Below are 126244 nucleotides of genomic sequence, written 5' to 3' on the forward strand. Positions count from 1 at the left end.
CAGTATGCATAACCATATAACACTGCCATCAAATTTAATATTAAATTATATGGTGTAATATGTACATAAACCTCCTCATTCTTCTTTAAATCTTTGACGCACCCTTAGGACCTCTGACCTTAGGATACCCTTTGAAATAATCACTAATTTTCCAAAGCCTCCATATGAGGTTCATCAGAAACTCAATTATTTCTTCTACGTAGTCTCTCTATACAACTGTAATTCTTTCTTCTCTACATTACAATCATCTTTGACCTACATCTCTCACATTACTACATTTTCACTTCAATTTAAGAAAAAAAAAATTTTTTTTTCAGATGTTACATGAATATTTCTTATAATAATTTTCTTTTATTTCTCTATTTGATACTTCTAATTTACTTCAAGTCTTTAAGTTTTTGATGTTCATATTTTAAAAAAAAATGTATATTTTCTGCATTGGACAACCAGTACTAATTTATATTTTATATTATGCATGACTTTCTATTAACCGTTTGGACTGAATAAAGAAAGTGCACATTTCCCCCCTCCCTCAATAATTAGATTATTAGTCAACTTTCATACATAACCTAAACATGAAAGCTAAAAGAAGATTCTCACAAGTTTGGTTGACATAAGAGGATTTTTGCTGTTTTTCATACTATTTGCATAGAAATTAAAAAAAAAAATTAAACCAAATTGACAAAAATATAAAATTTTAAATAAACAGACATCATGTTTATATCAACATTCCTTGTAGATATAAAAAAAATTATCTTACAAAGATAAAATTATTTCCCAAATTTGATAAAAAAATTGTGCAAACATAGATCACAAACTAGAAAAGATAAAGAATCAGTGCAAGACACTGCTTCTTTACCAATGTTCTGCATCGTATGTTCTTTTCATCATATGCAACATACAGTAACTGTATTTAATGCAATGGTTTGCAGAGCAAACTGGATATCACTCAGTCACAAAGTTTATCACAGATAAGAATTTTATTTCATTAATGAAATAGCCAAATTCAATAGTTTTAGAAATTGTATTTTTTATAAAAATTAGTTCAATTAATGAGTTTCATTCAATTTTATTTTTAATTTCTGTGAATAAAGACTGTCGTAAATGATAAATAATAAAATAAAATATAATAATAAAATTGATAATAAATATGATAAATAAATATAATAATAAAACTAATATGTAAAATTAAATTCACTTGATGCAACGAGAGAGATAAATTTACTACATTAAGTAAAAACTATGTATTAATTTACAACAAAAACAATTTATAAGTTTCACCTGTCGTTTCATCTGCCTGATTTCTTATGAATTTTATTTCTTTTGAAATTCAAAGAATACACATCAGTAAAATTTAATAAAATACATTTAATAATTTCAAAAAAGTAATCACAGTTATTTTCGCAGAAAATATTCATTAGTAAGGTAGTAAATTGTTAAAATACAGATATAATTAAACATTTGGATTATAAAAATAATAATTATTCATATTTTATTCATATATATGTATTTTAAATACTGATGTTTATATGAAGTTTATACTGAAGTTTAAAAGAGCGTAATTTTGGCATTACTGTTATCACAATTTTCACACATGACCACACAGGATCCTGAAAAAAAAAAATCAGTATATAATAAACTTATTTTTAAGGGTAAAATTTGAAGAAATATTTAAAGCAGTAATTGCTATGAAATTTTTAAAAAACATTCTATCTTACTCCACTGAGGCTTATGTTAATGTGTTTAGCATTACATGTAAAATCTTTCATCCTGTAGATTTAATATAAGAATGTTAACATAAATCAAACTTTATATATAGAAACTTCTATTACCATGCAAATACAGTAGAATCTCCTTATTCGCGGAAGTTAGGGACTGTAAAAATGCTGCAAATACAGAAAACCGTGAATATAGACAGGTACTAATACTCATTTAAGGAATAATGGTTAGGTTGTAGGTAAAATGAAAAAAAATCATGCATACTTACTTAGGGCGATGTTATTGATTAAATACAGATGGCAATATTAATTATAAGCACTGATTTAGTACAGTATTATAGGTACACTACACAAAAAATATTTAACAATATACAGTATAAATAAATTCCTAATTTATTTGTAAGCACTTTCCGAACTGTTGATTTAAAAATATGTACTACAATATGTATCTCTACAATATGTACTGTATTAGAGTATTAGAATACTACATGTTCAAAACGTACTCTGTAATAGTCTTAAAAAATCAAGAAAATAGCACTGCAGTACTACATACACTAAAATTAAAATTATTGTAAAGGAAATTTACAAAACTAACCTATAGTATTTTAGATTGCATTTAAATAAATTTATAATTTTTCCTTGTCTCGCTCTTGTTTTTAAATCCATGTGAAGTTCTGTGTATTGTTGCATGCCATCTTCAATTTTGCGCTTAAATATTAAGTTTTTATTCAAAGATAGATCAGCAGCTATAAAAACTAGGTAAGATAATGGGATAGTTTAATGGCTTCAATAAGTGTTGACATTTTCCAGGGATCATATCTTCTATCTCTTCAACTAACTTCATGCTCTACCTGCGCTGTTAAATCTTTTAATATTTTTATTTTTTAATGCCACTACATAATTTAATGTACGCCAGTAAGGAAAATTTTAGCCGCGAATATAGAAAAGACATCACAAAATATTGCACTGCAAATAAGGAGATTTCACTGTACATATAAAGGATTACAAAATTACTTCTCAGTCTGATAAATTTTATTATAGATTTTTAGTTTTAATAAATTCTTATTTTGTTTTAATATTATTTGGTACTAAAAAGCAGCGAGTAGGTGTTAATAGTTAACAAAATGCCTTAGCATATCTTAATAAACTTGTTAATACAAATGTAAAGGTTAAATGAAGGGGGGAAAAGTTAAAGGAGAATAGGAAGGAAGCCTGAAAAAGTATTACATGATGAAAAAGAAATTGACATTAACAAATGGGACAGTATTAAGAAAGTAATCTAGGTAATGCTGGGAATTAAGAGGAGTGAGAGAATGGTGAATAAAAATCTATAGATATTTTAATATTTATATACAGAAGCTCAGTCAGTCTATTATACAATTCTTTGCAGATGGCTTAAATTTAAACAGTAATTTGCTAATTTATATTTATTTCAAATTAATTAAACGCTTTTCTCAAACTGTTATAACAAAAACTTGAAAAAATACCACACATATAAGGGTCTGATAATGACAAATGGAACAATGAGTAAATTTTTTTGTACTGAAATTTTAACCTAAGAGATTTTTAAAAAAATACTAATAGTTACATAAAAGTGAAATTTATAGAAAAATGAGTACATTAACTAAACACATATATCTAACAATTTTAATCACTGAATACAAATTGGGTCTTAAAAATACATATGGGTATGAAAAAATTACTATAACTGCTTTTACAAGGGTTGTCCCAAATATAATGCACAGTTCATCAAGATTCAAAGAAAATTTATCTGTACACCAAATCAAGTTTAAACCCTTCAAATATATTCTCCTAACCACTTAATACACACTCACCAAAGGTCTGGCAGCTTTTGGATTGCTGTCAGGAGACGATTTTTGTTGAGGTGAATTTCCTGGGTTGCAGCGGCTGATAACTCTTTCATACTGCTAAAACAAATTAGTAATTTTTTCAGCTTTGAAAAGAGATCGAAGTCTGGTGGGCTCAAATCAGGGGTGTATGAAGGACGGCGTAGTGTTTTCCAAACAAAAATATCAATTACCAACCTTGCAATATATGGGCATGCATTACATGCAAAATTGATACAAGATTGCTGAATTTTTCTAGACAAGTTTTCAAACTTGCAGTCACAAAACCACCCAAATGAAGTTTCTGCAGTAAGTAGCAGTCACACTAACACCATTTGGCATTGCATCTGTAGCGATAACACATTCTTTATTGTACATGAAAATCATAATTTGTTTCACTTTTGACTGCTGTGACATTTCTTTCATCTCAAACAGAGTGTTAAGTCTCCAAACATTGCTTTGTGACTTCAGTTCAGTTCAAAATTATGTATCTGTATTTCATCAACTACAATTACAAAATTCAAGAACTGCTCTCCTTCCCTTTCATAACATGTAAGCAGTTATGAGATTTCAAGATTTATTACTTTTTGCTGCACATTTAGTTAGTGAAGTACCTATTGCTTTGGGCCTTTTTTTGGGGCAAATGTTTCATTAAAATGTAGGGTACTATAGTTCCATTTTCAATTTCTCTCCTTGTCATATGATGGTCTTTGTCAGTCATCATGGAAACAACAGCGATGCTTTATTGACTATAGCAGTAGAGGGTTGGCCAGAGCACGACCCTTCTGCTGTACTCCTGCTCTCAATAAAAATTTTATGTCGATGCTGTAGAGTACTGCAATCTTAAGTATCATCACAAACACTATCGTAATGATTGATAAATTAAGCAAAGGTATTGCTCTTAAAAATGTTTAATTTTGATGTACTCACTCTGCTTGAAATTTGTTATGCAACCAGAGTTCATTTCTACCTCATCTTCAGACTCCACTGACATCGTTATCTACTTAATAAACCCCAAACAACTTATATGGTCTGCTTCATGACACTTCAAGCTACAAGCTGCTGGTTGCCATGAATCATTCTGTATCTTATTTTTACATGCATGTGCATTACTTTTGAGACAATCCTTGTATTTATTGTAACAATATTTGATATTTTTTTGTAGAAAATAATAATTATAATAACAACGGCTAAGTACAGGCAAAAACAACTAAACAACTTTTTAGTTTAAACAACTAAACTAATTTAGTTTTAGTTTTAACTTAATCCTTGTTTAAAGAATAAAATGCTTACGGTGGTTATATTTATTCCTATCTGTAAATATTTTGATATTAATACTGGGAAAACTACTATTTAAACGTTTTTATTCAAACTGATAATTAATGAAGTGATAATCAAGTAAATTTTAAAAACGTTTCATTTCTTTGAAATTAATTATTGAGATTTTTTCTTAACTGGATTTAATAAAATAATTTTTATTCTAGTCTATTTAAGAGTAACAGATATAACACATGTAATGTTTTTGAGTTTAAACTGAAAACTCCTTTTTTTATACAAATCATACCTAAATTGTAGCAGGAAATTTTTTGAACCGCATAAGAAAATTACTACTGTACGATACTTTTTACAAACTTCCCTTTATTATACTAATACCTTCTTATTTATTTATACAGTAACAACAGGGTGATCCAATAATGGCTACTATAATGGATAATAATGAATTTAATACTGTGAAAAATGCCACGCCTGACTGGACTTTAACTTAAAACCTGTGAATGAAAGGCTGAACTGCTTTCACTCAGCTGTGGCATATCAGCATATATTATATGAATAGTTAACCCTATTCATATTTCATATGAATAGGGTTAACTTTTCCTGCTTAATTCATTATAAAAAAATTATTCTACTGCAATGTTTAATGGATTTCTTAATCAAGACCATTTTACAGACTGGAAAGTCAGTCAATATTGTTGAGGTATAGTTAAATTCATCCAATTTAGTTTATTTTAAATGATGCAACAATCAAAACTAGTTCATATGTTTAACACAGTAGCATAAATCAACCAGTGATTGCAGTGATTGTTACTTTTACTATTTTATTGCACTGACATCCTAATGCACCCAATTTTTATGTAAATTATGTATGATATGTTTCTGAATGTATCATCATTACTAAGAAGGTACGAAGGATATGCATTCATAGAAATTGAAGGCACTCCAGAACATTTTGTTTTCAGCTATTTCCTGAACATCAGTAGTACTACTCTTACGGTTTATTATGAAAAAGTAGCATTACCTCTTTTAAATGTTTGCTATTTATTCCTGTCAGGGATTGACAGAGTATTTTATTTAACAATTGACAAAAACTATTTAATTTAGCTATGTTCATCTGTGATATTTAAAAATAGATTCTGATATTTGAATTTGTGTACTAATTAATATATTCTTACAGTATGAGAATATTCTTTTATTTCAACTAGCAGTGCTAAAAACTATACATATAATATAGTATAATATATCATTAAATAATATTATTATTATATTGTTTAATATAGTTTTCAGGAGAAAGAAAATATAAAACAATATATTACAAAAATAATTTAATTAAAAAGGCGAGAAATTTTTAAATATTACTCTATTATTCAGATTTAACAAAAAAAAGCAGTAATAAAGATTAAAAAAAAACAAATTCATTTATTAATAAACTAATCAATACAAATGTTATAATAAAAAAAACGACTGACTAATAATTCAAATAACAGAATGATTAAAAAAATGAAATATACACAATTCACTATGAAAAATAAATAAAAATATATACCCATTATTTTTATGATATGTTTAACCAAACATTTACCTCTCATGGTGGAGGTTAACCTGCACACTATGAACAGTAAGTAATAAGAAGTATCTTTTCTTCATCATGCGTACTTCCTTTTCATCCTTCATTTCCATTGAGAATACAAGAAGTTTTCTTCATCATACCATTTTATTAAATACAACATGTCTAGCAGAGGACTCAAAACTTGAAGGGGGTAGGTAGTTTTCTAGCGTTCTGCAAAGTTTATGAGAGGAAATGTTTTTTTTTTTCAATAAAAGTGTGAATTTTGTTAAATTTAGTATGAGATGTGACTATTCACTAAACATAAATGAAGTAGCTGGTTTTGTTTATCATTTTCAAGATTTTCTTTTGACAGCACTATACAAAACATTTGATCCTTATGACTAATGCCATTCATAGAGATTCATCTTATTTCATAACACTTCAAGTTTTGAAATTATTGTGTTCCTATAAGCGGAGACATTAACTACATTTTTAATCATCAATACATCCCTTCTTATCTTTTCACTAAGGAAACATATTCATCGTTACCGAACATCTTACTATTTTACCATGTTTCAGTGTTTGTTATGACATTTTTCAGGGGTTTCCTTTGTGATGTTTACAATGTACCTGTTAATAAGTTTTTCTGGAAGTTTTAGGGTAAGACTAATGCTATTATAATAGTTGTCTATAAATAATGAACAGTCACTATCTACCATCCCATCCCATTAACTTATGGAACATTTTTTCACCATGAACTCTTGCCAGGAAGTTCTGAACTGAAGCTGCTGACTACAAGAAGGACTAGGCCAGAGAATTCAAAGCTATATGACAAATTTATGATATTTTCCTTTCAGATAAAACACATAAGTTAGCCACCCTCTCAACAGCAAGAAGGAGTCATCAAAGTTGTATAGTGGTATGTTTTGCACCTGCTGTTCTAATTAATACGCCAATACCACAAATCAAATGCCTGTGTTTGTGGTTGGTTAGTTTCAGAGTTCTTTGTAAAATTTAAACCTTATAAAATAATGCAGAACCTATCTCAACTCATATAATAATGAAAATTGACATATAAAAAGTTGTCCATATTCCAGTAAAGAAAGAGTGTCAAAGAATGTTTAGTTGAATGGTCCCCATACAAAAAACTTCTATAATGTCACTCCTTCCCGATGCTCCAATCTTGGTCTTGGAATAGTACTGGTAGCCTGTAATAGTGACTGAAATTTATTAGTCTTTCACAGAGTCAAGTCAATAAGTTCATCTTTCATAACAATCTTAAATTAGTCGAAAGCTTTGTTTCCCTGCAATTTAACAACCAGTCCAGATTGGTTACTAAAAACTAAGGAACTTGCATTTGGTTTTCTATGATCATAGAACTCCTGTAGGAAACCCCTTAAGGAATATCAGGAATTTCTTCATCTGAAATGTCACTGTTGGCAATGGCTGTGGAAATGTTTTCATCATGATGATTATCTTCATAGGATCATCTTGACACCAATGTCAGAATAGCCCCCCCCCCCCAGAAGAAACAAGACTCTAGTTGTAATCTTTTTCTTCTAAAATTCTTTGTAACTCTTTATATTTAAAATTTTTTGCAACCACTTTTATCAGTTCTAAAGATGTTTCTGATGTATGCTCAGATCAATTGAATGTGATGGTCCTGGGAAACAGATTAGTGGCACAGCTGCTTCTGTCTCAGCTGATACAACTGTCTCTTCTGTTGATAAAATTTGTATTTCAAGATCACTTGCAGTGGTCCTCTCATCTCTTGAGGCTCATCCCTTTACCTCCTCATGTTTATTCTGTAATATAAAAATTAATAAATCTTTTAAGAGAAAATGTATTTTTAACTTATTTTTATATTAATATTACACAAATGGTGATATTGCAGTAACATGAAATAGCTGCTGAGAGATGGACAGTATATGCTTGGCAACAAGTTATATAAATATTGTTAAGGCTGTTTGTTGCCCAACTGTTCCTATAAAATTTTTAAATCTACAAAACATCTGTTTAGAGGCATGCAACTGAAGAAGGTGGCATCAAAATACTGCCGGTATTTTTCAAATATATATATATATATACAAAGTATAACTGGTTGACAATTTTTTCTGTAACTTGTAAGTAGAAAAAAGATAGGATGATGAGAAATTATTTATATGGTATGGTATGTTAAAAAAAGGGAAAGCTTTCTCCATCCCTGTATTTTATACAGGGATACATAAATAGATAAATAAATTTTTTCACATACATCATAATTTCAGTCTGATTTCAAACTTACTTATTACTACGACTTTTTATATTTTTTTTATAAATTTACATTTAGGCAAAAGAAAAGCTTTTCATTAATGAAATCTAAAAGTTATTATTGGCACCCTTAAGAAATTTCTGAGCATTATTTTTATACAGCAAGCAGTTTTTAATAATGTTTTTTATCAGTGCTATAATGTATACAATAATTTTGCCTGAATGTAGATTTATAAAAAACTAAAGATTTATACTAAAGATTTGTTTTGTTATTGTTATAAAAAATGTAATTTTTCATTTAGTACATCAAATGAGTGCAACAATGACGATCACAAACACTACCAATCAGATAATCATAGCATCCATAATAATTGGTATCCAGAATTTTAACTACTGGCAGAGTAGATTATTTTCTCACAAAATTTAATCGAACAATATTATTCTTTATAATTATAGAATATAAATTATTTATAATAATTGTAATTAAAATAAATCTGAGATTACTTACCTTTAAGTGCAGTCAAAATCCAAAGTTGAAAAACAAATTTTAGTGAAAAGAATAATAATTTCTCCAACACAAAACATATATAAAGATATAAAACAATAACTATGAAGAACATTTTAAAAAGTCATACTTCAACACTATTTGAAAATCACATCAAAGAAGTTCAACAGAAAAAAAAAATATTTCATGCTTGAAAGATATTATTATTGTGGCAAAAGATTGAAATAAATCATAATGATGTGCACTACCATATAGCTAAAAGGTCTTTCATAAAAACCATCAACATAAGGAGTAAGTGAATAATGAAGTCGTCCACCAACACAAGCATACTTCTAATACACTATTGGACATACCAGATCATGTGTTGTTGTTTGTTGAATTTAGCAAAACATTCCGGTATGTCTACATGCATAAAATGGCTTAATAAAAACAAAGTATGTTTCAAAACTAAAGAGAAAAAGGAAAGCACTAAAGCACTAAAAAAAAGCAAAGAGAAAAACTGTAACTTGTTATATATTTATACACACCTATTTTCTTTTCTATTTGCCACGAGAGCGAATCAAATATAAACAGTAATTCTTTTTTTAATAAATTTATTGATTAATAATATATACAACACATACCTTCATCATTTCTCTATGTAGGCTCTTGCATGATCTACATACTTTTTCCACTGATTTGGAAGCTTGAATATTCCTTGTTCATAAAAAGTTTGAGGACGAGTCGTCAACCTATTGCGCATGTCCTCCTCAATATATTCATTGTTTTTGATTTCATTCCCCTCCAAGCGATTCTTTCAAGGGCATTAATAAAAAAATAGTCACAGGGGGACAAATCTGGACTGTAGGGAGGGAGGTCAAGGGTTTCCCAGTGCATCTTTTCCAGTTTATTCCTTGTCAAAATCGTGGTGTGCGCCTGGCATTGTCATGAAGAAGGATGACATCTCTGATGGGCATCCCTATCCTTTGTTTCAGTAGGTGGCTTTTGTTGACTGTAGCAGCTGGCAATAGTAAGCTGTATTCACCATTTGTTGATTGTGGAGAAAATCAATGAGTAAAACCCCCCAAGTCAAAATATATCACTGCAAGAACTTTTCTGACAGATGGCTTTTGGCCTTAACTGAAATGCCCTCATCCTTCCTTTGCCACTCCTTACTCGCCACATTTTTGACTCTGGAGTGTAATGATAGACTCATGTTTCATAACATGTGATGATGCGTCTTAAAAAATCATCCCTTGTTGCGAAAATCGATTCAGAAGTCTCCCACAGATCATCAACCTGACCTGTTTTTGATTTTCGGTTAACAACCTTGGAACCCATCGAGCACTAATTTTCAAGATGATCAGAAATAATGGATTAAGCCCTTCCATAGCTGATACCTAATTCTGACGTGATTTCTTCAACAGTGAACCAGCGATCACCTTCGATTGCCTTTCAGATGTTGTCAGCTGTGAGATGACCTTGGGCGTTGATAATGACTTTCGTTTCCTACACTTTCTTGCCTGGCCTACAACTGACTGATCCACATATGCACTCGGTTCTGTGGTAGTGTAGTATCCCCAAATTTTACCTTTAAATGAGTTAAAGTTTCCGGGAGTTTAAAGCTTTCATTATTAAAAACTTTATGAATATATATTAAGCAACAAACATCAGAACCTCAACTTGCTCACTCATGGCTTTACTGATGACAGAACAGGGCGGAGAAGCTAACCAAGCTGGTTCCCTTCTCTGACACACCAAACATTAACCCCCCCCCCCTGCCGTCACTAAGCCATCTAGCTTGGAACTGCTTGTTGCATAGAATAGCAAAATTATAGTTTAAATTTGATTCACCCTCATACATAAATTTAACATGATCCATGAAGAACTTCATAAGCATTGACATTTTCGGAAATCAAATCATATTCAGGATTTCACAGCTAGTGCTATTGTTTATTAATCAGAGCCTAAGGTAATGCAAACAACAAAAGATTGCTTACAAAATGGCTAATAGCACTAGTGCTATTAACTGCTATTAATAATACTATTAACTGCTATTAATAATACTATTAACTGCTAAACTATTCATTGAAGAAACTGAAGCTACTGCAAACGTGTGACATGATTCATTGTCACCAAGTACTGTTTATTAGCTACCAGCTCTTACTTTTGAAGCATGCCTCATATGGAGTTTATTTTGAGTAAATAATAAAATGGTATAAAAATATTTAGTGTAAAGTAATAAAATAATTTTTAGTGTTATTTGTTAATATTAATAATGAATACAATAGTTAAAGAAAATAATTAAACCAATAATAAATAAGAAATTATTTTTTATAAGTAATAGATTAAATAAAATGTTGATTAAGATACATCAAATATAATTTTATTTAAAAATAAAAATAGAACTACAAACATATAATAAATACACTGATAATCAAAATTTTTGTTTCTTAACATGCGATACATACTGTTTATTATTGCTGAAAACAAATCCTACATTTTCCATCATCCATCATACTATGTTTTGAAAAAATCCAAATTTAAATTTAAAAAATGTTTGATGTTATTTAATGCACGATTAAACACTATTTTACATGATTACTTTATATTTACGTGCTCAGTACATATTTTTAACTTAATCAGTTCTTAATCGGGAGTAACTTAAGTCATAACACAAACACATATCTTGACATCATACCTCTGTATTGAAGCATACATGAACAAGATTCATAATGTCTGTACAATTCAAAATAACACACAGCTTGTGGCTTTGTTAGCTTACTGCTTTTAATGTGTAATCTCTTCAGTCAGTGTTATAACTGTACTGAGTGAACGGCAAAGTCTTATAATACCTCATAAATGAGTAAATGATTCAAAAAGTTTCTGTTACATATGTGATGAGTTCACTATAAAAATCACATAAAAAAAACATTATACCTTTAATTAGAAAAGCTTATAAATTGCACTACGATTCTAAAATTGATAATCAGGATAAGACATGGAATCTTCATATAATAAATGTGCGGTCAACTTAATTGATAAGAATATGGCTAAAAGACAAATGACAGCCTAGCCATTCGATGTTCTATGGCTTGGAGTGAACCAAAAGATCACTTAGACGACAGTTTTTTCTGGTTTACTAATATTTCTGGGATTTCTAAGTAGTCCAAACACACTGTACTGTATTGATTCAGACTTTGAATCACAATCCAATGAGCAATCTCTTGTACCACAAGTTGAGCTAAATGAATCAATAAGAGGTGTAAACTTATCAAAAAATCAAGTTGAACTTTGAGGTTCAAGATTGCAAGATTGGTATTTAAATAAAAAATATTTCAAAAAATCTTGGGCTTTCAAAGTAGACAAAGATTTTTCTCAATACTTTGCTGGAGAAAATTACTTAGTTACCACCACAAATATTGATGAGCTTATGTTACAATTGGGGCAAGTTCATGAACCTGAGGAGTGACGCTTTTTCATTGATTCCTCCACGTATAGCTTAAAAGCAGTTCTGCTTCACAATAATAATAAATATTTCTCTGCACCAGTTTGTTATGGAATTACTATTAAAGAAATGTATGATGTTATGAAAACTGTTATTGAAAAAGTAAATTATATAAAGCATGTATTGGAAACTTAAAAGTAATAGCACATTTGTTAAGTGTGCCTTTAGAGTATACAAAATACTGTTGTTTTATTTGTGAACTGGTTTTACATAATGCTGATCTCAAGCTGGGATCAGTGTTAGCTGAGTTAGGGATCAGCATCGAGTACAAAACAATGGAAGAAATGAAAAAAACTTAATTCTTAATTTAAAAAAAAACATTATTCATGACTCTCTAGTTAAACCAGAAAAAAAAATCTGACTGCTCCTGCATATCAAACTAGGATTAATATAATAAAGTTTTTAAAAGCTACCAAGTAGGACAGTCAAGGATTCTTGACATATGGCAGAAATTCCCAAAAGTATATAAAGCTAAACTTAAAGAAAGTAACTTTGTTGGCCCACAAGTAAACAATCAGAAATGAAATGTTTAAGTTTTATGTTGATCAATATAGAACTCACTGCTTTCACAGTATTTAGACACTGGCAAAAACTTTGGGATTTCCATCAATCACAAAATTATCACGATTTTGTTGATAAATTCATACAGAGCTAAGGAATGTAATAAGTCCACTAAAAGTCAATTTCCTGCATTCACAACTGGATTTCTTCCCGCCAAACCTAGAGGCAGTAAGTCAACGTTTCTCAACCTTTCAGAATTTGCGACCCAATTTTCAATCATAATTTTCATCATGCACACTTTTCATATACAAATAATAATTTATTTTGAGCTGCACTACGACCTTAATAACAAACCTTACAAATTACCAAGAATAAGAAAATTTTATGATATTTGACAACACTAATCCGCTGAATTGATAAAACCAGAATCGATGCTTCTCTATTGCTCTCTGTCATACGTCCACCATATTGGACATTCTCGTGGCTTTGTGAGAAGTTCCAATTAGTCACAAACATTCTGGAACATCTGTACGACAACTCTCAACTGCCGAAAAAGAAATTTTCATAAATTTCATGGCAAGTTGCGAAATCAAAAGACAATTTAGTAATAAATCGCTATTTGAATTTTGGGCAGGGGTGAATGGTGAATTTTCAGCACTGAAAACATTTCGTATACTAGTTACCATTTTTAACATCCTACCTTTGCGAAACCAGATTTTCTGTGGTGGTTGCTTTGAAGACAAAATATAGATCTCAGCTAAACATAGAAAAAGAACTCAAGTGTCTATTTCTAATATTAAACCTTAATTCGAAAAACTTTGCTCTGCAAAACAGATCCAAGGGAGTTACTAATAATTATTAAACTTGTTTTTAATTTAGTACTGATAAGTTAATTATTAAATACATTATGCAGTATCGACACAATGTGATTCATAAGTGTATTATATTGTGTTAATATGTTATTTTATTATTTATTATGTCAGAATGTATTTTATTTTGTTTTCCTTTCAGTAAATTAATAAATTTTTTTTATTAATATTCTTTTTTTTGTATGCCTGTGCTCCCCCATTTAGTGTTATGTCTTCCCCAGGGGGATGCACCCCACATATAGAGAAACACTGCAGTAAGTAATGAACAGAGTGAACATTTCCAACAAAATATTTCAGTGTTGAAAAACTGTTACAAAGACAAATGATGTTTAATACGCTAGCTAATTATTATTGGACTTTTAATGAATCTGAGATGTACCTGAACCTACCTATAAAAGGAGAGCACCTGCTAAAAAAATTTATAATGTACAATTTATAATGTTACAAAAGGTCTTTCGTAGACCTTCAGTGGCATTTCTGTTAAACTGAGGGAGATAGAAAGATTCTACTTACAGATCTGTAACTGAAGAAAAAAATCAGAAAAATGTATCACTTTGTGATACATTAAGAAAGTATTATATTAAGAAAGAGAGACATTAAGAAAGTTTTATTTTGTGTATCACTGATATTAGGTGGTGTAACTGAATTATGTTTTTGTTTTTCCCTTTTGCTAAAGATGACTTATTTTAAATATTGTATCATAATTAAAATAATAAGCAGAAAATCTTTTTAGGTTTGGCTACTCACAAAATTAGAATCAAGCCTTCAGCTCTACTGAATATTACTGAAAAGTGAATATTGAAATTATCTTAATCTTTATTAATTCAATTCATTCTTTCACCACTACAATATGCTGTGTAAAATACAATGAGCTGTTCTCCAGACATTATATCAATTACAGATATTAAATTCATAGATTTGCTATTTAAAGAGACAAATAACTCAAGAAAATTATTAATCACAAAGAAATTAATGTTACTTTTCAACATAATCCTCAGATACATTTAAACATTTGTTACATCTTTGTATGAACTTGCTTATAACAGTAGTAAAAAATTGTTCACTTTGTGTCTAGGCCATTCTTGACCAACACATTGCTGCCCACCTTGCTCCCATGTAAAACCTTTCTGAAAGGACCAAATAAAAAATTCTGACAGTGCAAGATCAGGACTATAAGTAGGTAAACAACTCGTGACCCAACTTTTGAATAGCTCCCTCTGTCTTATAAGTGGTATGGCAGCAGGCTTTACCGTGCAGAAGAATTACACTTTTGAGAGGAACCAGACTATTTCTCCTTATTTTGGGTTTCACATTATTTTCTAGCATGTCATAACAGTTACTACTACAATACTTACTATTGATTATACACTTTTTTCCAAATAGTCACAATAAATTTGGCTTTTATAATCCCCAAACACAGTAACCATCTCTTTACTGGCTGACATGTAATTTTTAATTTTCCCTGGTAGGCAAACTCTGATGTTTCCATTTTTACTCTGATGTTAGAATTCCAGTGTAAAATGATGAATCAGTTTCAACACAAACTAGTATGAGATCAAAAAAAAAGTTTTTACCTGCCACTAAAAACCATCATTAAAGTTTGTACAAATGTGAATTCAAGTGACTTTGGGATTCTGAGTTGTCTGTCTCAAATCCACCTCCAACACATTTTGTGAAAATTAAGCTTACTGTGAATAATGGAATGGATAGTGCTGATACTTGCACGACTAATTTCCCAAATTTTTTCTAAGTCTATTCTAATAAGATTTCACAAAGTAACAGTTCCACCAGTCTTCTGTTACAATGAAAATCACTGCACTTGTTCTGCCCAATTTAAACTGTTTAATCCACTGTACAGATAAAATACTTTTTACTATGTAAAGCCTTTTCTGGTTTAACATCTTCAGAAAATAAAGATCTTATCACAAAACGTGTTCCTCCATCTATACAATTCAAGTGGAGCCGACATTTTGAAATATGCAAAAAGAAGTTATAATAATGGAAATTCTTTTCAAACAGATATATATTTTCTATGTCAGGGATGCCAACATACACATCAGGCAGTTTCATTTTATACTAAAAAATATTTTTTCCAATATTGCCATCTGTCCCTTTAATCATTGAATGACTCTGTCCTTATTTACCTATGAGATTTCAGTGATTCTCAATCTTTTTAGATCCACAACCTCCAAAAAGTAAAAAAAATATATATAATGAATACTTCAAGACCAACCCCCCCTAACCTCATTCTAATGAAACGTAGTTAAAAACTATTTAGCTGCATTTAGTGAAGGGAGTGAACACACATGTATGAAGTGTAAAAACATGAGCAATTTACAGGTTCCAATTTTATGTGTACGTGTTCCTTGTAATTTGGTCTGCTTGCATAATATTCACTATGAGAGTGTTATTTTGAACACATCACGCTGTCAGCAGTATAAAAAAGGCGTTAAGGGATTGCAGAACATCAGTTTAGTTTCAAATACGAAGCATCTGGTCCTTTATGTTTTTAAAAGCATAGTAGTTTTATTGAAAATAATAATCTGATGTTTCAGTTTTTTAGTGTGTAGTCAAACGGTGTTAACTGTTTTTTTTTTTAAATTAGATTTTTACGCAAAGTGATAAATTTGAAAAAATATGCAGTGAACCATCTACCTCCAGTGAATCGATCTGTAAAAAGACAAGATTGTACAGCGACAGTTATTTAAATTATGGTTTACCTCATTGGATAGAAAGATACAATGTGCTGTTTGCTTTTAAGTCCTCTCCAATGAAGCCATCAAAATTAATTTGACACTTGAAAAACTAACATCCAGATCATAAAAGCAAATCCTTGGAATTTTTCAAAAGAAAATAACAAACTTTGAGAAATCGATAAGCCTTTATTTGTAAATAAAGCCATACTGACAAATGCACACTTAAAAAATCTTATCTCATAGCATTATGAGTAGCTAAGATGCCCAAACCCCATACAATCATAGAAAACCTCATATTGTCTGCTGTAATTGATATAGTCAGTATTTTAATAGGCATGGAAGAAGTAAAAAGATTCCACTTTCTAATGACACAGTATCAAGGTGAATCAATGACATGGCAACCGATGTTTGCGATCAGATAATTCAGCAACTGAGTTAAGTGAATTTTTTAATAATCAATTTCATAAATCAACAGATGTTGCAAACATTTCTCAGTTCTTATGTTTTGTGAGATATGAATGCGATAAAGGCAGATTTACCAAAGAAAATATGTTGGTTTTGCAAATCAATACCAGGTCATGGAGCAGCACATTGTATTTTTGATGAAGTTATTAAAAACTATAACATAGACTGGACAAATGTATTGCAGTATGTAGTGATGGTGCAAAGACAATAACAGGAAAGAATAATGGGTTTCTGAAAAAAATATGTCTTATACCAAGGATGGAATAGATGCATTATTTCCTTTACAGACTGCTTTTGCCACAAAAATATGCCAGAAAATCTCAAATTCTTTGTAAAACTGTGAAAATTATTAATTTTATTAAATGTCAACCATTACAGAATCGCTAAACTATACAATGAAATAGGCAAAAAGAAACAATCTCTTCTTTTCCATTCAGAAGTCAGATGGTTATCGCAGGAGAAAGTGTTAATCTGATTATTAGAATTATGAGATGAATTAATAATTTTTTCCAGGAACATTCAATGATTTCACAGAATATGAGCAACTGTTTCTGTTGGCTTACTTAGCTGATGTATTTTTGCATTTAAACGACTTGAATGTGAATTTACAAGGATATGATACAAACATTTTATTAATGATAAAGTTCATGGTTTCATTAAGAAGCTTGATATATGGATTATTTGCCATCAAAGCAAAACTTTTTATGTTTCCTTTCACTTCCGATTATACTGAGAAAAATTTGGTTGAACAAGACACATTCTTCTTCATCCAAAGTTTGGATGAAGAAGATCATTCACTAGTTTGGATAGAATGAAGATGCAATTGTGTGAGCTAAAAACTCAGTTAGCGGAATATTTCCCAGAAGATAAAAATTATTTTTTGAAGAAATGGGTGCTGAATCTATCAAGTGAAAACATTATTGTAGCTGCTAAGTTACCAGTTGAGATTCACAATCAATTTATCGAAATATCTGCCAAAAAAACATTACAACTACAATTCACATATGAAAATTTAGATATGTTTTGGCTTGCTCATCGAAGTGAATATGGAAATTTAGTCACAGAAGCATTAAAATGTTAATCCCTTTAATCACGTCTTATCTCTGTGAAAAGGAGTTTTCAACTATGATTGTGCTAAAAACTTAATACAGAAATTGTCCTTTATCACTTAAAAACAATTTGCTTTTGTGCATTTCTAACATAGATTCACATATGGAGAAACTATTTAAATAAAAAACAAATGCAACCACCTCATAATTTATTTTCTTTACATGTGAACTTATAAATGTAAGTAAAATGTTTATAGTACATGATTTATTTTCTCATAAAATTAATTATTGTTTACATGCAAAGTTGTAGGCTAATTTTTCACAACCCTCCTTCCATATTACTGTGACTCCCTTGGGGGACCACAACCCCCAAGTAGAGGAGATGCTGCCCTATAGGGTTATAATTATCATTATTACAATAATCTATTTGGTTGTTTGCCAAGAAAAAAATTTAATAGTACTTTATCAAAATAATTCATTACTTTTAGAAATAATATGAATGATTACAGATTACCTTAAAGCAGTTTCATCACTTTATCAGCAGCATATTCTGATACTGCTAGAGAAGATGTTGCAGCAGGTGAAGGACAATTACGACAATGTAAAACTCTACCTTTTCCAGAAAAATTAAAATCAGCACTAAATGTTCCATCCCTATTCATTGCTTGTGCTTGTACACCAGCAATTGGTTTACTAAAATACAAAAACAAAATTATTTTAGATTATTTCAAAATTATAAATAAAAATGAGCCAAGATAAATTTAAAACAAGTGTTAAATACACACTGTACTGAATTAAGACTGTTCACTTTAACCATATTTTTAATTTACTGAAATTAAGTGACTAACAAACTTATATAGATAAAAGAGACATTTATTACTGTACTTTTTCATGTATTTGCTACAGGTACTATAATGTTATCTTTTATTACCCTCTTTTGATTCAATACGCACCCCTCTTTCCACAACTTAATTAACAGTTTATTTTCATTATATTTCATCAAATAATACAATATTTTAAAATAAATGAAGTTTTACAGTCACAACATAGGATTTTAAACATATCAGTTCTTCTTGAACTGCTAGTTGGGAACCTTTTTTACACATTACCATGTTTTTGTATTGTGTTTCATAGAGTAATTGTAGTATTTTTAAATTTACCATAATCATTAATATCTGTTAAACAAACTACTACACAGTTACAATAATTAATATATTTCCAAAGTATACACATTTTTAATAATGTAATGGCAAAAATAAATCAACAATATCAACATATAATTACTTCAGAGAAAATATGAAATTTTGAAAAAAATCATGTATAAAAGTGAATGAAGTAGCCACAAAATGCAATTAAAATCAAATGTAGGTAATATTACAAAAAAAAAACAAAGACAGGTACTTAGAAGAAATATGAAAAGCTATACCACTGATGTCAGAAAAAAACCTCATATAATTCCCATACTGGAAAAAAAAGAATGAAATATCAAACAAACCGAATCGGCTTGTTTGATATTTAAACAAAGGGCAACTATATGTATGCAGAGCCACTGATCAAAATATTTTAGTCGAAGCAATAAAGAGGTGAAATTGAGTAATATTCTGCAAATTTTAAATTTGAGAGTATTTTAATAAATTCAAAAGATGAGTTTGACAATAAAACATTAGAATACTAGATGAAGCTCCAAACAGAAGGTTAATACTAAACTTTTTTGATATTCAGTTTAACCATACACATGCATATGAACACACACACACACACACACACACATGAAGACAGAGTGTGAGAGCACCAAAAAATCATAGCCTGGTTTCAACATTGCATAATGATTTACACAGTATATAACTATTTAAAATGACTGTTCAATAAAAATACTACTTCAATGGACACTCTTTGTACAGTTAATTTTTTCTTCTTCTTAAGACACAAGGTACGGTTTTATAAGTATTATAACAGAAAGACATAATTCATCCCTAAACACCTACCTGTCCTCAACAATATGTCAGTATTGTGTTAAGGATTTCATTTATGACCACTTCATTTATACTTCTATATAAACATCATATACATTTATAATTCAATATAAACAACATATATATATTGCATACATGACTCCAACATATATGAACATACAGAAGGAGTACTACATTTGTAATCACATAACATGAATTTTATGACTAATTTAGTAAATCATATTTTAGCCAGTAAATCATATCTAGTGCTCCTATAAAAATAATTCTTGTTCATTTCTTAAGCTAATTAATATTTAATCTATGTATCATATATATTACAAGGTGAGCAGAAATAATTACCAATTTTAAATCATGCACTTGTTCATGACTTCCTAGAAAGCTGATGTTTATGTCATTGCATAGGGTAGTTCAAAGCATTTTCTATCCGCCATATTAATGACCTTGGCAGTCAGTACAGAGTACTGATTGAATGAACACTGCACATTTGCAATTGAAACGTTTTCAAATGTGCTGAAAGTGTCATAAGAAGCAACATTTTGAAATCGAGCAGAATGGACAACTTCTGTCATGGAAGGCGATTACAAGGTGGTCAGGCAGTTCAGAATAACAGCATCTGCTTCAAACAAGAAACCACCTGGTAGGCCATGTATGGTTCACACCCTGGACAACATTGCAACAGTACAAGCTTTAATGCAAAGTCCAATGCAATCAGTTTGTCAGCATTCATATCTGGTTAAGTTCCATCCACACAAGATGCAGCGCAAGTGGTCCGAGAATTACTGTTCGGAAATCTAGTGGCATGTCAAAATTTCTTACACAGCTTCTGATGATAATTACTCAAACCAATTTTCTCAAAATTTGATGAAGTCTGATGAGACTCATTTTCATTTATCTGGCTGTGTAAACAAAAAAAAAACTTTAGGTACTGCATGCCTCACAATCCTCTTCAGCTTCATGAACGGCCACTTCATGATGCAAAACACATTACTGTATGGTGTGAAGTGTCTTCTCAGAATATTACTGGTCCCTATTTTTTTGAGAATAACAAAGGCAACACTGTCAAAGATACAGCAGATTGGTATGTTGTTATGTTGCTAAAGTTCATAAAACTGCAAATGTGCTCAAGAATATCAATATGCAGTTGTTGTATGTGGTTGCAACAGAATGGGATAACTGCTCACTCGGCAAGAATGTCCATGACAAACTTACAAAGAATGTTTCCAGAGCATCTTGTTTCCCAGTTTTGTCATGTCAACAGGCCAACCCATTTGCCTGATTTACAGCATGATTTTTTTCTGTGGGATTCCAGAAATCCAAAGTGTTCAGGCCAGAAAATATTCAGGAATTTGAAAACATTCACTCCAAAATTGAGACATTCTGTGTAAACTTATGATGAATATGCATGCTTGTGATGAAGATTGCATTGCCAACAATAGTGATCACTAGGACATAATTTACAAAAACAGTTATGTCTAAGAAATGGTATGAAGTGTTCTTTCAAACAATGTACTCCAATAATATGTAGTTCTAATTCTTCATGTTTAAAATTGGTTACTTTTACTCCTGTAAACGGTATTTACAATTTTTTTTATTTAGATATATTTCTAATGTGTTAATTTTCCATTTTAACAGCTCACATCTTTCTATCCTATACAACAATTTGGTAAATGGAACATCAAAAGTTTATTCAAATCAAAGTATTGGTTTAAAACAATTTTCATAAGTACTGATGAACATTTTTTTGCATAAGGGAATTCTGTAAGAATCTACAACTTTGAGGCCATTATAGCAAAATAAAATACTCAATAGCAGTTTACAAAAAATGGAAATTTATAATTGGATATGGATTTCAATCGACAAAAATTCATTATATATATTAAGAAAATATTTCAAAATATTAATATTAATAATATTAATTTATATATTAAGAAAATATTTCAAATATAACTAACTTAATATTAATTATTTCTCTAACATGAGCCGATGCAATCAATCTCTTGTTTTCGTATCGGTCTTGTAACAATTTCCAAGCAACAGGGTAATTAGCATCAGTAACAGCTAAGTTTTTTATTAATTAAGCTGCTTCATGTGTCAGTGTAGAATTCAGATAGTAGAATTTCTGAATTGGACTAACGTCTTTATTGTCATGAACCAATACATTGAATGCATCTGTATATGGCATCCAATTTTCATACGTACTGTTAAAACGAGGTAAATTGATAGTTGGTAATTTTACTGAAAGTTTATTTTCATTAATAATGTAAGATTGATGTGAATTGAAGTTCTGGGTTTCTGAGACTGACGTTTCCTTTAAATATTCTTCCATTTGCACCCTAATTTCATAATAATTGTCTTCAAAATCTAACCTATTTTCTAAATGCGTATCGTAATTTTTCTCGTCCTGTACTTCTAGCAAACTCTGTGTTTTATTAAAATTATCTAAAATATTTGCATTGCATCATATCTAACTCTAATATTACTTTTTGGTGTCTCATTATTACATTTATCGACAAATGTTTTTATGCGTGTTAATTGAGCCTTACATACTCCTAATTGTTTTTTCAAAGTTGTAATTTCTACTTCAAGAGACATAATGATAATTCTTATAGATATAACTATAACTATCAACGTAAATTAAAGATTTATAGGAAAATAAGAAATTAATAATTATTAAAAATGTAGATGATATGGATGGAATTAATCAATAAGAAATAATAATGTGAATGATAAAGGAATCAACCTTTATCATCTACATTTGATGATAAAGGAATGTACATTTGACGGATTAGTGAATGTAAATCTATATCATAGATAGGAACGTAACTAAGGAGCTGATAATTCCCAATTTGTTATTACTTATCTGAAACAAATAAGATAAGCGACTGGCAGCAGGTAGCCTGACTTGAAGGTCACGACAAAATGGCTGTTTACTTAGCACCAAGGTCGATGTCTGCATTCCAAGTTGAATTAAACGGGTGCTGCGAAGACTGTCTCTTAATTAATGTATTACACATGGATATTAACCGCACTTCTTATAGATATTATTACGCAACTGTATTATACGATATATTACAAACTACATTATTACGATATATTATACGCAAACTATGTTCTGCACACAATAAAAAATATCCGGCCCGGAGGACCAATGTTACGGGCTGTATGTTGTAGCAAAATAATGGACTATAGTATACATAAATAATTACACACTGATTGATAACTAAATAGACTATATTTATAAGATTAACAATATTAAACTGTATTACTATAATGCAGAGTCCGTACTGGTGTGCATGTATACTCTCAAGACTGTCCAACTCCAAATGACTAGTACAAAAGAATGTTCTTAATACTAAAGCTGCCCATAGGCAACGTTGAGTGTCTGATTTTAAACCATACAGAAATAGAAACAAAAGGTGGGTTCAATGAAATCTAATACAGCTTTTCTAAAGGATGCAGGATGTATTGTAGACAGGAAGAAAATCAGCCCTTTCTTGCAACAATTCTTCATGACTACTTTGCAGGTCGAGTGATTGTGGGTCACACTGAAGGACATGAGGTGGATTAAAGAGACCACTTTAGTTTCTTTTACCACTTTAAAATTACAAAACTTGCAATTCATAAAATATTGAAATCACTTATCTGATATACGGAAAAAGATTAGGAAAGCAGATATAAAATCAAAAAGACTGTAAAAAGTGAGTATTATAAAATGAGTAAATATTTATTATTTTATTACCATATATTTCCAACAAAGGTTGACAGAGCAATTGTGCACAAATGGAATACAAAGTAATATAGCCTATCTACAACTTATTCTTTACTTAAGTAAATCACACTATTTTACATAAACAATTTTTTTTTTATTAACGTTACCTCTGAGAGAGAAAAGTGTATTCTTTACTGTTATTTAAGAAAATACAACATTTCTATTATGTATTCAATATTAATAAATAAATGGTGTAGCATGATTATGGGTCCCCAAATATTCTGTTGTGCATCACAGTGACCCGCCAAAATCCATGTTCATAAAACTAGGTAAATATTCAACCCCATAATGAGCAGTTTCACTTTGTTTACTAAAAAGATTGATCGTGAAGTGATGATAGGTGAACTCTCAGAGAATGCAACTTTAATGAAATTATAATTATAAATCAGGTGCTTTATACACAGCACAACTTCAAGAAAATTTGGACAAGTACTGAAACTGTTACAAATTATTTTTCTTCTACAACTTATTTCTGTGGAAAACAAAACTGTCTCCAGTTAATAGAAAAATCCATGATGTTTATTAAAACTGAGTTCTTTCCATTGTTTAATGTTTTGAACATCACAATGATGTGAAGAATATATTAACTATTCAATCAGCAAGGTGTGTGATGTACCTTGTTTTTTATTGATTATAATTTTCAAATTTTTTTTTAAACAAGTTTTAAATTAATTTAATTCCTTTTTTTGAAACATTTGTAATACATTACTATACTGAGAGTTAAGTCAATCAATGAGTTGCAAATCTCATACTTAGTATGTCTCTGCAGCACATAAAACAAAAAAGTGCAATCGATAGCTGTTGACTAGGATTTAAAAAATGCAAAAAGGATTCAATAGGCAGAAAAACTACTGACATAGTTGTAAGAAAGAAAGCATATCCTACATTCTCTTGTTAGTAATATACAATTCCAGAAGGACTTTTGAATTTTCATAAGATAAAAGCTACAAAAAAAAAAAAGAAAAAAGACACTTATGAGGCAAAATTTGAACAAAAGACTTTCTAAAGCATAAATTTGTTTGGTAAGGTGACAGCAATTTGTATAAATCTAAATACTGGCATAAGATTAATACAGTAAAATGATTTAATTCTTATTAGGTAAAGTAAATGAAATGAAACTGGACTCTTAAGTTATAACAGCAATAATCCTCAGATAATTTATTTTATTTATCGATAATCAACAGAAGGTTTATAAAATAATGTAATGAATTTTGGCTAATCTTTTGATTAGGAATACTAAAAACAATTTTTCTGTTCCAATCTCTGTTCAAGAAATTATCACATTACAGTTACATAAAATACATGAGTATCTCTCCTTCCTGCCCTTAAAATGTCTAGTAATTTCTCTCACTTTTTGTATGTTGTTTTTTTTATGAGACGCTGTAGACTTTAGTTTCATCACGTCATACATTAATTTCACTTTTATTGTATGTAATCTGCAGGAAATCTTAAGTAAATATTTCCTACGATTAATTTTATTTTTTTCATATAAAAGGATATTTCAGCTAGTGACTCAGACTAACTAAAATAAAAATCATATACTAAACTAAATTTGACAAAAGGTTTACTTGGAATTAAAGCAAACTATACAGTATGATTACTTTAGAACACAAACAGTGAAAGATGAATAGGTTTGCAAACTAGTTTTATAAACTGATATTGGATTATTTTAATTATTTGGTTTATTTTAATAGTTATTTTAATTAATTATTAAAAAACAATTTAATTTTTATCTGTTCTTTTACTTGGGTTGTTATTAATCATAATCTTTTTTTTTTAAATTAGATATTTTAAATTGTAAAAACTGATGCTTTTTAAGAAATTCACAATAAAACTATTAAGAGTATCTGACTAACTATCCTTTTTTTTTTTTTTTGTCTTCAGTCACTTGACTGGTTTGATGCAGCTCTCCAAGATTCCCTATCTAGTGCTAGTCGTTTCATTTCAGTATACCCTCTACATCCTACATCCCCAACAATTTGTTTTACATATTCCAAACGTGGCCTGCCTACACAATTTTTCCCTTCTACCTGTCCTTCCAAAATTAAAGCGACTATTCCAGGATGCCTTAGTATGTGGCCTATAAGTCTGTCTCTTCTTTTAACTATATTTTTCCAAATGCTTCTTTCTTCATCTATTTGCCGCAATACCTCCTCATTTGTCACTTTATCCACCCATCTGATTTTTAACATTCTCCTATAGCACCACATTTCAAAAGCTTCTAACCTTTTCTTCTCAGATACTCCGATTGTCCAAGTTTCACTTCCATATAAAGCGACACTCCAAACATACACTTTCAAAAATCTTTTCCTGACATTTAAATTAATTTTTGATGTAAACAACTTATATTTCTTACTGAAGGCTCGTTTAGCTTGTGCTATTCGGCATTTTATATCGCTCCTGCTTCGTCCATCTTTAGTAATTCTACTTCCCAAATAACAAAATTCTTCTACCTCCATAATCTTTTCTCCTCCTATTTTCACATTCAGTGGTCCATCTTTGTTATTTCTACTACATTTCATTACTTTTGTTTTGTTCTTGTTTATTTTCATGCCATAGTTCTTGCGTAGGACTTCATCTATGCCGTTCATTGTTTCTTCTAAATCCTTTTTATTCTCGGCTAGAATTACTATATCATCAGCAAATCGTAGCATCTTTATCTTTTCACCTTGTACTGTTACTCCGAATCTAAATTGTTCTTTAACATCATTAACTGCTAGTTCCATGTAAAGATTAAAAAGTAACGGAGATAGAGAACATCCTTGTCGGACTCCCTTTCTTATTATGGCTTCTTTCTTATGTTCTTCAATTGCTACTGTTGCTGTTTGGTTCCTGTACATGTTAGCAATTGTTCTTCTATCTCTGTATTTGAACCCTAATTTTTTTAAAATGCTGAACATTTTATTCCAGTCTACGTTATCGAATGCCTTTTCTAGGTCTATAAACGCCAAGTATGTTGGTTTGTTTTTCTTTAATCTTCCTTCTACTATTAATCTGAGGCCTAAAATTGCTTCCCGTGTCCCTATACTTTTCCTGAAACCAAATTGGTCTTCTCCTAACACTTCCTCCACTCTCCTCTCAATTCTTCTGTATAGAATTCTAGTTAAGATTTTTGATGCATGACTAGTTAAACTAATTGTTCTGTATTCTTCACATTTATCTGCCCCTGATTTCTTTGGTATCATTACTATAACACTTTTTTTGAAGTCTGACGGAAATTCCCCTTTTTCATAAATATTACACACCAGTTTGTATAATCTATCAATCGCCTCCTCCCCTGCACTGCGCAGTAATTCTACAGGTATTCCGTCTATTCCAGGAGCCTTTCTGCCATTTAAATCTTTTAATGCTCTCTTAAATTCAGATCTCAGTATTGTTTCTCCCATTTCATCCTCCTCAACTTCCTCTTCTTCCTCTATAAAACCATTTTCTAATTCATTTCCTCCGTATAACTCTTCAATATATTCCACCCATCTATCGACTTTACCTTTCGTATTATATATAGGTGTACCATCTTTGTTTAACACATTATTAGATTTTAATTTATGTACCCCAAAATTTTCTTTAACTTTCCTGTATGCTCCGTCTATTTTACCAATGTTCATTTCTCTTTCCACTTCTGAACACTTTTCTTTAATCCACTCTTCTTTCGCCAGTTTGCACTTCCTGTTTATAGCATTTCTTAATTGCCGATAGTTCCTTTTACTTTCTTCATCACTAGCATTCTTATATTTTCTACGTTCATCCATCAGCTGCAATATATCGTCTGAAACCCAAGGTTTTCTACCAGTTCTCTTTATTCCGCCTAAGTTCGCTTCTGCTGATTTAAGAATTTCCTTTTTAACATTCTCCCATTCTTCTTCTACATTTTCTATCTTATCTTTTTTACTCAGACCTCTAGCGATGTCCTCCTCAAAAATCTTCTTTACCTCCTCTTCCTCAAGCTTCTCTAAATTCCACCGATTCATCTGACACCTTTTCTTCAGGTTTTTAAACCCCAATCTACATTTCATTATCACCAAATTATGGTCGCTATCAATGTCTGCTCCAGGGTAAGTTTTGCAGTCAACGAGTTGATTTCTAAATCTTTGCTTAACCATGATATAATCTATCTGATACCTTGCAGTATCGCCTGGCTTTTTCCAAGTGTATATTCTTCTATTATGATTTTTAAATTGGGTGTTGGCAATTACTAAATTATACTTCGTGCAAAACTCTATAAGTCGGTCCCCTCTTTCATTCCTTTTGCCCAGCCCGTATTCACCCACTATATTTCCTTCCTTGCCTTTTCCAATGCTTGCATTCCAATCTCCAACTATTATTAAATTTTCATCTCCTTTTACGTGTTTAATTGCTTCATCAATCTCTTCGTATACACATTCTACCTCATCATCATCATGGGCGCTTGTAGGCATATAGACGTTAACAATCGTTGTCGGTTTAGGTTTTGAATTTATCCTTATTACAATGACTCTATCGCTACGCGTCTTGAAATACTCCACTCTCCTCCCTATTTTCTTGTTCATCACGAAACCTACTCCTGCCTGCCCATTATTTGACGCTGAGTTAATTACTCTAAAGTCACCCGACCAAAAGTCGCCTTCCTCTTCCCACCGAACCTCACTAATTCCTACTATATCAACGTTTACCCTATCCATTTCCCTTTTTAAATTCTCTAGCCTACCAACCTTTTTTAAGCTTCTAACATTCCACGCTCCGACTCGTAGAATGTTATTTTTTAATTTTCTGGTGACCCCTTCCTTAGTAGTCCCCACCCGGAGATCCGAACGGGGGACTATTTTACCTCCGGAATATTTTACCAAGGAAGGCGCCTCCATTATTGTATATGTGAAAATGCAGAGCCACATTTTCTTGGAAAAAAAGCAGCTGTAGTTTTCCATTGCTTTCAGCTGCGCAGTACTCAGAGGACTGAGTGATGTTGATACGGCCGTTTAAGTCGTCCTGACTCACGCCCCTAACAACTACTGAAAGAGCTGCTGCCCTCTTTCAGGAATCATTCCTTAGTCTGGCTCTCAACAGATACCTCTCCGATATGGTTGCACCTTCGGTCCAGCTACTCTGTATCCCTGAGCACTCAAGCCCCCTCACCAACGGCAAGGTCTCATGATTCATAGAGGAGGACTAACCATCCATATATTCAAAATGAAATTACAAAAAGACTATTTACTATAATCATAATGAAATTTTCTCTACATAACTATACACAAACTTGAAAATGGACCAGTTTGGACCAGAGTTTATTAGTTTAATGCAAACACACACATATACACATGCACTTAAAATACAGAAAAAATTACAACTCTGTTGCTAATGTGACAAATGGTAGGATGTTTGTTTAACCTCAAGATGAAAGCCTAGATACCACCACTCTGCCACAGAGATTGACTAATATTATCATAGATATTTAACACTATTTTTCTAAGTAAAAATTATAAAGTACTTACTAAATTATATCCTTCAGTCTAAGCTTTGGCATATACATCTGAAGTTCTTTATACAAAATTCTTTTACTAGCAGATCTTAATATTTCATAACAACACATTTTTGGGTGTTTAAGAAAAAACCTATACACTCCAGGAAATTTAATTAGTGTAAGAATATCATGAAGATCTATTTCATTCCACCTGTACAAAAATTTATAAAAATATTAATGAATTAATACTGAAATTAAAAAAAAATACATAAACATAACTAGTCTGAGCAAACATAACTTAAACACTGCTGAAATTCTGAGGTGAATTCTATTTGATTCAGTGATAAACAGACCAAATAAAGTTTTTTTTATCCATGCTTTCTGGCTAACTGGTATCTACATTCAAAGTATAGCGAAGGTATTCCAATCAATTATTCATCATTTTTATTTGGTTAGTACATAAACTATAAGTCAGCAAAAGTTACGAGGAGGAAACTGGTCTTTAACCAACAATTTTTGGCTTAAGCTCCTAATCTTTGTCTTTATAGCAATTTAAAGATCGTTAGAGCATATGAGTGACCAGCCTTTGGGATTATAAAACTATACATTTATCTTCATAATGAAAAATAAAAGAGAAATGTACAAAGTTATAGGAATTGCGTATTATTTTGAATGGTGAGTTTCTTTTACATAAAAATAAACCCATATTAAATCCAGATATCTAGCTGAATCAAAAATACTAAAATAAAAGCAGACAACACAGTTGTAGGACTTTCTTGTCATGTGGCTAAAGCCGAGTTCTGGGAGTCCTACAACTTTAGTTTGTTTCTGATGCACGGCTTACAAACAACTTCATTTAAAATATATATATAATTTCATTTAAATATAATATTTTTTTGTTTTTTTAATTCAATGATTCTAACTAAAGCGCATTCACATAGTGTATTTAATTCAGCGATGGTCAGACTAATTACTAATGTAATTTCACAACTTACACAGAACAAATTTTGCTTGTACAGTCAGCAGGCAGACTGGTGTAGTCGTGAGGCTTAACGCACCAAGTACTAAGTCAACCGGGTGATCAAGTCGCGACCCAGACAGATCAAGTTACTTTTTATACACACTAAATATTTTTCATTAATTTAATTTTACCGTTCACCTGACATCACAACATAGCAGTAGTTTACAGCATTTTTTGTGGGGTGAGTGCAATTTTGCAAAAACTTTTGTTTATAAATATTGTTATTTTTTTAATTCTTAACAAATGTGCCTAAGAAAAATATGACCGCAATTAGGCGAAATCTCAAGATACTGAAGATGACCTTGCTCTACAGCCTCACCCCCATGACCTTTTAAGGTGAAAATTTAATAGAATCAATATTCCATTTAGAAAAATCTAACCAAGTTTGGTCAAATTCAGTCCAGTAGTTCTGGAGATATAAGGTAATTTAGAGGCCAACACACACATGTATATATGAATATTAATATCTGGAAAACTTCTATCCGGTTTTTTGGGTTCCTTAGGTGTCAAAACGTCATGAGGGCTATACTTTTACTAGGAGAATTATCATGATATTCTCTGAATACCAATTCTCACCAGTTACCCAGGAAGGAATACAGTCAAAATTCTGTGAAATATCTCCAGCAAAAGAGGAAAATCTACTCAAGTTAAGTAATCCTTAACTTATTTGGGTATTTAAGTTTAAAAATAAATTATATAAAGATTATCATAAGATAATTTCCTATGAGAAAGCAAAATAACATATAGTCCAGCTAACAAAAGAAGATATCTAATTTTGAGCTGTTATAATTTTAAAATCAAGAAGTATAAAAAATACAATAAAAACCAAAATAAAACATGTTATTTTATTAAGAATTCACTTAAACAAGACACATAATGTTTATGTTTGATTTTGATAAAATATGGCTGTAAAATATAAGATTAACATAATATACTATACATATTTATGTATAATTAACATATTAATAAACAGTCAGTATTCCAAAAAGGTTTTACCAAGCGTAAACAGTTTTATTCTATAAATTCAAAAATATGGTTGTTTATAAAACTAGAATAACATTTATTAAGAAAATCAAAAAGGTATTTTAGAATTTATGTTTGATTTCTGAAGATTTTTTGCATGAAAAATGAATTAAGTTCACTCTTAAGCGTAAACTGTATCCTACAACTGATATCACCAATAGTCTCACAGCAATAATCTGCTATCATTTAAAATGACCATGCTCTATAGCCTCACCCCCTTGACCTTTTAAATTGAAAATTTAATGGCATCAATGCTCCACATAGAAAAATCTGACCAAGTTTGGTCAAATTCGGTCCAGTAGTTCTGGAGATATAAAGAATAAAGAATAAGGCTACTTATGTATTAACGCCACCGCAGCTACAGCTTTATTTTAAAGCAAAGTAGTCAATCGGATTTCAGTGAAAAATGAACAATCTCTTTATTAATTTTAATAAATGTTTATTTATATTTATTTATTTTATAAATATAATTTAACCAAACTTAACCTACGCTCGTTTCGCTCGCTAACCTTGACTAATTAACACCGTAATTTTTTTAGTATTTATTTAATAAATTCAGTAATTATTGCAATTATTTATTATTAAATAATCAAAACACTCCTGTTTAATTTTTCCGTTCACACATTTTTCCGTTTTTTTGACTAATATTAATTAGTCAAGGTTAGCGAGCGAAGCAAGCATAGGTTAAGTTTGGTTAAATTATATTTATAAAATAAATATTTATATTTATTTAAAATTAATAAAAGGAGACTGTTTTGAATCTATGTTAAACTCTATATCGACCCATTTTCCACCGAAATCCGATTGACTACTTTGTTTTTAAATAAAGCTGTAGCTGCGGTGGCGTTAATACGTAAGTACCAGAATAAGGATATAAAGAATTACAAACTTTCCCAACAGTGTGCTTTATATTGAACAAAAGTTTAAAATGGAAATAATAGAATAAAATTAAATTGTAAAATATAATTTTAAATAAAAATTGTAAATATTATTTAGCTTTTACAAATGAACAAAATTCAAACAATATTTAGTAATGTTTGAAGATAATTTTTAAAATAAAATAAATGAAACTAAAATAGTACATTAGCATCACAACTACAAAAAAATATGTTTTGACTTTTTTAAAAATTTAGACTCAAGCAACAGGTTTTTTTTTAAAGAGCAGGTTCACTAAAATTCATTTTTAAATTAAAATTAAAAAAAATTCTATTTTTCTTAGGGGAGAGAGTATTAAGTTATTTTATTGACTTTACTGGTTAACAAAATATATTTAGAGCATTAAAATTTGAAAATGACAAATTTTTTTTTCATTTGGGGACTCCCATACTCAAGAGCAAGAATTCAGATAAAATTAATTTTTATGAAAATAAACCTTAAGTGATGTTAATAAATTAAAATAAAATAACTTATTAAAATTGTTAAAAAAATACAACGATACAGCTACAATTCTAATAAACAAAGTAATCATTTTCTAGGAAGGGATGACACAATTTTTGGCTAATTATTTTTTCAAGAAATATTAAAGACTTAGGGACTAACAAAAAAAATTAAGATTTTTACATTTTAAATGCAATGGGCAATTCGCAAGATGGATTTAAATTTAAAATACATTTTTGGAAACCTTTTTTAATTTCCTACTCCAGACCACTGGAATAGGCAATAACATTTTATAGCTGTCTGAAGGACCTTTTTTTAAATTTCTTTCTGAAGTAAGATATAGCTAAAAAAAGAAAAATTTCTTGTCTTTGTTTTTAGAAGGGGATGAATATTAAACAAACATTTTTGGTAATTTGTGATCTCAATAACAAAAAGCTTCAACTTTTGTAGGAAAAGGTTTTGCCAAAGTGTCCTAGTAAAGATTTGAAATTCTATTTCAGCCAAAACAGCCCCACCCCTTTTTCCAATTTTTGCAACAATTTAAAATATCTCCCTCCCTGTAGGTAGTACCTGTTTTCCAAGTTTGAAAAAATTAGTCAATGGGGATCCAGAATATTATAAGACCAAATAAAGGTCAACATACATGTATGCACAAATGTTCGTCAAACAAAAATTGAGGTTTTGGAATTGGAAGCATTGGAATAAGAATCTTTTTCATAGATTATTTACAAATTATTAAATTTATAAATTTTTTTTTTGTTAAAATCTTTTTTTAAATGTTACCTTAAACCACAAAATTTAAAAGACCAATTTTTTTACCATCTATATACTTGACCAAACAAGCCAATATCAAAGACCAATGGCAACAGTATGTGAAGGAATTATATGCAAATACTAATACATCTCAGTTACCAGCTAATAATACCCCATATGATTTGGAACAATCAATATTAGAAGAAGAAGAAGTTATATGGGCTGTGAAATAGCTCCCAAATAACAGGGCTCCTGGCATAGGCGCTATTCCAGTAAACTGCTCAGACCTATTCTACCAGCAGCAAACACAGCATTATGTCAAAAAATCTGGGCAACTGGCACATGGTCAAGGGATTGGAAAAGGTCTGTTTTCATCCTATTACTAAATAAAGGTGACGCCCACATCTGTCAAACTACTGGACTATAGCCTTGATCTCCCATGCAAGTAAAGTTTTATTGAAGGAAATCCAGAACCGTCTCAAATTGACCACTGATGCTCAGCTATCTGATGTCCAAGCTGGTTTTCGACATGGTAATGGCACCTGTGACCACACTGCGAATTTGCATTGGGTTTCTGAAGAAGACCCACAAATATCAAAAAGCCGTCTATCTATGCTTTGTCGACTATTCCAAAGCATTTGATTGCGTTGATCAAAAGAAGCTGTGAACTGGGAATGCCATCATGAACTGGAAGTACTTACATGAACTGGGAGTGCCATCTTACTTAACTCACCTCATCAGATCATCATATTCCAACCAGCAGCCCACAGTTCGTATAGTATATGGAGACACTGGTTGGTTCAAATTTGGCCAAGGAGTCAGACAGAGTTGCATCTTATCACTCTTTCTCTTTAACATTTATGCAGAGATAATTATGCGAAGGAAGAATCTAGGATTGGAGTCAAAATTGGAGATTACAACATCAGTAATCCCCATTATGCAGAAGACACAACACTTCTTGCTGAATCAGAGCACGATATGAAGACATTGATAGAAGGATTGAAGGAAGAAAGTGAAAAAATGGGCTTACATCTCAAAGTCAAAAAGCCAAAATCAAGACAACTACTGGCAAAAACTTCAGTCACAATAAATAATGAAGACATTGAATGCATTAATGATTTCATCTTTCTTGGATCCATGATCACTAGAAATGGTGGGTGCAGTCCAGAAATCAGACAGCAAAGAACACATTGAACCAAAGTGCCAGCTAGTCCATGCCACATGCCATCCATCATCTTCCCCATAACAATCTATGGATGTGAAAATTGGACCATGAAGAAGAATTGATGCTTTTGAACTATAGTGCTGGAGAAGAATGTTTCAAATACCATGGACAGCAAAAATTATCAACAAAGCAGTTTTAGAGCGAGTCAAACCAGCTACACTCCTTAAAGGCAAAATACTTTGGCTCAAGCTCCCATACTTTGGGCATGTCATGCGGTCAAATTTATTAGAAAAACCAATGATACTTTGTATGGGTCAGTGGTAAAAGGAGACCTAGCTGCCAAAGAATCCGTTGGATTGACACCATCAAAGCAGACATAGCAAGCATGGCCATGAAACAGCTGAAAGAAGCAGTCAATAACAGAAACAAATGGAGAAAACTTGTCATAGAATCGCCGAGGGTCAGAGACAACTGAACAGATAACAACAACATATTTCCCATTAAAACCTGTAGCAGCACATATTACTATACCTGGAAAAGCAATATATTTTGTTTTTTAGAAATGTAACAGCTTAATATTCAAAAAAATAGCTTTTGGAAATATTAAGACAGCAATGACAATAATACATACTTTGTCATGCCAAAAACTAAAACAGATATTTAACTGAAATATATTTCTAGTATTAAGAATGAGTTATTAGTTTGTTTTTAATAATAATATTTAATTATTTTCATAGTACTATTACTATTGCAATCTACTACTGTCCCATAAAGTAAATATTAAATAGATAATATTATCTTTTTATATTAAATATTAGAATATGATTTGTTTAAAGTAATAACATACAATGATGATATTGCCTATAGTTGCCTTTATTCATGTTACTGATATTTTCCTTTAAATATGTCTGATGGATTTATACTATTTAGATGAGTTCTTAAAAAATTTTGTAAAACAGGACAGGCTTTGGTACATAATACATTTCCTCTTTATATCTTGGTTATAAAATGATAATAGTTAAAATTCAGGAGTCTTTAATTGCCTATGACAGTGTTATTTTAATAAATTAATTAAAACAAAGTAAATAAAAGTCAGTACTTATAACCCTCTTTCTTATAAGCGATCATAGCTGTTGGTCCAACCCAAATAGAGCCATCCATTTTTGGAGTAAAATGTACACCAATAAACGGCATCGAAGGATCAGGAACCTTAAAAAAAAAACAATAGAGATGTTACATTCATTTTTATTTAATGATGAATTAATTCATCACAGAAGGGAATATGAAAAATGTAAATTTGCAGCATATGAAAAATGACCATGCCTGACCACGATTTGAACCTGGGACTCAAAAATGAAAGGCTGAGACGCTACCATTCCATCACTGAGATTGGCAGATTAATAACATAATGACAAATTTTAATATAACAATTGATAATTAATCACTAACTAACCAGCAGCAATGCATGGCTTTAAAACACAAGCTAAGTGAAATTGTACTTATACTACAATCTACTGAAATGTTCTTTTCCTGACTTACGTCTCTGCAAAGATTTATGAGATATTGTAACTGCTGCTTTAATGCCTTGTACGGATTGCATCATTAAAACTGACCTCAGTCAGCACATTTCTGGTCTGAAACCGAACCTTGTTTAACAACATTTTTTAACTAACTTCTGAAAAACACATTTCACTATGTTTCCTTTTCAAATTCCTCCCTGAACTTTTGCTGACACACAACGTGAGATTTCATCTGTAAATAAGTTTCCATCAGAAATACACATTCTTCAACAGTTAAGAGCAGTTTAACAAACAACACACCATTATGTAACCTACTTCAAAAGCCAGTGCTCAACACAGACTGGCAATACTCAAATGTGCAGGCATCATTATCAAATGCAAAATTTAATACAAATTCTCTGATCCATTATTTATACAAATAAAAAAAATCACTGCTAATACCATAACACGTGTCATCCCTTTGACAACATCCAATATGGCTAAAAATGTACAGATACTTTTCAGACATGTTTACCAATATAACAACGAAAAAATCCCAAGAATAGGACTAATACAACCCGCAAAATTTCAAAATTCTTGTTACTTTTTGAACACACCTCGTATAACAATTTGGAGCAGCAAATTCCGTGTCTAGTTAGATAGTGTCCCAGACCACACCAACAGAATACCAAAAACAAATATTAAATATACACTAGTGTGTGCAGTTCTAGATACACCAAATCACTCTTGATGTTATACTAGTGACATTATCAGCAGTGAATATTATCTACAAATGGAATTGTATTTATCTTGTATAGCAGATTCCTTCACGAGTAGATTATCCTTTCTTACTACCACCTTATTATTGAAACCTTTTTCTCTATTTTGGGTTCAGCGGTGTTAAGATCAAGGTTTCTGCTGAGAATGCCAGAACCTTTAAGTCATTGTGTGACACAGTAGAAGGGAGCAGATGTCTGTAAATCTACTCAGAAACTGTTTCCTATATGTCTGTACAATAATCATCAGACTGATGAAACTATCCGGGAAACTATCAAGTAACACCAGGGATCCTAAAATACAAAACATTTGCTTTAAATTTCTTTTAAGTTGAAATTTTTAATAAAATACAACCTGAGAAAGTACATCATCAAAAACTGTTTCTTTAAAAGAGGAGAACCCTGTTTGAAATTTAAAAACTTACTTCTTTCAAAAATTACAGCAAATTTTATATACCTTGTATTTTTTCTTTAATTTTTGTTCTATTCATTATCAATTGTTGTAATAAACAATATCACATTACATATCTCAATTAAAGTAACAAAATAACTATCCGCTTTACAGCAATTGGCATGAATAGCTGAAAGTCACTATAGTAATTCAAATACTTAATATAAACAGACAGCGCTAAGAAACTGTAAAACATAAGACAACAATTCATTATTCCCTAGAATAGTTTGCATGTTAGCCTCTAAATTAATCTCGTAACACAATGCCACATAACAGATAGAATCCACAAGGATGTGGTGCACTCTTAATTGGCAGTCACAGTAAGCACAAAGGGGTGCATCTGTTTGCGTCATCAAATATTCATGAATGATCCTACTGTGCCAATGACCTCTTCTCGCAAAGAATGACCTCTTCTCGATGATTATTTCTGCATGAGGAGCTCTATGGTGATACAGTGTGCTTAATTGGATGAAGTTTTATTGTTAACAGTAGCATTCCATTCACTTTGCCACTCATCATGAACTACCCTCTTCACGAAACAGACAAGATCGTTAGAAGCAATGCAGTTGGTAAAAGTAGGCTGAAAACAAGCTTCTTTTACCATACCATCAGCACATTCATTGCATGAAATTCCTATATGACTGGGGATCAAGCAGAAGCTCACTGTTGTATTATGTCTAGTCATTTGCAAAATAACACACTCACAAACAATACTAGTGTCTGTAGTACACATCCCCATCACTAATCACCTGTAAGGCACTCGTGGAATCCAAGCACACAAGTACATCTCAAAATTATGTGGCCTTATTAATAGCAAACAGCTTGCTACGAAAATACTGTTGTCGAGGCCAAACATGTTACCTACTACAAAAGCACAACCAACAGAATTAACATTTTTAGAACCATCATATAAATTGTAACATCAGGATTCATGCTAATTATAATATTATAAAATTTGTTTTTGCTTCCGCCAATTCCAAAGAGATGGCTCACCACTAACTACCAGGAGACTTACCACGGGACTTGAGCAAAACACACCTGTGGCAAGACGGATAAATAAATGATGGACTGCATTGAGCAACCTTAGAGCAGTAGTTCGTGCCAATGAATAAGCTACTCATTATAGCCTGAGCGATATTAATTACAAGAGTAAAAGTAATTTATCCATTATTTTAAGAGGACAAATTAACAATCTATCAAATTATATTTATACACCTCCAATAAGTACTGCACTTACTTTAAAAATAACTATAAATTTAAATATCTTAAAAAGTTATGTTGAAAAAGATACCAGATTAAATGTATAAATGCAAATTAATTAAACCTGAATATTAACTCCATTTAACGGATACTTTGATGCATTCCATAGCATGATTAACCAAATATTATGGATAATAGGCCAGTAAGAAAACAATCCAATCTACCGTGTTCAGAGATAGCCCTCCATGAATTGACCATGTCCTTCCTATTTTCCTCTTCCCATCCCATCCCTTATCCATTATTCTTTCTTTTTGCACAGGTGCTATAAGGATTGCATCACCCACCACCTTGTTTTCATGTACGGTATCGCTTTGGTACCTTCTAGTAACCAGCAGGGCAGGTGCTTCTCTACTGGGGGCTCAATATGTTTCACTAGTGACACTTAATTGTCCCCTCAATGTCTCTCAGATGTAGAGGGTTGGTAACCATCCCTCTATGTTTGAAAAATTATCTACAGATTTTCTTTCCACTCTGGAGACAGCAGAAAGGCCAATCTACTAGTTGTGGTGCTTATTAGGTTAAGGCAACCCCTCTATTCTTGTATCTAACATTATAAAAACTATAATCTAACATTATAAAAATAGTTCTGTGTACATATTGATATTTTTAAATTGATTTTTATTTGTATTAAACCACAATGATCAAAATTTCAGAAAAAAGCTTATACTGCAAAATGGTCTTAAATTAAAAGCATTAGTTAACTCTACTGTTGTTTCCTTAGAAATAAAATGATTACCTCTAAACTAATACACTTATTCTTTATAAAAGGAAGTCTATCATTTAATCAATTTATTACTTTAATTATTTTTGTTTTTTATAACTTGAAATATTTATCACAAATTGTTTATTATTTATTATAGTGTTTACAATGAACCTACTAAATCTCTTGCTAACTATAATTTTCTATTTTTTGTTTTTCACAATGATGTGTTATCTTTGTAACAACTAGCTTCATTAGAATTCAATATATTATATTAATATAGATTAACTGATTAATATAAATTAATTAAATATAAAAATAAACTTAATAACAACAGATTATAACGTATTTTATAATTAAACATTGCAGATGGGCAACAATATTGCTATCGCATTTAGTCTAAGGGATTTATTTACTTTTATACTTTTACTCTTGTATGTAATATGTAATATGTGACTGTATGTAATATTAATTTGGTTATAGTTTAAAAAAATCTTTTAACACCAATTCTGTTGTTCAATATCAATCTTATAACTTTGAGCAATTTTAATTTTAACATATAAAATTCTACTTCCAATTATTAATCTTATTAAAGCTATTATATACTGATGAAAACAAATTAGTTATTTACTGGATAAATGTTTCCTCGACACATATGTTCTTTTTCTTTTGTTAAAACAAAATATTGTCCTCGAAAGGGGACAATTACAGGTTCTGGTGGTTCTCCTGTCAATTGCGCCACAGCATCAGACTGTAATCCACAACATGTCAAAACAAATCCAGCTCTAATAGCCTGTAATTTAAGAAAAAACAACATTTGGTCATTCTCAAATGAAGAATGAATTGAATCATTTGTATATAATTTACTTAATTTAAGTATCAATACATTCACTGAAACAAGTATGTATTTCATTACAAAAAAATACATATTTTATACATTTTAATAACTAGCCATACTACAAGTGGAATTTTTTTTATCTCTGTTTGCTGTTTGATAATAAACGGTTTTTATCTTTACAGGACATCATCATGAAACAATATTTAACCCTCATCAACACTACCGAATAAAGCCTACACAGAACTCACAAGGTGTACTACAGTTATGAAAATGACCAATTTTTTACTTCCTTAGATAGATGCACACTACAAATAATGGAACTGGACAAAATTTAATACAACTAGACTGATGTAGTTTTTGGAAAAATTTTTAAAAATGATTCAGTATATTTTTATGTATTTATTCTAAATACATAAAAATATAATTCCAGATGGTCTTTTGAGGGCTATTATGCACCTCCTTCATCAGTGATGTCCTTTAAAAAAAAAATATTAAAATATGACATTTCATTGTGCTGACTGATGAATTAATTGTACAGCTTTTCCATGACCTGACTAAGAATAATTATTCAATGATCATAGTTTTAATTTTATATAAATTTATTAAATGAATTTAGAATCTCTATCAATATAAAAGTGGTATAGATAAAAGAGATCAATTGTAGAAATTCATTAAAACCCATACTTTAACACTCATAAAACGGTTTATTGCTTGATAGAAATATCAGCAGAACTACTCAACCTAGAAGTTTTAGATTTTTAATGTAATGATTTGGCGTGCACCCAGAAGTGCAATTGATAATTTTTTATGTTTTCAGAAAATGTAACCCAATACGTGCTTTGTAAAAATGTTAATGTTGAATGTAGTATCAAATAAAAGATTGTTGTCTGTAAATTATAAATACAAAGTGTCTCAAGGAAATGGGAAATTTTGAAAATTGTACATGTTCCCCTGGGCAAATGATAGCTAGCACTGAGAAATAATAAAAATCATTTAAAAGCATTTTACAAAAACAATGGCAACATTATAGAAACCACATGTAGAGATTTTTTTCCATCGCTTTAATTTAAGATATCATGAATATCTTTCATTAGCACTTATGATTCATGGATTGAAATTTTGAGGAAACAAATTTGGCTCTAAAAAACAAACCCTTAGGTAGTGTACTACAACTGTCAATACACCAGAAAACATTACGACTTTTCCAGCTGTCATCATAAAAAGCCCACATCATTTAATTTGCCAAGTGGTTTCTCTATAGTAGTAACATACAAGTGTTCAAAGAATATTGTTACAGGATTTACATTATCATTCATATGAGTCACAGACTGTTCAGGAACTCAAATCCAAAGTACATCTAATGTAAAGATTCTATGAGAAAATGTTCGCAATAAAATTAGATTTGATGAGTTCATTAATTGTTAATAAATTGTGTAAGCAGAATTCATTAATAGCTCTCCATTCAGATGAATTTCATTCAGACGAATTCCATTATCATCTGAATGATCTGTCAATAAACACCTTTCCTTATACAACACACCAAAATTCTACTTAAATACAACAGTTCCTGATTTACAGCAGCAGGTTACCATGTTGTGTGCTGTGTCATTGCTTGCCATAATAGGCCCAAAATGTTTATTGAATGTAGCTGGGCTTGCAACAATTACCTTGTTCAAGTCAGTAAATCACCATACTAGAAAACTGTGGCACAAAAAACTACAGACACTTTTACAAATAAGTGGGACAGAGTCTTATTTCAACAAAATGGATAAATGCCAAACACAGCACAAATACAAATGCCAGCTGTATGCCAATTGTTTAGGAACTAATTACTTTTGAGAAATATAGTTTCATAGCTTTCAAAGTTCTTTGATCTGTCATAGCAATCAATTTCTTTTTGTCGAGAGTAACCTGGAAAGCAAGTTTTATTTTAGTTGACCTGATGCAATAGAAAACTAAAAATCAAGAACTGAGGATATCATTAAATTTTTTTTTCAAACTGCAACGTTTAATCATACAAAATGCCATTAAGAGACTGCAGTAATTTCTACACAGAGAAAGATCACCTGCATGATGGCATCTTCAAAAAATAAGTTTGTGATATACGAGGTGCTACCCAAACGTTCGGGGAATTTGAATTTCGTGTGCGAACCATTGCTGGTACGACCTGCTGCTGCTAGATGTGGCTAACAATACTCTTTGTGAATCAGTGTTCCAATAGCTGTGACGGTGAAAGGCTGCATTGTTGACTTTTGTGCACTTGTATAATGTTGTGTTTTACTGCTTCGGCGAAGTTCTAAATTGCAGATTTTAAGAGCAAAGAACCTGCATAAAATTTTGCTTCATGCTTAAAAACTGGTGCAGAAACCCATCGCATGCTTGTGGATGCATTTGGTGACAATGCTATGAGTAAAAGTAAAACTTTTTTGTGGTATAAACAATTCAAAGATGGACGAACGACAGTCAATGACAATGAGCGTTCAGGAACACCATCAACAAGCACAACACCGGAAAACATAGTGAAAGTGCAAGAGGTTATTGCTGCAGATCGTAAACAAACAATCCATGATGTTTGTGCAATTGTACAAATCTCATATGGGTCCGTGCAACGCATCTTGCCGGAAACAATTTGAACATGAGACGCATTGCTGCAAAATTTGTACAGAGACTGCTGAACAGCGACCAGAAACAAAATCGCAAAGCTGTCTGTAGTGAGTAGAAAAATTCAGCAAGAGATGACCCTAACTTCATCTCCAACATTATAACCAGTGATGAGACATGGCTGTACGGGTATGACCCTGAAACTAAGCAGCAGTCATCACAGTGGAAGTCGCCAAGTTCACCGCGGCCAAAAAAAGCACGCCAAGTTCGCAGCAATGTGAAGTCCATGATGATTGTTTTTTCGACATCAAAGGCATTATCCATAAGGAATTTGTTCCTCTTGGTCAAACTGTCATTGGGATGTTCTATTGTGAAGTTTTGAAGCGGTTACGTGAAAGCATTAGGTGCAAACGTTTAGATCTGTGGGGTAACAACAGCTGGGATCTGCACCATGACAACGCGCCCGCGCACACATTGCTAGCCGTTCGGAATTTCTTGGCTTCCAAAAAGACGGTAGTGATTCCCCACCCACCCTATTCACCTGATCTTGCCCCATGCAATTTTTTTCTCTTTCTGAAAATAAAATTTCAATTGAAAGTCATTTTAACACAATTGAGGAGATTCAGGAAGAAACGCAGAACGTGCTTCGAACACTTACACCTGCAGACTTCCAAGGATGCATGGCATTATGGGAAAAACGCTGGGTGTATCAATGCCCAAAGGGATTACTTTGAAGGAGACAGTGGAAATTATAAGTTATGGTAGCTATTTTATTTTTATGGTAAAATTCCTTGAACTTTTGGGTAGCACCTCGTATAACAAGTTTACTATGAAAGTAGACTATGATGGATATAGCACACAATATAGAGCACAATGAAATATAATATAGGTAATTACAAATGAAATATACACTTTCAACGGCTTATACAAAATTGGTGTATGTGAATACAGTAAATATGGTATTACAAGGAATTTTTTAAAGTTTATGTTGGTATATCTGCTCTGCTGCTAATGTCACTGACTGACATGTCATGTTACCAGTCTGGCAAGATGGTCGCTACTGCAGTAAAGAAAGCTTTTTATGAGCTTGAATTAACCAAAACAAACCCTGTTACTGCTCTGCAGCAATGTTTCAGAACAAAATAGGGTAAAGCACCACCAACAAGAAAATCAATCTATGACTGGAATAGACAGTTTCAAAACATAGAGTATCTGTGTAAAAAGAAAAATGCTGGAAGACCTCCTGTTTCAGAAGAACAAATTGATCATGATCATGATGTGTATCAACGTAGCCCAGGGAAATGGACTAGATCAGCAAATTTAGAATTACAAATTCCTCAACCGACTGTGTGGAAAATTCTGCAGAAATGTTTGGAAACAATTTCTTGTAAATTACAGTTAGTACCAAAGTTTAAATGTTAACGATTCAGTCTTATGTAAACATTTCTGTGTGGAGTTGCAGGGAGTGTTGAAAATGACAATAGCTTTTTTCATCGCCTAATTCTAAGTGACAAATTTAAGTTTCACAATGGTGGAGAAGTTAATAGACATAATGCAAGAATATGGGATAGAGAAAACCCAAGAGAAAGTTTACAACATATAAAGATTTTTCTGAACTGAATGTGTTTTGTGCTGTATCTAGTGAAGGGGTGTAGTACAAACCGTTCTTTTTTCATGAAGTGACAGTATCTGGAGAAATTTATCTGGACATATTAAGTGAATGGCTAATGCCTCAACTCGAGAAAGGTAATGAAAACCTTGTTTTTGTACAATATGGAGCTTTGCCTAACTGGCAGTTACAGGTCAGAAATTATCTAGATGAACGCATTCCCAAACGATGGATCTACTGTGCAATTGAGGAAAACATGGTGTTTAGCATTGCCCACCACTTAACGCCTTGCAATTACTTTTTATGGAGTTATGTAAAAGACCAAGTTTTTGTACCGCCCCTTCTTATTGATATCGGTGACTTAAAACAACACATCACAAATGCTGATGCTATCATTGACCGGCATATGCTTGCATGTGTTTGGGTCAAATTCAACTACCATTTTGATATCTGTCATGTTACATTACAAACAGTACACACATTGAACATTATAAATTAACACTTAAGGAATTCTTTTATATAATCATGTAATAATCTCAACTCTTAAAAAATATATTTTTATAAGATGAAAGTACATATTTCATTTGTAATCAACCTGTATATAGCACAATGAAAGTAGAGTATGATGAATGTTTCAAGGGTGAGAAAGTAGTGCATCATATTCAATGAGGAATGACAGAATGTTCATAACCGAGATCATTCTGGGTGTTCCTCATCATTTCTAGATGTTATTGGTCAAAAAACTGGTAAATAATATTTAAAGAATATATTTATACAAAACAGACACAAAGTACAATTTTTGAATGAACTTCGAAAATGAACTTTGAAAATTGTTGAATGCTTGCTTACTTGTAATTATTTTTCATTAAAAGCTAGAATGTATTTATCAAATTATGATTAACTTACCATAGAAATTTGATAAAAATAGGTATTATGACAACTTATAGAAATGTACAAAATGAAATACAATTTCCATCAAGTATTTTTTTTTTAAACGCAACAATATAAGACCATACTGATGGGAATATACATACACATAAGTTTAATTTAAACTAGTAGATTTCACATATATTAACTTTCTCAAGATCTAATTTTGTTAATAGCAAGTCCTGTCAGATTTTCATAATTGAATAGTACTGTGAGACCCAAGGCCCCAGCCTTTGGCAGTTAAGAGACCCCTAACCTCTTTGACATCCTTTTTGTGTCCTTGAAGGATGATCTGTGTTAAAAATAGTTATAATATCAAAAAATTTCTTTGTTTATTAATAAATGGCTTCAGAGTTTAAAAGAATCTGGGAGTTAACATGGTACCAACTTTCAATATTGTACAGCTTTCAACAGTCCAAGAAAAATATTTTGTAAAGAAGGGACTGAATATCAAAGGCTATTAATTTTGAATTAAAGGAGTTAGAGACCCTTTTAAGAGAAAGGAGGACTGTTTTTTATTTTTTATAAGGCAGGATACATTTTTTTAAAGATGTAAATCCAACTTTGCAATGCTCAATTCTTGTAACTGAGCATGACTATGAAAAAATTATCTATTTGAAGGACTAGAGCTTTTTGAGCAGCAGCACCACCACCACTTAAAGGATTTGTAATGTTTTTTTAAGGTAACAAAATTTTGGAAAAAAAAAAGTTTGACTAACCGAATATTTTTATTTTTGTTAATTTAGGTGGATCTCAGAGAGGCCTTAACCTTTCTTCTACTAAACCATATTTTTTTGAAAGCCAGAACCTCTTTTGATAATATAAAGTTTTGAATAATATAATATTTCAACTTTTATAGGAATAAACAAGGGGATCCAAGGGGGTTATAGAAGCTAAGAATCCTTTTAACCCGAACAATAAGCCTGTGGTCCCATACAATCGGATTCAAAAAGTTCTGTAGATGAATGATAATGTTGTCCTTATAATCAAACTTGACTTTTTTAGAGAAAATTTTATTCATAAAGTAATTACCAAAGAAGGGGCAAAATCAGGAGGTGTATAGAACAGGTTTTTATAATTTATATAACCAATGAATCGGGAAGGTCTAAGCTTTAAAACAAAAGAATTTTTTGTATCAGTTCAGTCATTCTTGAAATTACCATGGACTAACTTTTACTTATTTTTATTTTATACATTTTTTAAAAATATACAGTTAAGAAATTTTATAGTCATCATAACTAATAAAAAATGTTGGATTTTGCTTACAAAAACAGTCAAGTTTTAAGTTCAGGAAAACGTAAATACTTTAAAACTGCACAATTTTACAATTATTCTAAACACATTCATGGTATTTTTCATTGTTTTTCAAAACAACTAATGATATAAAACATTACTCAGGGGTCTTTTTAATATTTACTTTAAATCTGTTAATAGATAAACCTGACCCAGCTATAGAAACTTTTGCAAATAAAAATTTTTAATTTCTGCAAACATGTTAAAATGTGCTTTAAGCTAAATAAAAGAATTATTTAACTTAAAAGGGCTACCAGACTTCCACAGTATGGACTTATACACTTAACTAAAACATGCAATCTGTAAGCAAGCAAAATATAAAACTTTTCTTATAAGAACATATAGTTTTTATAGTGAGTATTACTTGTAATATGGGTATACAAATAAAAAAGAGGTTTAAGAGATAAAGCTTTACAAGACTCAAAGTATTATACTTTAAAATGTATCAAAGGAGAATTTTTCACACAGTTTTTACAACTTACTCGATCCTTTTTATCTATAAGCATTATAGGATATGCACTAGTATCTCCATTTGTTCCAGAATCTCCTTCCGTAGATTTTGTGATTCTTTTTACATCAAAATTTAAAATTATTTTTCCTCCATTCTGTTTAAAATTAGAACCATAGTTACGAGCAACTCTAGCAAAATCTACTATCCCTGTGTATGGTGAATAAATCGCTTTAAGTCCCTGTAAAATAAATAAAATAGTATAACTTTAATAATATTTAATAATTTAAGTATTATTAAAAATATTTTATGGTGGTACATTTAGTATAAATCCAGAAGCACAAAATTTTTAACACAAAATACCATTAAAAGTGATGCACTTTTGAGAGCAAAAAACGCTTTTGCATTATCATCGCCTGGAACAAACATAATATTACATGAAAAAAGTTAAAAAAAAAACTAAAAACTAAAGCTAGATTAAAATTTAAAAAAAAAATATATATATATATAAAACAACTAAAACTTAAAAGTAATTAACATATACAAAATATCACTAAAAAGGTAAAAAGTAATATCACTAAAAACTTACAACGAATATCACACATGAGAGAAAAAAAATAAAACTAATATCACAATCAAAATCTTAATTTAAAAATAAAAACAAAATTAAAAACAAAACATTTAAATAACACTAAAAATCTGTGAGGGGTGTAAAGGGCCCCTTCACAGTTAACAAAAATTAAAGTTCTAAGTTTTAAACTATGATCTTTAAATTAAATAAAAAAAACTTTTGCTCACGAATAAAAAATACAACATAAATACTAGAATTAAGTAAATTTTTGTGACACATATTTACATTTCATAGGGATAACAGCACCTGATCTAACCCTTTCTTGCCATTGCCTAGAATATGGCAAATGTTGCTGGATAGTTTAAATTTGCAACATAAGGCCGCATAACGTATGCAATCCACAAGGATGTGGCGCACAGTTAAGCAGCAGTCGCATCTAACATGTAGTGGTGCTTTTTCTGCTGACATCAGGTACCCATGAGTAACTCTCATATATCCTATCCGCGCGATCGGCAGAGGACCACTTACTCTTGGCGAATTTTCCTGTGAGAGGAGTCCCATGGCAATACAGTACCTCTGATATGTCAAAGTTTGTTATCTACTGTAGCAATCCAGCTATCTTGTTGCTTTGCAAGAAACATGAATTTTACACAGTTAATAAAGTCAAATGTAGTACTACATTAACTACAGTTATTGTAGTAAGTCAAAAGTAAAGAAAGATGATTGACTACATGCATCTTTAGCAGTGGAATCCGCATGTTCATTACCTGGAATTCTCACGTGGCTAAGGATCCAGCAGAAACTCACTTATGGTTCAATTCAGAGATTGCATTGTAGATTTTGGTAATGATAGGATGTATTGAATAGAAGTTTTGTAAGGCTTGGAGTGCACTACAAGAGTCACTACAAATGAGGATATAATGGTACTTAGGATTAATGATATTCAAAACCTTATTTATAGCGTATAGTTCAGCAGTAAAGACTTGGTTTATCTTGAAGAGGATTTGGTGAAACATTTGCTGATTGAAACATGAATACATTGGAAAAATAGAATATGTATCAATATTTATAAGGTGCAGTAAACATCGGGTACGAACACTTACAGGTGCAGTATAACATGGATGTCCTCATACCTTTGTATATTAGGATTCCAAAGGACTGCGTCAATAGCTGGGTGATTTGGTTGTCATTCAAGACAGGTAAAGTAAGATACTGGTCTCGTCTATCTCAAAGAGATAGCTCATCACAGGCAACAAGTATGCTTATGACAGGGTTTGATCTAAGCAACCTGTAGCAAGCCGAAAGAAAGTGTGATGTATGCCATCCAGCATTTTAAGCATGGTATGACGTGCTAAAAAGTAGGTGCCCCAACCATAAACTAAATGGGAACAAACTAAGGAATAATAAAAACACATCATACATGACTGATCAGCTCTACAATTGGTGCTGCTAAGGACTTGCAGCGTATCTAAAAGTTTGAAACATTTTGTTTTTAATTGTTTGGTGTGTTTGACCCACTCTAGATGGCTATCAAAAAAATAAACCTAAAAACCAGACATCAGCAGAGATAACAACTAGCTCTCCATTGAGAAACACTTGTGGAGTAAAAGGATCCTGCAGCCAAAAAAAGACAACACATTTTGTTTTCTCAGATGAAAAAGTAACCTTAGACAAAGCTTCATGCTAAGATAGTGTTCCGTAGTAATCCCTCTGCTGTGGCTGTTGAATGGGACATAATATATATATATATATAGCAAAATCAACAAATAAAGAACATGAAACAGGTTGGCTGCACATAAAATAGGATTCCACCCAGTAATACACTTGTTGGCTATAGAAAATAAAGTGACACTTAATACACATCCTTGAGGCACTCAAGGAAGTTAAAGTTTATGGTCATCTTTCTGAAGATTTGAATGATAAACTTGAATTATTTAGTGAGATTTGTTCTATATCTGAAATCATTATTCAGTAAACAGTACAATGAATGCTTTGTGTTAGAAGTCATGAAAAGCACCAGATTGAAATGAAAAATTGAGATTCTTTTTGTAAGAAATAACTGGTTAACCATCACCACTATTGTTTTTCCTTAATGCTATTATTATTGTTGCATCAGATACATAGCAGAAGGTAACATTAAAAAAATAATTTATCAACCAGCCAACTATGGTAGAATTGATCAACAATTGTGAAAATTAACAAAAGAATCAAATGTAGCTGAAAAAACAAAGAATTCATCAAGCTCATCAAGAGGGAATCCACTAGCTCTATAGATAGTGAATTCTACAAATCTCCTAAATCAGAAAGAATTATAAAAGAGACAAATGATTATACTGAAGCTTTTAAAATGTAGATTTGGAGAAAGAAAGAATAAAATGTGTGAAAAATAAAATAATGTTTAGAACAGTAGTTATAGCAGAGAATTCTTACAAAAAGTTCAAAGGAAAATAACTGAATATATTCTGAAAGAAAAAGTATTAGTAACATCTTAAGGAAATAGTAAAAGGTGTGAAGAGAAAACAAAGTGAAAGGCTGAAGCTAACAGATGAAGTCAAGGATGGAGGATAGAAACTGAAAGACAAGCAGAGAACAAAAAACAACTAGATATTACAGTGATATTATATAATTTATTATTCAAACACATGATGAACTGTAAATGTTTATAGTGTTTTAGATGAACACATCAAGATGTTAAAAATTATTACAGTTTAAGTATTGAATTTAATAAAGAACTGTACATATGTTTTTAATGAATGTAATACTGAAATAATACCATGTTAAACTTAAGAGAGGCCCCCATCACTTACTTTGGTCAATAGATAATAGTTAATGGCAAACAGTTGTGTAATAATTTACAGGTGCTGAAAATTATGTCCATCTGCTTCTATGTTTGACCATGTTTCTGGCTACTTTTTTTAACTGTACCCTATCTATTTCCTGGATGGCATTGGTAAAGTTGTCTTCAATTCCTGCAGGGTGAATGGATTGACCCACCGGGTTGGTCTAGTGATGAACGTGTCTTCCCAAATCAGCTGATTTGGAAGTCGATAGTTCCAGCGTTCAAGTCCTAGTAAAGCCAGCTATTTTTACACTGACTTGAATACTAGATCGTGGATACCAGTGTTCTTTGGTGGTTGGGTTTCAATTAACCACACATCTCAGGTATGGTCGAATTGAGAATGTACAAGACTACACTTCATTCACACTCATACATATCATCCTCATTCATCCTCTGAAGTATTATCTAAACGGTAGTTACCGGAGGCTAAACAGGAAAAAAAAAGAAAGGGTGAATGGATTGCTCCTATAAAAAACTTTTCTAAGTTACCGCACAGAAAGAAATCTGGACTACTGAGACCAGAGAATCTTGGTGGCCACAATTCTTTAGAAATGATTCTTCCACTGAAAAAAAATCCTGTAGCATTTCGATAGTAGAGCGAGCTGCACGGCAAGGATGAATACCGCTCATCCTTTTGCCGTTACAGCTATGAATTGTTTGGTAATTCTTTGGTAGATGACCAACCACAATTTTTTCAAAAAATAAGGATTGTCTTATTTGTCACCTTGAAACTGCACGCCATATGTCTACTTGCCTGTTCTTTGCTGGTGCAGGGGAAATTCAAAGAAAATGTGCAGGTTTTCAGAACCCCCAGGTTCGGTAATTGACTGTTTTTTTTTTCTGGCTTTTTCTGGGTGAAAAACGTTTCAGTGTTATCATCGCCTGAACATGATGTATGTGTTTTAAAATACTAAATTTTAAAAATTCACAATTAGAAATTAAATAAAAATGCCCGGAAAAAAAAACGTGAAATATAAATACAAAACCTAATAGAATAACAAAAATTAAAACAAAATAAAAACAAAGTAGAAATTTAAAAACAAAATCAAAACAAACTAAAATATTAAAAACAAAGACAAAACAAAAAACTTAAACCAAATTGTTAAGACACAAAACATATAACTGCTGTAGAAAAATCTAAAAAAACCATTAAAAATGATGTAAAATATTAGCACCCCAAAGAAACAAAAACCCCTGGTTCATAACTTCTTTATTATTGCCCAGGATTTGATGAAAATTCCTGGGCAATTTAAATTTACGACGCAATACCACATAACATATGCATTCCACAAGAATGTGGTGCACAGTCAAGCGGCAGTTGCATTGCATGCGTACTGGTGCGTTTACTGTTGACAACAGATACCCACGAATAGCTCTTGTACATCCTATCTGCAATTGGCAGAGCACCACTTTCTCACAACAAATTTTTCTGTATGAGAAGTCCCATGGCAACACAGAACCTTTAATGTGCTGGAGTTTATTTAATGTAGCTGTCCAGTCAAGTTGCCACTTTGAACGAGGAGCGAGTTTTACAATTAATAAAGTTGGATGTAGTAACATGGGTAGTGAAGGATGGTTGACTACATGCATCTTTAGCAGTGGAATCTGGACGTTCATTACCTGGAATCCCCACGTGGCTAGGGATCCAGCAGAAACTCACTTGTGTGTTGCGATGGTTCAACTCGGCAATTGCATTGGTGACTATAGAATGCCTGGAATAAAAATTTTCTAAGGATTGTAGAGCATTACACAAATCGCTACAAATAATGGCATGACAGTACTTAGGGTTAATGATATTCAATGCCTTATTTACAGCATATAGTTCAGCAGTAAAGACACTAGTAATAACAGGCAGACCAAACATACAGGTTTGGTCATTAACGATAAATGTGCATCCAATGGTATTGTTGTTTCGATCCATTAACATATATCACTGCGTCTGGGTTTGTCTTAGAGAGAATATGGTGAAACATTTGCTGAAAGAAAATAGGTGGTTTGATTATTGTATTTCATGAGGTCAAATATAAAATTTATAAAGTTGATTGTCCATGGAGGATATGATCACGGATAAACAAGAAAAACAGAAAATCCAACAACATTCATAAGGTGCAGTAAATGTCAGGTACAAATTCCTACAGGTGCAGTATAATGTGGGCAGTCCTCATATCTTCAAAAATAAGTATTTCCAGGAACTGCATTAAAGCTGGGTGATTTGGCTGTCCCTTAAGGCGAGTAAAATAAGAAGCTAATATCAGGTTCTGACTATTAAACCCACCGGGTTGGTCTAGTGGTTAACGCGTCTTCCCAAATCAGCTGATTTGGAAGTCGAGAGTTACAGTGTTCAAGTCCTAGTAAAGCCAGATATTTTTACATGGATTTGAATACTAGATCATGGATACCGGTGTTCTTTGGTGGTTGGGTTTCAATTAACCACACGTCTCAGGAATGGTCGAACTGAGAATGTACAAGACTACACTTCATTTACACTCATACATATCATCCTCATTCATCCTCTGAAGAATTATCTAAACGGTAGTTACCGGAGGCTAAACAGGAAAAAGAAAGGTTCTGACTATTAACATACTCATTTGATCTAAAACACTAACGTTGCCTCAAATGAAGTTCTTGAATCAATGACAGTAGTGAATTCTTTTAGTATAATCAGCATTACTTAGATCAAGGAAAACCTGCATTTTATACAGAAAACATTTCAGCATTCCTCCCACTGCAGTGTGGGCTAAACCTAGTAAAATATTCTTTACCTGGTTTAGTCTCCACAGAGATTTATTAGACCTACTATCAGCTGCTTTACTTCCTGTACGACCTATTTCGCTAAAATTAACCTACATCGAGCACGTTTCTCATCTAACATCGCACCAGCTTTATGAAATTTTTAATTAACTTCTGAATAACACTTTTCACTGGTGATTCCTTTGCAAATTTCTCCCTGAACATTTGCTGACAAACAATATGAGATTTCATCTCTAAATAAATTTTCATCACAAATACACATTCTCAACAGTTAACCGCATTTTAACAAACACACAATTACACAATGTTGTTCAACAGCTAATGCTAGACACAAACTAGCAATACTCAAATGTGCATGCAGTAAACAGTCATCCCCACTCTAGCCCCATTCCTACCAACATCTTCCAATTATTTTACCTACCTCACACCAATGTATGTATTTTAACAAAAATATGCATTTAGTATAAACTACGAAGTGATGGGGCCTCTTTTAAGTTGAACACTGTTTTAATGTTCAATGAATGACACTTAGGAATGTAGTTCTGTTAGAAACAGAAAGTGACAAAAGGTGTGGTTTATAATAAAACATTACTGTACTATCAAAGTCTTTTCAAAAAAAATCTAATGGCTCACTTGTATTATTTTATTTTTGCTCATTTGTAATCTCAAATCTTTTCTAGCATATTTTATTTTACATGATTAATATCAAATAATATTCTTATTTTGAAATACTACAGTGGGCTACTTTATTACTAACAAATAATTTTTAAATCAAATATGTTTTACTTTTTATACACAAAAAGTAATTTCCATTCTAAATGTGTGTTGTGCATGCCACTTTTACTATTACTGTTAATTATTTCTTAATGTTACTTGGAAGAACTAAAAGTGTTAAAGATGGCTGAATTATGATCAAATTTTAAATGGACTGGTCACCAGACTAATTTACTTACGTATAAAAATTCATTCAAGAAGCAGCTGAGAAAAACAGATTTATTATACCCATAAATAAAGGCACGGACTGGTTGCTGCAGCATTAGGCATTTCAGTTTTTATTTTTTCGTACATAAAAAAAGAATATAATTCCTTAATTTCCAGCAATGCAGATCAAATTCAAATCAGAAAATCATAATTTCTCACGCATCTAATAAATGCCAGAAATATAAAAATCCTGTTCTATACCTAGGTGATCTCTACAGGCATATTCTGAAGTGAATATTTATGAATCTTACCCAAAGAAAACATTTGTCCTCAGCTCACTTAAATCTCTCCAAATAAAAAATTAGTTTTCAGGATAATGATGACTGTGTACGTGTAATATTAAAAAAATATATACATTTTAAATGGAAAAAGTTTAAAGGCAAATATAAAAACACATATAAAAGAACATAGATCTGTGATGTACAGGGATACATTTTGTATAACAAAAATGTAAATTTAGTCACTTCCATCAAATTCTTGGTAATGTTCAGCAACCAAAATCAAAAGGAGAAAGTTTCATTATGATTTTTGAGGAGCAAGGTTTTGTATTAAGTGGACTAACAATGTATAAACTAATAAAAATGATGGGGGTTTATGTGAAACAGAATACCAATTATATTAAGTGGCTTAATGAAAAAAATCATAGAAAATCTCAAATCTTGATTAATTTCTTAGGCAATAGGCAATATACCATATCACAATCCACAAAGAATTCCTTAACTCAAGGGAAATTATGCAACAACAGAAATAGAAAGGAACTTACACAAATGAAGTTAAGAGATCATAAAATCTGTTTTCAGATGCAATGTAAAAATCAAAGGTGTGTAAAAGAAATTCAAATGATCAAATGAACGTACAAAAAATTATTTGATCAACAAAATTATAAAAGCTAACCTACTACATCATGACATTATAATCACAACCACCAATTTCTCAACTTATATCCCAGAAGTTTTTGTTTGTCATTTCTCAGCCAATCCATAATTAAAACTGAATGATTTTCTTACTTTATTTAAATTACATATTTATATTAGCATATTATATATTTTACTGCATTGATATATTTATTCATTATGTTTAGTCTTGACAGAATTGTACTTATTGATAGATAGATAAGACAATAAACATGAGTAACCAGCTGATAAAATTGCTGAAAAATTCATACCAAAGCAAGTTATACTGATAACTGTGAAATAGGATAATAATTTATCATTGCTACTTCTAATGATCAATAAGTGTTTAAGTTTAGGTACTTATCTATTACCTCGACCGCCACCTATTATTCAAAGCACAAGCCTGTTTCTGTTTCTGAATACTAACTGATTATTAAACACAACACAATATTATATAATTTTAAGTTTTTTATGTTCATTAATATAATACATAAGAGTTTTTCATGACTATTTGACTGTTTCATTTTACGTGATAATTAATAATATGAAATTGAGGGACCAGTCTACAATAGAGGAAAGAACTGTTCATTCCTCCAAGAAACTGCAGTTTCAATAAACAACTTTTAAACTATTAACTAAGAAATTGTCACCCTTCAGTATTCAGAAATTCTGGAAGTGCAATGTGAATAGTGTAAACCTTAAAAAGTTTTACTTATTACTAGAATTTAGAAGTATAACAGTTACTCAAGAAAGGACTTTCTCTCTCCGTATGCATATCTTTCTGGGTACTAAAATTTGTTTAGAAAATAAATTAAGAAAAATTACAAAAAATAAAAATAAAAATAAACACAAGGTGAACTTAAGTCTATTTTTTTATGTCAAACCTTAAAATAAAATAAGTTCTTTTATATCCTCAGATTTTTAATGGCATCCCTTCAGAAACAACAGAAAAATGTTAACTCTAAAATCTCGATGTTATGCAAGTTGTGAAATTATAACTTACATAATCATTTTTATGTATGGCTTTGTTACACTGAAGATTATTTCCCAAACAATTTCTCCTGACAGGTTATATGGTTGTAGTACATGAAGGTTTTACATGCTGAATGATTCAGGAGGAAAGGAGAATAATTAAGAAACTGATTCTATAGCTTCAAACAAGGAAAAGTTAATGCAAACATAAAATCAAAAACACTATCGAGTTACAGTTAGTGAAAAATTTCACCCTAATTTCAGTCCCCCTGAGGTCATATTGAAATTTTGTAAGGCGTTTTGTAAGAGGGTAAAACTTTATGGTTTCTTATGTTTTTTGACCTAAAAATTGAATAAAACATGTCCCAAAACTGTATCTCCTGTAGTTTTCATGATATATCCAACTTAAAACAGAAAAATTCAGTTATGAATAGCACATTTTTTTCGTCTGAAGTAACAATAACTATGTTATTAAACTGATATAATACAAGTCTATGAAAAAAAAAACTTTTATAATCAAAAACAATAAAATTTAACAGAAAAATTGAAAGCAGCTCCTTGTAGTACAACAAATTTAGACCTTTATAAAATTAGGTTGACAACAGTAACTGTACGATATGAAATTAATTTCAATACTACTCATTGTCATAAAATTGTGGTTATGTGTTAATAATAAAAATTAGGCAGTTTAGTTATTTTTGACATATTTTTTATTGTTTAATTATTTTTGAGATTCAAAAGTTATGTTGATTTTGTGTTTACTCTAAACTGAACCTACACTATCCCAATTGAATCTGAATTTAAAAAAGTGAAATTCCATCTGAAATTCTCTGTTTTGAAAAATGCTGTGTCTCTTTACTCATGAAGATATGATATGATTTTTGTGTATAGCTTTTGCAATAGAGAGTCCAGCTTCAGTTGAAGTATAGCAATGTAGGTATCCTGGATTAATAAAACTGTCCAAATTTTAAAGTAGTGTGTATTTCAAAATGAATAACAAGGTTTTAAAGCTATGTAATATTTCTCAAGTTACATGTACATTGATTAATTATATATAAAATAGAAGAGCAACTAAAACAGTTTTAGCTGAGCTCAAGCTCTGAAGCCTACAGATTATGGTTTACGTGCTAACTTTGCAAATGAAATGATCCACCATGATGAAGACTTTCTTTATCATGTCGTCTTCAGTGACGAATCAACATTACATGTTAATGAAAAAGTAAAATTCATAATGCGCATATCTTTTTTCCCCCTAAAACAGGTTCCCTGCTCTGATATTATTACTCAGTCCTAGAGATGCCATAGCCTCAAACCTTCCGAGCAACCATGCTGGGCCCAGCTATGCTGTTACCAGCATGGGGTACCACCTGGTCAGACAGGACTGGGTCTTCTCTTCAATGCCTTACCCCCCCCCCCTCGCCAAATAGAGGTTCCTTCAGTCTTTTCTTTTTACCCACCCTATGGACCCCAGGAGTCCCTGTTCATTGAAGTGGGATGCCGGAGCATCACCACCCCTTCTGAACGGGGTCATTTGCCCATTCCTAATCTACCCCAAATTGTGATCATCTTCCTCCGCAAATTTAGAATGCATTATTCTGCTCATCATGGCGCTTATTACGTCCCAATTCCGAGGGCTAAATAACATAGCGCCCATGCAATTATCCGGCGTCAATTGTCCAATGAGCTGCTCCACCTCCAACCTGGCATAATCTCACCTCGCATACCTGAATATGGTATGCTCCACAGAATCTATCTCTTCACAATAAATGCACTGGTCAGAAGCACACCTACGCATCTGGTGCAGATACTCATTATAACTACCATGGTCGGTAAGAAATTGTATGAGCTTAAAGCTCAACTCACCATATTTCCTACCGATCCACAGCTCCATCTGAGGGATCAAGCTTTTAGTTCAGCTGTCCAACCTGACACCAACTCCACTCGTACTTGTTCAGCAAATCCTTGCAGGCAAGACCCTTGGCTTTCTCCGTGGCTCTCTCCACGGCTGCCTCTACCAACAACTGCATCGAAGAAACAGACACCACTACAAAAATCATCTCTCTAGTCACAGTCCAATAAGCATTAGCCACACCTGCAATTTTTGAACCGCCGTACTCTGTCTCAAAACTCTAAACTACACGGGAACAGTGTATAACACCATGGACTGTGCCAATGAAACAAGCACTATCCTTTTAGATGTGTGAGGCCTGCCCATCCTACTCATAAGCCAAAGAACTGTAACCACTGTTTGTTCAGCCTTGACAAGCAACTCCTCTAGGTGTGACCTAAAAGAGCACCTTCTGTCAAGCCAAACACCTAAGTACTTGGCTTGACTAACTGGCTCGATAGGCACCCCCTCACTGCAAACCTAATAGGTTGCAAGTTCCATCTACCAGCCATAACTACAACCTTAGATTTCTCCACAGCCAAAGAGAGACCTCCTGCTCCCAACCATCCATCGACAAGACCAACTGCCGCATCACCTTTCTCAACAACCTCCTCCTCTGTCTTTAGCGGCCACCACCAATGACAGATGATCAGTAAAGCTGGTGACTAGCACATTCTCCGGATACTCCAAATTTAGCACCTCATCATACGCTACAATTCCATAATAGGGGGCTGATCACCGACCACTGCAGTACTCCACACTTGGCACAGTCACTCTACCAGCACCCACTCTAGCTACCAACATCCCGTTGGTGAAATAATCTTGCACCACTCTTAACAAGTAAAGCCTCACTCCTTTCCTCTCAAGGGCCGCCAGCACAAACAAAAACGGCAATGAGTTGAATGCGTTTTTCACATCCAACAACACCATTGCCGGAATCTTCTGCATGCGCCTGAGAGGCTTCTAACCTCTCCTGAGACGACTCACTACAGCCATCAACTGCCATTTCAAACAACGGATCTCAATAGCAGCAATTTCCCTGACAGCCATCGGCTCTGCATCAGGGAAAAGGGCAACGATGAACAGATGCATCCTCAGTGAGAGACAGCAAAGCTCTGCCGAACCTCCCCATTACAATTTTAAACGCTTTGCCCCACGTATCTGCAACAAATCCTTGCAAAGATCCAGCCACTTCCTTGTTTTTAAGCCCAAAATGGTTGCCTTATATAGTTTCCCAGCAGCTTTGAGATCTCTTACAGCCTGCTTGACTACTGCTGAATCCTTTCTCCTACCTGACCTCTGAACACATAGATGGGCTCTCAAACAGACCCTAGCCTCAGACTCCTCCGCTGCCCATCAATAAACAATTCTCCTCTACAGGTCTGCAATCTAGAAGGATGCTACACAAGCCCAGGCCATCACCTCTGTAACAAAAATTGGTGACACTGAATCAAAATGCTGCAGCTGCTGCAACACCATAGTCCTAAAGGACACCAATCCACGCTGGGCAACATGCCTCCTGGCCCCGACCAACCAATCAGCCTGAGGTTGCTAGTCTCTAATAGAATTGCCTGATGATCACTTAGTGTCTCCACACTCATCACCTCCCATTGTCTCATTCCTCTAGCAACTCTCTCTGAAGCGAAGGCGACGTCAATGAACTGCCACTCCTTCTCACCAATGTCGGCTCCCTCCCATCATTGAGGTAGGTGAGCTGCAACCCAGCCATCACCTAGTCAAGTAACCTTCATCCGGCATCCATGATATGGCCACCCAGGCCATACATTTGACATTAAAATTGCCTGCAAATAGCATGTCCTTCCTGGCTCTAAGCACCACATTCTTTATACTATCCAAAGCAGCCTCAAACTCCTCCACAGAACAATTAGGACACATAAACATAATAAATAAGAACGTTGGGCAGCTCCATCCACATATAACAGTCCCCCGAGCCATGCTACAACACAGGAACGGGACACAATTTAATGATCTCTACATTGAACCCACCGTCTCAAAACCAACCAGCCTCCATTGCCTTCTGCACATTTGGCTCTGATACCAACAACATCTCCACACGTTCTCGCAAGGCAATCTGAAGTATTGTGTCATGAGATGCAACACTCCTGTTTTCATTTACTTGAATGAATCTAACCATTCACGGGTTTGCAACCACCACTGCCCGTCCTATGCCCGACCCCTCTGCAAGTCAGGCATATCGGCTTCTCTCTACACTCCAACGCCTTGTGGCCCGCAGCACCACTACTGAAACACACTCATGACCTATTAGGTCCAGTACATCTTGAGGCAATGTGCCCTCCCTCCAAGCATTGATAACATTTGAGTTCCCCTTTTATACCTGCCTCCTCCCATAATACTCAAGCACTCGCTTAAGATACCAGCCTACCTGGTTCCCAGCTACACCAAAATCCACTATGACCTTAGACTCCACAATCTTTTTATAAACTCTGAGAAGTTCCTCAACGACTATCCTGTTGCTCACCTTAGAATCAATAACCACCCTACAACAACCTCCCAACTTCTCATCTTCCAAGTCCCCCAAGAGGACTTCAGTATGGCCCCTCTTGGTCATCACATAATGTGAACAACTGGAGATCAGAAAATTCTCGCAAAATATTGCAGTGTGAAGGAGACTCCTCAAAACTGAATGTTTTTTGTGCCGTATCCCAATGGCAACTTTATGGGCGATTCTTTTTCGAAGAAATAAGTGTGGCTGGAATGAACTACCTTGATATGCTACAGTTATTGCTCTTACCTCAACCATGAACTACAAATCTTTTATCTGACATCAAGACAGTGTGCCTCCTCACTGGCATAATGCTGTACATGATTAGTTGAATGAAATTCTCCCCGACTGCTAGATCAGTTGCCAGAGACCAGATGATAGGGCTTGTTTGCCGCAGCTTCCAGGTTCGCCCCACCTGACCCGTGTAATTTTTTTTATAAAGGGGGTTTATAAAGGATCAACTTTATGTGCTACCATTATCAGCTGACCTACCTGACTTGAGACACAGGATTGAAGCAGCTATCCCATCAATTACTCCAGATTTCTGATTAAAGTACATGATGAACTCTACTATCAGATGTGTGCCGCAAGTTAAATGGTGCTTACATTGAACACTTATAAATAAATATTACATAACTTTAAAACTCTTATTTATTTTGAAACACTGTATTTTTTATAATTTTTAATAATTTTTGTGAGAATGGTACAGTTACCAGAACTCATGTTTCATCTGAATTTCAACTGGTAAATGGTAAACAAAGGGAAAACATTCTTCAGGTGGTACAGCTTAGTCCTACAATGAGCAGAAAAATAATTTCTACATGATAAAATTCACTAAGAACAGAATGGAGGACATTACATAGTCATGGACTGCATCCTTATCATGCTCGGAAGTTCAATGCCTCCAGCTTGGTGACCATTCCAGACGACTGCAGTTTTGTCAATTCGTTAACAAGTTACCGCTTAATTCAATTTACACAATTTTTGGACAAAACTAATTTTACCCATACTGGCATAAACAACACACAGAATTCATATCAGTTGTCTGAAGAAACTCATATGAAGTAGTTGAATCAAATTTTCAGCAATGGGAAGGAATTATTTGGAATTTTTAAACAATGAATTTCTTACAGTGCTTGAAAAGTTTCTCATTTGCGAAATGAATTTAAATATAATATCAACTTGATGGAGTGCCAAAACATTTCATGTACAAAGTAAGATATTCCTTAGATTAGAAATGTACTGGTAAATGGATTGGACGTAGAGGGCTGGTGGATTGGCCACCTAGATCACCAGACCTTACACCTATAGCTTACTGTTTATACAGAGTGATTTTTAGTCCTGTTACCCAATTGTAAATGTAATTTAAGAAAGGCAAATTTAGGTGGAATAAAAAAATGTATTTGTTACTTACAAAAGAGATTTAATAAAAAGCTATTACTTATATTAATTGTTAAAGAATATGCTCAAAATGCCCACCCCTTGCGGTTATACACGCACGGATTCTTTTCAACATATTATCAGAAACCTTTTTAAGAGTTGAATATGACAAACCAACTTGCGTAGAAAGTTTTCGTAAACTTTTCCGTGGAGAATTGAGCAATCTTGTTTTCACATTTTCTAAAACGTCATCTGTCAAGCGAGTTGGTCTACCACTATGTTTTCTGTCATAAACACTACCTGTCTCTCGAAATTGGTTTGCTAGCCTGGAAATTTACATTTTTTCTGGCAGAGTAACACCAACAAATTTAATTTGAAATGATTCTTTTATACTCGCGTACGATTTTGTAGCAAAATATTGTTCAAGAATGAAAACTTGTTCTGTGGTAAAAGACATTCTGTTCGTAACACGACCGGAAACGGCACAAAAGTTTACATAGCTCAAGGAGAATCAACTTACACTGCTGTATCTAGACCGGTTGAGTAGTGCTACCAACTTCGTGTCACAAAACAAAATTTCCCTTTCTTAGAAAAAAATTACCAGACATTAACAATTGGGTAACATGACTAAAAAATCACCTGTAGTAAAGGATGAAATTCAAGGTACACAAGCAAAACATAGACACATATTATGAACTGATTTCTTCTTAATCTCTCTGATCTCTCTTCTTAATGCTGCTGCCCTCATCAAGGAACACATAACATAAAGTATAATAACAAAACTAAAACTTAAATAATTATTATTATTAGGTATAATATCATTAGGTAGGAACATGTAACCCACTAAGTTGGTCTAGTATGAAATCATCATCGCAAATCAGCTGATTTCAAAGTTGAGAGTTCTAAAGTTCAAATCCTAGTAAAAACAGTTACTTTTGTACAGATTTTAATACTACACTGTGGTACCGGTGTACTTTGGTGGTTGGGTTTCAATTAACCATAAGTCTCAGGAATAGTTAGCCTGAGACTGTACAAGACTATACTTCATTTACATTCATATATATCATCCTCATTCATCCTCTAAAGTAATACCTTATAGTGACTCTGGAGGCTAAACAAAAAAAAAAGAAAGGTAGGAACATATATTATATGATATTATTAACACATATCATATTATTTTCTATCATATCAGTAGAATGGTGATGGAAAATAAAAGCAAACAAGTTGAAAAGTATATCTACATGAATAGTGGAATTTTCAAACATATATTGTGAAAAATATATTTATTGTTAATACATTATAAACCGTAAGAGAATTTTTTTAAGTAAAAAGCTATTTTAATTTTTCAAAAATCGAAATTGTTGTAACAAAACCTGCTTTATTTAATTTTTACAAATTTCTTAAAATTTTTTTTTACGTTTTGTTGTTAATAAAAAGCTGACTCTTTCATTTTCATAGGTTTTATTACATCAATTTTCTCAGAATTAAATCTCTACAAGTTTTGGTCGTAAAATTTATCCAATTATTAGCCATTTAATAAAATTATTGTACTTTAAACCTAAAAAAAACATGTTTTTGTAACTGAAGTTTTCTGTTTTACTTTGGACATCATGAAAACCACAGGAGACAAAATTCTGAGACCTAATTTATTCAATTTTTCAGGTCAGAAAACATAACAAACATCAAGTTTATCCCTTACCTAACACCTTAAAAATTCTAATGTGACCTCATTTCACAGAGGGAACTGAAATCTGGGAGAAATTCTTCACTAACTCAATAACAAGGTGGTTTTCAGACTTACGTTTGTATTACCTTTTTTCTTATCTCAAGCTCTAGAATCAGTTCCTAAATTAATTCCCTTTCCTTCAGAATCATCTGCATATATTGTTCTGCTTTTCTTCTGGCTTAGCTAGGTCTTCCCTGTTTATAAATTAGACATTCTCATGGTGGTTGAGCAGGATAAGAAGGGGTAAGAGACCATAAAAAAAAATTATTAAAGTAAAAGAAACTTAAATTACTACATTATTAAGTTATAATTTATATTACAATCTATATGATTGTAATATAAATTATAACTTATTATATATTATAAATTATTATTATTATATTATAATATAAATTATACATTTTATGGTATTATTATAAGTTACAACAGATATCTTGTGTAAAATCTGTAATCAGAAATTGACTGGTGAAATACAAAAATTATGTAATTACAGTTGCAGATTTCAAAAAGGCATATTATTCAACAGATAGGGATTCTTTAATCTATGTTCTGTCAGAAATGGCATAGATGAGATGATAAAGCTAAAAACTTTACTGAACCAATTTCCAGTATTTTATCAAAAGTTAAATTTATAGGGAAATTGTCAGAACTATTTAAAAATAAAAACAAGCATCATGCAAGAAAAGAGATTGTCTCAAATCCTCTTCAATTATGACTAAATAAAGCCATAAAATAATAGAGGAAAACAGATTAAATTAAATGAGATAAAAACAAGATTAGGATACAAGAGAAATTAAAAAACATGACTGCTGAAAAAAAACAATGCTGACAAACACTGCTCTTTTTGTTCTGATTTGGTTCAATCGTGATATTGTAATATACGCGAGCAAATCCTGTTTGAATTTTAAAAACTTGGTTGGAAAATATAACATTTTCAAATAACCATGATCTGTTAGATCAAGAGTGTAATGATTCATGTAAAAGAGGGCCTTTAACCTAACAAATTCCCAGTTTGAATTTTGAAAATCAGATGATTGCACAGATATTATAAGAGCACCTCCCAAAACAACATCCCAGGGATACCCTGTTTGTTACTAGTTGATGGTGATGAATGGTTTAATCTCGCACGAGGTGCTCCCATCACACCACTTTAGCCTTGCATGCATTCCACAGGAAGCTCATTATTATTAAACAGAAATTTATTTAATATTATTTTATTTTATTTAACGTAAATTTAATTCTATTATTTTTGTAATATTACTCATTCGACTGCTCTGAAATCCAACTCAACAGTGATAAGAAACTTACAGTTCACGGTTCACTAATTCAATTCATTAAAGTTTGTGCTTCAACCAGCAAATCTCCACTACATATATATATAAATATGTATATGTAGATGTGTTTCTCTAAAACAGCTGGGCCGATTTTGATGCTGTTTTTTGCATTACATAGGTATCGCCTCAGAGCAAGTTCTTAGATTAGTTTTATGATTATAGGCCACCAGGGGGCATTGTAGTAGATATGTTTCTTCAAAATGGCTTCATGGGTTTTTAAAAATTTGTCATTTTTTTTAGAAAGATAATTAAAAATTCTTCTGGTTAACTATTGTCCTCTATTCTCTGCAACTGTCTTTATAACCATAATCTTTCTTTTTTCTTATAGAGTCCATCATTATTTCAAATTTCGAGTAAATTTCTTCATCTGATTTAAGATATTTTGATTATTTTTACAGTTAGGTCCTAAAACTTTCTTATAATTTTCTTTTCTAATTATTTTTTCCAGTCTTGATACTTTGACTTTCACCATCATCTACAGCATTTAAGCATTCTGATTTGATGGCTTTTAAATTATCCAATAACATCTTATATATATAATATATGTGTATGTAAAAATATAATCATATATGTAACAATATATATAGTTTTATATAGCCCATGACAAATCCCCCCCCACCCCCCACCAGTCAGCCACCACCATCAGTAACATAAGGATTCCAACCCAGGATCATACATCTAAATCAGCCGTTGAGCTGCTATGGTGTAACAAACATGTACAGATATACCCTAAATGCATTACACTCCTTTTTGGGCAGTCGTATATTAAGGACAATCTAGAGATATCGTTTTGCCTTTGGAGACAATCTGACAATAACTGCAAACAAATTTTTAAGTAGCAAAAAATCATACTAGAAACGTTAACAGAATTTGCAGAAAATCAGGATTGCAAATAAACTATGAAAAAACAGAACATATGACAAACATTAAAAATAAACTGAAACCTCTACAAACTAATAATTAAGATTAAAATATTAGAATAATTGAAAAAATATCTGAGAACTAATGAACCTAAGCCCTGGAAAGATCAAACTCAGAAATGAAAAAAAATGAAATGGAAGTAGCCTATTGACTAAAAAAATATACATTCAATAAAAAATCCCTTTCTTTTATTGGATAATATAGATATTATAACAAAGCCATTAAATCAGAATGCTTAAATGCTGTAAATGATGGTGAAAGTCAAAGTATCAACACTGGAAAAAATAATTACAAAGGAAAATTTTAAGAAAGTTTTTAGAACCCAACTGTAAAAATAATCAAAATATCTTAATATCAGATGAAGAAATTTGAAAAAATTATGGACTCTATAAGAAAAAAGAAAGATTACGGTTATAAGGACAGTTGCAAAGAATAGAGGACAATAAATTAACCAAAAGAATTTTTAATTATCTTTCTAAAAAAAATGACAAATTTTTAAATACCCATGAAGCTGTTTTGAAGAAACATATCTACTACAGTGCCCCCTGGTGACCTATAACCATAAAACTAATCTAAGAACTTGCTCTGAGGCGATACCTATATGTAATGCAATAAAACAGGATTAAAATCGGCCCAGCTGTTTTAGAGCAACATCTACTGTGGTGCCCGCTGGTGGCATATAACCATTTAAAAAGTATGTCTAAGAACCTGCTCTGAAGTGATACCTACCTTTTGCACGTAATGCAAAAAATCACATCGAAATCGGTCCTGTATTTTTTGAGGAAAATTGTAACACACACACACACACACATATACACACAATCTATTACCCCAAACACATATACTGTCTCCATTCTGTTGTGGGTAAATAAAAATAAATGGTTTCAAAAAACAAAAAGATCCAAAGCAATTAAATATTAAAGAAGAAATTCTGGACCAAAATATTTTTTGAAATAAGACAAAAAATCTGAGTTTTGGGGAGAAAAAGGAAAAGAAAATTTTCCCAAAAAGAGAGAGATGAAGTTAGTCAAAGAATAAAAGTACCGAAACAAAAATAAAAAAAGAGCAAAGTATAAGTTGTTTTTTAATGTGATAGATACATTGATGGTTCAAACAAAATTTAAAAAAAGTATAATAAAATAAATTACAAGGGTTATTGCAAACATAATGCATAGTTACTTCATCAGGATTCAAAGTTCATTTATACAATAAATCAAGTTTATAGTTGCGGAAGATTCAACGTAATCTCCACCAAGAGATTACATGCTAATCTCTAATTCATGTTCGTCAACTGTCTTAGCAGTTTTTTGGATTCCTTTCAGGAAATGATCTTTGTTGAGGTGTAAAAGTACCTGGGTCTAAGCTGCTGATAACGCTTTTAAACTTCTAAAAAGAATTACTCTGAGTGGTTCTTTCAGCTTTGGAAAGAGATTGAAGTCCAGCAGACTCATATCAGAACCGTAAGGTGGATGTCAAAGAATTTCCCAACCATAATTGATGAAAATATTAATGATAGAACTTGTGGGCATGCATTGTCGTGCAATATTGACACACCATTGCAGATTTGTTCTAAATGCATTTTTCAAACTTCTGGTCGCAAAACCACCTCAATGAAGTTTCTGTATTAACTAGTAGTCACAGTAACATCATTTGGCACTCCATCTGTAGCGATAACACCCGCTTTATCGAAAGTTAAAATCATCAATTACTTCAACTGCATGCAACATTTCTTTGATCACAGAAAATGTTGACTAACAAACACTGCTTTGCAATTTAAATTCAGATTCAATATTTTATCACATATCAATATTTTATCGATAGCAATTATTAGATTCAAAAACTGCTCGCCTTCCCTTTCATAATGTCTAAGCAGCCTTCTCATACAAATTTTAGATTCATCACTTTTTGCTGCTCATTCAGTTAGTGTGATATCCATCATACTGCAATCTATTTTTTGTGCAAATGTACCATTAAAATGCATGTTTTACATTTCTCTCATTGTCGTGCGACAGCATTTGTCAATCACTATGGCAACAACAGCAATGCTCGTGTTTTCTACAGCAGCAGACACACAGTTAGCCAGCCAAAGTATGACTCATTTGTTGTACTGCTTTTGACTTCCCTAAACTTTTTATGCTGACATGTATGGTGCTGCAATCTACAGTGTCATCACCATATACTTCCCATAACAACTGATAAATTACTGGCACAATATTGCCTCTTTAAACTTTTGATTTTGATGTATGCTCATTACTTGAATTTTATGTGACCCGAGTTCATTTCTGCCTCGTCTACAGATTGCACTGACAACGTTACACACTTAATCCAAACAACTTGTATGTTCTGTTTTATGACGCTTTTTCCTGTTCAGCCTCTGGTAATTACCATTCAGATAATACTTTAGAGGATGAGTGAGGATGATATGTATGAGTGTAGTCTTATCGACCAATTCTGAGATGTGTGGTTAATTGAAACCCAACCATCATAAAACACCGGTATCCATGATCTAGTACTCAAATTCATGATGCTACACACTACTGGTTGCTATGAATCACACCATGTCTTCATTTTTGTGCACATGTGCAAAATGCAGTACTTTTTTAAATATCATCCTATTATATTATCAAGTATCATTAAAGTATCAGTTTTATTTAGTTAAAAAATTGCTTACTCTGATTTTGTTTCCATTACTCTGAAATATTAGTCAACGATACTCAAGAACACAAATGGAATAAATCTTATATATTATTCTAGTTAAACATGGAAATTTGATTTATATTTAAAATAGAACATTAACAATCAAATAGAAGTACAATTTGTCTAGTTACCGTAGAGTAAGGTTCAATTTCTCTGAAGCCATCTGGTGAAAGCAATTCTAAACCCGGTACCTTGTTTTCATTACCACGAACAAATAAATTCTTCAGCCATTCTACTTCTTTATGAGAAACAGCGATTATCAATTTACCATTTCTTTTATATGGAATATCATTATCATCACAATACTTGTACATTTTAAGCATACCTTTCACACAAAGCTCTGCTCTGAGTGAGCCTGGTTTATAATAGATACCAGCATGAATTACCCCTGTTGAAATAATTAATATTGGATTAATCAGAGAAGCAATTATCTACATTATTAGAAAAGTGCCTACTGCACAAATATTTTTTACAAATGTGACTTTACCATACAATTTAACATTAAAATGAAAATTCAACCAAACCTCTGACTGGTTTATACTACACTCTCTGAGCAGTGATTAAAAGAGACTTTAATCTTTTAAAATTTTTCAAGATTTGTTTTTATGAATTCAGAGTTTAATAAATCTAAGCTTAATTACTAGACACAAGGATTATATGCATTTGCATATTAAACCCATTCTCACCGGTTATTGCATATTTTTCTTAAAATCTAGTGATAATGCATATATTCGCCATATTTACAGTATTTTTCAGTAGAGTATCTACCGAAAAATATGAAGTCTTACTTTGTAGCCGTCCAAACATATTAGTCGCATGGTTCTTACAGCGCACTTAGCAGTCACGCGTCTATTGTTTGGTAGGATATTATTATGAGGCCAAGTAAAACACAAATTCTTGAGACAAAGACAGATGATACCATTCTGCATCGTGCAGGACTCCTCCCACAAGCAATTAAATTACGCATTTTAATGTTGACGCATTCATTACATCAGTTTAGTTAACTTAAACAGCGGCAAGTAGTAGTGATTTCACTTCCAAAGGTAAACAAAAAAACCACTTTAGCATGGATTTATGTAAAGCATTGCTTACAAGTAATAATCCTCTTAACAAACTTACAAATCTACCTTCAAAGAGTTTTTGGGAAAATATTTTACACACCAACAATTTACCTGCATGTTCTGGAAAAAATACACAATGAACACAAGGATAGCATTATTTGGATTTCAGCTGACAAAACTACAGACACCTGTAGCGTGTAGCCATTACATTGCGAATATAATTGTCAGTGCATTAAAACTAGAGCCCTCTTCTTCCTATTTGGTGGCCTGAAAACACCTTGAAAAGACAAATTATTCTATGATTGCCAGATTCATGAATGAAGGTATTAAAAAAATATTTCCAGAATCTTCTGCAGATGAAACACTATATATTTCTCTAAGATGCTACTCCCTATATGATCAAGGCAGCCAAAGCTCTAAGTATTTTATCCAAATTTTGATTCATGTAACGTGCTTTGCTCACAGAGTACATCAACTCGCTGAAGAAGTACGATCAACGTTTGGGAATGTAAAATGTAAATAAACTGGTTTCATCAACAAAGAAAGTATTTTTTAAGGCACCTTAAGTGCTTGCAATAAGGCCTATAAAGAAATACTGCCAAATGTGCCTTTACCTCCTGAAATAGTGGTAACACGATGGGGAACGTGGATTGAAGCTGTGCTTTTTACAATGAACATTTATCAAAGTTAGCATTTATCAAAGTTAGCCTCTGCACTATCGAAGTGCAGAGGCTATGGCAGTTTGTCAGTCCAAGAAAGCATTTAATGATTCCAGTATTAAAAAAAAAATGAAGCTGTGATTAGCACTTATTTTTCCCACATACCTGCGAGTATTAATAGGCTTGAAACTTAAGGTTTGGCGTTGACTGAATCTATTCAGTTAATGAATAAAATCCGCTAAATGAACTTTGCATTGCCAGAGGTACTCCCGTGTAATCTTAAAATTTGAAAACATTTTGAACAACAACCCAAGCTTAGAACCTTTGTGTCAAATTGATAGTTTTATTAATGGGATGGGTGAACTTTTGCCAGAAACAATAAGTGCTAACATAGCTCCCAAATTCAAATACTGCCCAGTTACCTCAGTGGATGTGGAGCAATCCTTTTCCACTTACAAAAATATTTTGACTGATCAAAGACACAATCTTACTACCGAACATTTGGAACACTACCTGATTGTTTACATTAACAAAAGTAACAAAATGTTAAATAATTGTTAATTATCGAATGTATCGATATGTTATTCAACTACTTACTAACTGAATGCTGATTTTGAAATAAAAGAACTAAAAATTACTATTTTTTAAAATTATTTAAAGTTGCATATTTTGACACTTTTTCGTATTTGAAATGCATATTTTAAGCATTTTTCATGCATATTTCAAGCTTTTTATGTTGCATATAATCCGGTTTCTAATAATTACCCAATGATAAACTAATATTCAGTAAAAAAAAAGAAAGGTATCTTTTTTTTAAATTTTAAGAAGTACTCTTATTTAAACTGTTACAATTACGTTAACTGCTATAAATAATTAATTATAAATAAGTAATTAAGGAAAAGTAAATAAAGAATAACTGTATTAAACAATTAATTAATTATAAATAAATAAATAATTAAAAGAAAAATAAATAATTAGAAAATATTTAATTTATTTATTATTGACAAACTAAGTTTTACTGTATTTTTAATAAAAGTAATAAGGATTACCCACTTACCACTATTATGAGAAGACTGGTGGGCTGCAACATAATTCTCTTTATCAACAACACAAATATTATAACGCGGTAATCGTTTTGATAATTCTAAAGCTGTTCCGAGACCAATAATTCCAGCTCCAACCACTACAATATCATATTTAGGTACTTCATCATTTAAGCTGAAAAAAATTATGTTTCACAAATTTTAAAATCATCATAACCAGAGAATAAATTATTTTTTGTTAAATATTTCATATTTATAATTATAATTCCATGAAATAAAGTTGCGACTCGACATTTACTATCATAAGCTCTCTCTTTTTCTGTTTAGCCTCCGGAACCACCATAAGACATTACTTCACAGGATGAATGAGGATGATATGTATGAATGTAAATGAAGTGTAGTCTTGTACAGTCTCAGGTCAACCATTCCTGAGGTGTGGTTAATTGAAACCCAACCACCAAAGAGAACACCAGTATCCACAATCTAGTATTCAAATCCATATAAAAGTAACTGCCTTTACTCGGACTTGAAAGCTGGAACTCTCGACTTCCAAATCAGCTGATTTGGGAAGACATGATCACCACTAGACCAATCCGGTGGGTTTACTATCCTAAGCTAAATCAAATAAACTTTACTGCCCTAATGACTCACAGCTCACTGTAAATATTCTTTAACCTACTGTATAAAATGGTAAATATTAAAAGATAAATATAATGAGTACAAAAATTATTATTGAGAAAAACAATTTTAAAAATGGGATATTTTAGGTAATTAATTAAATATAATTAATTAACAGAAGGGTTCATTGGTTTTTTACCTTCTGTCTTTAACCTAATCTAGTTTTTTTTTTTATATTTACTGGTCATATTACATTTCTACCACCAATGGAAGTCGTACCTTACCTATCTTTTGGTTTTATATCAATCAATCACTACAATTTTAAAAGGCAGGTTGAAATGTCACATTTATTCTTGTATTTGCTATCTTCCCAATTAATTTACAATTTTAAAATAACCTACTGTAAAACACTATGAAATTGTGGAGTTTGCCAACAACCAAAAAGCCTTTCTCCAAGAACAGAATTCTAACAGGCAAAATGGTGTCACAATAACCATGAAACGAAACTATACTGCAGTGAAAGGTCCAGTTGTAATTTATATATTGCATACCATTTGTTACAAATGTTCATTTCATTTTTGGCTGAAGTGAAGAATTGACGTCAGTTAAAAATGCACGCACTAAAACTTAATGGGGTGGAGCACTAACATCTAACACACATGGGCACTTTTTTTATAATCACATACATCAATGGTGACTATCAACCACTGTGTGTTTACTGCAAAAGGCATTTGTCAAGTTTTATTTTGAGCATATTGAAATAATTTTACTGCATCAAGTTATGCCAAAAGCTTGGAAATATAAAAAAATGTGAAACAATTTAATAAAATATAACATTTCCAAACAGAGATAATTGTTACACAAATTAAAGAATGGTGTAACCATTTTAAAACTGACCGAGCTTCAATTGAGAGAAACCATCATACTTGTAGGCTGTCAACAAGGCAAAATTCAAAAGTTCAAAGTGCCCATGGACAATCAACCAATGTCTGAGAAATTATAAATGTCATAAGAGTAATAGTTTCGTATACATGATTTTAATGGAGAATTTGAGCAACTAATGGTAATCATGAAATTGGACCAAAGATGTTTTTGTTTTGAGATTACACAGGGCATGCTTATGTGCAAAAATTATGATCCTAACATTTTTAAGACCAATCTAACTGATGATGATCTTGGCTGATCATGGGTACGATCCAGAAACTAAAGCTTCGTCATCACAATGGAACTCACAATCATCCCAAAACTGAAGAAAGCAAACAAGTCAGGAGCAAAAAGAAAATGATTAGACCCCAGTAGATAAGAAATTCTTTTATGGTTGGATACTTTTTGAACAGATCTTGTGCATACAAAAGTGATAATGAAATAAAAACCAGAATAGTAATAACTAATTATCTAAAAGAAACAAATGTAATAATGGATTTTAAGTAAAAGACTGATGCAGATATTCACCTCATGAGTTTGAGGTGAATCTCTGCATCAGTGTGAAATAGGATACTAAGGAATGGCTGGAGGCACCTAAAATATGGCATGGAGGAGGAGGTTAGAGAAAATTAGGAGGATAACAGTAAAAAATGAAGTAATATGGGGAGTAAATGAGAATAGAAACTTAATCAGAACAATTCAGAATAGGAAAGAATTTAAATGACAGAGGCATATCATGAAAGAAAGATTGATTAAAGTAATGTTAAAAGGTAAATGATCGAAAAGAGGAAAAATTATTTTTTTTTAAAATAGCAGCTATAAGGAACCAAAGATTTGACTGAAAATAGATCAAAATGGAGACAAACATCATGCAAGGGGCCTCAGTGAAATTAAGTACATTAATGATGGTACTATTTCCTGACAGATAAAGGAGGTTAAAGGTGTACTAATTAGAAGAAAATATATATAGTACATAATTTATACCAAATAATTTGCAAAAAAAAATATCCGTCTGTAAAATAGTGGTTGGGGGTTTCAAACAGTCATAGTTTTGGAACTAAGTATAACAGAGACATGAAGCATATTTGTCAAATGAAAAAACTCTTCAAGAATCTTTTATGTTCAGTAGATTTCAGTATGCACTCCTTTAGTTGCCCTGTATACTTCAAAAAGATATTCAACTCCTTGACATTACACAACAGAGAAAACATCAGATGTGATAGAAGAAACGGCTTCAGGGATCTATTTTTTTATACGGACCAAATATCTTATTTAACAGAGAACACCTGTATTTTCATAACCCTTTAAATAAAAAATTATAATGCTAAGATATGAAGAACCATAAAAACTAAACTACGCACCCTTCTTATCCAACCCTTTGCTGAGGAAATGTTTTGTTTAGTAATCCCCTGTATTACTGTGACAAAACAATGAGGAGTTCTGCTTAATTTGAAAATGAAATTTTGGGCACTGCATTTCCATTCTAACAAATCCAGGGAGTTATTGGAAGAGACTAATTACTCTGTCCTGTCTAACTGCACACCATACAGTAATTTTAGGACTGTCAAGTTGATGTGCCATAACCTACCACGTTGGTTTAATGGTGAAAATGTCTTCCCAAATCAGCTGATTTGGAAGTCAAGAGTTCCAGCATTCAAGTCCTGGTAAAGGCAGTTACTTTTATACAGATTTGAATACTGGCGTTCTTTGGTGGTTGGGTTTCAATTAAACACACATCTCAGGAATGGTCGACCAGAGACTGTACAAGACTACACTTCATTTACACTCATACATATCATCCAAATTCGTCCTCTAAAGTAATATCTGAACAGTAATTTCCGGATGCTTAACAGGAAAAAGAAAAGAAAAACAATGGCTGAAATTCCATAGCGACACGTAGAGGTTCCAATAGCCATATTCAAACATTAATTCGATATACTCATCCCAAAACAAAAACTTTTTTTGGTTTTAGTTTTTTAGTTTCATCACTGAAACTAAACTTAATTAAAAATTCCCCATCATGATCTATAACCTAAACAGAATGTCTGTAGCATTCAACTGTTCTCTGTACAAATTTATGTAGGTGGTTTTTTGTAACACTAGGAATTTTACAACTTTTTTTATATTTTTTCCTCTTTAGCCTCCAGAACCACCGTAAGGTATTACTTCAGAGGATGTATGTATGAATGTAAATGAAGTGTAGTCTTGTACAGTCTCAGGTTGACAATTCCTGAGATGTGTAGTTAATTGAAACCCAACCACCAAAGAACACTGGAATCCACTATCTAGAATTTAAATCTGTATAAAAGTAACTGTCTTTACTAGGACTTGAACCTTTGTAACTCTGGACTTTGGGCTCCTGATTTTGCGATGACGAGTTCACCTCTAGACCAACCCGGTGAGTTGGAATTTTACAACCAGTAAAGCCTAAATAATTTTTTTTTTAATGTTCTGAACAGTTTGTTTTTTGTAACACCTAAGTCTACAGAATACTTCTGTACTTACTTTTTCAGCCAAACAAATAACTTATTTGCACAATTTCAACAATCTCTTTAGACATTGATGGTCATCCTGGATGTGACTGCTTAAGTAGGATGCCTATTTCCCAGAGCTGCTTGTCTCTCTAGAAACTGATTGTTATTTCTTGTGGCAGTTCTTCAATATATACATGATATTTACATCTAACAAGTGTAAATGACTAAAATTTAGCAAGCCACAAAACACATACAACCTTTCTTTACACATTAATCAAAATTCTCTATTATAACATGCTTTACATATCAAAAAAACTTTCTTATTATACCATAATACAATGCATAAAAGGAGAAATAGTGAGACTCTCATCTTGAGTTTTATTATTTGTAATATTAATTCGATTGAATTTAGTAGTAGCACTCTGATAATATCTATTTTTTTCTATAATCTGGAACAACTAATTGCCACTTTTATTTCAATTACTCCTTAGACTGAAATACCATAACTTGGTTTATTGCTGTCATCATTTAAATTTTCATAGACATCTTTATACTTGTTTTTTTCCTGAATTGCATAGTCACTTTATTTCTTCTTCAAAATATGATTAAATGTACTGTCAATATTCACTCACTATACCACAAGAGTTAGTTAAATTTGGTTTTATAGCAGAGTTTTTTAAATGTTAATTATCTGTATTAAAAGACAAACAGTTGCCAATTCTTTATTTTTTGTTTCTGTATTTTTACATTTCGATTGATATTCATGCTGTAATGTGCTTTAAAAATCTGAAAACTTAAGTCTCTTTTTCTGAAGGTGAAAGATCTAAAGACAGTCTGTGAGGGCAAAAACTACATCAGAAGCAGGTGAATTTTTTTTATATCTTTCACCTTCAAAAAAAGCATACTGTGGTAAATTTTGTAATATAAAATGTTATAATATGAAACATTATATAATTTTTCTATATTTCCCTCTCTAATAGATAACACTTTTAAGCACATTGCTCAGAAGTTTTAAATTGACTCTTTTATATATTTTCTAATGCAATCCCAGAAAAAATAAATTCTTACAAAGAAAGTAACTTTTAATAAAAATGATTAGATAAATTTACTCGCATTATGTCAAAATCTTTGACACAGGTAGCAGTGTTCAATGAAACAATTTTAACATACAGAGTTCAAAAATATTTCTTAACCTCTGTTAACTACTGTGGCAGAATTGGAGTGCAAATTTTTAATTCATATGTTACAGTAAAGCAAACTTTACATGCTAGAAATTTCTATGCAACTTAGGGATCATGTAAAATAAAAATAAAAAATATTTTTTTTTTTGTAATCTACTAGTAAAGTGACATAATTTAATTTTTTTAATTTTAATTTTACACATATAAGTTATTGTAATACACAACTGGTATCATTTTGTAATTTTTTTTTAATTAATCTCAAAGATAAGCATGTAATCAATATGTGTCCAACCAAGGTAATGTAATTTTTATCATAAGTTTTTAATGATTAGTTGCACTAACTAAAAATAACAAGTTTTAGCCAAGACTATAAAGTATAAGCAAACTGTAAATACTATCCAATCTGTAGTAGTTTTTATCTCATTTTCCTTATCAGTAGCAGTGACTGAAAAATACCAATGTTTTAATCCATAAGAAAACAGTTTCTCCCATATAATATTTAAAATAAAATACGAAATTGTTAATTATTACAATGATAAATCAGATCATATTCATTATTTCCTGTTTTAGTACAAAACTTTGGGTGGGGAACAGAAACATATTTTCATACTTCTTGATCTAACAAATGAGTACAAAACCATTTTATGGTGATTACATTAAGGCAAATTGCAGGTGAAAAAATGCTAAATCTTTACCAGGAAATAAAAACTGGTTCAAATATATTATCAGTGAGCTTAATTAATGACAATAGCTAACTGCCATTCCAAGCAATTTTTCTAAGTTCTGCATGCAAATATGCGCGTATTTTTATTTTTTTTGTTTCTGTAAACAGTGTATATATATATATACGTATGTTGGCAAATATACGCACGCATAATTAATATTAATACTGTTTTCCTTTCACAGATACTTTCTTTCAATCTAAATCACTACAGTAAAATAATACAATTAATGCCGTAACAAATGTCTGCTTTCTTTATAATTCTACACTCTATATTAACTTAACAGTAAAATGCCAATACAAATTTAAACCGGTTTAAGCATAAACATCTAAGATTCATTTTAACCTAATACAATTAATACGTAATAACCAGTTATAAATACACTATATTTAAGGTTAATTTTAAAATATATCATACCTTCCACTTGAAAGAGATTTAGAAAAAATACAAGGAACTACCTTTAAATTATTATTAACCGCCTCCTTTAAATTACTACCAATTTTGTGCCTGCATAAACTATTTAGCGGCAAATAGTTCTGAATACCTTTACATAAGCGGAACATCTTGACTGAAACTTTAAAACGATCGCATTATTGTGCTGTTGGAATGAGATGTTCGTCTTACACGCAATTCCCTAACAACTAAAATCGTACGCATAAAATAATCGAACTTTCTTACCGGATTTCATTGTTCGTACAGAATGTAATTAAGTAACAACCACACACACATACACACACAATAATGTAAGAAATTAAAACAAACATAATTAGGCCAATAAATAAACGAAATATTGCATGAAGTTTGCGCATTATATTATAAAACTCAGGTATTTCGTTTATAAATAAATCGAAAATTCAATTAAAATCAAGGTTTAGTATCGTCTTAAAATTTACAATTAAAGCATTAAATGAAGTGATTTTGTAAGGGAAATTTTATTGCGTGTTCATTTAGCTGGCGGGAATTCAAATATATATCCAAACAGCAGAAGTAAATTTATTTTTCCGATTAGTGAATAATTTGAGACCTTTAACTAACTACAGTAAACACTGTGAGATTCGTGAATTTACTATTGGCAGCAGTTCTGGTTACTTTTTCTCATTAGTTGCTGCTGTACAAAAATAAAATATATGAATCCCATTAAATTCCTGATATATCTTTGATCATTATAGTAATAGCTGAATAATTCATGTATAACAGTATCATTAGCTGTGTAACTTGTTATCTGCATTTAAGTGTTTTTGAATTGAAATTACAAACAACTAACTTTCAAATTACAAGAAATTTGTTTTTCTTATATATTTTAAAGATCTGTCATTGTACAGTTGTTGCTAATGAGTTCTGAACTGTCCTTTGAAAAAATAAATTTCATGCAACTTGAAAAAATAGAAACCACACAAAAAGAAATCTTTGGAGAAACTGTTAATTCTTAGATATAGATAGAATTATAAAATTTATTCAAGCACCAGACAGTAGATTTACTTTCATGTCCTTTTGTTTGGCTTAAATGATCTTTTATCTTATTCAAGTAAATTGAAGAAAAAATAAAAAAGCAAATTCAATAGTTAAATATTAATCTAATTGTTAAGATGCTAGTGATAATGCCTTGTCAATAATAATAAAAAAGTAATTCTGCTGGTAGTTTTGTTGAGGTGCTAAGTAAAAGTGTGGTTATTGAGTAGTGTAACAAATCATGATAAAGGATACATTAATTTCCTGATTTATCCTCAAACTAGTTTTCATTGTAGATTTTAACTGAAAACTAACTCATTAATAAAATAAAAATATCTACATTATCTTTTTCAATTAAATGTAATTTGGGCAAATACAATTAAATGTAGTAATTGGGCCCTGTTGAAATGTCAAATGCAACTTCTTTTTTCTGTAAAATAGGTTTTACTATTTGTGTAAAGCAGTTGAAATGTTATATACCACTGCTATATGAGGTATTACAGTACTACAAAAAGTATAACACTAGAAAATTTACATGCATTTTGTTTATATTCTATTAATTTCTAGTTAATAGAATTTTTTTATATGAAACAAGTAACAAATGTTTTAGTAATATTTTTCTAATGACATAAGAAAGATTTCTTCATATTTTATAAAATGATTAAGTAATATTTTACCTTAACTCAACTTACTCAGTGAAAGTTGTACTTTCTCAAAACATGGAAATGAGCTCAGAATAAATATATTTCATATATTATCAGTATATATAATAATAATATCAATATATAATCAGAATATATTTTCAGATTTATTATAAGCACTTATTCTTTAATTAACAAAATGTATCTTTGTTAATGACAGTTGGTGATTAAAGTCATTGTACTGATAAATGTAACCCTGATCCATTTCAGATCACCTACAGGTAGTTGCTAATAAAATTATTTATTTTTTCTATTTATTTATTAATAATTTATTTATCACGAAATTTTACCACATTTAGAGAGTTAAAACTAGAATTATTTTATTTTTGAATGTTTCATAATTTTTTGATCAGCCATTTTGTATAAGTGCATTGGCCAATTTTTCACGTTATTGAGATTTTCAGAAACTATAACTTCCTTGTTTTTAAAAATATCAAGTTCGAATAGAAAATCTGATTATTACACAATATCAAACAACTTAAATCAGAAATTTCAGACATATTTTTTTTTTAATTTGAACTGAATTTTATTCAAAATTAAATATAGCACAATTATCTTTTTTTATGCCTCTTTAAAATGTAACTAAAGAAAATAGAATTATTTCTATATACAATTTCTTGTTGGTGTTGAAATTTTAGGAATACTGGAGAAGCGATATCATCATATTTCAAACCTATTATGCTGCTCTTATATATTTACTAAGTCTCAGTGATCAAATTTTAATGACTTATTACATATAAAGTTGGTTTTGAGAATTTGAGATGAGTCCATTTAGAGTAATTTCATTTGTTTGAATATACCCAATTTTACAAATTACAATATTTAGATAGTACAAAAAAGCATGTCTCCCAAATCTCAGCCATTTTCAGGAAGTAGTCTTGTATAAAGCCACTACCTAAAAAAAAGAAAAGAAAAAACTAAGGATGAGTTTCTATTTATCCCCCCCCCCCCCCCAACAAAATATTGAAGTTGAGATTTTGTGATTTTATAACTTAGATTTGCAATTAGTTTTTTGAGGTAGTCCTTTCAGTATAAACCAAAATATGCTCTAGCCATAATATACAGTATGTTTCATGGAGATTAATTCCTTTTGTTTCTGTTCGAACTTGATATATTTAATAACAAGGAAGTAATTAAATTTTCTGCAAACTTCAAGTAAGTGTAAAATTAGCTGACACACTTATAGAAATGGCCCTTCAAAAAATAAGAAACATTCTAAAAATAAAATAACCCCTCTTTTAAATTTTCTAAATGTGATATGACTGCAACAACAAAAAATTCACCAGCAGTTTTAATTTTGCATTGTGTGATTTGGTATGAACTGTCCCTATTGTTTAAAAACAGTAAGGTTTTGAAATTTACAAACTGAATCAATTTTAAACATAAAATATTTCTAACAATTTACTTAAAATAATTTCAATCACTTTACTAGCCAATCATATCTTAAGTGATTAGTGTATGACTATCAACCAAACACAAAAAAGCACCACATGTTAACATACTTTAAGATAATTTAGTACACAAACACAGAACAATTATATAGTAAATGAACAGACACAATTCAAATCAATACACTTTTCAATCACATTCTAAACATGTCTTCTTAGTTTAAAAAAAAACTTCCAATAAAAGTATCAGCTTATGTCAAGATGAGAACAGCAGGAAACCACCAGTCTCTCTTGCAACCATCTTTAGTGACTTAAGTACCATTCTCTGAAGATGGCTGCAAAATCAACTGAAAATATTTTGAAGTATGTTTTTAACTGGTTACAGACTTTGTTAAGGTAAACTAGTTTTATTTAAAATATTAATTCAATTTGTCATTTAGAAATTATAAATAAAATGTTCAGAGTACACAAAAAAATATATTTCACAATTTACTATTTTATACAGGGCATCACTAGGTCTGGTCAAATCAGAGAAATTCTTAGAAATCAAAGAATTCCTTGTGATATTCCACATAAAATTTTTGAAATCATAGATTGCCATAACTCAGACTAAATATTTCTAAAATGAATATCATACGGGAGATTTTTTGTATTTTTTTAACAGCAAGTAAAGTGAACAATGATTTACACAAATTCTCAATATAAAAAGGATATCAGGAATAACACAACTGTTTAATCTGATTTAGCCTTCAATAACAAATGAATAGCACCCATTTTTTAAAATGGCAACTTTTTTTGTTTTTTACAGTAGTCAGTTCTTACCATTTCCACAGTCCAGAAAGGTAACAGCTGAGTGAAACAATAAACAATATATGGGGAAGCAATAAAACTAATTTTTAATCACCATTCCTGTTTCCAGATAATTTTTTATATTTTGAATCCTCATTTTAAAATATATTCAAGTTATAGAAAAACAGATATGATGGTTTACAGTTTAAGCAACATTTTCTCATAATGCTGATGGGAGAATTTGGGTAATCACATGAGGGTACTTTTTTAAGAAAAAATTATTTCTCATGAACTGAAAACAATTTATATAATTTAACTCAAAATTGTTGTTTTTACATCAAAAATAAATCTTAAACAACCTTTCAACATGATCCTACTGACAAACAAGTATTTGAGGTTAAGGGACAAGTTTGATAACTCCCCTAACTGAAGAATATGGCATCTGCTTTCATTTGCTAGTCTGTGAAAATTTGGTGCACATAATCAACAGACAGTGCAGATGGAAACTGCTAATGTAAATGCTGTTAGAAGTAAAACTGATTAAGTTACTACTATAATAACTAAAAATAACTACTATACGTTACTATACAGTAATTACTATAAATAACAAAATTATTCTTTTTAAATTCCATTCAACAAGTTACTTACCAGACAAATTTCATCATGATAGTATTTGAGATAAGATTACATTGGACCATAACTGTAAAGTTTGGCTCTCAAAAGTAGAGGATTGTCTTCAACAAATTAAACCATTGATAATAATGTTAAAAAGGAGAAAGAAATTTCTTTCTTTGAAGAAATTACAACTGATAAAACTTGTCCCAATATGTTCATATTAAAATAATTAAAAAGCAACAGTAGCTCTGAAATTGCAGGTTTATTTATAGAATCTTGCAGTCATTACAATTATTTTAAAAACAAACAAAAGTTTGTAGTACTTCATGATTTTTATGGTAACTTTAAAATCATTAAACATCACTTATTAAATAACTCCAGCATGAAACTTTAAATAATTGAGAAAGTTGAAACATGTAGAAGGAAATATTAAATAAAAAGTAATGAAAAAAAACATGTTTTATTAAAAACAATAATAAAAACATGCATTTTATAGAGCAGATGTTGGTGATTACTTAGTAAAATTTTGAAATATCTGGACGAAAAACTAACACATAATAGAAGGTTGGTTTTGCGTTTGGATGATAGTATAACAACTCTTACAATATCTATATTTACTTTCTTCCAGAATTACCATATTCCAAGTGTACATTTTTACCATTACCAAATTAATTTAATTTCAAAATATAATTAATTATAAACTGTTGCACAGTAAACCACATTAAATGCGTTCTGGGGTAATACCCACTTCATAATTGCAAACATAGTCATTATCACTAAACTCCGATAAATTCGAATTACATTATCTCAAAATTAGATAGACAAATGCAATCTCAATTTCCTTTAAATATTTGTCTCGCATTTTCAAAAATATAAATCATTATGAAACGCAATTAAATAAAAACACTCACAAATATAGTTTTGTTACCAAACGGAGGTTAGTTTACAAACCCACTACTTTTTAATGGGTTGGTAAAGATAATATTATTTCCAAACGGAGGTTAGTTTACAAACCTTAAAGGTTAGTTACAATAAATACAAACCGTAAAAGTTTCAAACATTACATATGACTTAATAAAAACATATATATCGATTGTAGTGCATTCAATCGAGATTGTAAATATGAGAAAAACAAAATATGATTATTTACTAATATTTTTAGAACGTCTAGGATCAAAAATGCTATATTATAGAATAATATTTTTCAAGTTTTTCAATCGTTTTAAAAAGTGGAAGAGGGTCTCAATTTCTTATATACCTATATATTTTTTTTTTTATGATAAGGACTTGAGGACATTTTCATTAAACTTTAAAATAACGATATATCGTCGACAACATTGGTACGACGATATCGTGGCAACCAAATTCACTGGAAAATTAGATCGTGGTGGAAGATGAGTTCTACGGTTAAAAAACTATTAAGGGCAGAAACTTTCATACGGATTTGAATTCTAGATTGCGGATTCCGGTGTTCTTTGCTGGATTGGTTTCAATTAACCACATATCTCAAGACTGTACAATGCTACATTTCATTTACATTCATACCTATTATCCTCTGAAGTAATACAACAAAATCATATTTTGAAAAAACAATTTGTTAAGATTTGTACAAATCTTTTAACTCGTAAGTTACCGAATATTTGGTTTTGAAATCCAAATGAAAAGTTTTAAATTTACACACCATTTTTTTAAATCATGTATTGAAATATACTTATTTTGATAAATTATATAAAAATTGCTGAAGAAAATTTATTCTCATGAGCCTTTTTAGAGATCTTCGACCATGTTTTTTACATAGATGGCTACTTACATAGCACTCAACAATATTAGTTAACATAAATAAATATAGTATTATTAAAAAATAATTACGTTTATTCAGTATAAAACCAAAGCCTGAAAATATAGATACATGTATGTATAAAAAAACATAAATAAACAAATAGACTCATAGTAAATAGACTCAAAAACAAAAAAAAATCCTTCGTATAAAAAAAACATAAAATCAAAAGACATTAATCTAGCCTCTAACAATATAATCAATATTAAAATTATATAATAATTTCATAATTTTCTTTCATAGTTTAAACCTTAGGACACTCACATGAATCTTGAAACACTTGTTTCAACCAACTAATAGCTTTTGGTACTAAAATCTTATAAACTTCTTATATAGTCTCTTTTGATGCATTAATTTGAATTTGATCTTTTTCAGGTAACTGTTTGGGAATGTCCATGATGATATCTTTTTTCCTGAAGAATGTAAAAGGCATAAATGTTCCAGTATAAGTTGTAGCTCCTGTCAGTGGAAAAGTCAACCTTATGTATGACTATTTTAGAGGCATAGTTTTTCGCTGAAGGTTTTTTCATTATGTTTTTAAATCCTGACCATTTCTGTAATATTGGTGCACCATCAGAAAATAGATGAACTTCTTAAAAACAGTCACTGAACTTATCATTTATTGTGTCAAATTAAAATGAATACAGTGCCAGGATTTTTCTTGGATTCAGTTTCCAAAAAGTAATATAAATTACTGCTTTCATCATTATTGCACTGTACATTAAATAAGTACACCCACATCAGCCGTTAATAAAATTGTGACGTCTCATTAGTTTTCGGTAAAGATAAATTTTGGGCATAATCAAACTCATGCACAAGTATCTGACTGTTATTCTCTTTATACATCTCTATCAACTCTTCCTTTATTTTTTTATAGACATAATACTTTCTTAAATGTATCTTGTATTGGACTTTACAAGTATCATTTGGATTACTTAACAATTTCATTTTACATTCTGAACAGAAATGATATGAATCTGTTTTAAGTAATGAGAACTCATAGTTTAAATCAGTTTTAAAAAACATATGGTATATCTTGTAAACTGTTTTTTAACTCTTTATTAGTTTTTTCTATATAAAATTCTTTTAACATTTGGTATAACTTTTTAGGACACTGATTTGGATTTTCAAAATACCTGTTACTTGATTTATTTCTTGAGTAATGGAACTCTGTACTAGGAGTAAGTGTTAAATGCTTATTAGCTAGCTAGATCCCAAACATTATTATCTATTGAACGAATTCTATTTTGATGGGTTCCACGTTTCTCTCCAAATGATTAATTATTTCAGACTTTCTGCTGGATAATATGTAACCTTTTCTCTGAAATTTGATAGAGACTATGTAAAAATTTTTGACAAATGTTTCTGAACCATTCACCTTTACACTGAACTTCCTTTCTTAATTTTCTTATGTAACTGTTTGTATTTCGTAAATCATCCCGGGAACTTATCCATCACTCTAAAATTTACCTTATTATAATATCATTATAATGCTAAAAATTATATAGCATGTTCTTTGGTCACAAGAGTCCTTTTTTGCACATTACTGATGTTAAAAGCTAATTTTGATATGTATTTGCAAGAGATATATACATTTTTTCTATTTTGTTTTTACTAGTAAATAGCTGATCAAATTATCTTTTTTTTGTACAATCCTTTGAAGTAATTCTTATTATTTTTTTGTAAAAAAAAATCTTTAGTTATAAGGTAAATTTTAAAGTAAAAGATTAATTAAATTCTGTTTGCTGAAGGCAAAAGAATTTACCTGAAGGCAAATTTAAGATTGGCTTTGAAAGCCAGGGCCCTCCCAGGTTATGAACAGCAGAAAAAACAATAGTATGTTGGTTCAACATAGGAACAATCTGAATAAAGTCTCGCATCTAGCAGCAGCAGCAACATTGGAAGTGAGGCGGGAGGAAGAAAGGCTGTTCACATAAAACTGAATCAAAGTTGATAAGATGCTGTAGGCAAATACTGGCCACTTGTTATTAATCCAACATATCCCTCATGCAGAAGTCTGTATGCCTTTGGAAAGCAAATAGCCGCACCAAAATGGATATGTATCTCTGAAGAGGCCACGCAAGGAGATGACTCTTGAATAGAGGCAGCAACCCTTTCAGAGTTGCTGAGGACACTGTAATGGGTATAAACAAACTTCAAACTTGAAGCTAATCTATTTTGAGCCTTGAGTACTCTAGGTTTGAAAGCAACATAGAATTAAAAACCATTTAAAACTCAAAAAATTCAAGTCTAAAAACACCCATTTTTAGGTTTGGCATAAAATTACTATTAAATTGTCAATTAACAAAAAAAACTTTGAAAGAGGTTTTATTTTAAAAATGTTAGTAAATAAAGTCAATAAAAAGCAAATACTGGTTTGAGAAATTCAGTTCTTATACATTCCTTAAGTAAATACAAATAAAGCTGTAAATTATCTTATCTGTATTAAGTAAAATAAAGGAACTGTAAAATTAATGAGTAGCTGCAGTATTAGGTAGTTTCTATTGTTAAAGTCATTTTAGTTACTGAATCTTTTCTGTAAAGTGCAAAGAAACTATTTTTCATTATATTGTTTTATCTTGTTTATCTTTTATTTCAAACATTAAATATACTAATTAATGTTTCATTTCAGTGATTTGAAATTATAAAACACAGACAAGACATGACAATGAGTCATTCCTTTTTGTATATTGTAAATGTTCTTTTCTGATGAAATCATTTTTCTATATTCGAACTTGTGGATCATACATCTGTTAGCTATTAACAATTTTATAAGTATTGCCAGTTGCATGTTGTTTTTCATTCATTCGTCATGTACTTCATTCGTCTCTTTGAACAAGTTGCAAATGAAAACCATTCTGTGGTGTTCTTACAGCAGCATGGTATGGTATACAACCTTCACAAATGTCAAAATGGTCACAAAATGATTTTGCATATGGGTGCGCTGATTGATGGACGAGCTCCCGGGATGGCTGTACAAAATACAAACAGTTACATAAGAAAATTTTCCTTGCTTGTCTAGATTACTGTAATGCAAAATTATTTTTTTCATTTACTGCTAGGCAAAGAGGCTAACAACCGTTAGGTTTAACTAGGAGAAACTGTTGATTAGTCATAACACAAAAGTTGATTGGTTATAAACATCCCTTATTAATCGAGAGGCCTGGTAAGCAATCGATGAGAGCGTGGTTCTCACGTAGGAATCATAATGTCGGCCAGGTCCTACCTCATTAACGGATTTTCAGCAGTTTTGCGGTTGAACCAAAAAATGTTTTTTGGGTTCTTGTGCAGCACAGAAATGCAGAAATCTTACCGCCTAATTATATTCGGCCGGGATCGGTAATTATTTCAGACGAGTGGCGCGCGTAACGCGGCATTCGCAACCGACCGGATGATTATGAACACCAAACGGTCAATCACTCGGAAAATTTCGTTAATCTGCAAACAGGAGCGCACAGTCAAACGATAGAAAGTACGCGATGGTCGGCGAAACAACAGAATGAAAGACTGCGGCACTTGTAACATTGCTTGTTACAAGTGCGCGAGTTGTACCTCGCGTTGAGCTTATGTGGCTCCGCATACCAAGATCGCGATTTTTTTCAGCAAATCCTGAGAGATGTTGCCGTTTACTGGCCTCTACAATGACAAGGCCAGTATTTAAATTTTTGTTAGTTTGGTAAGCGCGTAGTATTTTAACTGCATGGTAATTCAAGATCATATAATTTCTGGAAAAACATCTCTGAACACTTAACACTAAAGATCTGTAATAGATTTTCTGTTGATATACGTACATTGTGATGTATAGCTTCCTGGCTCAAATTCGGTTAAAGTTTAACTGGTTTTGAGTACTTATGAGAAACTTCGGCTATTGCGGTCCAACCACTGTCATTTTCTTCACCTGAGATTGGACAACACCAAAATGTAATTAACATTTTGACATTTTGCATGTCAAAAGTTTTTTTCTCATTATAACACGTTAAATAAGGTACTATATGTTATCAAAATAATAATACAAGCTTTGATGAGCTTGTGTAGTTTATTATGGAATCACAACGGACATATCTGAAGCAACTTTCTATTTCAAATTCATTTTCGTGTACTTCTTACAGAACTTTGACATAATTCTTAACAGATGGCGTTGCAGTTCACCAGTTCCGTATGTATATTCTTAGAGGATCAGTATAGTAATTTTAAATAAAAAAAATATATATATAAATATATATATATAGCATTTGAAATCTACGAAGCATACATTCACAAAAATATCCAGCTAGCATTATGTTATGTTTGCAGTGTTCATGGGCCTACTGAAAAAATTATTTCTTTGTATTTAATTAAGCCAGCATGGTAAAATAACAACGAAAAAATCGTAAATTTTGTGAGAATATGGTTTAAATTAATAAGAAAAATTGTCCATTGAAACATTCCTTGATACCCTCATTTCTCTTAATGTTGTGAAACGCGTATTTTTGGCATTATTTCGGACCGACAAAATTAATAAAAAATTAAATTAATTAGTAAATCAATTTTTACTTAAATTCATATTTTTCGTCTGTTCGACTGTTCAATTTGATAAAATAATACATACTGTTTACAAGTAGGTATTAATATTCTACAATGTATCGTACTGTTTTAAGATTTTTTGAATATTGTGGTGAAGTTTCATTTCATAATAGTTGTAGTTTTAATACCGCTCAACGTTTTGGTTCCTCGTTCAACAACTTCAAAAATATCGTTCACGTTCCGTCACAGAGCAGGTAATATTTTAAATACACATTTAAATTAGAAAAAAAATTCTTTCCCAGACTAAAAATTTTCATTACACGTAAATTAATTTGTTGATTACAAATTGTAAGTTAATGTCAATGAGTGAAATAGTTATTAGTCATACAATAACGTATAGTGTGTTTAATTGATAAATTACTACAAGCTTACTCACGTGCTGCAGTGAAGTAAACGGTGACTATAATTAAAACATATTATGGAATAACTTAATAAAAAATCGTTATTTTTTGCATACTAATCAGGAAAATTTTATCATTGCCCAGTAAAATAGCTTAACTTGTTTGTTCAGTGAACTAATGTTAGGTAATGACCCTGACTGATAAATTGAAATTATTAGATGATTTTATTGTATAAAAAACAACTAATTGTAATAAAAAGTGGAAGAAAATCGTTAACGGATTTGTTAAAAGCGATTACATTACAGATTTGAAAAAATGGCTAGTTTCTAATTATGTATATATATATATATATCTGAAACCTTAACAACTCAAGTTGTAAGAAGATCAAGGCTGATTTTTAAATTGCATTCCTCACAACTTTATTATTCTGGAACATCTTGTACAATAAGATTCTGAAAATTAAAGGATGTGATAGCACTAGCTGAAACTATGTTTAATAAACTGGTTTTTGTAGACCACTGCAGTTAAACACTCTGGATTAAAAAAATTGTTTTTACTACAAATGTATTAAAGAAACTACTTAACAGTCTAAAATAAACTTTCAATTTAATTTGGCTGGGATGATAATTCACTGACAGAAGACATCTTTAAAGTTAATCCTATGTAACAGATCATTTTTCACATTTGGTTATTGTAAATCATCCTTACTCCAACCCTTCTTCTTATCCTTGATTTCTTCTACCCTATTTTTGGTTCTGAGGTGCAGTCTGTAGTCAAATTATCTTCTGACTCAGAGGAGTGATTGCAGACCTAGGTGAATGTTGAGGATACAAAGTTCAGTAAAGCAGTGTATGATTACTGTGACTTGGTAGAAGAGAGTTTCCTGTGGATTTTTCCAGAGATTATGTTTTCATAATAATTTCTATAGCAAACTATATACTGGCTAAATTTTAAGTATCATACAATAATCAATATACAGTCATACTTAAATTGTTACCTCTGAACCTAGTTTTAAATAAAATTGAACAGACTTTTAAAAACAATAATCTGTCAAAGAGAAGAAAAGCAGCTGAGTGGTTTTGAGTTGAGGACAGTAGATACAAGTTAAAGCTGTTGTACATTGTTACAACATCAATAAAATACTGGGATTATTAACAGAGCAGCCTTCTAAAGAAATATATATAGATAAAGGTATATTTAAGTTAATACAATTGCTAGATTCTCCAAAATAAGAGAATAAACTACATTTTATGTGCTATTAAAATGCTAACATTTCTTGGACAATCAATCTCTGACCCCATATAAGATACTCAAAAAGTTTAGGTCCAAAGAGAATACTTTCATACTGGATAAAAAAGATAGAAATTTTTGTCACAAATTATTAAGGAAACATAGTACGTCCAAGAATGAAAATGCCTCGGCAAGAATGAATTCCATCTGCCTAAAAATAGTTTCAAAGAAATAAAACTTGCTTAAAAAATTCAAAAGTAAAGCATTTTTAAAAGGAAAGCATTCTCTTTCCATCATGCTTTAATTTTGGACTTTTAAGAAAAATGATTGTTACCAATTTACTAAGCCTAATTTGGCACTAAAGGTTTAAACAAGAATTAGAAATTGAGACATTTTAAAGGATTAATTTTTTAGGGAAATTTTTTCTAAGTTGGTATTTTATACTAAATGTTTATTTAATACAAGTAAGCCTAAAAGAAATGCTGCTCATATGAAAAAAAAAAAACATTGCAAGAAATATAAGGCCAAAACCCACAGAATCATCAGAGGATCTTCTGTATTAAATTTTTTTAAAATCATTGTAATCAATGTGTTTGCTTGAAGAATATTACTTGAAATATATGTATTTGAAAAGCAATATTCTTATTCAGTTTGTTATACAAAAACAAAAAATAAGTGCTATGAAAAATTAAGGAATTATAACAGCCAAGTAACTTAGGTTGAGCATTTTATACTTTTTCATACAGATATTTTATTTTTTTAATGGTGACCCCTTTCTTAGTAGTACTCACCTGGAGATCTGAACAGGGGACTAGTTTACCTCCGGAATATTTTACCAAGGAAGACACCTCCATCATTGCTATATGAAAATGCAGAGAGCTACAATTTCTTGGAAAAAAAGCAGCTGCAGTTTTCCATTGCTTTCAGCTACGCAGTACTCAGAGGACTGAGGACTGAGTTGAAATAGCTGTTTAAGTCGTCCTGACCCTTAACAATCGCTGAAAGAGCTGCTGCTCTCTTTCAGGAATCATTCCTTAGTCTGGCTGTCATCAGATACCTCTCCGATATGGTTGCACCTTCGGTACAGCTACTCTGTATCACTGAGCACTCAAGCCCCCTCACCAATGGCAAGATTTCATGATTCATAGAGGGAGTATATATATATATATATATATATATGGTAATCAAGAAATATTAAGCATTCATATGTTTCTCTATTGGTAACACATATCCCTCACCTCTTTAGCATTCTTCAAGATAAAGGCTAACTACAGAAGCATCAAAGGAGCTCTAATATTTAAGTATAAACTTAAGTAACTGTTATCAAACAGCATGAAAACCTACATGTAAAAAACGATCTTTGACATAAAGTTGAGCATAAGTCATCCTAATTGAATCTAATTATCATCAGTTTAACAAATCCTTAATGTGATCAATCCATTCTCTCATAGAATATTTCTGTTAGTCTGAAAATTATTTCTTTGAAAATAAAAAACACGATTTTTTCCAAAACTGATTTGAATAAGTAACATACTTTTATTTATCTATAACATCTATTAAAAGTTATTTTTCCAGCCAAATAGTTATATTGTATAGCTAAACAATATACTGTAAAAATATGCTACTCGGCTCAAATTTTGTGGGTCAAGGTTTTTGAAGATCTTGATGCTTTGACCCTCCTCCTAACCAAAACCACAATTTTAACATTGAAAAATACCAGAAGGATGTATGCATATGTTTGTCTTCCTTTTGCTTGATATTTTTGTTCAGATAGATTTGAATGAAATTTGACATATCTATAATTAAGTTATTTTGTATTTTGGTTACAATTGATCAAGGGAGTGGAGCGGTATAGTCAGTATGGTCACCATGGGTCTTGTATGTGAAAATTTTGCTCAAAGAGGAGGATGATTTTTTCATAATTCTTTATTTGCATATTACATATTTTAATGTTACACTCCTCCTACTTAGTAACTTGTCAATGGGAAAGCCCTAATTAGCCAGATTTGAGTAACTTTGATTTTATATATGGTATTCGCTGGTGTCAACCGAAACACCCTGCAATCTGTAGCCATGCATTGAGAAAAATATTAAAATGAAACTGTTGTTTTTAAATGCAAAAAACAAGCAATTTACCAGTATAATGGAAAGATGAATCATGAACATTAACAGATTAATAATTCAACCTGTGTTTTTTTTCAAAAGTTTTTTTTTTCAACGTACAGTTCATTTTAGTTTGGCAGAAACAATAGAAATGCCCACCTCTACTTCTTGCTATGTACGTATTGACTAATTACAATATCTCATTTATTGTACTAAATGCCAACATCATTTCAAACACCAAAGATACAAATAGTGAGCATCTTGTGTTTACACTGTAAATTTTGATCAGTAATAGCTTCCATTATTTTTTATTGCTATAATAACATATTTTTAAGTAGCATGGCTCCGTTTTTAAATTCAGTTATCTACTTTAGCTGCTCTTCTGTGAAAACTAACATTTAAGCTTTAAATTTCCTTATGTATATTATCTTCTACATCGTCTTTTAGCTTGTCATTTAATTTTGCATACAGCTGTTCTGATTACGTGAATCCATTCACAAATAATAATAAAAAAATACGGAACTTGAAAATTAGCAAAATACCATAAATCTTTGAAAATTTTAGTAGGTTACCGGCAAAAATGTTATGGCATATATTCCCTGATGTTACTCAAGGCAAGCTCATTTTCATCACCTAAATGTGACTGTTAATATGGTAGCCAGACTCGATCTTCATGACTCCATTTTCACTCTCTGACTGTTTCACTGTAATTATAGACCTATTATTTGATAACTTAATATTTCAGTATTTTTTTTATTAAAACCTCATAATAAGATTAATAAAATGAATTATTATTTATAATTTTTTCTTTTTTTTTACAATAAATGATTCTTGTATATCTATCTGCTGACTATCTGTATTTTAACTGATATTTGTATTAAACTCTACAATTTTTTTATGTAAAAAGTAAAAATAATATTATTGTTCAATTTTTTTAAAAGTATTATAAAAAGATGATTCTTGACTTTTAACACGACTAAAAAATGTATTTTGTTTTTTTACTAGTTTGGCTCGGGAGAGATTTTTTGATGTAGTTGTAGTGGGTGGAGGAATTGTTGGAATGTCTACTGCTTTAAGATTAAAGAAACGTTTTCCTAATTTTAATGTAGCAGTTTGTGAAAAAGAACTATACTTAGCGGCACATCAGTCTGGGAATAATGGTGGTAAATATTTCATTTATTTTAGTTATTTCATGCAAAATATAGAACAAAAGATTCTTTAATTTTGTTTTTAAAATGGCAAAGTCCATTTCTACAATTTTTTTTTTTTGTTGAAATGGTCAGTTGATCATGTTTTGAAGACTTGATTGATTATGAATGAAGAACGTTAAGGTATTTTTAAATGAAATGAAAAAAAAAATCATAATAGTCTGTATGTGTTTGATATTTTATAAAGCTAATTCACTTAAAACTTATTTTGGATATCCTAATTAAAATAGATAAATGTTGAGAATATTGTAATGGATTACAATTTTAAATGTAATATAATAATCTTTTTATGTAAATGTAATATAATAATCTTTTTTTTTCTATTCTTTTCACAAAAAAGAGAATATTCTTACTTGTTCAGTTTTATACACTGCTGATGAACAGATATGTATTGGTCAAAGACAGTATATTTTTAATTCATATTTTCATATTTAAGGTCACTGGTTTTGAATCTGAGATTATTTACGTTTCTTCTTCATAGTATGATTTTTCCTCTTCACTTTTTTCTTCATTATTTATATTCATTAGTTGGGTCAGAAACTTCCCATGTTGTCTGTCTTCTTTTTTCTTTCTCTATCAATCACTTTTGTAAATTTATCCATAATACTGAAAGAAACAATGTTAGTAAAACTTTTCAGCAGTTCAATATCTTTTACTACTTTTTTTTATTGTATACTACAATTTTTATTTCTCATCTAGGTAGCATTATAGCTCTAGAAGAGAAAGTATTGTAATCGGTCCAATTTGAGTATAGGCGCATTGACACCTAAGGAATCAAAAAACAAAATAAAAACTTAAAAAATCAAAATAACAGATGGAAATTTTCCAATGTTCATATGTACATGTGTGTGTGTTTGATGTTGGATTCTAAATCACCTTATATCTCCAGAACTATTGGACCAATATTGACCAAATTATATTGAACTATATGGGACACTGATGCCATTCAATTTTAAAGGGTCAACTTAAAAGGCCAAAGGGTGAGTGAGGCTGTAGAGCAAAGTCACCCTCAGTATCTTGAGATTTCACCTGATTAAGGTAATTTTTTTTATACACATTTGTTAACAAATTAATAACATTTACAAAAAGATTTTTGCAAAATCCCATCCTCACCCCAAAAAATGCTCAAACTAGTGGCTAAGTGAGCCTACTGCTTCAATAGCACTCCAGGTCACCACAAGGAGCGCTAGTGTACCACTGACGTACAGCTGTTGCATCATCTGCTATGTTGTGACGTCACAGGTGAGCGATAGAGTTAAATAAATAAATAATATTTAAAGTATAAAGAAGTAATTCATCTAGCTAGGTCTCGAATTTGATCGCCCAGTTAATGCGGCACCTGGTACATTGAGCCTTACGGCTACACTTGTCTGCCAACCGCACAAACGAAATTTGTTCTATAAAATTTAGTTCTATAAAATCAGTTGTAAAATTAAATTAGTTTGGTTAGTGCAAACCATCGCTGTTAAAATTGCCACACCAGCGGGAATTAAATACGGTATGCATGCGTAGAATCATTAGAATTATTGAATTAAATAAACAATAAAATATTAATTATAAATATTTATAATTAAGGTGTGTGTGTGCCGCACGTGAGTGTAATTCATGCATCAGAAACAACCCACAGTTGCACGATTTTCCTGTTTCTTATTCATCCATTTTTTAACATTCTCAAAATCTGACTCATTTTTTTTTAACTTACAAAATAAATGGCACTATTGCTAAAAGTCAGTTTTTCCTTCACGCAGATTTAAATTCCACAACAGGTGGAAAATTTTGTTTTTACAGTTAGTAGTAATCAGATGATATGATATATATATTATTCAATTATTGTTAAGTTTGTTATAATATTTATATCAAGAATAATTGCATCTAATTAAAAAAAAACAAGAATGAGTTTTTATGTTTGATAGTGTTGATAGAAAAAAAATTATAATGTTGCTGCCATCCATAAATAAGTCCATGTGAGATTTCATAATTTCCCTCCAAAAATTTGCATAAGTAAACAAAAAATTTGAAAATGTGGAAAACATTGGAGAAGTTTCATGATCAGATAGGCATAGAACTAATTGTGTAACAAACAACTTGTAGCATATGTATTAGTAAAAACCATCAAATTTTATTCATAAAGGCTTCTGATAGACTTAGAATATCCAGAACAGTTTGCCAAAAATTCTAAAGGAATTAAAATTTGTGTTATCAACATAAATACTTATGCACTCTGTGAAATTGATTTTAGAGAAGTAGATTTAATAGTTTGCTTATTAGTAATTGGGAAAAAATGATTTTAGTTCACAAGATACTTTTGTGATATATAATTTTCATAATTTTATATTTTTTAACAGCAAGTAGATCCTGAGTAAAATATAAATTACCTTTTTTAAGAAATGAGGATCACAGTGGTATATGATGAAAAACACTAGCCTTGTTGGAAATCCAACCTGGGATCACTTGACCAACATCACATGTTGACCAAATACTAACTATACAGTCATTTTATGAAGAATTGTGAGAACCAAGATAAAAAACTTATTATTGTTTTTATTAATTCTTTTATTCTACATTTTTTGTTTTAAACATATATTTTTATTATTCTGTTTATTTTTTAAGTTTTATAATATAAACTGAATCTGCAATGCTATTACTAATTTTTTTTTTAGGAGTAATTCATGCTGGTATTTGTTATAAACCAGGCTCACTTAGATCTAAATTATGCATTGAGGGTATGCAAAGGTTGTATAAATATTGTGAAGCATACAATATACCTCACAAAAGAAATGGAAAACTAATAGTCGCCACAAATCCACAAGAAGAGATATGGTTAAATAACTTATATGATAATGCAATTAAAAACAATGTTCTTGATATAAAAATGTTAAATTCTAATGAAATTAAACAAATTGAACCACACTGTAAGGTAACTAATTAAGTAATTAATTTTTAATTTAATAAGCAATTCAGTGATCAGCATGGAAAAAAAATGATAAACTTGAAAAAAATTACTCACTTTCAGAATACATAGGAATTGTGTGATTTAAAAGATGTTTTTAGAACTATATTATGCTTCTTTGTCAGTGTTTATACCATTACACAGTTGTGTGATTGTTTATGATGTCTACCTTGGAAGTAGTTAGGAAGTACTTTAGCATATAGTCAAACAAACAGTACATTTGATTTCTGTTGTCTTTTCACATACATCTTTAATGCATTAGTGAAAATAAATCTTTTATTTTCATTAATTTATAATTATTATATAAAACACAAGATAATAAAATAAATTATAAGATAAAATATAATGTGATTAAAATCCATATTTATTATTTAAATACAAGCTCCTGAAGTAATTTTAAGGTAAATACATTAAATATAAAGCTTGCTACAAAGTAATTCACAATTTGGAAGATGTTACTGAAAATTATTTTGAACACATCTTTTTATATATTGAATGAGGTGCAGGTTAATTAGGGTTTTTTAAAATAAGTATTATTTTAAAATTTATTAAGAGTACTTCCATAAAAGAAAATATTTCTGTTGTTTTTTTTAAATAAATTGGTGGAAAGATCTTTCAAATGTACCAATAAGGCCTTTTTTCATAAGCTGAAGTATTGTGTTGCATGAATCAAATCTGTTTGATAGAGATGGATAAAATTATTTTATAAGAATAAAAATTATTTTTAGCAAAGACTGGAATTCAATTTTTTGGTAAATTTTTCAGTTTTAATAGTATTTTTTCCCAATTTTAATAAAAATCTTCAAACATCAAATTTTAGTAATTGCATATTGTTTAAGAATGTTGCATTTATAGTTTTCACATGCTATAAATATGTAAGATATTACATTATGTGTAGATTATATCATTACAGGTGTATTCTTTTCTATCAAGTGATTTGAAAAAAATAATTTGTGTATTGCTTTTATGTGTTCTTTATATTTATGATGAATGTGTGTATGATATGCCAAGTGAAATATTTAGTGGTATCAGTGTAGTTCATTACTGCTATTTTCTATCAAAAAGGTATGATTTATTTTTGTTTTTAAACATTATATATGTATGATATTTGTTTATTAAGTACAAATATGTGTAAATTTGATATTCTAGATCAGTGTTTCCCAACCTGGGGGTCGCGACCACCTAAGGGATCATGGTGATATGAAAGAGAGGGTCACAAAATTAGCCCACCACTTTGCATGTAAACAATAATGAAATCATTCTATGAGAAAAAATCATTCATTATAAACATTTTAATTAAGTAAAAATGTAAAGAAAATAAATTAATGAGATTTTTGTGTTTATTTTCCATTGAAAAGTTTCTCCATATGTGGATCTATGTTAGAAACACAAAAGCAAATTGTTTTCAAGTGATAAAGAAGATTCCTATATTTAGTTTTTAGCAAAACCATAAACGAAAAACCCTTTTCATAGAGGTAAGACATGGCAAAAGGGATTAATATTTTCAATGTTTCTATGATTGAATTTCCATATTCACTTGACAAGCAATCCAAAACCTACCATCTTCAGATGTAAATTTTAGTTGTAATGTTTTATCAGCAGATATTTTGATGAGCTGGTTGTGTGTCTCAACTGGTAAATTAGCAGCTGCAATAACATTTTCACTAAGTTGATTCAGTTCCTATCTCTTTGAGAAATCATTTTTATCTTCTGGGAAATACTCCACCAACTGAATTTTAGCTCGTGTAAATTCATCTTCATGCTATCTTAACTGTGTTAAATAATTAGTGTCTTCTTCATCCAAATTTTTCTCAATATAATCAGAAGTGAGTGGAAACATATGTTTGCTCTGGAGGCGATAATAATCCAAATATCAAGCTTCTTAATGAAAACACGGACTTTGTCTGTCTCTAATAAAATGTTTTTATCAAGTTCTTGTAAATTCACATTTAAGTCATTTAAATGAGAAAATACATTAGCTAAGTAAGCCGCCAACAACAACATGTACTGATTTATCTCTAAAAACACTGAATGATGCTGGAAAAATATTATTAATTCATCTCACAGTTCCAATAACCAGGTTAACACTTACCCCAGTGATAACCATAGACTTCTGTATGGAAAAGAAGAGATTTTTAATTTTTTTCAGAAATCCACTGTTCTTTCCTATTATTGCCTTTGCACCATCACTGCAATAAAGGCAATACATTTTGTCCAGTCTATGTTATAGTTTTTAGTACCTTTGTAAAAAACATCAAAAAGACGTCCTGTTGCATGACCAGGTATTGATTTGTAAAACATCATATTTTCTTTGATTGATCTGTTCCTATCATATTCATATCTCACAAAACATAAGAACTGAGAAATGTTTGCCACATCTGTTGATTCATCAAATTTAATATTAAAAAATTCACTTGAACTCTCTTGCTGAATTATCTGACTGCAAACATTGGCAGCCATGTTATTGATTTACCTTGACACTGTGTTATTAGAATGAGGAATTTGTTTGCTTCTTCAATGCGTATTAAAATACTGACTACATCAATTGCAGCAGGCAGTATGAGGGTTTTTGTGATCGTATAGGGTTTGGATATCTTAGCTACTGTTAATGATCTGGATATTTAGTTTGCAAGTGTCAAATTAATTTTGATGGCTACATGATTTCATTGGCAAGGACTTCAAAGCAAATAATGCACTCTGGCTTTCCATCCAATGAGGTAAAACCATAATTTAAAAAACTGTCATTGTACAATTTTTGTCTTTTTACTAATCGATTCACTGAATGTAAATGGCTTTGTTTTTTCACAATTTTTTTTCAATTGTGCATAAGAATTTAATTTAAATTTCCATTATGCATAAGAATCTAATTGAGAAAAAAAAACAGTTACACCATTTGACTGCATACTAAAAAACTGAAATCTCAATTATTATTATTATTTTCAATAAAACTATGTTGTTTTTAAAAACTTAAATAAACCACCAGACACATGCTTCTATTTGAAACTAAACTGAAATTCTTCAGTTTCTTATGCCGCTTTTAAAACTGCTGAGAGCATGATGTGTTTAAACATATCATATGCTTGTTTGAACATGACATAAGGCTCTCACAGCAAATATTATGCAAGCAGACCAAATTACAAGGAAATAGTGGTTGTACATTTGAATGTATTTTTGTCGTGGGATTTCTGTATATTTTGAAAGTGTGATGTTGATTCAGTTTGTTATGGTGAGGTCTAGAAAATGTAAGTTTTCAGAGGGATATAATTTGTTGATAAATATGTAATATGACTGAATGGAATGGTCTCTAAGGTTAAGTGCAAACTGCAATCTTATAGTAAAAATATAATGCAGAAACATATTAATACATCAATTTGCATTTAGAGGTTGGCATTAGAAATAGGTAAAATTTAAAAAATTTTTTTCTTCATCTTGAAGATCCTAAGTTCAAATAGCTTGACACTTTCAATGATAAAAAATGTCTCTACCAAATTCCCATTATAAGCTTGATTCTTTTGTGGTGAATTATAATTATTCATACAAAATAAAAAAAAAAAAAAACATTAATATATTATAAAACCAAAAAGATGAAAATGTTTTGTACGTATGTTTATTAAAGCATTTCTGTACCTAAATAATCACATTCAACAAAATTATAAATGAGTTTGAGTTAATGTTCTTTCTGTTTGCCCTATTCCATATTCAAAAAATTTTATTTTTTCTTATTTCTATCCTAGCAGAAGGTCTGATAAATTACATAAATGTTTTCTGGATTCAGTAGTACAACATTTTTATGTTTTTCTTTAAATAATAAAATGTTTAAATAATAATAATAATAAAAAACTGTTTAGTTGTTCATACTTTAAAAAAAATAAACAACAATTCTGAAATGTTGGCCGATTTCGTAATATATCAATAATGTTTCTTAATATTATCTTGGTTGGCTGGTTGGTTGAATTTTATCACAGCCTATTATTTTCTATAGATTTTTTTGGTATATAGTTAGGTTGTATACCAAAATATGTAACCTAATATATTTGTACCTATTGCGATGTACAAATGCTTGCAATAGGTATGTCTGGTGCTTAGTTTAATCGTGTGGTGGTAACAAATTTGTATCTCTTAAGATAAGCTTAATTTCTACTACTGAAAAAAAATGTTCAAATATCTTTCGTATTTGTTACATACTTACTTTGTACACCATAATATGTTTTCATTCACATTTGACATCAAAAAACAATTCAATTGAAAAGTAATCTAAAATTTAATGATGAAAAATTATTAAATTGCTCAATAGGAAAATATTTTCCAATTATAACTGTTTATTTATTTATTTTTTTTGAGTTCTGAGAACAATAGTTTAGGAACTGCTGATGATCATTTTCAAGAACTCAGCTTAAAAGTAAATTAGATTTATCAAAAAATATTATTATGCAAGAAATTTAGATAAAATTTAATTGTTATGAAGTATATATGTGTGTTTCTTAGATTAAAACTTAATTTGAAATAAATTAAACATTTTTGCAGGGTTTGAAAGCTCTTTATTCACCAAATACTGGTATTGTTAACTACGGAGCTGTCACACGACATTTGGGACAAATGTTTCGAGATTTAGGAGGAAATATCTTATTAGGTTTTAATGTAATTAACATAAGTGAAGCCAATGAAGGAGGAGGTCAAACAGCAAATGATATAAGCACATATCCAATAAGAATTTTTAACAACAGAAGTGTAAGTTTTATTATTCATTTACACTCTGATATTATTCAAGTCATTGTAGAATGTTATAATTAATATTAAATATATATTAATTATATATAATAATATTATGTATGTATAAATATATATATAATTATGATTATACATAATTATGATGTAGTGTTTAATTTCAACAGATTATCCAAATGTACTTATCCCTAAGTGCATTTAAAGACTACTTAGATTCAGTCCCAGACATTTCTTAGAAAATTGCTCTGAGAAAACACTCTTTTATTTTGTACATATGAGTTCTGATCAAAACACCATCCAAACTGGTGACATAATTCCAGATGTGACTGATACAGTTATTTGCCACGAGATTGATATAATCTACCACACATGTATCATGAGTTGTCCTCTGCTCACCAAGGTTGCTTTCAGTATAGTATTCTAATCTTATATGTGTAAGGAATGTATGAGTTACATAGTTTTTAGTCACCTATAAAATTGTTGAAAATGATAGGTTGTTTTATAGAACTTCAATCACAACAACTGAAAACCACACCTAATGTGATACATATACTGGAAAATTGCCAAATCTCTATTCATAAGTTATTTGAATCATTTGTCTTTCTTGTTTTCCTGTTTAGCCTCCGGTAACTACCGTTTTTAGATAATTCTTCAGAGGATGAATGAGGATGATATGTATGAGTGTAGATGAAGTGTAGTCTTGTACATTGAATCATTTGTCTAGATTGTAAGAACTTTTTTTTAAAGTATTAATATATGACATTATAACATTTGCCATTTTCTACAAAATTACAGAGAAGAATTCATCCTTGTCTATTTGGAAGGGGTAATAAGTAAAATATTTGCTGATTTCGTATAATATTTTATTTATTTATAAATAATGTTATAATAAACTTAATCAAATACCAAGCAAGTATATTGGCTTTTTTAAATTCTGAAGAACTGGGTAACTGGAAATTCTCTGAATTCCCTATTGACCAGTCTACCTTAGTTACTAATGTAAATTAATATAATATTAATGAAATAACTTATAATGTTAATGAAATAACTATATTAGTATAGTTATTAATGAAATTAATATAAATTTTCTAATTTTCTGAGAAAAAGAGGACCAATCAGCAGAGCTTTAACAGAGTTAATGCAACACTTCTGTTAACCGAACAGTTAACAGAGTATGATATTTAAAAACAAACATCTATTGGTTGTTATTTTCAAATATTTTTCATAATTTTTACAGCTGTATTCAACCTGATATGATAATTTTTACGGTTGTATTCAACCTGATACGAGATACTTCATTTTCAAGGTAACAAACATCCAATGACAGGTTTGCTACAAAGAAAAATGAAAAGGAAGTAGTTTACCATTGCTTTTGTTACCAAATGAAAAATACTATTCACATTGGTGTGGTTGAAATTAAGTGCAGATGTTCAGTACTGCAAATGATGTCTTCATTTTATTCACCAAAGAGACAGATCAGTTAGTGATCACAGAAACAGCAGCTCCGATTAGAACCTCTTGTATCTCAGGTTCGTTTTTTATTAACAAAGACTGGGAAAGTTAGTGAAAACCAATAGATTATTCTTCATGAAGCAATGTACTGAAAAAAATAATAATAGGACTATATTAATAAAATGTTAAATGCAAGTAAGTCTAATAAGTAGTACATGTTAATATTACAGGTAATACGATCAAGGTTTGTTGTAACATGTGGTGGATTACGAGCTGATGAACTGGCAGAAATGACTGGTGAAAGTAGAGCTCCTCAAATAATTCCAATTCGAGGAGAATATTTTTTTTTAACTGATGCCAAAAAACATTTAGTTAATGGAAGCATATATCAGGTAAAAGTACATTTTTATAGTTATATATAACAAATTTTATTTCTTTTAGTTTTATCCTGGCTTTTTAATATTCTACAAATCATAAAATTAGTTAAAATTTTATTAAGTAACTTTTAAAAAAATTAACAGTTATCTTAAGTGAACAATTGATAAATTAAAAAAAAAAATTAAATGAGCACTTAATAATATTCTTACACTCTATATTAGTTAGTGTACAGGTTGCATAAAAAAAAAGTATTAACAAAAGTGGTATAGTCTAATAGATATTTCAACTCATATTCAAAGTTTTGAATTTTAAAGTAATATAAATAATGTTATACTAAAAGGAATTAACAGAGTTATTTTGGTATTAGCCACAAGATTAAAATTGTACAATTTATTTGAAGTAATTGTACAATTTATTTGAAGTAATTGTACTCTGAGAGACAGAAATCCTTCTAAAGTAGTATTAAAATTGTAGAAAAATAGATAAGGGTGAGTAGTTAATAAATAGTTAAAAATGTCTTAATAGATAGTTAAAAATTTCTTAATAGAATTGCTTAAAAAAGATTTACATATAGCAATAGAACTGTCATAAACTATTCTGCTACCCAGATACAAAATAGCTGGACATATAAACAGAATCAAGTTGTTTATAACAATTATGAACAGCTCACAAAACAACACAACTCGCCTACAAATTTATTTATACTCTGACCTTCATGGTAGAACAGTAATGTCTGTCTTTCACCTAGACAGTTGTGAGTTCAAATTTGATTATTTTTCACTCTTCAAAACTTTTTTCTATTATTATCACTGTCATCATGAGAAACAAAAATTGGGTATAATATTGCCTTTTGTTACCTGAAAAAATAAGTATTACATACAGTGTTACAAGCATCCTCTGATGCAATCATTTTTACACTAGCATAACTGTAGAAAAACGTACATAGTACAAATAATTCTTTAAAAAAATAATAGTCAAAATGTTAATGCAAGCCATAAAATAGAAGAAAACATTTGCAAAAACAAATATCAATCAATATAACTAACCAATGACTGGTTTTATTCATTTCTAGTTACCTGTTTGAGATTTTTTACAATTTTAAATTGCACACATGCTCTATGGTGAAAACTCAAACAAAACTCTATATTGTTATTGTTTTACTGATATCATACTTCTGTCCAAAGGCGACACAAGTCAGTGTGTTGCCTTTGTTACATATTTCTTACTCTCACCACAAACTAGAAGGGTGAATCAAATTTAAACAGTAATTTTGCTATTCTATGCAACAGAAGTTCTGAGCTGTATGGCAGAGTGGGGGTTAATGTTCGGTGTGTTAGAGAGAGAGAACCAGCTTGGTTAGCTCCTCCACTCTGTTCTGTCATCAGTACAGCCGTGAGTGAGCAAGAGGTTTCATTGTCTGTTTCATAATGTATAATCATAAAGTTTTTAACTAATGAAGGTGTTAAACCCGTGAAAATTTTAACTCGTTTAAAGGTACGGTTTGGGGATGCTACACTGTCCCAGAACAGAGTGTATATGTGGGCCAGACAATTGAAGGGCAAGCAAGAAAGTGTAGAAAATGAAAGTCTTGATCAATGCCCAAGGACAAGTCTCACAGCATCTGCAGCATTCAAGGGCTTATCAAAAGTGATCGCCAGTTCACTGTTGAAGAAATCATGTCAGTAGTGGATATCACTTATGGGAGTGCTCAAACCATTATCACTGATCATCTTGGCTTTAGAAAAATTAGTGCTTAATGGGTTCCAAGGTTGTTGATCCTTGGAACCCTTGGATCCTTGAAAAACAGGTCTGGTTGGAGATCTGTGAGAGACTTCTGAATTGATTTCAGTGAGAGGGAGATGATTTATTAGGCACATCATCACATGTGATGGGAAGTGGTTTCATTATTATACTCCGGAGTCAAAAATGGCAAGTAAGAAGTGGCAAAGGAAGGATGAGGACTGCCCAGTGAAGGCCAAAACCCATCTGTTGGCTGGAAAAGTTCCTGCAACAATTTTTTTTGACTCAAGGGGAGTTTTACTCATTGATTTTCTCCACAATCAATGAACAGTGAATGCGGCTACAATTACCAGCTGCTACAGTCAACAAAAGCCTTCTACCAAAACAAAAGACAGGGTATGCTCATCAGAGATGTCATCCTTCTCCATGACAATGCCAGGCCGCACACCACGATTTTGACAAGGGATAAATTGGAAAAAATGCACGGGAAACTCTCTTTTCACCCTCCTGCAGACCAGATATGTCCACCTGTGACTATTTTTGTTTGCACACTTGACCTGAAGGGGATCGATTCGAAAACAATGAAGACATCAAGGACATGGAAATAATGAAGGCATGTGCAACTGGTTGATGAATCGTCCTCAAAATTTTTATGAACGAGGAATATTCAAGCTTCCAAATCGTTGGCAAAAGTGTGTAGATCATGCAGGAGACTATGGAGACTATATAGAGAAATGATGAAGGTATGAATTGTGTATATTATTAATCAATAAATTTATAAAAAAAAATTGCTGTTTATATTTGATTCACCCTTATACATAAACATGCAACTTTTTCACACATCACATCAACTAATTTACCTACCCTGTCAGTTGACTCCTTCAGTAATGATGATCATAATATGTTTTCATTACTGAAAAACACAAAAATCCAGAGTATATAAGTTACATCAGTAACTTCTCCGTACATTACACTAGGGAAATCGAACTTAGTGTGACAGTGTAACTTAAACCTAATTAAATATGAGTGAAATGAAATGAATACAAGTATGAATTAGAAATTAACCTCTTAACAGTTCTTTATTTTAGTGAAAAATGATATTATTATATCCTTTTTTTCACTAAACCTTTGTTATTTTATCCATTTTTTTGTAAATATTTTTGATCTATGAAATGAAATAAGAAAAAACTAATTTAAGGACCTATTTTTGTACTTTTCTCATCATACAATGTAAAAAATAATATATAAAACTTCAATTATATATCATTTTCATTTACATGTGATGAGGAGGCCATTTTGTACTAATAAATATCTCTTACAATCCCTAATCGTCATATCAATAATATTGTAAAACAATAGTAAGTAATTCAAATAATAATAAGAAGATTGTTTACTTACTTAAGAAATTACTAAAGTTAGGTTATAGTAAACAACTCTATTATTTCTTATTTACACACATCCACAGACACAAAGTTGGAAATAAAAATATGACTGAAAATTTCACAAAAATAATAGTAAAATTATGAAAAGGATAAAAATCAATAAATAACACAAAGAAATAATAAAACTAAGACCTATGTAATCTAAGTTACAATCAAAACAATGAAAACAAATGCATGGTAAGAGGTGTTAGAAGGGAATGAAATAGACGAATAGAATAGAGAACGGATATGCTAATAGAGCTTTACTGTTAAATTAGAGTAAAAATGGAACTAGACTCACACCCATTGCTTAACTTGTCAAAAAACAGAATAAATAAGATCAATTCTTAATGAAAAATTAAGCGTCAGAGGCTCATTAAGCTGCTGAGGCTCACAAAAAGATAGGTGAAGTTTATGGTGTTGATTGCTTAACAGAACGCACATGTCAGAATTAGTGAAAAAAAAAATTGGTTCCAAAGCTTTTTCACTCAAAGTTGATCAACATTCTGGTCAATCTACTGAAGTTGATGAAGGCTAAATCAAAGTCATAATTGAATGGATTGTCATATAACTGTATTAGATATTGTAGAGAGGTTAGATGAATCACACACGATTGAAAATCACATTAAATATCTTTGACTCTTAAAGAAGTTCAATATTTGGATTCTCCATGAATTGAAAGAGATTCACTTAGCAGAACAAATCAGTATTTACAATGCATTTCAAACGCAATGAAGTTGACCCTTTTTTTGAAACGAACCATCAATGGTGATGAAAAATGGATCATTTACAATTAATAATATCAATTGAAAACAGTCATGGTCCAAACATGATGAACCAGCACAAGCCAAGATCATACTGCCGTGTGAAAAAAAAGGAATTGTGTTCCACCAAGATAATGCAACAAGGTTTTTCACACATCTTTGGTAACTTGTGGTTATTGGAGCTTGGTTGAGAAGTGATGTCTTATCCTTCTCATAGCTTGGATCTTGCACCATCAGATTACAATTTATTCAAAGTTTACAAAACTCTTTGAATGGTAATCACTATTGATGATGATGATCTGAAATCGCATTAGACCAAATGCTGATAAGGACCAGAAATTATATAAGTGTGGAATCATAAAGTTGCAGGAAGATGACAAAAGGTTATTGAATAGAGTGGAGAATACAAACTGATTTAAGTCCAATTTTTTATAAAAAAAATTGAACTTTAATTTTATTTCATGCTACAAAACCGAAATGACTTTTTTGCGAACCCAGTAATTATTGTAATTGTTTTTTATATTAATATTATGGTCAGATGTATGGGTATTTCCAATTATACCAAGAAGGTAGACAGGTTATTTGTAATTTAGAAAAAATTAACATCTCATATATGCATGTACAGATATAAAAATGCATGTATATATGTAAGAGTACAGTACTGTATGTGTGGCTAGCCACATGATAAAACACTTTTTATTTTATATATATTTTTTTTTTTAATATTTTGACTATATATTATATATGTTATAATTTTAATGTGTAATTTGGAAAAAAAAAATTAAACTGATGAAAAACCTCGAAAGCACTATTAAAAAAATAATATGTATAAGGTAAGAAGCATTATTGAATTCTGTACTCTTGGTGGTAAACAGTTTTGATACTTTTGTCTTTGAGATATTAGTACAGAGGAGAATATTGACAAATACAATAACAAAAGAATTGTTTAAGTATTTTTATGCCACTTAACTATAAGAAATATGCTACAACTAAAATAATGTTTAATCATTTAGGTACCAAATCCTGTCCTACCATTTCATGGTATTCACTTAACTTCGCAGCTAGATGGTAAAGTATGGGTTGGCCCAAGATCTATGTTAGCTTCTCAGAAAGAGGGTTACAAGTAAGTAAACCTACATTTGTATCTTATATTATATATACATAGCTAATATATATATATATATATATATATATATATATATATATATATATATATATAAGTAATATACAAATATACATACATAACTAATTGTACATAATATAGTTAAATTATTATTGATAACAATGAATGCTATTTCAAGATTTTTTAGTTTTATAATTCTACAAAATGTTAATAGTGCAGCAAGTATCGTACTTTTGTTATCAATATCACAAGTAATACTAGTTTTGAAAAAAGAGAGTTGTAAATTATATAATTTGTTTCAATCAACGCGTCTGAACTTTTGATAAATGAAATCAGATTTATTTTCCATTAAAATTTCATAAAATTACATCATAATACTTTCAAATACTTTTATATCCAGTGACAATAGTATTTCTATTTTTTATGTGGCATCAAAATGATGTTGTTGTTGGTGGTTTTCTTGAGTTAGAAACGCATTGTTTTGGATGGGGTCAAAGATTAGATTTGAAATGTGTCTGCTCATTTTTAAATATATTTATAAGAATTTTCTATATTTCATAGAGTTCAAATGATTTAATGGTACTTGTGTATATTAGATGATAACCAAAATCATCTGCTACTTTTTCCCCAGAAAAAACTAAATGCATTTGCTTTTCCCGCTTGAGGGAACATGTTGACCCTCAACTGTATTTACATGGTGAACCAGTTGAAGCATTCACATGATTTCTAGGAATGTGATTTGACCAATGGCTAACACGGTTAACATATTTGAAGGATATGAAGGTGAAATGTTAGACATGCTGAGAATTCTATCTAATACCCATTGGGGAGCCGATCATATCTGCATGTTGTGCTTGTACCAAACCCTGGTCCATTCTTGCTTAGACACTAAGGCTGTGTAGCTTATTTGTCAGCAGGTGCCATCGTTCTAATGATGCTCGATGCAGTCCATCATTTATTCATCTGTCTTGCCATGGGTGCGTTTCGTTCAAGCCCCATGTTAAGTCTGCTGGTGGACAGTGGTGATCCATTTCTTTGGAATAGGTAGAAACAAATTATATGCTCCTATGTGGCTCTGATTAAAGTGCAATCAATTCATCCAACCTTTGATGAGGTATTCTTCAACCAGCGTGTTAATCGTCACCAGGAAAAACCGAGATCTATTGCTCCGCTATGCATCAGAGCTCAGTGCCTTTTCTCAGCTCAGGCCGTGAATCTTGATTCAAGAGTTTAATTTTTTTATATGGTCCTTGTCGACTGTGTATACTGTTTGGCATACTCTAGATGGTAATTTTTAAGTTATTTTTTAATGTTTTATCCACTATGGTTTTATTTGTGTTTTTGTTTAGCTTTTAACATATGTTACATGCTTTTTGGTTTTAAGATGTATTTTTACGTTGCTAGGTCTTAGTTTTTAATTAATTCTTTATCTACAACAAATAATTCATCCTTGGGCAAAACTGCTAAATTGTACAATAAAAGTATCTTAGAAAATCATTTATAACTTTTTTTAGTAACCCATCCATATCTTGAAGAAAAACTAATTGATTTTACAGTTTAGATGCTGGTTAATATGCATTTAATTTTTCAACTTTTCTCCCACTTTTCATTTAACTTCCTTGATTTGCCTGTAGTAAGTTGGTCCCTAACCATTTCTATCACCATGCGTGTATGGACCATAAGTCCAAAAGGGATTTGTGCATAACTTCCACAGTAGGCCATCAGCCTTTTCATCATTTATGTCTTGCTTCTAAGAGGATCAACCTTTTTCAGTTCTTTTTTCTCTTTTCTCTACACCTCTTTTCCCTCTATCTTTCCCTTGATAACAACTTGAAAGTAAATAATTTTTTATAGGTATGCTAACAGAAGGAGCCTCCCCTTTTTGGCCAATCCAGGGAATCTGCTACCTATATTTTGATCGCACTCCAGTTGATTTAGTGTAATTGATCAAAACCAAGCCTTGTAATCTTATTTCTACTGCACAATATGGAGCTAGTTGATTTGTTAGTGTAATAATAATAATGACCTTTATTCAATGGTAGTAATAAAAAAAATAAAAAACTTGGAACAGAATTTTTAATAAGAATGTAGTGTAAGTAAATTACATATACATAAATTATATTTACACTACAGTTGTAAATACATTTATTATATTTTGTGAACCTATAAACTTAATAATGACTGCAAAAAAAAGAATAATAGATAACAAACTTGAAAGATTCATCTAGTAAATAAAAAGTAGTAGTACAAACAAGCCACATTTAAATTCCTTTATGAGAGAGACCCCCCCAACAATATATACCAACTATGCAAGGATAAATAAATAAATCATAAAGGATGGTAAATTAAAAATACTTATCAGAATAATTATTATAATACATAATTTAAGATATATAATTTCAAATTAAATTGTATTTATCATCAAATACTGTTTCAAGTGGGAAGAAAATTTACCAAATAAAGTTGCAGTTCAAATCACATAGTTCAATAAATATTTATAATGATTAAAATAAGTAAATAAAATATAATATTGATTGGTTTCAGTTGGAGTGATTATAATATTAAAGATTTATGGGATATGTTCACATATCCAGGTTTACAGCTATTTGTATATAAGTATTTTGGGGCATGCTTTCATGAATTTATGAAATCTGCAAATATTAACGTGACATTAAATAAACTTCAAAGATATTTTCCATCCTTAAAACTACGTGATTTGGTTCCGTGAGTACATATTTTTGCATATAATTTTAAATTTAAACTGTGTCAATTAGGTGTATAGTTTGTAGTACTCTGTTCTCTCATCACAGAAATTGTTTTAAGTCTTGTTCAAAAGGTGTATATAGTAAAACTTTATGGCATGCTTCTGTTAGGTTGTAAAGAGTATAGCCTATTTTATAATACACTGCTTTTAGAAGGAGATCTATGCTTAAATCACAGCTTCTTTTTAACTTGATGAGAGTAAAATAGAATTTTAAAACTTGAAAAAACATTTTATATAATAAAAAATATTGAAACAATACTATCTGTATCTTGAACTTTACTTATATATTTATTATTCATCCCATTCATCTGATTATTTTATTTTCAAATGAATTAAAAAAAGGGAGGAAGTTATCAATTTGATCAGAATGCATTTTTGTAGAGCCCCTCTCTACAAGAAGAGACAATAAACATCCTTTGGGTATACCAATGTTAGTTTTTTAAATAACTTAAGTAGAAAATTTTTTTAAATAAAGAATAGTAGCATCCTATTTTGAGTGTTCTGTTCTTTCAATTTTTCATAATTTTACTTCTATTTTGATTTTATTTAAATAATATTTTTAACTTCAACTAAGAAGTACAGAGATCAATGCCTTTTTATTTAATAAAAATTAGATCAAATAGTTTGTTTCTATTAAAATTTTTAATGCTTATTGAACTTAAAAAAATTCAACTTTCCTCTTTCTTAAAAGGTTGTATATTTGCCCATTCAATGGTTAAATTTCCGTATTTGTCATTTTTTATAATTGTAAAATTTTTTTACTGAAGAAAGAAAGAGATATAATGATTAATTTAATCTCTTCCAAACCAATAATACATTTTTGTAAATAATTTTCCAAGTCCAACATCAGCCTTCATGTTATGAACCACATTAGCCATCATATATAAATAAAAGTAAAACTAATGAATGTAAAATAAAAAAATGGGAAAAAAAATAATCAAACTGACTTAAAAATAGTGTTCATGCTAGTGAAGAATTCCTTTCCCTTCCCATTTATAAGTAAATTAAGCAATCATAAGTTTAGGATAAGATTAATTAAGTTTAATTTTTTACTCATCCTGTACTCAATACTGAGCCCACAAGGAATAGCATTAAAAAAAAATGTTGCTGACTTCTAAAAGCAGTAATTTGAAAGAGTTAGTAATGTATAATTTTTAATTGTAAGTGCAATTTTTTAAAGTTTATTTTATTATTTTTTTAAATATCATTTACCAGGGAAGTACATACATTATAAAAATTTTCTTTATTTATAACCCGTTATTTTAAAAGTTTAAATTAATTCTTAAGTCTGATAATAATATTAATACTTGTAATTTGTTTTCCTGATGAGGATATGAGAATAATTGCTAGGTAAAGTTATGAAATGATGAAAGTAATTGATTAATTACTAATGCAACATAAATCAAAAATTCTAATACTTAATCTAATGTTTAGTCAATTTAAATAACCACTTAAAATTTGCTCAGGTTAATGATTTGTTCAAATAGTTACTTTCTCACCTAGATATGTTGCTTCTACATTCACATACAGCTCAATTAGCACTCAGCAGATGAAGATGAAAACATAGTTGAAAGATAGCTTTGCAAAGATTATGTAAAAATAAATCTAACAAAATGCTAAACATTATTGTAATTAATCCTTGCTATATTCTTAATGCTTTTGGCAATGTGAATCCAACCCCATCATCATCATAATTTACACTTTATATCATTGAGAAGTGGCATGATAAAAAAGCAAAATTTATTACAGAAATTTTACTATTAATATTTTTACATTGCCTGTTTTTTAAAAAAATCATAGGAAAGAAAATCTCTCAATGTTCTTGTAAAACTAATTGGAGTGATTTATTGACAAGCAGTCTAATCAAAGCAACAGTCCAACACAGTATCAATAGATTGCTTGCATGATGACCAATATGTTTTTTAATGTTCATAAGAAATAATTTTAATCAATTACTGCTGATTTTTTCTCCCCTTTTCAGAGGAGCAACAGTAGGTGTACAAGCACATGCAATGAATTTAAATGGTGAATTAGTAGAAGAATTCAAATTCAGTGAAAACGGGAGAATATTGAACTGCCGTAATTTGCCTTCACCAGCAGCTACAGCATCATTAGCGGTTGCATCTTTTGTAGCAGACAAGGTTCAAAAGCAATTAAACCTCTAGTGTAAGTTTTATTATCATATATAATCGAAAATAAAACAGTCTACACCATTCAGAATAGTAAACTACCATTGATCATATCATGTTATTGTGTTTATAATGAAATAATTTTTAAACATTAAAAAAAAGTGACTCCCCAAATATAGAAAAAATATGCTTAAATTTTTTTTTTTTGGAGCAATTGTGCAGTCCTTCATCAATGCAAATGATTATTACATATAATTTTAAATATAAACTGTGTCAATTAGGTGTGTAGTTAGTCATACTCTGTTCTCCCATTACAGAAATTTTTTAAATCTTTTTCAAAAGGTGTATATAAAACTTTATGGCATGTTTCTGTTAGACTCTAAACAGTACAGCCTATTTCATAATGCATGCTTTGGAATTAAATAAATAAATGTCAATAACACATGTTGTCTAAAATTGGTGAAGTGCAGGAACTGGTTTATTAAGTGTGGGTTGGTCTATTGAAAATTTAACTTTCTTTTAATTTCCAAGCTGGTTTTTCCTGAGAGATTTCAGGTTCTTTGGATCATCAAATTGTAAAGCATACAATTAACCATTTTACACAGTAACTGGTGCTACTTTTAATGGCTCTTATTTTAGGTTAGGAAAGTAGTTTATCATGTGCATTTGATCTGTGTTTAGTTCATAGATTTATATTATACATGAAAAATTGACAACTTTATGGCAGATAATTTTATGTTTCATTTCTATAAGATGATTAGTAAATTTTATTGTACTGTTATGTGTTGTAGTGCTTGTGTATTTTTTTATTGGTGGATGTAAATGTGTGTTTAGTCAGCCCAATGTAGCGTTTAGTGCAGTTGCTGTATATTTAATTTGTTCAAGATCTGGAAGGATATTTCTGTCTGTATGAAAATGAGTTGACTTTAAAAAAGTACTTTATGTTCATTGTAATTAAAATTTTTATTTAGCTTACTTTTTTTTGGAAAAAAGTAAACATTTTGGAAGTTTAATGAAAATTAACCATTTTTTCATTAAAAATATTCAGTAGAACATTTTAGTGTTTTTCAGTTTAAAAATGTGCAGCACAAGGAACATGGTTTATTTAAACGTGTCAGCAAGTGGTAAATTTAGACATCATTGTTATTACTAGCATGCTGACATGTATACAACATGCACATGCACAAACCGTGTGTGTGTGTATGTGGGCGCACACACATACACACACATGGTGTTAACAAATGTGTAATCCTTAAACCTTAAATAATTTTTCATTAGTTAATGAAGTTAAAGTAGTTAGGAGCATTGAAACTTGAAACGAGATCAAGCACTCAGGATGTCCCTATAGTAGGGAGGCAATTAAAAAAAATTGAAGGGTAGGATTGTGCATCATTTTTAAGGGTGTTGAGAAACATAAATTTTGTCATAAAAAAATCATTAGGCTTCAGCAGCTTTTGCCTACAGCAGACCCCAAGTAGTGGTTTCATACCGAAAAATAGGTCGTTTTGACATATCGTTTGCTGAATTTTTTTAGTGCTTTGTTATCGAACAGTTATTTAAGAGGTCAAAAAAGTTCTAAACAGCTGAAAACAGTAATAAAGAGCAAGTAATCAAAATGAAAAGTCTACAGTAAGAATTTTCACAGAATTATAAAATAATATAAATTTCAAAAACTCATTTCAGTGCTTAAATTGTTTGTGGTCAGCTTCAGTGACTGATGCAGTCATTTTCACCCCAGTGTCAACTGTTATTGCTGACTGTTTTTTCTTAATTTGGAAGATACATATTTATGTTTTCAAAATTTTAGTCTTTAATTTTGTATATCACTGTTGAGTTTTTTGTTACACACAACCACATTCTAAATATCTTCTTAATACAAAAAAACTGTAGCTATTACCACTAGCTGACTGTAGAGTGAAACCAACGGTTCATCACTGAAGATTCCACAAAAGCTACTGAAAATACTCTGAAAGTTTTGAAAATATTCGTTGTTAAGGAATTGATTTTTCATTTCCTTGCTTTTTACTGCTCATTATCATGGATGTCTTTATGCAAAGACATAAAATAATATTAGAAAAATTATATTGTGGACTTACAAATTTCAGTATTTTATTTTCTAATCAGCTCTGTGGTGAAGTGGTAGCATCTCAGCCTTTCATCCCAAAGGTCATAGATTCAAGCTACTATTCCATACTCATGTACACAAGCTTTGAGTTTATTCTGTGAATCAGATTTTATGGCATTTTCTGAAATCAAACTCAAATTATTATTTATATCACCTGAGTTATATTATTTTCTGGAATTATTTAACAGTTTTAATCCAGATGGTAAGTTATTTTAAACATGATTTATTTGTTAATTTAAAATGAAAATGCTCACTTGAATTTTTTATCTGTAAAGTTATTAGTTGAATTCTTTTCTATAGTAATATAATAACATTTTTCAATGTTTTATTTGCAGACTGGAAGAAGTGAAAAAAATTTGTAAAAAAATTAAAAAGTTTAATGGGTTGGTTTTTTGTTAATAATAATAATAATAATAATAATAATAATAAAACGTCAATAAAATATTCTATTTTCGTTACTTTTGACTGCCTTTTTATTTATAACAAGTAAATGACTGTCAATAAATAATTCTAAATAATCAATCATTCCAGCAATAGTTCTATAAACTTTATAATAAAATTATTAATATTTACAAAGGAATGTAGATGGACAAATGGTCAAAAATTAGTTTTATATAATTCATGACAAAAAAAGAATAATACAAATACTAAATAAACCCAAAAACTGTACCTTGTTGCTTATTGTTAAAATAGAAAAACTATGAATTAACTAATTATTAGACATGGTATAAAAAAAATTTACTAGAATGTTAAAGAACTCCAGTTTGGGAAGTATTTTTATTTTAGAAAATTATTTCAACTTTGATGATCCTTGGTATTGAAGCATGTCGACTGAACAACTTCTTTCTGTTTCAGTATCCTCTGAAAATACAAATTCCTTTGTTTTTAAATGAAACTTCACTCCTCAATTTTGATTATAATCCTGGCATGAAATGTTTTTTTTATTTTTGAAAATGCCTGAGACATTTTCAGGAATGATTGGCATTTAATGACACCCACTGAAAATAATTACAATTTTGGTAACTACCATGTACATTACATTATAGTAAGAGGGAAAACTATATTAGTTTCAGGATACTAAAATAAGAAATTTATGGAGAAAACAATAATTTTCATTAAAAAATTGAACAATACCTTTAAAAATAATAAATAAATATTTTTTCTAAGCCATAATATTCGGCTCAGTAATTATAAATCAGCCTATCTCAATTGAATACACTAACTTGTTTCCCAATATTAAAAATGAATTCATGAAGCTCCATTGCCAACTATAATGTTTAAAAAAATTAATGCTTTTCAGAAAACATCAAAAAAAGGATTCAAAAATCTATCAAAAATCATTCAGGAATTTTATAAGATTAAATGTACCAAACGCCAAAAATTTTACATTGGTGAAACTGAAAGAAGATTCATATGCAGTTTTAAGGAAAAATTTCTTAAAATATCATAACAGCTAAATCATTTATGCACTACCTTCTGATTAATAATAATAATTACACCAGTCTCTAAAAATTTGATCCTGTGCATTTTAATAGTAGCTGTTCACTTATGAGTTGCAGTTGCGGATGCCTAGTGGCTGCAGCATCATGGCCTATGCCGACAATGGGTTGCTGCTGGTCAAGGGCAACTCACATGCCGAGATAGAGCTCAGAGCAACGCAGGCATGTAAGTTCTCAGGTTGTGAAGTTTTCAGCATAAGATGGTTTTCAGTTTGGAGAAAACCACTATTATGCTTCTCAAAGGTCATCTAGCCACGACCTGTCAGCTGCAGGTTGTGATGGATGGCCTTCCGATTAGGTATGTTACCGTTCAGAACTATCTGGGTGTTATCCTTGAAGAGAAGATTCAATTCAAGGAGCACCTCCAGTTTGTTGCAAAGAAGGCCATCGATGCCTTCTTTTGGTGTCCATAGAGTCGTCCATCCTGATTGGGGATTGAATTATCGTACCATGCGTATTCTTTACAAAGGTGTCTGAGAGGCCATAATGTTGAACGCTGCACCCATCTGGGCTCATTGTTTGCAATTTCAGTGTTACAGGGACATTCTTTTGCGAGCCCAGCATCTTCTATTGTTAGCTATTGTCGGTGGCTACAGAACTGTCTTGAGAGAGGCAGTCTCTATGTGATCGCTGGCATTAAACCCATTGACATTCTAGCTACGGATAGTAGCAAGCTATACATTTCTAAGAAGGAAGGCCTTCTTACTTCAGGGTGTATGCGAGAACTTGAAGACCAAGATTTTGACTCTTGGCAAGCTAGGTGGAATGAGTCTTCTACTGGTCGATACACGCCTGGTATCTTTCCAAATGTTAGAGAGCTGCAAGCAATTAGTTGGGTTTCCCCTAATTGGCATACAATTCAATTCCTTTCAGGACATGGTGCCTTTAGGAATAGTTTGGTTTGGTTGACTGCGGCATGTGTCCAGACTGTAGGTTTGATGACACTGTGGACCATGCCCTTTATGTTTGTCCCCAGTAAGAGGCAGAATGTACCAGCTAGGGAACTCGAGAGAGTGGACTCCTTCTTTGATCTGCTTGTCAACTGGAAGACTCGCAGAGAATGGACTATTGTGGCTGGATCCTTCGATTCCTCGTCCTGAGCAGGACAGCTGAAGGGGTATAGTAGAGTAGTACCTCGAGTGGCTAAGGACCACCTGGGCAGTTGATTGGCTGGACGTAGGCGTATTTGCGAGCCACAAGTAGATAAAATTTTGGTGATTACTTGAATATTGCCTATAGGCAGAATGGCGACTGCACTGCCGAGGACATGGGTTACCATGCAGCCATGAGGTGTAGCGACGTTTTGACGAGGGCAGTTAGAACAAGCACACAATGTCGGCGGGATGGTGACTGCACTGTCGAGGGCATGGATCCCATGCAGTCGTGAGGTGTAGCAGCATCTCGATGAAGGTTGAAAGAAAATAAATGTCACACGGAACTCTGTGATGGAGCTGAGTGGGAGTAGGAGGTCTGTTTGTTCTCTCCCTTGTAGACCAAACCGGAGTCCATAAATTAACCTAAGTCAGTGGTATGAACTAAAGTTGAGTTCAATAAGGGAACTAGGACTAAACTTTGTTGTTGCGAACAACATTTTTGGTGGTAAGTTGTTGTTAATTTGCCTTGAATTTCAGACATTTATTAGAAATGGGCTCAATAAAAGTGGAACTAGGCGTGGGGTTCGTGCTTCCGTGAAATTGGTTAGCTAGTTCAGAGGGCAATGGTGTCCTACATTCAAGATGTCCAGACGAGGCCTACAGCGAAGGCAAAGGCCGTGTTTAAAAATCACCGATGTAAATGTCTGCCGAGGCATTTACATTGGTGGCATCCCAACAAGGCCTGGCTTATTACTATGAGATTTCAAGATTGTTTGTTAATTAAGACTAAAAAGTAAAAATGTTTAATTTTACACATCGAAGTTACATATGTGTACCAAATTTCAATCATTTTCATACAATACTTCATGAGAAATGAAAATTTTCAACTAAATGCATGATTTAGCATAGGGGTAGCACATGGGGGTGGGTCATATCAAATTCTGACACCGTAGTGCTGTATTGTCATCGAAGTTACATACGTGTACCAAATTTAATTGATTTTCATACAATAGATCAAAAGATATATCAGTTGCAAGATTTGATTATTCATAAAGCGAGTTAAATAAAAGCTTTAGAAAAGGTCTTGCTCCAAGCAACAAAAAAAGGTATAATCTTCAATCCATTGATAAGAATCAGCAATTGATGTAATTAAATTATTTTGTAAGAACTGGCTTGAATGTGAAAGATGTACTTTACCCGTCAGCCACTCTTTAATAAAATTAAAAAGGTTATAATTTTGTTTTTATTGTTACAGTACTGTTTCTGTTACACATTCTGAATTCTCCAAAGTATTTATATTATAATGAAAAGTTTTATATATTTATTGTCATACCACATAAAAAATTAGTGTAACTAGCTTCATTTACAATTTTGTGCTGATGTACATGCTGTATTTTTTTTTGTTCATTGAACAGCATTATTTAAATTATTATATTTATTTTATCAAATTTAAAAATGGATCATTTATAATTTGTCATTATTTACATTTAAATATTTTTGTGTTTCACCAAATTAAAGTTTTTTCCTTAAAAAAATTTATAGATTTATAGACAAACTTCAGGGCAGAATGATAACATCTCTGCCTTTCATCTGGAAAGTTCTAGACTCCAATCCCAGTCAAGCTTGGTGTTTAACTATCACTTGTCAGTTGTATCTCAGATGCTTTATATGCGTAACTGTTAAGAAAGGCTGTGATACAGTAAAACAACAAATTACTTAATGTACTCCTATCTCTAGGATACATGCCTTCACTCAACAAAGGAAATAGATTTAACTGATAAATAGGAGAAATTAATAAATCATTTGAAGAAATATTATTTAACTGTAAGGAAAAAATAACTTAATTCACTACTTTCACAAGTAGTAACAGTATGCAGATTAATTAGATTAATTGGGACATTAATATTGATAGGATATAAAAGAAATAATGAGGAACCTATGGAGTGAGATTGAAAATTTGCTCAAAACACATGATAAAAAACAATAGTACTTTAATATGTATTTTATTGTATGTTCAACAATCTTTCAGCAAAATGTTTCCTTTTCGGTAATTCTTAATCTTTTCTTTCTTATCAATATATATTTTTATTGATAATTTCAAACTTTTCTATTCAATATCAGTTTTTTTTCTCAAGTGTGGAGGAAGTGGTCTGGTCAGTTTGCTTATCTGTTAAATTTATTTTATAAGTAAATATATTTGTAACAGTTTTACAATGCAGTTACTATTGTTGATTGTAACTATTTAGTCTGTTACTTTTTTCAACAAGAACTGATACAAATTAGATGTATAAAATTATACATTCAAAAACACAACATATTTTGAATATGTAAGTTCCTTTATTTATTATTTTTTTATTAGATAACAATTTATAATTGATAATATAAATGATATAAATAATATTTCATAACTCTTCTTTCTAATGGCATTTATTACTGTAATAATAAATGCCATTTATACCAACTTGAATATAGTGAACTTTATCCAGTAAATAAATAAATAGGCCATTCTTGTTACATTAGTAACATTTTAATTTTTAAAAAACATAACCCTTAATTTTCTGTTCCTCTGTTTACTGAGTAAAATACATGTGCTCAGATAATTTTTGTTAACTACTTCTAAATTGTGGTTTATTTACATTATTTATATTTAGTACCTTCACATTTTAATATTACTTTGTGCATTTGTATTTTAGATTATTAACATTGATCTAAACTATCTCCTAGTTTTTATTTTATAATTAAATGTGCATTATGTGATACTGCTTTAATTAAGGATTTATTACGGTTTCCCTTGGACCATCATACAGATAAAAACTAGGGCAGTACCTATTTTATCCATAGAGTAGCATATCTACCCATTCCAGATACAAAATATATTTTTTATTTTTTTGAAAATTCAAATAATGCATTAACATATTGACTACTTGCTTAATATTCACTATATTCCAATACTAGACAGAAAATTTTGTGTATTTGTCCATAATAAATTCAAAATTTATAAAACTGCAACAAATTCAAAATTCACAAATTATAAAAACAATTTAATTTAGTGTAATTATAGAATTAAATACAAACTGTAGAAGTGGGATCCCATGAAAAGCGATTCTTGGAATTAATGTGGTAAGTTTAACTTATCTATTTACTGTGTTTTAGTGGTTTAAATTCCATTTAATAAATATATATATATATATATTTTTTTTAAATGTATTATTATGTATTGGTCAGAATGAAATATTTATTTTATTAAGGAAATGCAACCTCTTTTACAAAATTATCTTCAATTTAGCGACTTAGACCCTTATAAGAAAAGAATCAGAAACCTTTATTCTAAAGTTTTAGCAGGTTGACCTTTGCCAATTTTAGGAAGAAAAATCTCTCATAAAATTTGTAAATTACATTCCAGATACCACAATAATTATTAATGAATATATCAATAATGTGTGAAAATGTTACATTTGATTTTTTGCTGCCATCAGTGTCAGTAACGTCCTTAACAAAAATTTTATTTATCAATATGATAATACTCTAGTGCACAAATAATAAATAAAAAAATTATTTCAGGGACACAATTACATTTAAACCTAATCAAAAATTTACTACAATGACAACAAGATCGATAAAGCTGATACCAAAAACTCCAATGAATTAAAATTCCATTATGTTTACCTTTAGAAAAACATTTCTAAAGAAGGAAACTCTCAATCATGTGATTAAATGTAGAAAAACAAGAATCGGAATATATTATTAAGAGAAAGCCGGAAAAAAAATTGAGTACATATAATGTAACCAGCTGGAAATCATAGTTTTTTACCAAATAAAATAAATTTCACAAGAATAAGTTGAAAGAACATGCTTTAACTTTGTATAAAATTACATTTTTACATCAAATGGTACCGAGATATTACTTTTCAAAGATAAAAGTTTTTCATCATGAAACATACTATAAACTAATAATTGGGAAAATAAGCAAATAATCATTTCATTTTTGCATTAAGCCTAGAAAATGTTTTTATGGCTTCAACAACACTCAATATTAAGTTTGCATTTTATATACTTTTCTCACTTTTTTATAAATAAATTTTAAGTGACATCAATAGCTACATTTTTTAGACACTAATAATAAATATCAGATGCATATTTTTATGTTAATTATCAGATTAGTTATTTAATAAATATTCTGTATATCTACTTTTAATATTTTCATCGATATTATTATTCTTTTTACTAAATACTTTTTTTAATTTGAGAATTATTTTGTATACAAGAGTATTGTATATGTCCAGTGCTATACATATATTTGAAATCCTACTTAACTTTGCTGACATCTTACTGAATAAATTTCTATTTGCCTAATGTAAGACTTAATGTTCCCCAGTTATCAGTCGATCAATCTGTCATTCGATCCTTCAGATTCAGTACATATTTTAAACTTACTCACTATATCCAAACTTTACAAAAAAATATTCTTGAAAGAGGTAATTATAGCATTAGTAATTGATTAAAAAGAATTATTAACAATTAAGATAAATTACTCACTGATAAAATAAGTTTCATCAAAAAAATATGATTAAGTCTCAACTCCTCTTTCTCTTTGATGAAGACAAAACATAAGGTAAGCTGAAATATAAAGAGACTGAGTGATGGGAAGAAAGAAATTTCTGTATTCATTATGAAGAATAGTTATTTATATAATTGAATTAAAATCTCTCAAAAATAGATAAAAATATATATTAAGCATTACAAAAATATTAAAAAAGAGTACATTTTTGGATAAAACAAAGTGAGTTATTTGAAAACCCTGAAAAATCATAAAATTATTCTCAAAAAAACAAACACAAAAAACATAAGAAAAGTATAAACAAAAATGATGCGAACAAATTGGTATCTACAAATGTGAGCTAAGGTTCTCAGGAATGTGGGAGGGAATATGTATTATTTTTTACTTATTAATAATTATTCAAAGTTCATATTTTTTTTTTAATTTTCAAATGAAATTACTTTGAATATCAGTCTTATATCATTATATTACAGCAATAATACTAAGCGATGATAACGACAATAAAAAGCAAACTTAGAATGGGAGCACCAGAGGAATTCTTTCTATAAAATAAAAGAAGAATTGTTGAAGTTGGTTAATTTATTAAAAACCATTCCTAAAACTTGCATTTAAAAAAAGTGCACTTTCCTTTTATTGAAGTCGATTACAAAACAAAAACTAAAAAAATAACAAAGTAAGTTTATTAAAGTAATCTGTTCAATAGAATGACATTTTAATTATTTTATTACATATACAGATTCTTTACTTTATAACTAGCAATAAATTCCATTAAACAACAGTTTACACATTTAAACAAAAAAACAACAGTTTTTTTTTAAATTTAATTTCTTTAAACTTCCTTTTGCTAACAATAAATTCCACAAACAGTGCTCTTAAATTTTTACAAGATATTGCTATCTTTGCCTTTCTTAGATAAAAAAGCTTAATCAGAACATTTTTTCTAAAATACCATTGGAGGATAAAGGGTTGATTGAAAGAATTCTAGGTGGATCATTAGAAAGTTAAAAAAAAAAGAGAGGCTGGAAAAGTGTAAAATTATAGATAATCTTAAGGGAAATTGGAGCTGTCACGAATTCAAACTTTTAGCTGGTTGCAAAGGGAAATGGAAAACAAGTCATTTGCAAGAAATCCAAATTTGAGAAATCTGTGTCTTGATAAAAATAATAAAAGTATAAATAGAAATGATGCAAACAAGTTTGTTACTACCAAATATGAGCTAAGGCTCTCGGGATGTGTATTATTTTTTACTAAATAATTATCCAAGATTCATCGTTATTTTAATTAACCTTTTGTTTTAATTTTCAAATGAAATTACTTTGAATATCAGGACTTACATCAGGAAAGATAATATGATTCTTTTTCCATCGTATCTGTTGTAAATCTCAATAAATTCTATTTGTTCTCAAATTATTGTGAACTAAAATTGTTAATATATACTCTACTCTTAAAAGATATCCTACCCTACTAGACGGCATTTTTATATGTTTCTTTGTGTGCGTCCCCCTTAGCTTAGCACCGGAATGTACCGATCACTAGCGGAAAATCCCGATTCGTTAGTACATGTTTCGTCGTGATCAGGGTGTATATTGTTATATTATTATATATCGATACTATATCGTTATATCACGGTTTATGCTAAATATATATCAAAGTTTTGGGACAATTTAGTACTATTTAACCGGATCCGAATTTTCGGACGAAATTCGCAAATATCTCGAAAACGGTCGGTCCTAGCTCTCTGAAAAAAACGTTTTAGACCCTCTCGACGGGAGCAAATCCGCTCTGTGGTACCCGACGGATATTTTCAAGTGCCCCCGGGGCACCGTTCGGAAATTGGGAAGGGGGTGCCACCATAATATCTCGGGAACCGCTCGTCCGATTTTCACGATTCAAACAGCGCATGTTTAAGCAAGTCGAGCGCTAACAGTTTAACGCATCGGGTACACTCTTGATCGAATGGATCCTGGTTATCCGGAAATTAAATCGTTTAGTCCCACATTTTGTTGCACTCGCTCACCGTAAAACGTACCGATCCGATCTTTCGCTAAATACGCTCAAACCTGTGCCCTAGCGTAGCTGAAAAATACAAACTTATGAAGACTAAAAAGTAGAAAACAAAAAATATATTAAAAAACAAAAAAAAAACTTTTTAAAAACCAGTCTGTTAAATGCACTAATAAATACAAAATAAAAAATATGTAAAAAACATATTAAAACACCACTCTTAAATTAAACGCACTAAAATAAAAAAAAATAATTTTAGGACGGTATCTCAGAATGGATTCGACAACAAGCTTTGATGGTGATATGTAAGATTATGTGAAAGTCATAGCTTCGAATTAAAAATTTTATGTTTTTGCCAACCTTTTTTTATGTGTAATGATTGGCCTAACGAGTGGTGCAAACACGCATAAGAAAAAATCGGCAAAAACATAAAATTTTTAATTCGAAGCTATGACTTTCACATAATTTTACATATCACCATCAAAGCTTGTTGTCAAATCCATTCTGAGATATCATCCTAAAATTATTTTTTACCTTTTGGCGCGTTTAAGTGGAGTTTTACTTTTTTTTTATACATATTTTTTATTTATTTATGTGATTGTTTTTGTTCATAAAATTATGAACTATAACCATAAAGAAGGCACTGGAATGCACTGATCACTAGCGGAAAATCCCGATTAGTTAGTATCAATTTCTAGAGTTAAATTTCTAATTTAACTTTCGTTATATCAGGTTTCATCATACAGAAAAAAATATTTTTGCACAAGAAGTAATCAATTTTGGACACCTAATAATACCATTCCGAGACTCCACCCGGAGGGCCTAGCTGCGGAGGCGTGACGTTGGCACGCCCTTCAGCTAGTATTTTAAGAGTTCTTAAAAGAGAAATGAATTTTTTAATCATATAAAAATAGATTTTTGAACAATAACAAAAACTTCCACACCTTATCAAGGGTTTAGGGAAAAATAATTTATTTGATTTCAGTAATCTACTGTAATGATTTAATGTAAAAGGAATTTTTTTTTATTTTATCCTTATTTGATTAATAATTCCTAGTAAATTTAAAAATAGAAATGTGAATAATGCGATCCAAAATAAACAGGAAATTGATAAATAGTTGATCTAGATATATTTTCCACTGTCATGCAGATAATAAGGGCAAAAATATACACATAAAGGTAAAAGCAAACATAAATTGTTTATTATTTTGAACTTGTTGATATAATTGGCAATAAACATAAAAATTAACATAGAAAAATGAATTTTTTTATATAAAGTAATCAATAACATAAGGTGATAGGATTTAATATTCGCATGCTGATCAGCATTTTTCTTCATTTATATTTCCATGAAGAAAAAAACCAACATTAGCTAAAAGCATTTGACAGGAAACTTTCTTAATGATGCATTTTAGTACATGTTGTATGCAGTTGTACACAAGTAAGGTCATACAGCAATGAACGAATAAATGAAGAAGGCAACTGAACACTACTTCATTACTCAGTTTCGCTACCAAATCTGGCACGGTGTGCTTGTTACTTTCAAAAACATCTGTGCTACCATCTTTAGGAATAAATTGTGATTCATGTCACAAACCCACAAACATTTAGTTATGGCAATTAATAGACATTAAATAATGCTAGTATAGGTTATAATATAGCCAGAACTAATTCTTAATACTATTCCATCATTATTTAGTAAAGATGAGAATTGTAGATAACAGTTCAAGTAGATTATGTACGTGTTGTAGGGATAATGCTACCCTGCTAGTAAGTATATAATCATTATCTACCACTGATCCCACTCCATTAAAAGACTACATTTGAATATGACTATGGAGAATTTATAAAACTAGAATTATTCAATAATAGAAAAACATTTATAATTTTATGTGATTTTTTTTTTGAGTGAATGTTAAAGCACCATGCATTATCTACAACCATATAGTTTAATTAATATTTGTTCCTCTGTTTAATTATTTCTATCTTATTTTCATATTCTATATT

At 30.7% G+C, this 126244-nt stretch overlaps 2 protein-coding genes across 3 annotated transcripts; one reads left to right on the forward strand and one right to left on the reverse strand.

Annotated features, from left to right (window-relative positions):
• Nucleotides 1-1053: 1053 nt before the first annotated feature.
• LOC142327055 (L-2-hydroxyglutarate dehydrogenase, mitochondrial-like) lies at nucleotides 1054-82416 on the reverse strand. Of its 2 annotated transcripts, none has more exons than XM_075369829.1 (9): nucleotides 82263-82416; nucleotides 71383-71543; nucleotides 68737-68993; nucleotides 47163-47369; nucleotides 40044-40205; nucleotides 35826-35935; nucleotides 29419-29598; nucleotides 18726-18904; nucleotides 1054-1610 (listed from the first exon to the last, which is right to left on the reverse strand). In XM_075369829.1, exons 1-8 carry the CDS (start codon nucleotides 82310-82312, stop codon nucleotides 18727-18729), a joined length of 1305 nt encoding a protein of 434 aa, XP_075225944.1. In that variant the 5' UTR covers nucleotides 82313-82416; the 3' UTR covers nucleotides 1054-1610; nucleotide 18726. The 2 variants fall into 2 exon arrangements, with proteins under 2 accessions (XP_075225944.1, XP_075225943.1); XM_075369828.1 differs by lacking the exon at nucleotides 82263-82416 and adding an exon at nucleotides 77705-78000.
• A 6267-nt stretch (nucleotides 82417-88683) lies between these two features.
• On the forward strand, nucleotides 88684-110792 carry LOC142326857 (L-2-hydroxyglutarate dehydrogenase, mitochondrial-like). Its single transcript, XM_075369591.1, has 7 exons — nucleotides 88684-88823; nucleotides 93309-93466; nucleotides 96172-96428; nucleotides 100986-101099; nucleotides 102869-103030; nucleotides 107955-108064; nucleotides 110609-110792. Exons 1-7 carry the CDS (start codon nucleotides 88684-88686, stop codon nucleotides 110790-110792), a joined length of 1125 nt encoding a protein of 374 aa, XP_075225706.1.
• Nucleotides 110793-126244: the final 15452 nt, after the last annotated feature.

This window comes from Lycorma delicatula, chromosome 6 (assembly GCF_047948215.1).
Source record: "Lycorma delicatula isolate Av1 chromosome 6, ASM4794821v1, whole genome shotgun sequence".
In the NCBI taxonomy this organism is placed as follows: Eukaryota; Metazoa; Arthropoda; class Insecta; order Hemiptera; family Fulgoridae; genus Lycorma; species Lycorma delicatula.

Bases quoted from the DNA above. Each gene is read 5' to 3' on its own strand.
- LOC142326857 (XM_075369591.1), top strand. From the start codon at position 88,684: ATGTATCGTACTGTTTTAAGATTTTTTGAATATTGTGGTGAAGTTTCA. The intron at 88,824-93,308 runs GTAATATTTTAA...TTTTTTTACTAG, and splicing joins CACGTTCCGTCACAGAGCAG to TTTGGCTCGGGAGAGATTTT. The intron at 103,031-107,954 runs GTAAAAGTACAT...TTAATCATTTAG, and splicing joins TTAATGGAAGCATATATCAG to GTACCAAATCCTGTCCTACC.
- LOC142327055 (XM_075369828.1), bottom strand. From the start codon at position 77,850: ATGTTCCGCTTATGTAAAGGTATTCAGAACTATTTGCCGCTAAATAGT. The intron at 68,994-71,382 runs GTAAGTGGGTAA...TTATTTCAACAG, and splicing joins CCAGTCTTCTCATAATAGTG to GGGTAATTCATGCTGGTATC. The intron at 35,936-40,043 runs GTAAATAACTAA...TTTTTTTTTAAG, and splicing joins GTCGAGGAAACATTTATCCA to GTTCCTGATCCTTCGATGCC.